Genomic DNA, 138037 nt, shown 5'->3' with positions numbered 1-138037 from the left:
AGGCTCCTGCCAGGGAGTGGGGGCGGTGCGGCTTACAAAGCTGCATAAATAAGACACTGCCCCATCTTTAATGATCTTCCAACTTTAGGAGAACATAAGTTTGTATTATACAAACTTAGAGAATAATCAGCCACACACTGTGGGAGAAAACCTACTTAAGGAATGGCCTAACTCAGTGGCTCTCGAACTTGAGGCATCAGAATCCTCCGGAGGGCTTATGCCACACAGATGGCTGAGCCCCACCAGCAGCCTTCCTGATTCAGGAGGTGTGGGGTGGAGCCTGACAATATGCATTTCTAACATGTTCCCTGGTGATCCGGATTTGGGAACGCCACTTTGAAAACTACTGTTCCAGGCTAGCAGAATGCACACAATTTATTGGTTGAAGAGGGGGAACTAAAGAGAGGGAAACCTGGGCCGGGTATGGTGACTCATGCCTGTAATCCCAGCACTTTGGGAGGCCAAGGCTGATGGATCACGAGGTCAGGAGTTCTAGATCAGCCTGAACAACCTGGTGAAACCCCATCTCTATTAAAAATTACAAAAATTAGCCGGATGTGGTGGCGTGCACCGGTAATCCCAGCTACTCAGGAGGCTGAGGCAGGAGAATTGCTTGAACCTGGGAGGCGGAGCTTGCAGTGAGCAGAGATCATGCCATTGCATTCCAGCCAGGGCGACAGAGCGAGACTCCATCTCAAAAAAAAAAAAAAAAAGAGAGAGAGAGGGAACCCAGTGGCCCTTGCTGTCCCGAGGGGACCCTCAGGTGTTTTTGCATCCTCAGACTCAGACGTCCCCTCTCATTCTCCTGCTGGAAGCCTCTGGCCTCACCCCTGACCTGTGTGCCTCTCTCTCCAGTGCCGCTCCTCCCAGGGGCAGCGCCGAGGTCCCTGCTGGTGTGTGGATCGGATGGGCAAGTCCCTGCCAGGGTCTCCAGATGGCAATGGAAGCTCCTCCTGCCCCACTGGGAGTAGCGGCTAAAGCTGGGGGATAGAGGGGCTGCAGGGCCACTGGAAGGAACATGGAGCTGTCATCACTCAACAAAAAACCCGAGGCCCTCGATCCACCTTCAGGCCCTGCCCCATGGGCCCCTCACCCCTGGGCCTTTACACATGCGGTTGGAAAGAGTGTTGGTGTTGGCTGGGGTGTCAATAAAGCTGTGCTTAGAGTCCCTGGCTTGTGTCTCTGTGTCTGCCTCTCACAATTCTGGAGCCCCTGGCCCTCTCTTTACCCCACTACAGCTCACTCACAGCATTTCTCCTTTCCTGTGGATATCTTTAGTCCTTCCTGTGACAGCCAGACAGAATCTTCAAGCCATCAAGCCTCACAGAGCTGCCCACCAGGAGTTGGGAGTGGGAAGGGGAGACACTGAGATCATGGCCTTAATCTGAAGTTGTGACCTTGTTTCTAACACTGATCTTTGGACACAAAGGGAGGGGAAGGATTAATAGTTAATCCCAGCAGGAACCCAGCAAAGAGGAACTCTCAAAGCATGTACCCTTCTGTTACTTCCTATCAAAAAAAGAAGGAAATTATTACTAATATATGAGCTCATCCCATGGCCCTGAACCATGTGATTTTACCTGGTCAACCTCATTTTGAGCTTACAATAACCTTGTGATACAGGGATTTTTGCCCCTCTTTTTCAGAGGAGGAAACTGGCTTAAAATTTGGGGTCACTTGCCTGAAATTATATAGCTGGTAAATGACAGAGGGAGGTTTGCATCTGGTCCTTCCGTATGTGACAATACCTGGTATTCCTCAGGTGCTGAATACGTGTTTGTTTAGCCTCCTTTCTGCCTACATGCTCACCCAAGCAGGTGTCAGGAAGCGCAGATGTTCAGGGGCCCTGACACTCAGCCTTTCCTGGAGGGGCCCCAGTTCCGTGAGTAGCACGGTGCCAACCCCATCAGAATATTACCACATGCGTCAATCACACACCTTGTGGTGAAAGCGAGCTGAACGCACTGATACATGAAGACATTTCCGACTCCTCCCTGACCTTCAGCCTGCTGGGAGAGAGACTGGAAGGCCAGCCATGCTAGGTGACAAGCTTCTGAGAGGCAAAGTTCCCCTCCCCACGATGTACCCAGCCACTATTCCTGTGTGTGTGTGGCAGGGTGGATAGCACCCTTGGAGTGGACATCTGGATGGTGGTTGGGGTGTTAGGGGGATGTGGCCATCCCTGCGACAGACAGCAGAGTGAGGCCTGAATCTGAGAAGCTCTGCCCTCCAGATCAGATAACCTATCGCGCTCCCAGAGGCCCCCTCCTCCTGAAAGGACTTTAGTCTTTGGAGCTGTCACCTGAGCTGAGTGGGACAAGAGCTCTGCAGGGCAGGCCACGCTGTGAAGGAAGGAGGGAACACAGGCAAGGGCTGCCTGCTGCTCACTGGAGACCACACCATGGAGCCAGGCAGGGCCCGTCTGCGTCTGCAGAGGACAGAAGGGCTGGGAGGGGAGCGGGAGCACCAATGCTGTCGAGATGGTGAGCTGCCCTCGGGGGTGCAGAAGGCACAAGTGGGTGGAGAGGGAGTGGGGGAGAGATGCTCTATGGAGAGAAGGCTCCAACTGCCTGATGCCAATCCTTCCTGCTGTCCAGAGAGGCCAAGGAAGGCAGACCCTGGCCTCAGCCCCGAGCCACCCAGCTGGGAGATGGAACAGAAAAGAGCTATGTCAGAGCTGTGGCCTGGCCTTATCTTTCTGACTCTTTAGCCCCAGATGGTGAATGGAGTAGCTTCCCGTTCCCTGAGTGCCCTGTTCCCAGTAATGTCACCAGGCCCCCTGCTTGCCTATGGCCTCCTCACCACTGGCAACAGCAACTTCCCCTTCTAGTAGCCCCAACCATGATACTAGATATCGGCTGGTTGGGGTGAGGGCAGCTGCTGAGCACACAAAGCATTTCCTGAACACAGGATGCCTCTGGGTCTGCAGACCCCAATTCCTCCTGTTGACTGTGCCTTTGATCCCTCCTCCCAGGAAACACTGAGACGCACAGAGCCCCGGACTTGGTACAATGGACCCAACACATGGAGGTGAGGGATGTCAGAGGTCAGAAGTCAAGTGGACAGATCCTTGGTAGCAGGAAGCAGGAGTGAGGCTTGGTGATAAAGATGACTTTTTTTTTTTTTTTTTTTTTGAAACAAAGTCTCATTCTGTCACTCAGGCTGGAGTGCATCCGCACAATCTCGACTCACTGCAACCTCTGCCTCCCAGGTTCAAGCGAGTACCTGGGACTACAGATGAGTGCCACCAGGTGTGGCTAATTTTTTTTTGTATTTTTAGTAGAGACGGGGTTTCACCATATTGGCCAGGCTGGTCTTGAACTCCTGACCTCAAGTGATCCACCCTCCTCGGCCTCCCAAAGTGCTGGGATTACAGGTGTGAGCCACGGTGCCCAGCCTGATGACTTGTTCCTGAGTGCAAAGATCAGGTTAGAATTAAGGATGGAGATGGAGGGGTTTGAAGCACAGGTCCCAAAGGTCACCAAAAGTCAGCCAGTAGATAGAGTCTTCCTGCTAATGCAGCTGGAGGCCAGGGGTGAGGTGTGACAATCAGAGGTGACCAGGCTGGAATTCAGACCCAGGGAGGGGAAGCCTTTCTCCTGCTGTCACTCCCTGATCCTCACTGCTGCCCCAGTAAGCCAGAAGGAGATCAACTCTGGGCAGGAATCATGGTTTGTTCATCTTTTTACAACAGCACTTAGCATCGTGGGGTCCTACTCCACCAGCAGACCCATTACCACCCCACCAATGCCTGCCCTTCCTCCCACAGGGCTGCCAGCGCTGATCCCCCATTCCTGCTGACCCCCTAGGCTTTTTTTTTTTTTTTTTTTTTAAAGCACTGTGCCTGGCATAGACAGAAACTCAGTGAATGTCTGGTGAATGAAAGGATGGCTGACTGGAGGGACAGTGGGCTCTGCCCTGGCTTTGTCCCGTAGACTGTGAAGGCACAATTGCTGGAGCAAGTGCAGGGACAACTGAGGGAGCTGCTGGATCGGGCCATGCGGGAGGCTATACAATCCTACCCATCACAAGACAAACCTCTGCCCTCTCCTCCCCCAGATTCCTTGAGCAGGTGAGTCTGGGGAACAGCTGCGCGGGCTCCTCTGTAGCAAGGATCATGAGCTATAAACATCACGTTGTGTGCCCTTGCCAGCCTTAGCAGGACCGCGACTCCAGCCTTCCCTCTTCACCCCTTGTCTTCCTAACACTGGCCTCCATCTACTGGGCCTCGCTCTGCCCTGGCCCTGACCTTTCACCCGGTCCCGCCCTCTGGCCCTAGCCCTGACTTTTCCCTACCACTCCCCTTGGCTCCCAAGCATTGACCTTCTGCATGGCCCTGCCCTCTGCCCACTGACTTTTTCCTGACCCTGAACAAATATCTCAATTCAGGACTCAGGAGCCATCCCTGGGGAAACAGAAAGTTTTCATCATCCGCAAGTCCCTGCTTGAGTAAGTCGGGGTGATGACAAGTAATGGGAGGAAAAGAAAGGGCTTTGGCTAGGGGTCAAGATACCTCATTTCTCATCCCCAGGCTCTAGGTGGTTCGTGGGGAGGACTTGGAAAGGGTTTCTAAGGTGCAGGCCCCCCCTATTTGCCCTGGGCACGGTTGTGGAAGAAAGGCCTCTAGCTGGAAGTTCTGAATCGCTAGGCCCCATGCCTCATGTGTACAGTGTCTGAGCTAGTTCACATGACCCTGAGGACCCTCCCACACTGACTTTCGGGCCCCTGTTCCTCCAGTGAGCTGATGGAGGTGCAGCATTTCCGCACCATCTACCACATGTTCATCGCTGGCCTGTGTGTCTTCATCATCAGCACCCTGGCCATCGACTTCATTGATGAGGGCAGGTAGGTCCCCTTCCCACCTGGCACAGGCACACCTATCTGATCAGACCCTCTGGGTCCTCAGTGCCCCACCTGCCCTTGAGGCAAGAGGACACGGTTCCCCCTTTGGTTATTGGACATGTACCAACATTGCTCCCAACAGCCTTCCTACCTGAAACACTCTCTAGGATCCCTTCCTTCCCCAACCTTGGTTGGCCCTTTGTCTGTCCTCCCAGGGCCAGCCACTATCAAATGCTTCTCAATGACACCTTGCCCTGAGGCAGATGTGTGTGTGTGTGCACACATGCACACCCATACACACTCCTTTCCAAGTCAGTTCTATCCAAGTAACCTCCATTGAGCACCTCCCGAGTACCAGTCCTAGTGGCCAGAGAAATGAGGGGGGCAGACCCCACTCCTGTCTGTGAGGCACTCCCAGTCTTGTGGAGAAGACAGACATGTACCCAAGTGCCTGGGTGGGTCATTTCCCCCACAGAGCACCCCACCCAACTGTGAGGATGAGCCTCAGAGAGCTGTATACCCCTGGGGGTCTGTATTTTCATGCCTCCCACTATTCCCAGACCAAACTGAGGGTTGGGGCTATTTCTCGTGGCCCAATAATGAGATGCAGATGAACTGGGGAGGAAGAGAGTTTTTATTTCTGTAACCAGTTACAGGGAGAAGGCCTGGAAATTATCACCAGGCCAACTAAAAATTACAATTTCCAGAGCATATATACCTTCTAAGATCTACGTCTATGTGTAGGTGTGCATTCATCTAAAGACATAAGTGATTAACTTCTTTTCATCTATAACTAAGGTCTGAGTCTTGAAGACCTTATTCTGGAGCCTCAGTAAGTTTACTTAATCTAAATGGGTCCAGGTGCTGGGGTGATTACCCTTCTCTTGTCTCCTGCTAAATAACGGAGGTTTGGGGAGTTTCTTCAGCCCCCCAGCAAAACTTGTTTAATCATGCTTTGAGGTTCAGGAAAGGCCTAGGCAAAACTCTTGATGGACTTTTGTTATATTCCAGCCTTTGTATAAGGGCACTGTTTTTTTTTTTTTTTTTTTTTTTTTTTTTTTTTTTTTTTTTTGAGACGGAGTCTCGCTCTGTCGCCCAGGCTGGAGTGCAGTGGCGCAATCTCGGCTCACTGCAAGCTCCGCCTCCTGGGTTCACGCCATTCTCCTGCCTCAGCCTCTCCGAGTAGCTGGGACTACAGGCACCCGCCACCACGCCCGGCTAACTTTTTGTATTTTTAGTAGAGACGGGGTTTCACCGTGGTCTCGATCGCCTGACCTCGTGATCCGCCCGCCTCGGCCTCCCAAAGTGCTGGGATTACAAGCGTGAGCCACCGCGCCCGGCCAGGGCACTGGTTTTTAACATTTAACTTAACCACTCAGTCAGTACTGAAACAGTGGTTATGGAGGCCTGTATTAGTGAGACCTGCTTGTCACAGTCCCCACTGTCAATTTACACATGATTTTTATCATGCGTGTATATTTATTTATCATGAGAATCGCAGGGAGATGGGGAGTCGTAATCTTTCTGGCTACTTCCTGCTGAGAGGGGGTTATCGTTATGGGGCACCAAAAGCAGCACTGGAGTGGAAGAGGTTGATTTGTTCCCAGTAGCACTCTCTGTTTCGGGGCCTTAGAGGCAGCACCTGCTGAAACATAATAGTATGCAACAACACATATAAATAGGCTACTGCTCTTTTCTTCTGAAGTTTAAGTTGTCTAGTCTTCAGTTTGCAGGGCTTTAAGAAAGCACAGCTTAGGTTTCAGTGATTACCAATTAGGAAGAATGGGGAAAAGGAAAAGAAAGAGGAAAAAATTGAAAACATTATTTTGGAGACCTGTAGCCAGAAAAGTTAGAATTTAATCCAAACTGCAGAAAATAATAAAAACTAAAAAACATCAGGCAAGCCTAGAATTTAACAAGAGATGTACTTTTTTTTTTTTTTTTTTTTTTGAGAGAGGGTCTCGGTCCGTTGCCCAGGCTGCAACCTCCACCTCCCAGGTTCAAGCGAATCTCCAACCTCAGCCTCCTGAGTAGCTGGGACTACAGGCACGTGTTACTGTGTTTGGCTCATTTTTGTATTTTTAGTAGAGACTGGGTTTCACCATGTTGGCCAGGCTGGTCTCGAACTCCTGACCTCAGGTGATCTGCCCACCTCGGCCTCCCAAAGTGCTGGGATTACAGGTGTGAGCCACTGAGCCCAGCCATAGTTTTTGAAACATAATTTTTCTCTCTCCAGTTTCCCATTTTTATTAAAAGACAGATCATAGTAGGACTGGTTTGCTTTATTATACTTGCCTTAATTATTTGTATACAGTACAGCAAGAATAATTAGTTTCACATAGGCCTTTTAAATTGGCTTCGATGGAACTTTGTTCCATAGAAGGAATCTGAGATAAGTCCTTTTATTTTATTTTATTTTATTTATTTTTTTTTTTTTTTTTGTGACGGAGTCTTGCTCTATCACCCAGGCTGGAGTGCAGTGGCCCGATCTCGGCTCACTGCAAGCTCCGCCTCCCGGGTTCACGCCATTCTCCTGCCTCAGCCTCTCCGAGTAGCTGGGACTACAGGCGCCCGCCACCACGCCCGGCTAATTTTTTTTGTATTTTTAGTAGAGACGGGGTTTCACTGTGGTCTCGATATCCTGACCTCGTGATCCACCCACCTCGGCCTCCCAAAGTGCTGGGATTACAAGCGTGAGCCACCGCGCCCGGCGATAAGTCCTTTTAAAGCCGATCCCAGCCATGGATTTGTACCAATAAATACCTATGAGTTGGGTGAATTCCTCTCCTCTTGAGGTTCCAAGATAACTTGGGGTTCCTGGCCTGTCAGAAAAGGACATTCTTTACCTACCACAGATCAGAAACCCTGGACAGGTACTGTGTACACAAAATATGACGCCAGTTTTCAAGGGCTTTATTGACTTCATAAGTCAAGTTTGATTCCTTAAAAAAGAGTACACTATTCCAGTCAAAGCCTTGGCAAAATAACCAGTTTTTCTAATTATGTCCTGTTACAAAAGAAAACAGATTCTTATTGTACTTATGCAAATAACTATATTACAAATAGTTTCCAAATTCTGGAGAAATCAGGTAGAGAGAAACAAACATGCTCCAAATTTTATTCATAGGAGTATACTTTACTTAATTGTTAAAAGCTATTAATAGCTCAAAAGAAAAGTTTCCTTGACTCTGCAAAGCAAAACAAAGGACTAGCAACATTTTAAGCAAAAAGTGAAAAAGATCACTTCAGTCTCCTATTAGTTCAGTTCCCGCAGTTAATTCCTGTCCTGCTTCATATTAATGAATATTTTAACTCTTCAAGAGTCCTGAATGTTTTTCCTCCATTTTGATGTCACAGTCTACAAAGTTATCAGAAACCTGCATTCAAAAGCACCTGTTAGAGCTTTATTGCTGATTATAAAACCACCTTCTAAAGAGGACCAAAACAAGACAACAATTGTTTATGGATGACAAACAGTTTTAGGGTAGCCATAGTTAAAGACACAATTGACAAGGAAATCTGTTACCTCTGTAGCCCACAACAATTTAACATAACAATGGCTGGGCACAGTGGCTCATGCCTGTAATCCCAGCACTTTGGGAGGCCGAGGAGGGCGGATCACAAAGTCACGAGTTCAAGACCAACGTGGCCGATATGGTGAAATCCCGTCTCTACTAAAAATACAAAAATTAGCTGAGCGTGGTGGTGCGTGCCTGTAGTCTCAGCTACTTGAGAGACTGAGGCAGAAGAATCACTTGAACCTGGGAAGCGGAGGTTCCAGTGAGCCAAGATCACACCACTGCACTCCAGCCTGGGCGACAGAGCAAGACTCCATCTAAAAAAATAAATAAATAAATAACAATTATAATTATTATTGACAATGTACACTAAGATATATCAGAATTATAGGAGTCTCCCATAACTTTGGAATACATACCAATAACATATTTATACAAATATAGCCCAAAGAAAGTCAAACCCCATTTTATATTTGGCAATGCTTCCTGTATGATTTTTGGTACCAAATAAGCCAAATTTCACCTTTATATTAGTGTACTATTAATGTTAAACTCGATTATTTATTTATTTATTTTCTCTTTTGAGACAGAGTCTCACTCTGTCACCCAGGCTGGAGGGTAGTGGCATGATCTCGGCTCACTACAATCTCTCAATCCTGGATTCAAGTGATTCTCCTGCCTCAGCCTCCCAAGTAATTGGAATTACAGGCATATGCCACCACACCCAGCTAATTTTTTTGTGTGTATTCTTAGTAGAGATGGGGTTTCATCATGTTGGCCAGGCTGGTCTTGAACTCCTGACCTCAAGCGATCCACCTGCCTTGATGTTCCCAAAGTGCTGGGATTATAGGTGTGAGCCACTGCAACTGGCCTTAAACCTAAGTCTTAATAAAACCTTATACACATGATTATCCAATTTTAATGTTTGACCATAAGGTAAGATTTTAATAGACTTTTTAGAACCCTTTACAATTTTTGTTAAAGAGCACGTTAGTGCTCTAAGAGAAACCCATTGTGCTTTTATTTTAATGCTCAATTTACAGAAGAAACTGGATGATACCCCTTTAACTTTAGCCAATATGTTTACACACAGAATTTCCTTTACAATCAACTTTCCACAACTTGCTTAAACCTCCATCTTTATCTTACCCAACTTAAAACAATCCTTTTACCTTTTAATCTAGGGAAAAATCCATATTCTCATGCCTTCTTATAATCTTTTTACCAAAAGTATATTTTACTTTTCTTTTTTTTTTTTTTTTTTTTTTTTTTTTTTTTTGAGACGGAGTCTCGCTCTTTCACCCAGGCTGGAGTACAGTGGTGCGATCTCCGCTCACTGCAAGCTCCGCCTCCCGGGTTCATGCCATTCTCCTGCCTCAGCCTCTCCGAGTAGCTGGGACTACAGGCGTCCGCCACCACGCCCGGCTAATTTTTTGTATTTTTAGTAGAGACGGGGTTTCACCTTGGTCTCGATCTCCTGACCTCGTGATCCGCCCGCCTCGGCCTCCCAAAGTGCTGGGATTACAAGAGTGAGCCACCGCGCCCAGCCTATTTTACTTTTCTTATACACCTTGCACATAAATTGTTTCTTCAACAGTGTTAAATATATATTACGCCATTAACTCTTAGCAACCTTTACTTTTGGTGAAAACCTTGGTAAGTTTGGGATTTTAATTATGTACTAGGTGTGGAGCCTATGACCTAGACAGAAGTACAGATAAGGTCTGACTTATTCCAGCGTCTAACTCCATGTGTCCTAGGACTTACCTAGCTGTAAAGCAGGCAAGTTGTACAGCTAAGAGTCATAAAGCATTTAGGAGGCCTAATCACCTTTAAATTGTGTAACATTTCTTGTATAAATTTCTTTTTACAAATTCTTTCAGGACTTCCACAGACAATCTCTGAGTCATAAAGCATTTAGGAGGCCTAATCACCTTTAAATTGTATAACATTTCTTGTACAAATTTCCTTTAATAAATTCTTTCAGGACTTCCACAGACAATCTCTGACATGCCTTGACTTTCTGATTTGTCCTAAACATGTTTCTCTTTAAACAACCAGTTATTTTACTTTAGGACAAGAATTTACCATACAAGATCCTTTCTTATATAAATTCTCTTTTCTTTAATATATTTTTGCATATCTAGGGGGGATGGCTAATTTCACATGTCCCTAGCCTTACCTAGAATCTAACGCTCCAAAATCAATTTAACAATTTTTAAGTTAAAGAAACAGTTTATGACCTAAAGCATTTAGCAAACCTAATATCTGACATCCATAATTTAAACCAAATGTTTACATTTTTGAAGGTATTTTTAGTTTACCAATAATCTTTAAAATTGTCTTTATTTTTATAACTTTCTTTATATGTCTCTTATTTCCTGTTTTTTTACCTTGTTTTATATATAACCTTTAAATAAGGTTTGAATTAGACAAAAATTAGTTACCCTTTAAAAAGGATACAATGTTTAGAAAGAATGTTTTCCTACAATATATTTTTATTGGAAAATACCCAAATAATGAAATATCTGTTGTTTAACTTTAGATTCTAAATTATGACAAGTTTGTTTATGAGTATTTATCCCATTACATTTATCTAATTATTTATTTTAATCATTTGCCTAAATTATGAAAACTGCAATAGTCATAATTTAAAGTTATGAAACCGCCACTGCAAAATTATAACTGAGACAGTGAGAATGATCTGACCTGACTCCATCTTGCTTCTAACCTCCAAGCCATTCTTGTTCATTAACTTAGTTTATAGTGTAGCTTTATTTTATTTATTTTTGAGACGAAGTCTCACTCTGTCACCCAGACTGGAGTGTAGTGGCACAATCTCGGCTCACTACAGGCTCCGCCTCCCGGGTTCACACCATTCTCCTGTCTCAGCCTCCCGAGTAGCTGGGACTATAGGTGCCTGCCACCACGCCCGGCTAATTTTTTGTATTTTTAGTAAAGACGGGTTTTCACCATGTTAGCAAGGATGGTCTCAATCTCCTGACCTCATGATCTGCCTGCCTCGGCCTCCCAAAGTGCTGGGATTATAGGTGTGAGCCACCTTGCCCAGCCTATAGTGTAGCTTTAAAACAGAGAATGATAACAGTCCTTTCCCAGAACAAACTTCCTTCATGTCTGTGGACTAGACTGTCTAAGGCCACAAGAGTAAAAGTTAGGGTATTTTACTAAATAATTCAAGACGTAGCTATCTTCATTAAACAATATTAATGTTTCCTTTATTAAAAATGACACGAGCAAAGATCATTATGTTTTGGGCTGAGTTATAGTTTTGTAGCCTCTATGCCGAATTTTGACACCTTATAGTATTTGGCGAGTATGAAATTGCTTAATCAATAAATGCAAACAAAAATGTATGCTGGCGACTCTGAAGACATTTCTAGTATCACTTTACCAATAATTTTTAAAGCTAGCTTATTTATTAAAGATTTTAAGTCGCATAAACTTGAAAAAGCATTTGACTAGTCTTTCCTTTTTTCTGTTAAAGTATTTAAGTGCTTTTATTTTTCTTTGAGCCAATTAATTAGAACTCTTTTATATATTTTCAGTAGTGAAACATGGTATACACAAGACATAAATACACAGACGTATTAGGCATGCCAATAGAAGTACATTTTATAGATTCCTAAGACCTCCTTTTTCCTCTCTTTTAACTGGATCTTTGTGCTCTGGGCAGGTCTTACACTGAATCCTGGGTTTTCAAAAAGGGAGAATTATTATGAAGCTAGATCATGTGAGGCTTTTACAGTGCACTTACATTTTTTTTCCCCAAAGACATTTCTATGTCTCTCAATTACACTTTTTCTTAAAAACCCCAGAGTAAGGCCGGGCGCGGTGGCTCACGCTTGTAATCCTAGCACTTTGGGAGGCCGAGGCAGGCGGATCACGAGGTCAGGAGATCGAGACCACGGTGAAACCCCGTCTCTACTAAAAATACAAAAAATTAGCCGGGCGTGGTGGTGCGCGCCTGTAGTCCCAGCTACATGGAGAGGCTGAGGCAGGAGAAGGGCGTGAACCCGGGAGGCGGAGCTTGCAGTGAGCCGAGATTGCGCCACTGCACTCCAGCCTGGGCGACAGAGCGAGACTCCGTTTCAAAAAAAAAAAAAAAAAAACCCCAGAGTAGCTTCTGTTGTAATAGCTATTAATCAAGAAAACAGAATTCAGTCAACTGAGAAGGAAAAAAACTTTTACTCAAAAAGACAAGGTCCTGGCCGGGTGTGGTGGCTCACACCTGTAATCCCAGCACTTTAGGAGGCCAAGGCGGGCAGATCACCTGAGGTCGGGAGTTTGAGACCAGCCTGACCAATATGGGGAAATCCTGTCTCTACTAAAAATAAAAAATTAGCCAGGCGTGGTAGCACATACCTGTAATCCTAGCTACTCGAGAGGCTGAAGCAGGAGAATTGCTTGAACCCCAGAGGTGGAGGTCGTGGTGAGCCAAGATTGCGCCATTGCACTCCAGCCTGGGTGACAGGGCAAAACTCTGTCTCAGAAAAAAAAAAAAAAAAAAAAAAAAGACAAGGTCCTAGGAGAGAAATAAAAACAAAACCAAAAACATGAAAGCCTTTTAAATACAAACGTGCACACATGCACACATACGTATATACATCTTGGATGTTAGCTTTTAATTAAGCTGACTCGCAACCATTGAGCATCTAGAAAATATTTTTCCTTCCCAGTGGCCTCTCAGCAGGAATGGACCCAATACCTCCCATTTTCTTTTTCTTTTTTTTTTTTTTTAAGACAGAGTCTTGCTCTGTCACCCAGGCTGGAGTGCAGTGGTGCAATCTCAGCTCACTGCAACCTCTGCCTCCTGGGTTCAAGCAATGCTCTGCCTCAGCCTCCCAAGTAGCTGGGATTACAGACATCCGCCACCACACCTGTCTAATTTTTTTAGTAGAGATGGGGTTTCACCATCTTGGCCAGGCTGGTCTCAAACTCCTGAACTCACATGATCCAGCCGCCTTGGCCTCCCAAAGTGCTGGGATTACAGGTGTGAGCCACTGCACCCGGCCAATACCTCCTATTTTCAAGTTTACATGCTATCAAAGGGAATAAGACAGATACACAAATAAGTGGAGACAAATTTTGGACAACACAAGGGGGAGCGCACTCAGGCAAAACAGACTCAAAACCAGCTCAAAACCTGATCTCAACCAAAATGCAAAGCAGGCGTATGAGTGAGCCCTATTGCTTCCCTTGGTGGTACCGGACAAATGGCTTAACAAGCCCCGATAGGAAAACAATAGGCTACCGGCATATGATCTGTTCAACTCACCCTTTGACCGTGTCTGCTTCTGATCTCTGTTCTTCCCCAGTAGTGAAAGGGATGTGCAGTTTTGCACACGGGATAGCCCTCAGGAGGGTCCCCAAGAAAAATCTCACAGGCAGCTGCTTGGACCCTCCTGAAGACTGTCTCATCGCAAGCCGCTGGCGGCTGAACACAGCACCATCCTGGTCTCTCCTGGCTGGCTTGCCAAATTTTGTTCCCAGATCAAACTGAGGGTTGGGCTGCTATTTCTTGCGGCCCAGTAACGAGATGCAGATGAACTGGGGAGGAAGAGAGTTTTTATTTCTGTAACCGGTTATAGGGAGAGGCCTGGAAATTATCACCAGGCCAACTAAAAATTATAAAGTTTTCCAGAGCTTATATACCTTCTAAGCTCTACGTCTATGTGTAGGTGTGAATTCATCTAAAGATATAAGTGATTAACTTCTTTTAATCTATAACTAAGGTCTGAGTCTTGAAGACCTTCTTCTGGAGCCTCAGTAAGTTTACTTAATCTAAATGGGTCCAGGCGCTGGGGTGATTACCCTTCTCTTATCTCTTGCTAAATCACAGAGGTTTGGGGAGTTCCTTCAGAATCCCAATAAACTCATTTGTGGAGGCCTGGGGAGTTTCTTCAGACCCCCAATAAAACTTGTTTAATCATGCTTTGAGGTTCAGGAAAGGCCTAGGCAAAACTCTTGGTGGGCTTTTGTTACATTCTGGCCTTTGTATAAGGGCACTGGCTTTTAATATTTAACTTAACCACTCAATAAGTACTGAAACAGTTGTTATGGAGGCCTGTATTAGTGAGACCTGGCCTGCCACATCCCCTCTCCCTATGTCGGGCTTGGGAAGCAATAAAAAAAACAGGACCAAGGATCCACAGGTTCAGCAACAGCACTGCCTTTTGGTAAAATTTTTGTTGTTAGTTATACAAATATTAAAAGGACAAAATCTACTGCTAGGTTTGCATAAGAAAAAAATTAAAAAACTAAAAATGATAAAATCTCAGTAAAAAGCTCAAATACATTTTTTCCTGTAAAGGAAGTCCTTCTTGACCACCTCCTTCAATCCCACATTGCTCTCAGAGGATTTTAAACAGTTTCTGACTGGGCGCAGTGGCTCATGCCTGTAATCTCAGCACTTTGGGAGGCCAAGGCAGGCGGATCACTTGAGGTCAGGAATTCAAGACCAGCCTGGCCAATATGGTGAAACCCTGTCTCTACTGAAAAAAAAAAATTAGCCAGTCGTGGTGGTGCAAACCTGTAGTCTCAGCTATTCAGGAGGCTGAGGCAGGATAATTGCTTAAACCCGGGAGGCGGAGGTTGCAATGAGCAGAGATTGTACCACTGCTCTCCAGCCTAGGTGACAGAGCGAGACTCTGTCTCTAAAAAAAAACAGTTTCTGAGTTTCCCTCCAGAGCATTTTCCATGCATTGACATTCAGTACCAAAGATAGGTACATTGTGGAGGTTTCACATAAATAAGAAACTGTACCTATTATTTTGTAATTTGATTTTACTCCCTAACAATTTATTTTAAGGATCTTTTCATGTTAGTCCATTGGTTTGAAGGACTGCAGAGTATGGAGGTGCCAGATTTGTTCACTTAGTCCTTTACTAATGGACACTTAGGTTGTTTTCAGTTTTTCCCCTTAACAAACCATACACTATTAACCTAGGCTAACAAAACACTGAACAACTGGCATCCTATTAGCTCCAATCTATGACAGACGCTCGAAAGGAACAAAACCAAGGAAAGTCAGTCTAGTTACCTCATATCCTAACATGTGTTGTATATAGAATACTGAGCCCTTAGCAACACCATGAAACCAGAGACGGCTCTCAAGGTCATTTAGAATCAAACTCGTGCTGTGACTGAGTCTCCTGGAGCAACGCCCTGTGCCACAGAGGTGCCGTCTTGAACACCTCCAGAGATGGGGAGCTCACAACCTGATCAAGATACCTCAGTTCATCTTCCAGGAGCTCGAACTGAAGAGGAAGGGGACAAGAATGGGCTTCACTTGTCTGCTTTGTCTCTCCTTCCCCACTCCAAGGCTGCTGCTGGAGTTTGACCTACTGATCTTCAGCTTCGGACAGCTGCCTTTGGCACTGGTGACCTGGGTGCCCATGTTTCTGTCCACCCTGTTGGCGCCGTACCAGGCCCTGCGGCTGTGGGCCAGGCAGGGGGCCAGGGGCACCTGGACGCTGGCGACAGGCCTGGGCTGCGCTTTGCTAGCCGTCCATGCCGTGGTGCTCTGCGCGCTGCCGGTCCACGTGGCCGTGGAGCATCAGCTCCCGCCGGCCTCCCGTTGTGTCCTGGTCTTCGAGCAGGTAAGGGCTGAGCCCTGCTGAGGGACAGGAAGGAACGGGCGGGTGGGGCCAGCTCAGCAGAGGGGGGAGTCCCTCAAAGAGGGGGCGGGGCCCAGGAGAGGGAGGGCGCTGGAGACGACATTGGCAGGGGCGGAGCTAGTTACCAGGCGGAGTCCATTACCACGGATTTGGGGAACCTGCAGGCTGGAAGGCAAACACTGTGACACCGCCATCACAGGAGGCTGACCGGAAGACTCCGCTCTGGCCTCTTATCCCAGCAGCCTTCATTCAACCCAGCATATGTTAGGCTATACAGCCATCCAACAAAAAACGTATGGGCTCTGACCAGACAGATCTTACACTCTGCCTGCCTCTCAGAGGTAACCCAGAGCACAGAGAGGTTAAGCGATTTGCTTAATACCACACAGCAACTTGGCCTCCCTTCCACTCTGCCACAGGTTAGGTTCCTGATGAAAAGCTACTCCTTCCTGAGAGAGGCTGTGCCTGGGACCCTTCGTGCCAGACGAGGTGAGGCCTTAATCTTGCCCGGTTGTGAATTCAGTCCTCTTGGCTGACTGAATGAAGCCAGTAGGTGCAGGATCCTGATAAAAGCCCTGCCTTCCTAAGCCCGGGTTGCCCACTAGGCACAGCCCTGGCATCCAGCTGGGCTCTGTGGGCCTTCATCGTTAGGCATTCTCAGCCTCTGCCTCTGACAGATGGCACCTCTGTTACCCAGGACTTCTGGCACTTTCCTATTTCCTATTTCCAGGCCCAGCTTGTCACCCAGGCTTTGTTGTTCCATTTATAGAACACAGGCAGAGTATATTTTGCATTATTCTTAAGGGCCCTAGAATTTTTGGAATGACAAGTTGGCACTGGCTCCAACTTAAAGTCACCAGCTGCATTAGCCCTTAACAAAAGCCCTTAAACTCACCAGCTGCAGGATGAGCACAGTGGCTTACACAGGTAATCCCAGCACTCTGGGACACTGAGACGGGAGGATCATTTGAGCCCAGGAGTTCAAGACCAGCCTGAGCAACCTAGTGAGATGGGGTCTCACTTCAAAAAACCCTTTTAAATTAGCCAGGTGTGGTGGCTAATGCCTGTGGTCCCAGCTGTGTGGAAGGCTGAGGTGGGAAGATTACTTGAGTCTGGGAGGTGGAGGCTGCAGTGAGCCATGACTGTGTCACTGTACTCCAGCCTGGGCAACAGACTGAGATTCCATCTCAAAAAAAAAAAAAAAAAGTGAGAGACATGCAACTCTTTCTTTCACTCACTTGAACACTTAAAGACCATTTCAAGGTTATTAATTGGCCTAATTTCAATTTTTTTTTTTTTTTGAGATGGAGTATTGCCCTGTTTCCCAGGCTGGAGTGCAATGGCACAATCTTGGCTCACTGCAGCCTCCACCTTCTGGGTTCAAGCGATTCTCATGCCTCAGCCTCCTGAGTAGCTGGGATTACAGGTGTGTGTCACCACACCCAGCTAACTTTTTTGTACTTTTAGTAGAGACAGGGTTTCACCATGTTGGCCAGGGTGGTCTCGAACTCCTGACCTCCCGTGATCCACCCACCTCGGCCTCCGAAAGTGCTGGGATTACAGGCATGAGCCACCGCGCCCGGCCAATTTTTATTTTTATTTTTTTCAGAGACAAGGTCTTGCTATGCTGCCCAGGCTGGTCTTGAACTCCTGGGCTTAAGCAATCCTCCTGCCTTGGCCTCCCAAAGTGTTGGGATTACAGGAGTGAGCCACTGAGCCTGTTCCCTAATTTCAATATCGTTGTATCTCAGAGAATAAGAAGGCTCGAGGAGAACAGAAGAGATGGGAGAATGGCCGGTCAGTGGAGTAGTCAGAACACACACAGAATTTGTCAGTTAAGTTTGCTGTCTTATTTGGGTGTGTTTCATGATGCCCTAAAACAATTACAATAGTAACATTAAAAATCAATGGTCACAGTGATTTTTGCCGAGGTGAGAAGAAGAGGTAGAAGGGTGGACCTGTGACTCGTGGTGGTGGAGAGGGGACATTTCTGGGAGGCCTGAGGAGGCAGTGGGAGGGTGGTACCAAGGGAAGAGGAGGCCAGTGCTGGGCCAGAGGTCCAATGCCACTAGCAGCTGCCAGTGTCCCTCTCCAGTTATGTGTCCCCACACCCCCTCCAGGTCCTGGGCTGTGTGCTCTATGCCTGTGCACCATACCACATATAATAATAATAAGAAAGTTAGAAATATTTCAGGAATTGCCAAAACGTGACACAGTGGCATGAAGTGAGCACTTGCCGTTGGAAAAAGTGGCACTGATAGCCTTATCTCTTGCAGGGTTGCCACAAACTTTCAATTTGTAAAAGAGGCAATATCTGGGAAGTGCAGTAAAATAAGATGTGCCTGTATTAGAAAGTCCAGACAGAAGGGGAAGGAGAATGGGTTGTCGAACGTGTGGGTACCAAATGAAGCTCTGGCCACAGCAGGCCCTGCACTGGAAGATAGGGTGCCTGAAATGAAAGCAGAAGAGATGGTGTTAAAGAGCCAGTTCCGCTCCTGTCCAGCTTAGCTCCCCTAGCCCCCATCCAGGTCCTACGTCCAGCTCCTTGCTTATCCCTCACCCCCACCCTATCCATTTCTCCACTCACCAATCCCACCACCCTTCCCCAGCAGCCCCCTCACGTCTGTCCTCTGCCCTTCTCCTTACTAATCCACCCCTCTCATTCCTCCCCAGGTGAGGGGATCCAGGCCCCCAGTTTCTCCAGCTACCTCTACTTCCTCTTCTGCCCAACACTCATCTACAGGGAGACTTACCCCAGGTAAGACCCCGTACTCCTTCACCAAATGCCCAGGCCCATCAGGAAACTTGCCCTTCTACTCTCCCCTCCCTGAGGTCCTCAGGCTCACCTCAGGCACTGGCCACTTTCTCAGGAAGCATCTCATAATAAAGATGACAAATAGGTGACTGGTAGACTACGCTGTCTTCTTGCCCAGCCTATGATGACACTAGGGCAACCCACTTTCCTGGTTTACCCAGGACTGTCCTGATTTTAGTATTGAAAATCCTACCCATCCTACACACCCTTGTCGACATCCATGCTTAAAACTCACTTGTCATCTCTGTTACGGAAAGTTCAAAGTATCCTAGACCCCACCACCCTAGATAATCCTCCCAGGCCTGAGCAATTAAGGGAACTGCGGAGAGAGGGCCCCAGAACCCGTGCCCAGGCTGAACAGAGAACAACATGAAAGAATGAGAAACATATTGTCCCCATTGCCGCTGCAGGACGCCCTATGTCAGGTGGAATTATGTGGCCAAGAACTTTGCCCAGGTGAGAAGATAGGGTAGAAGGGTGGACCTGTGACTCGTGGTGGTGGAGAGGGGACATTTCTGGGAGGCCTGGGGAGGCAGTGGGAGGGTGGTGCCAAGGGAAGAGAAGGCCAGTGCTGGGCCAGAGGTCCAATGCCACCAGCAGCTGCCAGCGTGTCTCTCCAGTTGTGTGTCCCCATGCCCCCTCCAGGCCCTGGGATGTGTGCTCTATGCCTGCTTCATCCTGGGCCGCCTCTGTGTTCCTGTCTTTGCCAACATGAGCCGAGAGCCCTTCAGCACCCGTGCCTTGGTGCTCTCTATCCTGCATGCCACGTTGCCAGGTGAGCCAACTAAGGTAGGGCTAGAGCAGCTGTGCCCTGGGGAAGGCTAATCAGGGAAGGCCTTGCTAGTTACCTTCCCTTGGTTTCAACACGTTCTCCTTCTGAGTCTCCCCTCACGTCTGTCTCCTCCTGTCAGGGCCATTGACATGGTCTCAGTTCAGACCATCTGCTCCCCTTCCACATCAGCCTCCTAACTCATCTCCCTGGCACCCAGATCTTTCCTCTCCCATCTACCCCTAACACTGCTGCCCAGGTGAACTTTCCTACTACAACTGATCATTCCCTACCCTCCTTCAAAAACTCTAGTGATAAGTCAATGCTGGCACTTTCGGATCAGATTTGAACCCTTGATGTGTCATCAAGGCTCCTTCCCATGCAGCCCCAGCCTATCTTCTCATCCTACCACAAGCCCTGAAAGATATGTACTTCCATGCCTCCAGGCCTTTGCCCATACTGGCCCCTCAGCTTGAAATACCCTTTCCTAATTTTCAGCCATGGAATCTAATTGCTTCTTGGAGGCCCATGGCTGAGATGCCCCCTCCTGTGGGAAGCCTTCCTTTTGTAGCCATCAATTACCATGACCCACCTGTTTATCTGTACTCCCAGGCACATCAATGCCACCATACTTAGCTCCTATTACATTTGCCCTGGACATATGATTGGACATCTTTCTGTCTCTGTCTCTGTGTGTGTCTCATTTCAATTACTCTGTGAACTCCCAATGGCCCTTTGAGATTCATCTCTATCCCCAGCATCTGGCACAAAGTGATGCCAAGTAAATGTACATGAACAAATGGATGAATAAATGAATGCATAAGGCCGGGCACAGTGGCTCACACCTGTAATCCCAACACTTTGGGAGGCCAAAGGAGGAGGACCGCTTGAGGCCAGGAGCTCAAGACTAGACTGGACAATATAGTGAGATCTCATCTCTACAAAAAATTTAAAAATAGCCGGGCATGGTGGCTCACACCTGTAATCCCAGAACTTTGGGAGGCCAAGGCGGGTGGATCACGAGGTCAGGAGATCAAGACCATCCTGGCTAACACAGTGAAACCCCGTCTCTACTAAAAATACAAAAAATTAGCCAGGCGTGGTGGCAGGCGCCTGAGGCAGGAGAATGGCATGAACCCAGGAGGTGGAGCTTGCAGTGAGCTGAGATCACGCCACTGCACTCCAGACTGGGAGAGAGAGTGAGACTCCGTCTCAAAATAATAATACTAATAATAATAAATTAGCTGGAAGTGGTGGCTCACGTCTGTAGTTCCAGCTACTTGGGAGGCTGAGGTGGGAGGATCGCTTGAGTCCAGGAGTTTGAGGCTGCAGTGAGCTATGATCACACCACTGCAGTCCAGCCTGTCTCAAAAAAAAAAAAAAAAAAAAAAAGGAATGCATAAATTTGTGAATTACCAATAAATAAATGGTAAGAGTTGGGGCCCTGGTTTCTGGGCAGGGGCTCCTCAGAACCCATATCAGGGCTGCCTGTGGGTCCATGTGGGCCAGCCTGACCTGCAGCCTCTTGTCCCTATCCACCAGGCATCTTCATGCTGCTACTCATCTTCTTTGCCTTCCTCCATTGCTGGCTCAACGCCTTTGCCGAGATGCTACGATTTGGAGACAGGATGTTCTACCGGGTGGGGCCTGGACCTAGGCCAGTTGGAAGCTGGAGGCAGAGAGGGTTAGGGAGGGATCTGGGGAAGATGGTGGCCAGGTTGGGTGTCACTTCAGCCATACTGTTCACCTCCCATAATAAGAAATGCAGTCCTCTAGATGTGGTTATAATGCCACCCCTCCACCTCCTGACAAGCCAGGGCTAACTGTTTTGTGTGCATGGTACTACAGAATCTTCTCCTGAGAGAGGGAGTAGGAGGGAGGATAGGGCCTCCGTGACCTGAGGAAGGGAGCTGGGAGGATGTCTGCTGTCCCTGTTCTGCCAGGAGCCAGCCCTTCTGGAACACTGGGATAGGGTGCAGGCAGAGGGAGCAGTGGGGAGGAGCTGGAACCCAGATGCTTGCTTACCTCCTTTCCCCCACTCTGACCCCACCTTCTCCAGGACTGGTGGAACTCAACGTCCTTCTCCAACTACTACCGCACTTGGAACGTGGTGGTCCATGACTGGCTGTACAGCTACGTGTATCGGGATGGGCTGCGGGTATGGGCCCTGCAGACCCCTTCAGCTCCCACAGTTAATGGAGGCTCTCCTTCCTTCCCTCTCCTTCCCTCCTGCTACAGTGTGGCAACTACACCACTCACCTTTTCCAGGCCTAAGGGCGCTTTTGATTTCATCTGTCCTCATTTTCTCATTTTACCCAACCCAGTGGGTAAAAAGTCCTTGCAGTCTTAACTTTCTTCCATCTTTATCCTTAATTCCACCCTGTCCTCAGGGCATTGTTTCCCACCTTAGCCTTCTAAGGAACATGCACATAGCAATTTTCAGCTACCAAGTGTTTTTATGTACATTTAATCAGCACAGTAACCCTGAGAAATAAGTATTATTACATCTGCATTTTAAAATGGCACCTAAGTCCCAATGGGATAGCAGCATGCTCTTTTTTTTTTTTTTTTTTTTTTGAGATAGAGTCTCCCCCTGTTGCCCAGGCTGGAGTGCAGTGGCACAATCTTGGCTCACCTGCAACCTCTGCCTCCTGGGTTCAAGCGATTCTCCTGCCTCAGCCTTTTGAGTAGCTGGGACTACAGGCGAATGCCACCATGCTCAGCTAATTTTTGTATTTTTAGTACAGACGAGGTTTCACCATATTGGCCAGGCTGGTCTTGAACTCCTGACCTCGTGATCTGCCCGCCTCGGCCTCCCAAAGTGCTGGGATTACAGACGTAAGTGACCGTGCCCAGCCAGCATGCTCTTAAATAAGATTGATGTCACCCCTTCTGACCTCAGATCCCATATTCTTTCCACTGCACCACACTCCCCCTGGCTTCCTAAGGTGGGGGCTCTTTGTGGAGGAGCTCAGGGAGACTCGCTCTTCACCCCCTTCCTCACCCCGCCAGCTCCTTGGTGCCCGGGCCCGAGGGGCAGCCGTGCTGGGTGTGTTCCTGGTCTCCGCAGTGGCCCATGAGTATATCTTCTGCTTCGTCCTGGGGTTCTTCTATCCCGTCATGCTGATACTCTTCCTTGTCATCGGAGGTGAGCTGGCCTCTGTGCCACTGGAGGGAAGCCATCCAGAGGGAGGCCTGGGTCCTGCTCCTGGAGATCCCAGACTGATGGTGGGAGGCCTCGCCCCCAGGACTGAAGGCGAGGCTGCTGAGACTGAGAGGTGGAGTCGGTGGGGGACTTGGAAAGCAGGGAGGGAGGCAGCACTGGGAGGCAGCCGAGCTGTATCCTGGGACAAGTGGGAGGAGGTTTCTGGTTGGAGAAGAACATTTGAATAGATCACTCATGGAGGAAGACAAAGAGGAGGAAACTGGGATGAGGTTGAGAGGCTCAGTATGAGATTCAGGATACTGAAGTGCAAACTGAAGAATCCTAGTTTTACATGGGCCACTTTAGACCTCTACGAATTTCTGCACCTGAGCTCAAGATCTTCTCCAATGGGGCCTTCTTGTTCCATCTCTTCCCAATACCCTGGAATGGGAGGGAAGCCCGGGAGACAAGGCACTCCTGGAGCTGGAATGACAACTTTTCCTCCTGCACCAGGAATGTTGAACTTCATGATGCATGACCAGCGCACCGGCCCGGCATGGAACGTGCTGATGTGGACCATGCTGTTTCTAGGCCAGGGAATCCAGGTCAGCCTGTACTGCCAGGAGTGGTATGCACGGCGGCACTGCCCCTTACCCCAGGTAAGAGACCACGACCCTCATCCAGCTCCCCATCCATGAGGACACACAGACCAACAGCCAGTCCCTTCTTGTTCCCCAACTCACCAGCCACAGTCAGGCACCAGGGCCTGGCTTGGGGGTGATGGACTCTCACGTCTTGGATGCATGGGTTGAGTCACCAGGAATGATCTCATTCACAACTTATTCTTCTCTGGCTCAGACAACCTTCTGGGGGCTGGTGACGCCTCGATCTTGGTCCTGCCATACCTAGAGGTCAGGACAGATGACGCTACCTGCCCAGATGACACCACCAAGTTCTCTGCTTGCAAAACCTGTGACCAGGACTCCTGTCTGCATCCAAATTTGGCTCTGAGTCAAGGCAACCTGCACACAAGACCCCACCAAGGAATGTGCAAGGACTGAGATCTGCAGACTTGTGGGTAACTGAGCACAGACCTCAGCATGGGGGTGACCAGGGTGACTCTTCAGTCCCTATCCCCATGGGCTGGGTACAGGATACCCTCCTACCCCATGACTGTCTTAGGGAGACTTGGGGTACCTTATGGATTTGATGAATGTGGGGGAACTCAGAGGAACTGGGGCCACCAAAGTTTGAAAAGGGTTTGGTTCTTGACTTTGTATTCCTTCCAATACAGCAATAAACTTTGTCTCCCTTTTTATTCATTCATTCATTCATTCATTCATTCATTCATCATTTGTTGAAGGCTCACTTGGATTTTTGTAGAGTTGTGTCTGCAGAGGCAAGACTTTGTGGTAGGATGGGTGAGAATCTTGGATGCCACCTGCCTTACCTTCTCTATGCCACCCCCATCTCCCAGAAACCTGACCCTTCTTCCACCTCTTCTCCAGCTCATATTGAATTTTCTAGCCCCTTTAATCCTTCTGCTCCTGGCATGCCCTAGCACATTTTGAGAGGACACGTAGCAGGCCTCCTTTCCTTTAGCAGACCCAGGAGACGAATGCCTTGTATAGACCTGAAGCGAAGCTTTTAATTTCGTGAACCCCAGTTTCTACAACTATAAAAAGGACATTAAAATTTGGAGTGTCCTGACTGAAGGAGACAGAAGGTCAAAATACTTCTGTTCAAAACTGTTTCAGAAACCAGACTGTGTGGTCTGCCCTCCCAACACTGATTTTCTGCCTGATATGGTTCTGGGGAGACATCTGTGTAAGAAAAGTGGGGAACATTAGTCTCAGGGGTGCTGAGAGGACCAAAAAATCCAGGGTCCCTAAGAGAGAGAGATGGGGTATTTCTTTCTTTCTTTTTTTTTTTTTTTTTTTTTAACATTTCAACAGTATGTATAAGACATCTTTTTTTTTTTTTTTTTTTTTTTTTTGAGATGGAGTCTCGCTCTGTCACCCAGGCTGGAGTGCAGTGGTGCGATCTCAACTCACTACAAGCTCCGCCTCCCAGGTTCACACCATTCTTCTGCCTCAGCCTCCCAAGTAGCTGGGACCACAGGTGCCCGCCACCACACCCGGCTAATTTTTTTTTTTGTATTTTCAGTAAGACGGGGTTTCACTGTGTTAGCCAGGATGGTCTCAATCTCCTGACCTCGTGATCCGCCCATCTCAGCCTCCCAAAGTGCTGGGATTACAGGTGTGAGCCACTGTGCCCGGCATAAGACATCTTTTTATGTCAATAAATATAGATCTATTTTGTCACTTTTATTTATTTGTTTTTATTTATTTATTTTTTTGAGACGGAGTCTCACTCTGTCACCCAGGCTGGAATGCAGTGGTGTGATCTCGGCTCACTGCAACCTCCACCTCCTGGGTTCAAGCGATTCTCCTCCCTCAGACTCCTGAGTAGCTGGGACTACAGGTGCCCACTACCACGCCCAGCTAATTTTTGTATTTTTAGTAGAGACAGGGTTTCACCATGTTGGTCAGGCTGGTCTCAAACTCCTGACCTCATGATCCACCTGCCTCGGCCTCCCAAAGTGCTGGGATTATAGGCGTGAGCCATCTCGCCCAGACTTTTTTCTCCCTCTTTTTATGCCTTCTTTTGAATAAATTATATTCCACAAGTGGAATGAATGGTACATTTTTATTTCATTTCTGTTATCTTATTGTATGTTCTTTACTCATCCCATGATTTAGCTTTTTAGCTCATGTTGCTATTCATTTCATTTCCCCTATCCCATTGTTATTTTGGATGTTCTACTATATTTTTCCATTCTCTTGTTAGTTACCTTCCCTTCCAGCAATAATAATAAAACACACTTTATGATTATTTGAAAATATGCCAATTATGTATTCCATTAAGATGTTTCATGTCCTGCACTTCTACCAATAAGAGACATTTAGAATACTTTTTCTTACCTCTCTCACTCTGCTTCCAACTCCTAGGTTTTTCTGAGATAGGATAGTACTTTTGGTTGTAGGTATGATTAGATGGCTATCAAGCTCCATGAACATTTAACTGTATAATATTTTTCTTTCTAAGTTTGTTGCTCACTACTTGTTCTTTATTCTCTTCACCTTCCTCTATCTTGATTTCTCTGTTCTGTTACCAAACCATTCTTTCAGGTGAGATATGAGATTGATATACTCTCTGAATCCTTTGGATCTCCAAATATATAACTTTTGCCTTGACAAGTGAAAGTTTTCTCAGCTGGGTATGAGATTCCTGTGTAAGGCTGGGTGCAGTGACTCACACCTGTAATCCCAGCACTTTGGGAGGCCAAGGTGGGTGGATCACTTGAGGTCAGGAGTTCGAGACCAACCTGGCCAACATGGTGAAACCCCATCTCTACTAAAAATACAAAAATTAGCCAGGCGTCATGGCAGGTGCCTGTAGTCCCAGCTACTCGTGAGGCTGAGGCAGGAGAATCGCTTAAACCTGGGAGGTGGAGGTTGCAGTGAGTTGAGATTGCGCCACTGCACTCCAGCCTGGGTGACAGAACAAGACTCAGTCTCAAAAAAATAAAAATAAAAATAAATAAAAGACTCCTGGCCGGGCGCAGTGGCTCACGCCTGTAATCCCAGCACTTTGGGAGGCTGAGGCAGGTGGATCACAAGGTCAGGAGTTTGAGACCAGCCTGACCAACATGGTGAAACCCCGTCTCTACTAAAAATACAAAAATTAGCCGGGAGTTACACATGCCTGTAATCTCGGCTACTCAGGAAGCTGAGGCAGGAGAATCACTTGAACCCAGGAGGCGAAGGTTGCAGTGAGCCAAGATTGCGCCACCACACTCCAACCTGGGCAACAGATTGAGACTCCATCTCACAAAAAGAAAGAAAAAGAAGAAAGAAAGAAAGAAAGAAAGAAAGAAAGAAAGAAAGAAAGAAAGAAAGAAGAAAGAAAGAAAGAAAGAAGAAAGAAAGAAAGAAAGAAAGAAAGAAAGAAAGAAAGAAAGAAAGAAAGAAAGAAAGAAAGAAAGAAAGAAAGATTCCGGTGTAGGCATTTATTTCTCTCAGTTTTCCCACTTTGAGCTTCCAGTGTTGCAGATGAAAAGTCCCATACCAATGTGATTTGTTTCCTTTTGTAGATAACTTGCTCTTTCTGTCTAAAAACTTGAAAATGTTTTTCTTTAACCTTGAAGTTTGGGAGTTTCCTGCCTGTGTGTATGTCTTTTCTTGTTGTATCTTCCTGTTTCCTTTCAGTCTTCAAGCTCAGATATTTCTTCACATCAGCAAAATTTTCTTCTATTCTTTATTGCCTCTCCTCCGTCTATTCCTTTTCCCCCTTTTGGAACTAATATAGTTGAATTTTAGGACTACTGGATCTATTCTCCAAGAATCATATTTTCCTCATTATTTCCATCTCTTCATAGTATTTACTTCATGCTTTGAAATATTATTTCCACTTGTTCTTCCAAGCCACTAATTTGAGTCTCAGCAGTGACTATTCTGTCTTTCAATACATACACTAATTTTTTTGTTGTTGCAAATGTTGTTTTTTTAGTTTCAGAAAGTTGTTTCTTTCTTTTTGCTTTTTTTCTTTCTTTTCTTCTTCCTCTTTTTTTTCATACTACTTGAATCTCCGTAAGTGCTCCTAATAGTTTAAGTTATCATGTATCTCTTTCACTGGCTACTGTGCTTTCTGGTGGGCAGGGAAACCAACTATCATAACTGCATCCCTGCGGGGCCAAGGCTCTCTGAGTCACATTCTTCCAGTGTTCCTATGGTCCTGATATCGCTGCTCTGGGTGCTTCAAAGCTGGTCTATATGCAGTGAGAGTGAGGAAGCTCCTCACCAGGTCTCCATACCAGGACTTTCCCCCTCTAAGTTAAGCCTTTACTTGGCACCCTGCAGCCTGGCTCCAGCAGCAACATGGCTAAGTGTTTGGAGATGAGGGTGGAAAAGAGTGGAAATTGCCTTAGAACTGTAGTTCTCAAACTCCATCATGCATTAGAACTACCTTCGGGGTTTGTTAATACAGAGTTTCTGATTCATTAAGTCTGAGGTCAAGCCTGAGAATGTGCATTTCTAACAAGTTTCCAGGGCAAGCCCTTGCTGCTGATCTAGGGATCACTGCTTTAGCATACACCAAACCAAGCCCTCTTTCTTCTCCTCCTTTTTTGCCTTTTTCTTCTTCAAAATTATACTTTCTTTTCTTTCTTATTTTTTTTCTTTTTTTTTTATTGAGACAAAATCTTGCTCTGTCATCCAGGCTGGAGTATAGGAGTGCGATCTCAGCTCACTGCAACCTCCCACTCAAGAGATTCTCATGCCTCTGCCTCCCGAGTAGCTGGCGTTACAGGTGTGCCCCACTGCACCTGGCTAATTTTTTCTATTTTTAATAGAAATGGGATTTCACTGTGTTGGCCAGGCTGGTCTTGAACTCCTGGACTCAAGTGATCTGCCTGCCTCAGCCTCTCAAAATTCTGGGATTACATGCATGAGTCACCGTGCCCAGCCCAAAATTATATATTGTTTTTATGGTAAGGAAATTAACCCAATGTCAGGGAATTATCTCCTAGTTTTATGTTTAGTCTTCCTACTAGTTCACGGTACTGAGACTTGTACACAACTGAGCTCCATCCAGGCACCTCCTCCACCGAAACACCCATGGGTGCATCCCTAACGAACCCGGCTGTGTCTAAGGAGGAGGCACCGGCGGGGACCCGAAGGCACTCCAGGCAGGGCAGCACCACTGGGCTCACCTGAAGATGAGTAAAGGTGGGTCAGACCAGAAATTGCCATCTGTGCGTGGCCTCAGGACTCCTTCGTCTTTGGACACCCTTTTATTATTAGCTTTGTGCCCACACAGCCCTCCCTTCAGGATCCTCAGGGGTCAGAGGGCTGTGGTTCAGAAGTACCTAGGGTGGCGGTAGGTGGTGAGGCTGCTGCCGAGCAGGACTTTCCTCCCCTGCTGGGAGCCACCTTTCTTCCTGTCTACAGTCTACGAGTGTTGTCCCCTGTGTGTCCCCAGACTGCACCCAACTGCTTGTTCCAGCCACCTTCCCTTCATCCCTTTGATTTTGCCCAGTGTTTTCTCTTCTTTAAATCACCTTGCCTGTCCTGGGACCCTTGTAGCACTCGCTCTGCTGTCCTATGGTCCCCTCCCGAATCTGTGCTGTCTGGTGTCTGTGACCTCTGTAACACCCCACACCTCACTATCCATGCTCCTCTCATACTGTACCATGCGGAGCCCCTCTTCCATAACACACGCTCCACCGTTCTACAACACAGGCTTCAAATGGGCAGTTCAGCAAAGCCCAATGACCCTAATCTTAATCTGCATGCAGGATTTCCTTTTTTTCTTTCTTTCTTTCTTTCTTTATTATTTCTTTTTTCGACAGAGTCTTGCTCTGTCTCCCAGGCTGGAGTGTAATGGTGCAATCTTGGCTCACTGCAACCTCCGCCTTCTAGATTCAAGCGATTCTCATGCCTCAGCCTCCCGAATAGCTGGGACTACAGGTGCATGTCACCATGTCCGGCTAATTTTTGTATTTTTAGTAGAGATGGGTTTTCACCACATTGGCCAGGCTGGTCTTGAACTCCTGACCTCAGGTGATCCACCCACCTCAGCCTCCCAAAGTGTTGGAATTATAGGCATGAGCCACCATGCCTGGCCAGGATTTCCTTTCCATTCTTCAAAGGAACTACTTCATTCATTCTCTCTTCTCCCATCGTCCCTCTCCAAGCCCACAGAACTCCCCAGCAGCTCTCCTCTGCCCCAATTCCTTCCTGTTAACTGAAGGAATTGGCCCTCTTCCCTCTCCTCCTACCATCTCACTCAATGATATCAGCAGCTCCAGCACCATCCCTCCATTCTCCCTTCTACTAGATTGCTCCCAACAGCAGCCAGCTATGCTCCTAGTCTGCTCTCCCCGTGTCTAACTGTGCCTCTCCTCACTCACAGCTGCATCAGGCTGCTGTCCCACTTCTCAGCTCCCTGTCACAGCCACACTTCTCCAAAGAGTTGCCTGTCCCCACTGTTGAGGTTTTTCACCTCACATTCACTCAAATGTTGATCATACGTCTGCAAAGGGGTCTCTCATATTTTAATATGGGTTATTTGCTCCAGCACCCAAGCCTTCCTGTTATTTCCCCTCTCATCAGATGGACCCACTCTAACACATGACAAATCTGTATGGATTCTTAAAAATATAGTGCTTTATTGTACCTTTCAAATTTATATAAAGGGTTTAGTCAGGTTTATTCAAATATAATTCAACATTTCATACAATTTTCCCACTTAAAGTATGCAAGTCAATAATGTTAGTATATTCAGATTTGTGCAACCATCACCACAGTTAGCACATTTTAATCACTGGCCCCCAAAATGTCATACCTACTAGTAGTCACTTTCCATGTCCCGAAAACCTCCCAGCCTTGGGCAACCACTGATTTACTTTCTGGATATTTCTTTTCTTTTTCTTTTTTCTGTTTTTTTTTGAGACAGGGTCTCATTCTATCACCCAGACAGTGGTTTCTGGGTGCAGTCGTGCCATCATAGCTCACTGCAACATTGAACTCCTCGCACAAGAGATCCTCCTACCTCAGTCTCCTGAGTAGCTGAGACCACAGGTGCACACCACCACACCCAGCTAGATTTTGTACTTAAAAAATTATTTTTGTAGAGATGGGGTTTTGCCATGTTGGCAAGCTGGTCTCAAACTCCTGGGCTCAAGTGATCTGCCCACCTCAGCCTCCCAAAGTACTGGGATTACAGGCATGAGCCACCATGCGTGGCCTATTCTGGATATTTCACACAAAAGAAATTAGGCATCAGTGGTGGGGATGGCTACAGGCTGTGGCTGCTGACTGTCAAGCTAGGAGAGGGCTCAGCGCCCAGAATCTTGGTGGGCGCTACTGAAGCACCGCCTACACCATGCCTCTCTCTGCCACCTCCTTGGAGCATTTTGAGCAGCTGCACGAGATGTGCCTCCAAGGGGTGCACTAGTGGCTGCTGGGTATGGCAGGGACCCAGGAGAAGTTGATCAGAGATTCTGATGAAAAGCAACAGGAAGCAAACAAAATGCTGGCACAGATGGAGGGGGAACTACATTATGCACCCCTATCTTTCCATAACCCCATGATGTCTAAGCTTCGAGACTATCAGAAGGACCTTGCCCAACTCCATCTGGAGGCAAGAAGTACACCTTTGCAGCCACGCCTGGGGACCGAGGACACATGAAATATGGCACATATGCTGTAGAGAATGAGCATATGAATAGGCTACAGTCTCAAAGGGCAATGCTTCTCCAAGGCACCAAAAGCCTGGGCCAGGCCACCCAAGAGACTGACCAGATTGGCTCAGGAATCTCAGAAGAGCTGGGGAACCAACGGGACCAATGAGAACGTACCAAGAGTACACTGGGAAACACAAGTGAAAACTTGTGCAAAAGTCGAAAGATTCTCCCTTCTAAGTCCAGAAAAGTGACAACCAACAAGCTTCTGCTTTCCATCATCCCACTGGAGCTAGCCATCCTGGGAGGCTTGGTTTACTGTGTGCTCTTTTGCAAGCAGGGGACTTGCAATAGGGAAGGGTTGTGGACCAGAACTTTGACCTTGGGAATGCATGGTATTAGGGATGTGGATGGAATAAGCATGTTGCTCCGGTGGGCTAACGGTTCAAGGATGCACTGTGTAGCCAGACTGTGGGAGAAGGGAGGAAAGGTGGAAAGCCACTTAAATGTAAGTGACAGCAACAAGACCAGTGTGATATACCAATGTAATAATGCTGTTCATGACTTCTTTTTTTGTTGTTGGTTTTTTGTTTTGTTTTGTTTTTTTGTTTCTGTTTTTGAGACGGAGTCTCACTCTGTCGTCCAGGCTGGAGTGCAGTGGCGTGATCTCGGCTCACTGCAAGCTCCACCTTCCGGGTTCACACCGTTCTCCTGCCTCAGCCTCCCGAGTAGCTGGGACTACAGGCACCCGCCACCACGCCCGGCCAATTTTTTGTATTTTTAGTGGAGACGGGGTTTCACCATGTTAGCCAGGATGGTCTTGATCTCCTGACCTCATGATCCGCCCACCTTGGCCTCCCAAAGTGCTGGGATTACAGGCATGAGCCGCCGCGCCCAGCCATGACTTCTTTAAAAATACATAAGCCTGGCCAATATAGCAAGAGCTCATCTGTACCAAAAATAAAAAAAATTAGCCAGGTGTGGTGGCCACATCTGTAGTCCCAGCCACTTAGAAGGCTGAGGCAGGAGAACTGCTTGAGACCAGGATTCTGAGGCTGCAGTGAGCTATGATAGCACCACTGCACTCCAGCCTGGGTGACAGAGTGAGACCTTGTCTCCAAAAACAAAATTAATTAATTAATTTTTAAGAATATGCCAAGGCTGGGCACAGTGGCTCACGCCTGTAATCCCAACACTTTGGGAGGCTGAGGCGGGCGGATCATGAGGTCAGGAGATCGAGACCATTCTGGCTAACACAGTGAAACCCCGTCTCTACTAAAAAAAATACAAAAAATTTAGCCGGGCGTGGTGGCGGGCACCTGTAGTCCCAGCTACTCGGGAGGCTGAGGCAGGAGAATGGCGTGAACCCGGGAGACGGAGTTTGCAGTGAGCTGAGATTGCGCCACTGCACTCCAGCCTGGGCAACAGTGAGACTCCATCTCAAAAAAAAAAAGCTACATACCTTGCTCACAATTACCTACAAGGAAATTCTTTGTAGGCCCCAAGATCTTTACCCTAAAACAGCTCTGTTGAAATGTACCCTAACAATGTACATTGATAGCTTATCTTATCTTCACAGGTATGAGACAAAGGACAGAATTAAAAAGTCATCCCTCTGCTCATCTGAGACAAATGCATACCTGACTGCTTCCTCTGCCCTATGTTTATCTCATGTAAAAATGCGGATCCACTGAGCATGAGACAAACATCCAAGTGACTATCCCTCCACCCCTCCTGCATGTAAAATGTGTATTCAGTAAACGCTCATCAAAGACTCAAAAGAAAACAACCGCTTGCCTCTTTTATCTACCCTCCCTTTTTTCTTTCTTCCTCTTTCCCCCAATATCCACTCTTTCCCCCTCAAATATTGAGATCCCCAGACTGTCTTCAGAAAAGCGCACAGACCACAGATTTTTCCTGTGTTTCTGTATTTGTGTGTGTCCTTAACCTTGACAAATAAACCTCTTAAAATGATTGAGACTCACCTTGGTCATTTTCTTTGAGTTACAATATATTGAATTACATTGATTAATTTTTAAAAATTAAACCAACATTTGGCTGGGCACGGTGGCTCATGCCTGTAATCCCAGCACTTTGGGAGGCTGAGGTGGGCAGATCACAAGGTCAGGAGATCGAGACCATCCTGGCTAACACAGTGAAACTGTCTCTACTAAAAATACAAAAAATTAGCCGGGCGTGGTGGCAGCTGCCTGTAGTCCCAGCTACTCGGGAGGCTGAGGCAGGAGAATGGCAAGAACCTGGGAGGCGGAGCTTTCAGTGAGCCAAGATCTCGCCACTGCACTCCAGCCTGGGCGACAGCGAGACTCTGTCTCAAAAAAAAAAAAAAAAATTAAACCAACATTGAATTCCTAGGGCAAACTCCACTTAGTCATGATGTATGCTTTTCTATACTGTTAGATCCAATTTGCTACAACTGTTTTAAGGATTTTTGTATCCGTATCATGGTGGATATTGGTTTGTAGTTTTCTTGTAATGTCATTATCTGATTTTCATATCATATTCCTATTTTGTAGCACATTCTGGGCAATAAGACATGTCTCAATAAATGTAAAAGGATGCAAATTATACAAAGTATGTTTTCTGACCAAAATGGCTTAAATTAGAAATCAACAACAGAAGCTGGGCATGGTGGCTCACACCTGTAATCCCGGCACTTAGGGAGGCCAAGGCAGGCAGATTGCTTGAGCCCAGGAGTTTGACTATAGGTATGCACCACCGTGCTTGGCTAATTTTTGTATTTTTTGTAGAGGTAGGGCTGAGTTTTTAAAATTAGCTGGGAATGGTAGTGCACACCTGTAGTCTCAATTACTCGGGAGGCTGAGGTGGGAGAATTGCTTGAGTCCTGGAGGTTGAGATTGCAGTGAGCCAAAATCACACCGCTGCACTCCAGCCTCAGTGACAGAGTGAGACCCTGTCTCAAAACAAACAAACAATAACAGAAATATATCTGGACAGTTCCCAAATATTTGGAATCTGAAGAACACACTTCTAAATAACCCCATAAATCAAAGAAATTGGAAGGGAAAATAAAAAGCATTTTGAACCAAATGAAAATAAAGACAACATATCAAAATTTATGAGATAAAATTTATGGGATAAAACTGAAGTTGGGCCAGGAGTGGTGGCTCACACCTGTAATCCCACCACTTTGGGAGGCCTAGGCAGGTGGATCACTTGAACCCAGGGGTTCAAGACCAGCCTGGCCAACATGGTAAAACCCCATTTCTACTAAAAATGTAAAAAAAAAAACAAAACTATTTTTAAAGAAGAAGAAAAAAACCTGAAGCAGTACTTAGAAATTTATAGCACTGAATGCCTATAGTAGAAAAGAAAAAAAATCTAAAACCAATGTCCTCAGCTTCCACCTTAACAAACTAGAAAAGAAAAGGAGATTATACTCAAAATAAGCAGAATAAAGGAAATAATAGATTAAAGCAGAACTCAATTAAGTAGATAACAATAAAGACACCCAGTGAAACCAAGGCTGGTTCTTTGAGAAGATCAGTTGCAATTATATTAGTCAGGATTCTCCAGAGAAACAGAACCATTAGGATATATGTAAATATGTAAGAGATTTATCATGGGAATTGGCTTGCACAATTATGGAGGTCAAGAATTCCCATGATATGCCATCTGTAAGCTGGAGAATCAGGAAAGCTAGGGGTGTTATTCAATCAGAGTCCAAGGGCATGAGAACTAGGGCAGCCAGTGGCAAAGCTCCCAGTCTGAGGCCAAAGGCCTGAGAACCAGGACAGGAAATGGTGTCATCCCAGAGTCCAAAGGCCTGAGAACCAGGACCTCCAGGGTCCTCAGGTGAGTGTCAAGGGCATAAGATTGATGTCCCAGCTCAAGAAGAGAGAGAATGTGCCCTTTCTTCACCTTTTTGTTCTATTGAGCCCTCAGTGATTGGATGATGCCTGCACATTGATGAGGACAGATCTTCTTTCCTCAGTACACCAATTCAAATGCAAGGTCTTCTAGAGACAGCCTCACAGACACACCCAGAAATAATGTCTACCAGCTCTCTAACCTAGGCCAGTTGACATACAACATCAACCATCACAGGCCAGACATGAGGGCTCATGTCCCTAATCCCAGCACTTTGGGAAGCTGAGGCAGGAGGTTCATTTGAGCCCAGCCTGGCCAACATAGCAAAACACCATCCCAGGCCAGGCGCGGTGGCTCACGCCTGTAATCCCAGCACTTTGGGAGACTGAGGTGGGCAGATCACTTGAGATCAGAAGTTCTAGACCAACCTGGCAAACACAGTGAAACCCCGTCTCTACTGAAACAAAATACAAAAATTAGCCAGGCATGGTGGCATGCACCTGTAGTCCCAGCTACTTTGGAGGCAGAGGCTGGGGAATTGCTTGAACCCAGGAGGCAGAGGTTGCAGTGAGCCGAGATCACACCACTGCACTCCAGCCTGGGCAACAGAGCAAGACTCCATCTCAAAAAACAACAACAACAAAAAACACATCATCCCTACAAAAAAAAAATCAACCATTGCAGCAATAAACCTCTCACTAAAATGAACAGGAAAAAAAAAGGGAGAAAACACAAATAATTAATATCAGAAATGAGAAAAGTGACAATATAGGTTCTATAGAACTGAAAGGATAATAAGGAAACAAGTTTATGTCAATAAATCCTGAAACTTAGATGAAGTAGACAAATTTCTGGACAGGTTTGGTGGCTCATGCCTATAATCTCAGCTCTTCGGAGAGTGAAGTGGGAGGATCACTTAAGGCCAGAAGTTCGAGACCAGCCTGGGAAACAAAGTAAGACTCCATTTCTACAAAAAAAAAAAAAAAAAAAAAAAAAAATAGCCAGGCTTGAAGCATGCTCCTGTAGTCTCAGGTACTCAGGAAGCTGAGATGGAAGAATCGCCTGATCCCAGGAGTTTGAGACCAGCCTGGGAGACAGAGTGAGACCCCATCTCAAAAAGAAAGGAAAGGAAAGAAAAGAAACAGACTTTTTTTTTTTTTAACTGCTTCTTGTAGAACAGGGCTACCTCATAGGCAGTGTCCCCAAGATAAATTTCTTTCTTTCTTTTTTTTTTTGAAACGGGATCTCACTCTGTCACCTAGGCTGGAGTGCAGTGGCACGATCTCGGCTCACTGCAACCTCTGTTTCCTGGGCTCAAGTGATTCTCCAGCCTCAGCCTCCCACATTGCTGGGATTACAGGCATAAGCCACCAAAGCCTGGCTAATTATACACATATATACGTGTGTATATATATATGTGTGTGTACGTATGTGTATATATATATACGTGTATATGTATATATATACGTATATATATATATACGTGTATATATATGTATGTGTGTGTGTGTGTGTGTGTGTGTGTGTGTATATATATATATATATATATTTTTTTTTTTTTTTTTTTTTTGGTAAAGATGACGTTTTACCACGTTGCCCAGGCTGGTCTCAAACTTCTGAGCTCAAAGCAATCCACCCACCTCAGCCTCCCAAAGTTCTGGGATTACAGGCATGAGCCACCATGCCCGGCTGCCAAAACAAATTTCTTAACAGACAAAAACTACCAAAGTTTACTCAAGAAGAAATAGTCCTGAATAGCCATTATCTTTATTTTTTTATTTTTTATTTTTCTTTGAGATGGAGTCTTGCCTTTCGCCCAGGCTGGAGTGCAATGGCGCGATCTCGGCTCACTGCAAGCTCTGCCTCCCGGGTTCATGCCATTCTCCTGCCTCAGCCTCCCTGGTAACTGGGACTACAGGCGCCCGCCACCACGCCCGGCTAATTTTTTGTATTTTTTAGTAGAGACGGGGTTTCACCATGTTAGCCAGGAAGGTCTTGATCTCCTGACCTCGTGATCCGCCCACCTCGGCTTCCCAAAGTACTGGATTACAGGTGTGAGCCACCACGCCCAGCCCTGAATAGACATTATCTATCAAAGAAATTGAATTTGTAGTTTAAATCTTCCCCCAGAGAAAATCTCAGTGTCAATACCTGCTGTACATAATCCTCAAGTCTATTTACACTGGTAGATGGGGACAGCACCCAAACCACCACCATTTGACACTAAAAAAACACTTCAACTCCTGAGCTAACTTTAAAATGTCTGTTGTTATAAGAAAAGCTAAAAATAACATGCTACAAATTAAGAAAGTGTGCGAGCTAATTATGTTGGCACCAGAGAATTTGCTAAAAATGAACTCCAGGAATATTTTCAAAAGTGGGTCATCAGACTGGACCCTGTAACATGTGGAAACTGGATCTAAAGAGCTGACAAAATTGCCTAGAAAAGAAAGTACAGAATGATTGTATTTGTTGGGATTAAATAAAGAAATGTTAGCAGGCCAGGCGTGGTGGCTCACGCCTGTAATCCCGGCACTTTGGGAGGCCGAGGTGGGCGGATCACGAGGTCAGGAGATCAAGACAATCCTGGCTAACATGGTGAAACCCTGTCTCTACTAAAATAACAAAAAATTAGCCAGGTGTGGTGGCGGGCGCCTGTAGTCCCAGCTACTCAGGAGGCTGAGGCAGGAGAATGGCGTGAACCTGGGAGGCAGAGCTTGCAGTGAGCCAAGATTGCGCCACTGCACTCTCCAGCCTGGGCAAAAGAGCAAGACTCCGTCTCAAAAAAAAAAAAAAAAGAAATGTTAGCTGGACCTGGTAGCATTGAGCTATAGTCCTAGCTACTTGGGAGGCTGAGGTGGGAGGATCGCTTGAGCCCAGGAGTTGGAGGCAGCAGTGGGCTATGATTGTGTCACTGCACTCCAGCCAGGGTAACAAAGCAAGATCCTTTCTCTCAAAAAAAAAAAAAAAAACCTTTTTGACACGGAGTTTCGCTCTTGTTGCCCAGGCTGGAGTGCAATGGCACTATCTCACCTCACCGCAACCTCCGTCTCCTGGGTTCAAGCAATTCTCCTGCCTCAGCCTCCAAGGGCCATAATTCTATGAAACTTGTAATGCTAATGCTAAATAAAGCGTTGTGAAAACACTGCCATCTTTATACAAAACCCAACCTCCAGCCAGGTGCGGTGGCTCACACCTGAAATCTCAGCACTTTGGGAGGCCGAGGCGGGTGGATCATCTGAGGTCGGGAGTTCGAGACCACCCTGACCAACATGGAGAAACCCTGTCTCTACTAACAATACAAAATTAGCCAGGCATGGTGGCACATGCCTGTAATCCCAGCTTCTCCGGAAGGCTGAGGCAGGAGAATCACTTGAACCCAGGAGGTGGAGGTTGCTGTGAGCCTAGGCCACTGCACTCCAGCCTGGGCAACAAGAGCGAAACTCGGTCTCAAAAAACAAACAAACTAACAAACAAACAAACAAAAACCCAACCTCCAAGTTCCTCCACTTAACATTTAAAAACTCTAGAAAGGAGGGTGGGTCGGCTGGGCACAGTGGCTCATGCCTGTAATCCCAGCACTTTGGGAGGCCGAGGCGGGTGGATCATGAGGTCAGGAGATTGGGACCATCAGTTGGTCTCAATTGGTTAGACTGGGCTAACACGGTGAAACCCCGTCTCTACTAAAAATGCAAAAAATTAGCCAGGCATGGTGGCACGTGCTGTAGTCCCAGCTACTCGGCAGGCTGAGGCAAGAGAATCGCCTGAACCCAGGAGGCGGAAGTTGTAGTGAGCCGAGATCACGCCACTGCATTCCAGCCTGGGTGACAGAGCGAGACTCCATCTCAAAAAAAAAAAAAAAAGAAAGGAGGGTGGGTCAATCAGGCACCACAACTCTGTGGCTCATCCCCCTCCCCTCCCGCTCTGTTATCAGCCACTCTCCCTGCTGCTCCTCTTCAAGTCCCAGGGGAACATCACTTCCTCTTTTTAGGCTCTGGCCCATCATTTCCCTTAGCATAGCTAAAATGGGTTGGGAGATCCAAAAGGATGTTAGTTTAAATTTTAAAAGTACTGAACATACTCAGTAGCAATGAGCACATCTGGTGCCTAGATTGGGTTTTCTAAATACTGTTCTCTGCTAAAAGGAATCAGAGCTTTCTGAAGACCTGGTTGATCTCAAGACTGGGGCAGACAAGGAGAAAGATTAGCTTGAAACATTTTTGTTGTGCCAGGAAATAAGGCAATGCTGGGAAAAAAAAAAAAAGTAATGTTGGCTGGGCGCGGTGGCTCACGCCTGTAACGCCTGCACTTTGGGAGGCCAAGGTGGTTGGATCACTTGAGGTCAGGAGTTGGAAACCAGCCTGGCCAATATGGTGAAACCACATCTCTACTAAAAATACAAAAATTAGCCGGGCACAGTGTCTCACGCCTGTAATCCCAGCACTTTGGGAGGCCAAGATGGGCGGATCACGAGGTCAGGAGATCGAGACCATCCTGGCTAACACGGTGAAACCCCATTCTACTAAAATATGAAAACAAAAAATTAGCCAGGTGTGGTGGTGGGCGCCTGTAGTCCCAACTACTCAGGAGGCTGAGGTAGGAGAATGGTGTGCCCTCAGGAGGTGGAGCTTGCAGTGAGCCGAGATCGCACCACTGCACTCCAGCCTGAGTGACAGAGTGAGACTCCGTCGCAAAAACAAGCAAACAAGCAAACAAACAAATTAGCCAGGCGTGGTGGCGAGTACCTGTAATCCCACCTACTCAGGAGGCTGAGGCAGGAGAACTGCTTGACCCAGAAGGCAGAGGTTGCAGTGAGCCAAGATCGCGCCACTGCACTTCAGCCTAGGTGACAGAGCCAGACTGTGTCTCAAAAAAAAAAAAAAAAAAAGAGGCTGGGCGCAGTAGCTCACACCTGTAATCCCAGGACTTTGGGAGGCCAAGGCGGGTGGATCACGAGGTCAGGGGATCGAGACCATCCTGGCTAACACAGTGAAACCCCGTCTCTACTAAAAATGCAATAAATTAGCTGGGTGTGGTGGTGGGCGCCTGTAGTCCCAGCTACTCGGGAGGCTGAGGCAGGAGAATGGCATGAACCTGGGTGGTGGAGGTTGCAGTGAGCTGAGATCGCACCACTGCACTCCAGCCTGGGCTACAGAGCGAGACTCTGTGTCAAAAAAAAAAAAAAAGAAAAAGAAAAAAAGAAAAAAAGTAATGTCAAAAGACATGGAAGTGCCGGGTGACTCATGCCTGTAGTCGCAGCACTTCAGGAGGCCAAGGTGGGAGGATCACTTAAGGCCAGGAGTTGGAGACTGGCCTGGGCAACATAGTGAGATCCTGTCTTCACACACACACACACACACACACACAAATATTTTAAAGGACATAGAAGCCAGATTAAAGAGGCTCCCTCTGGTCAAAACTGGAATAATTTGAGCATTAAAATAAGTAAGAACCAAAATTAATTATAATCTATTGAATAAAACCAAAGTCCATATTGATAATACACATGAATGAAAAAGGAGTAGGGAGGGCTCTTTTTAATAGTCTAATGCCAAATGACAAAAATGGAGGGAATGCTGGAGTTAGAAAATCGCCATTGTGCAACCAATATGATAAAAATTGGCTAGGGGCCAGGTGCAGTGGCTCACACCTGTAATCCCAGCACTTTGGGAGGCTAAGGTGGGTGGATGACTTGAGATCAAGAGTTCGAGACCAGCCTGGCCAATATGGTGAAACCCCATGTCTACTAAAAATTAAAAAAAAAAAAATTAGCCAGGTGTGGTGTCATATGCCTGTAGTCCCAGCTACTCGGGAGGCTGAAGCAGGAGAATCACTTGAGCCCGGGAGGCGGAGGTTACAGTGAGCCGAGACTGCACCACTGCACTCCAGCCTTGGTGACAGAGCAAGACTCTGTCTCAATAAACAAACAAACAAACAAACAATTGGCTAGGGTAAAATCATGAATGGATACTGATGCTGGGCAGGCAAGCCCCATAGTAGGACTTAGCCCATGAGGGTCTGTGTCTTCACCCAGGAAAGAGGGCAAGCTGGTGGTAGGGTAGAAGAAAACAGCCTTATTGAAGTGGCAGTGTTACAGCTCTGTGACTGCTCTGCAGAGCAGGGCTACCCCATCGGCAATGTGCTGACAGTAGCAGCTTGGGGCAGTTTGGCAGTCATATTTACACCTCCTTTTAATTACAAGTAGATTAAGGGTGGTTTATGCAGAAATTTCTAGGGAATTGGTAGTAACTTTTGGGTCATCACCATGGAAAAGGGTGGTAACTCCTAGGTGTTGCCATGGCGATGGTAAACTGACATGGCACACTTGTGGGTGTGTGTCTTATGGAAAGCTGCTTCCGCCCCATTCCTGTTTTAGCTAGTCTTCAATTTGGTCCAGTGTCCAAGCCCTGCCTCTGGAATCAAGCCCTGCTTCCTACCTCAATACTAAATCTAGGTGGGGAAAGTATGAAGCTGGGCAGGGTTATTTGCATGATCTCAAAGTGTCTCCCCACAGATTATTTACAAATCGTTACAAGTTTGCAAGTTACAAAATAGTAACTATATATCATGGAGAAATCAGACAACATCATGAGCAAGTTTGATATTGATTAAATTAACATCACCAGTAAGGAGCAGGTAGACACTGTAGGGCTTGGGTCGGGCTTGCCCTTAAAAGAACACAACACAATTTATGTCGTATTTCGGGTCAGATGCATACCTTAAACCCGGTCATGAGGAAACACCAGGAAAACACAAATTGATGAACATTCTATAAAATAGCTGGCCTGTATTTTTTTTTTAATGTCTGTGTCATTAATGACAAAGAAAGGCTGAGGAACTATTTTAGATCAAAGGAGACAAAGAGCATGACAACAAAATGCAATCCATGCTCCTAAACTGGGCCTTGTACTGGAGGGAGGAAGTGCTATCAAGGTGTTATTGGGACAGTCGACAATGGTGGAATATGAATTTTATAGTGTCAATGTTAAATTTCCTGTATTTGATCATTGTACCATAATATACATTTTGTTAATTATAGAGACAGGGTCTTGCTCTATTGCCCAGGATGGAGTGCAGTGGCTCAATCATAGCTCACTGCAGCTTCAAACTCCTAGGCTCAAGCAATCCTCCCACCTCCACCTCCCGAGCAGCTGGGACTATAGGAGCATGCCACCATGCTGGGCTAACTTATTTATTATTTTTTTTATAGAAACAGGATCTTGCTGTGTTGTCCGGGCTGATTTTGAACTCCTGGAGTCAAGGGATACCTTGACCCACGTCAGCCTCTCAAAGCATTGGGGTTGCAAGTGTGAGCCACTTTACCTAGCCTGTACCATGATTTTTTTTTTTTTTTTTTTGAGACAGACTCTCACTCTGTCACTCAGGCTGGAGCGCAGTGGCATGATCTCGGCTCACTGCAACCTCCACCTCCAGGGTTCGAGTGATTCTCCTGCCTCAGCCTCCCAAGTAGCTGGGATTACAGGCATGCACCACCACACCCGGCTAAACCTGTACCATGATTATTTAAGAGAATATTCTTGTTGTTGAGAAATATGCATTATAGTATTAAGAGATAAAGGGTCATAATATATGCACTGACTCTCACATGATTCAGAAAAAAATGAGTATAATGCATTTAGAGAGAGAATGACAAAGCAAATTTGTCAAAATGTGAGAAATGGATAAATCTGGGTAAAGAGTATATGGGAGGTCTCTGTCACTAAGAATAATGACAAGAATGCAACTTTTCTATAAGTTTGAAATTATTTCAGAATAAAAAGGTTTTGACTATAGTCCTCTGCTGTACCAGCTGAGCTATTGAAGGATGCTATAAAAAAGGTTTTTAAAAGGCACATAAACAGAAGAGAAACAGTCAAATGAGGACTAGGGTGTATAAGGACAGTTCCAAGTGTCCAGTCGAATTCTGACTTCAGCTTGTTCTCTTTTATCTTTTTTTTTTTTTTTTTTTTAGACAGAGTTTCGCACTTGTTGCCCAGACTGAGGTGCAATGGCGCGATCTCGGCTCACCACCACCTCCACCTCCCAGGTTCAAGCGATTCTCCTACCTCAGCCTCCCAAGTAGCTGGGATTTATCTACTTTCTTAAAAGGGCTCTTACTCTCAACCTCAGAGAGCTGCTATGACATCATGGGTACCCCATCCAGCTTCTGACCCTCCCAGGTCCTGGCCTTCCTCCCTGTGAAGGGCAACATCTTCCTTCCCCAGTCAAGGGGAGGCTGGTCCTTAGGTCCTAGAGACTAGGATACTTTGATCCCTTTGCTCTTAACCGAAACCAAAACCAAATGACAACAAAAAACTATTCTAGAGTTTCTAAGGCTCATGTCTGCAAGCCAGGATTCCCGATCCAGGGACAATGGCCCCGATGGGATGGAGCCCGAAGGCGTCATCGAGAGTAACTGGAATGAGATTGTTGACAGCTTTGATGACATGAATCTCTCGGAGTCCCTTCTCCGTGGCCCATGGTTTTGAGAAGCTGTCTGCCATCCAGCAGCGAGCCATTCTACCTTGTATCAAGGGTTATGATGTGATTGCTCAAGCCCAATCTGGGGCTGGGAAAATGGCCACATTTGCCATATCGATTCTGCAGCAGATTGAATTAGATCTAAAAGCCACCCAGGCCTTGGTCCTAGCACCACTCGAGAATTGGCTCAGCAGATACAGAAGGTGGTCATGGCACTAGGAGACTACATGGGTGCCTCCTGTGATTCGTGTATCAGGGGCACCGACGTGCGTGCTGAGGTGTAGAAACTGCAGACGAAGCTCCTCACATCATTGTGGGTACCCCTGGCCGTGTGTTTGATATGCTTAACCGGAGATACCTGTCTCCCAAATACATCAAGATGTTTGTACTGGACGAAGCTGACAAAATGTTAAGCCGTGGATTCAAGGACCAGATCTATGACATATTCCAAAAGCTCAACAGCAACACCCAGCTAGTTTTGCTGTCCATTACAATGCCTTCTGATGTGCTTGAGGTGACCAAGAAGTTCATGAGGGACCTCATTCGGATTCTTGTCACGAAGGAAGAGTTGACCCTGGAGGGTATCTGCCAATTCTACATCAACGTGGAATGAGAGGAGTGGAAGCTGGACACACTATGTGACTTGTATGAAACCCTGACCATCACCCCAGGCAGTCATCTTCATCAACACCCGGAGGAAGGTGGACTGGCTCACCGAGAAGATGCATGCTCGAGATTTCACTGTCTCCACCATGCATGGAGATATGGACCAAAAGGAACGAGACGTGATCATGAGGGAGTTTCGCTCTGGCTCTAGCAGAGTTTTGATTATCACTGACCTGCTGGCCAGAGGCATTGATGTGCAGCAGGTTTCTTTAGTCATCAACTATGACCTTCCCACCAACAGGGAAAACTATATCCACAGAATCGGTCGAGGTGGACGGTTTGGCCGTAAAGGTGTGGCTATTAACGTGGTAACAGAAGAAAAGAGGACTCTTCGAGACATTGAGACCTTCTACAACACCTCCATTGAGGAAATGCCCCTCAATGTTGCTGACCTCATCTGAGGGGCTGTCCTGCCACCCAGCCCCAGCCAGGGCTCTATCTCGGGGGGCTGAGGAGCAGCAGGAGGGGGGAGAAAAGGGAGCCAAGGGATGGACATCTTGTCATTTTTTTCTTTGAATAAGTGTCACTTTTTGAGGCAAAAAAAAAAAAAAAAAAAACCACTCTAACACTGCAACCCACTCAGGCGTTTCCAATGCCTTTATTTTCCTATTTGAGGGAAATATCATTTCCCCAGGCCAAGGGCAAGATGGCTGACTACACCTGGGAATGGCCTCAACCTTCCTGCAAGTAGTAGATCCACAGCACATGGTGAATAATGTATGCTATTAAGGTTAGGCTACTAAGGCTATTAAGGTGTACAGTCCTAACGGACACACCTATGAATTAGATACACCTGTCAACAGAAGCCGGTCAGATCCATGGTTAAGAACCAGAGTAAGATGGTCTGAGTTTAGTTTCTGACTCCACCACTTAGAAGTTGTGTGACTGGCTGGATGTGGCGGCTCTGCCTAGAATCCCGGCCCTTTGGAAGGTTGAGGCTGGAGGGTTGCTTTGAGCCCAGGTGTTTGAGACCAGCCTGGGCAACATAGCCAGACCCTGTCTCTATTTTATGTAGGAGGCCGAAGCGGGCGGATCACGAGGTCAGGAGATGGAGACCATCCTGGCTAACATGGTGAAACCCTGTCTCTACTAAAAATACAAAAAAATTAGCCGGGCGTGGTGGCAGGCACCTGTAGTCCCAGCTACTCGGGAGGCTGAGGCAGGAGAATGGTGTGAACCCAGGAGGCGGAGCTTGCAGTGAGCCGAGATCGCGCCACTGCACTCCAGCCTGGGCAACACAGTGAGACTCCGACTCAAAAAAAAAAAATGTTGTATAACTGAGAGAAGGCAACTAGTTCCCAGAGCTCATGAACCATTCACTCAACAAAGTAACCACCTCGTAAGCACCAGACACTATTTTGGGAGGTAGCAAAATGTAAGCTTTCTGCTCTCAGAACTTACATTCCAGTTAGATGAGACAGAAACTTTAAAAATAAATAATTAAAATATAGAGTATACTATTATTGAATCCAGAGATTCTGAGGCTGAATTTTGGGAAAGGAGGAGAAGAAACATCAGTTTTATAAAGTTGAAAGGAAAAAAAAAAAACAGGTGATTAACTGATTTTATGTTCTGTTCTTCTGGCCTTCTCTTTAAAATATTTCTCAAATGGAGATGATTCAAGGAATTTGAAGATTTTATTTTTGTTTTTGCTTTCTGGCTTTGCTTTGAGTTGAAAAGAAGACTTTTTTTTTTCTATATTTGAGACATTTTGCAAATACGCAGAATCCTTTAAGAGTAGAGTTTGGAGTTTACATGAACGTCTCAAAAATTCTATTATTAGAGGAAATTAAAATACCATTCATAATGAGAATCACAATTTTATAGGGGAATTACTAGTATTTATGAAAGGCTTTTTTTTCTCCAAATGGTCAAAAGAATTGTGTCGGAGATTTGGATGTTCTTTTGCTATGGTTCGTACAGTCTGTATTTGCCTCTCCAAATAACTTTGGATGACTTTTACATGGCCACATTACTGTTTCCATAAATGATATTTTTAGGAACTGGAAATAACAAAAAGTTCTGGTAGACTTGCCACTTGTCCTTAATAACTTGTGTAGCTAAATGTCTCTTTCCCAAAAAGTGACTGAGAAGCAATACCAGCTAGGATTTTAAATGATAAATAGATGGGCTGGGCGCAGTGGCTCACGCCAGTAATACGAGTACTTTGGGAGGCCGAGGCGGGTGGATCACTTGAGGTCAGGAGTTCGAGACCAGCCTGGCCAACATGGTGAAACCCCATTTCTACTAAAAATACAAAAAATTAGTCGGGTGTGGTAGCACACACCTGTAATCCCAGCTACTCGGGAGGCTGAGGCAGGAGAATCACTTGAACCCAGGAGGCAGAGGTTGCAGTGAGCAGAGATCACGCCATTGCACTCCAGCTTGGGCAACAAGAGCTAAACGCCATCTCAAAAAAAAAAAAAAAGTTAAATGATGTTTTTATGTAAGAAAACCACAGGACATACAGTGGTTTGGTTGCTGGTTATTGTCTTTATCGTTAACTTTTCTATTGTTTAAATTTCAGAAGAAAAATCTTTGTGTGCATGTTAACATTTTTCAAGATTGATAATTACATAAGGCTCTGGTCTCAAGATCCAATCAGTGCCCATTTTGTTTCAATGTCACCAAAGTAAAATTGATTATAGGGTGACTCTGCTTTTTTCTTTTTATATATATATGTATATATATATATATATATTTTATTATACTTTAAGTTCTAGGGTACATGTGTACAATGTGCAGGTTTGTTGCATATGTATACATGTGCCATGTTGGTGTGCTGCACCCATTAACTCGTCATTTACATTAGATATATCAACTCTGCTTTTTTTTTCTCCTGTTAAAGGTTTTTGGGAAAAAAAAAAAAATTGTTCCTCTCTTACACGTTTTTTTATTTTACCTTTTTGAGACAAATTCTCACGCTGTTACTCAGGCTGGAGTGCTGACGCAATCACAGCTCACTGCAGCCTCAACCTCCTGGGCCCAAGCAATCTTACCACCTCCTCTGAGACAGCTGAGACCACAGGTGTGCACCTTCATGTCTGGCTAATTTTAAAATTTTTTTCTTTTTTTAGAGATGGGGTCTTGCTATGTTGCCCAGGCTGGTCTTGAACTCCCGGGCTCAAACGATTCTCCCGCCTCAGCCTCACAAAGTGCTAGGATTATAGCCATGAGCCACCACACCTGGCCACATCTTGTTTAAAAAAATAAATAAAGTTCGTCATTATTTGATTAAATGTTTTGTTTTGCTTCATTTTTTGAGACAGAGTCTCGCTCTGTCACCCAGGCTAAGGTGCAATGGCGTGATCTCAGCTCACTGCAAGCTCCGCTTCCTGGGTTCAAGCGATTCTCCCACCTTAGCCTTCCGAGTAGCTGGGATTACAGGCGCCCGCCATCATGCCTGGCTAATTTTTGTGTTTTTAGTAGAGATGGAGTTTCACCATGTTGGCCAGGCTGATCTCGAACTCCTGACCTCAGTTGATCCACCTGCCTCGGCCTCCCAAAGTTGCTGGGATTACAGGCGTGAGCCACCGTGCTCAGCCGGTTGAATGTTAATAAATTTTAAAAACATACCAAAAGAATGCAGTTGAAATTTTAACTTTATTATTTTCCTATTACAAAAGCAACGCATATTCATTACATAATAAAAGGGAGGGAGCTCAAAAGATATAAAGGAGTCTATGTTTTTTTCTTTTTTTGTTTTTTTAAAGGAGTCTGTTTTAAAATTGCCTATTATCCTATTCCAGGGAAAACTATTAACATTTTGCCATATTTCATTTTATCACTCTTTTCCTATGTATTTTTTAACATAGCTCAGATATTACTGTATATAAAGACTTGTATTCAGCTTTTTCAACATAAATTACATTAAAGTTATTTTTATGTCAATAAAAATTATCTTTGTAAACATAATTTTAATGGCAAAATAACATTCCATCATATAGACATACTGTAATTTATTTAAACACTCTCCTAAAATCAAATATTTAGTTAGGAGAAAGAGTTAGTAGGTCAAAGCATATAAACATTGTGCAGGTCACTGTGGCCTAGAAAGGCTGTTCTTTTTTTTTTTTTTTTTTTTTTTTGGAACAGAGTCTCATACTGTCAGCCAGCCTGGAGTGCAGGGGTGCAATCTCGGCTCACTGGAACCTCTGCCCCCTGGGTTCAAGCAATTCTGCCCCAACCTCCCGAGTAGCTGGGATTACAGGTGTGGGCCACCATGCTCGGCTAATTTTTGTATCTTTAGTAGAGACAGGGTTTCACCTTATTGGCCAGGTTGGTCTCGAACTCCTGACCTCAAGTGATCCACCCGCCTCGGCCTCCCAGAGTGCTGGGATTACAGGTGTGAGCCACTGCGCCCTGCCTCAAAGGCTGGGAGGGAATGCAGTGACTCTGCGGGTGAGGGGTGGCATCAAGGCCGGCAGCAAGACAGAGAAGGCTCACAGGTCCTGGCCTAGCCGCTCCAGCTCGTCGAGGAGGAAGTCCATATCAGCACAGGTCAGTGCAGAGTTGGCCACAACCACACGGAAGAAGTTGCCCCGGGTCCCGTGCGGCTGGTAGCCAATCATCATAGAGCCCTCCTTCACCATGCGCTCCTTGAGCACGGGGGCCACCTGTGGGAGGGTGGAGAGAGATTCCAGCTGCAGCCTGGGTAGACTGACAGGTAGGCTGGCTTCTTGTCTTGCCAGGCTTGCAGAGGTGCTTTTCCTTCCCACCCAGCCACCTTCTGGGGGCTCAGACATTGACCTTGGCCTCAGTTTACCTTTTCTGTCATATCTAACCTGCTTGGCCTTCTCTATCTTCTGCTTTTCTCCCCATTTCTCCTATCTCCAAGAAATCTGTCCTGTGGGACATTTTCTGCCAAATCTTGACTTTCTCTTGATTCCTAACACTGCTTTAGTCTAACTTCAAGCCTTGGTCATCTAAGCCTTAGTCAACACCTTCTTCTCCCCTCTCTTAATTCCTGTAATATTTTTGATAATATTAATCTGTGCCCTGTGATCTAGCAAGTAATTTACAACACTGCCTTGAACACATTGCTTCCAAGTAGGTAACTGTTGTCTTATAATAACAACTCCATAAGGGCAAGAACATTTGTCCTTTCAGATCATCTGCAGCACCTAGTACCACTCTATCTTTAGGGACCAGGATATAACACAGCTCCTCGCCTCCAGATGGCACTTCTAGACTGGCCTTCTCGGGTTGCTCTGTCCCCAGCACCGGTAATAAGGCTCCTCCATGATCTTTCTGCCTCAAATCTGTCCTGGGCCTGAGTTCCCAGCCCAATTGCCAGCACAAGGCTCTGTGTACTGCATACTGGTAACTTCTCTGACTTCTCCTGTAACACCCCTCGCTGCTTCTTACTTCCCAGAAACATACCTTCCTCCCCATCCCCACCCCTACCGAAAAGAGAGCGTCCACGCCTCAGAGCGAGAGACCAGCAAGGGGACCTGCCATGCCACTCCCAGCCAACAGGGGGCAGAAGCGCATCAGCTGCATCAGCTCCCTAACGGGTAAGGAGAGCAGCGCAGCACGCCTACCTTCGACAGCCTTTCGTGGTAATCTGGACTCTCCTGCTTCCCTCGCAGGGTGAGGGGTACGAACCAGAAACACACATTGACAAACTCAGGCTGAGAGGAATGAGAAAGAGGAAGGTGTGAGCTGAGGAAGGGGGACCGTTTTCCCTCTCCCTGCCCTTTTCCCTCCACTAGGGCTTTAGCTGGGGCTTGGGGGCTGCAAAAGAGCTAGGCTGGGGCAGGGGCCACAAAAGAGAAGGGGGTCCAACCTCCATGACTAGCTCAAACCCTTCCCGCTTCTTCATTTCCTCCACCAGGTACCTGTGAACAGAGAGTGAGACACCATAGGCAGGGAGGAAAAGTTGAGATCCAGACAGAAGAGGCCCACGTAGAATAAGCCACAGAGAGACCGAGAGAAAAGTAATCCCGGAGCAGGAAAGAGGGAGGAGCATGGACCCAGGAGAGGGGAACAGGGACGACCCCCCACCTCCACCCGCCTACCGGGCAAGGACAAAGGCCTGGTCGATGCGCCGCTCCAGCCCTTGATCGCCCTGTGCCTTCCACATTAGCCACAGCTTCAGACAGTCCACACGGCGGCCACACTGCACCACCTTGTCTCCCGTGTCCAGAGCCACATCGTAGAACTTGTCCTGCTGGAAAAGGTAGCTGGCCTGGGACCCATGGCAGCGTTTGAGCAGGTTCTGTGTGGGGGTGAGGAGATTGTCAGACCCTACCCTCTCCACCGAGGCTTTCCTCCAGGGCTGCACTGTGGGGGTCTTAGCTCAGGATACCCTTTTCTTTCCCTGGAGCCAGGCGGCACTGCTGGGACGGCTGCCTGCTGGCTCCAACCCCTTTCTTTGGGTTTCCTCCCAATACCCAGGTTCTTCCCAAACTCTGATGGCAACCTCAAGCTAGAAACTCCAGGATACTTTGACTCCAACTTCAAGCTGGAAACTTTTTCCTTTTAAGAGAGGACCCCGGGGGAGTGAAGGAGCCTAATACAGGTAAGGGTGGTAGCAGAGATGCAGCTTCAGAAGGGATGGTAAGGAGAATAGAGAAAGGCCTGAACTTTATCTAAGGTGGGATAGAGAAGGCAGAGCTCCAGAGAGAGGTGGGGCCGGTGCAGGGGCAGGGGCAGACCCACCGAGGTATCCTGGAGAAGAAGTGCAGAGCATTGCAGGCCTGCTGCGAGGAGCTTGTGAGGATTCCAGGCCACAGAGTCAGCCCTGGATGGGGTGGAGCAAAGGCAGGTCAGTGGCTCCTCCTCCAGCTGCCCAACCACAGCCCTTCCTCCTTTTCCAGGTCCCCAGTAAAGAGGCTGTGGTCTCACCCTCACCCCAGCATCAGGAAGAATTGCCATGTCTGACCTCCCAGCTCCAATCAATCCTCTCTCCAGTCCCCCTCCCCTCAGCCTCCTACCCCAGCCATGTTAAACTCCCTAGTCCATGATGATTCTCTGGACTAATGGTTTGAAGGGCGGGACTTGGGAAGAAGGGGACTGTATGCACCTCTGGATTCCATCCAGGAGATGCCTGTGTGTCTGTGACAGCAGGACGCTCCCACCCCAGGCAGCCTGTGGAGCAGGAGGAACAACATGGGCCTTTGCCTTGGCTCAGCCCACCCCACCGCACCCCCAAGCCGAAGTCCCACTCACATCCACATGCAGCCATAGCCCATGACGCTGGCACACATCAGCAATTGCCTCCAGGGGGTCAAAGGCCCCTAGCACAGTGGTGCCAGAGGTGGCACTGACCAGGAATGGCACAGCACCCTGTTGCCAAAATGTAGAGGGAGAAAGATGTAAAGTCATCTCAAAGGCTACTCAGAGCCTGGTGCTGGGCCCAGCTCTAAGCTCTTTGCATGCCTAAAATGGCCCATTTCAACCTCACAACAATGTGTTACTGTCCTTTTTAATGTGCAGCCAGGGACACTGAGATTCAAAGATCCAAGCAGAAGCTGCAGAGATGGACTTTGAACCTAGGCTTTTATTTCCAAAGCTCATATTCTCAAAAAACTTGAATGTTTTACTGGAAGATCCAATGCTACTGAAACAAATTTGAGTCAGGCATAGTGGCTCACACCTATAATCTCGGCACTTCAGGAGGTCAAGGCAGGATTGCCTGAGGCCAGGAGTTCAAGACCAGCCTGGGCAAAATAGCAAGACCCCATCTCTAAAAAAATTGTTTTTTTTAATTAGCCAAGTGTAGTGGGCATGCCTATAGTCCCAGCTACTCAGGAGGCTGAGATGGGAGGATCACTTGAGCCCAGGAGTTTGAGGTTACAATGAGCTATGATTTTGCCACTGCACTCCAGCCTGGGCAACAGAATGAAAGCCTGCCTCAAGAAATATAAACAAATAGGCCAGGCATGGTGGCTCATGCCTGTAATCCCAGCACTTTGGGAAGCCAAGGCAGGTGGATCACTTGAGGCCAGGAGTTCAAGACCAGCCTGGCCAACATGGCAAAACCCCGTCTCTACTAAAAAATACAAAAATTAGCTGGGTATGGTGGTGCATGCCTGTAATCCCAGCTACTTGGGAGGCGGAAGCCGAGGCAGAGGCATAAGAATCACTTGAACTCAGGAGGCAGAGGTTGCACTGAGCCAAGATCACACCATTGTACTCCAGCCTGGGCAAAAGAGCAAGATTCTGTCTCAAAAATAAATAAATAGGCTGGGCACGGTGGCTCACACCTGTAATCCCAGCACTTTGAGAGGCCAAGGCGGGTGGATCACGAGATCAGGAGTTCAAGACCAGCCTGGCCAAGATGGTGAAACCCCATCTCTACTAAAACTACAAAAATTAGCCAGGCGCAGTGGCAGGTGCCTGTAATCCCAGCTACTCAGGAGGCTGAGGCAGGAGAATCACTTGAACCTGGGCAGCAGAGGTTGCAGTGAGCCGAGACTGTGCTACTGCACTCCAGCCTGGGTGACAAAGTGAGACTCTGTCTCTAAATAAATTAATTAATTAATTAATTAGAATAGTACAAAAGTTTATGCAGAAATTGAATTAGTAATTTTTAAAACTACTACAGCTGGATGTGGTAGCTCATGCCTGTAATCCCAGCATTTTGGGAGGCCAAGGCAGGAGAATTCCTTGAGCCTAGGAGTTCAAGACCAGCCTGGGCAACCTAGTGAGACCTCGCCTCTACAAAAGAAAAAAAAAAAAAAAAGGCTGGGTGTGGTGGCTTACGCCTGGAATCTCAGCACTTTGGGAGGCCGAGGCGGGTGGATCACCTGAGGTCCGGAGTTCAAGACCAGCCTGACCGACATGGAGAAACCCCATCTCTACTAAAAATACAAAATTAGCCAGGCGTGGTGGCACATGCCTATAATCCCAGCTACTCTGGAGGCTGAGGCAGGAGAATGGCTTGAACCCGGGAGGCGGAGGTTGCTGTGAGCCGAGATCATGCCATTGCACTTCAGCCTGGGCAACAAGAGCAAAACTCCATTTCAAAAAAAAAAAAGAAAAAGAAAAAGAAAAAAAAATAGACAGGAGTATAGTGGTGCACTCCTATAGTCCCAGCTACCTGGGAGGCTGAGGTGGGAGGATCACTTGAGCCTGGGAGATCAAGGCTGCAGTGAACCATGATTGCACCACTGCTCTACAGCCTGATCAACAGAGTGAGGCCCTGTCTCCAAAAACAAAAAGAAAAAAAAAATCTACCACAGTGGGAGTCTGAAGCAGGAGGATCACTTGAGCCCAGATGGTCAAGGCTGCAGTGAACCCTGATCGTGCCACTGCACTCCAGCCTCAGCAACAGAGCAAGACCCTGTCTCAATTTTTTTTAAGTTAAAAAGAAAAGAAAAGCCCAGGCGGAGATGGCTTTGCTGATGAATTCCATCAAACATTTAATGAAAAATTGGTAACAGATCACAAACTCTTCCAAAAGACAGAACATACAAAAATCAATTGTATCTCTATACACATTAGCAATGAACAATCTAAAAATGAAATTAAGAAAACAATTTCATTTACAAAAACACCAAAAAGAATAAAATACTTAAGAATCTATTTAACAAAAGAAGTATAAAGCATATACTCTGAAAACTACAAAACACTGTGGAAATTAAAGACCTAAATAAATGGAAAGATGTTTCATGTTGATGAATGAACACAATTCCTATCAAAATCCCAGTTGCCCTCTTTGCAGAAATGGACAAGCTGATCTTAAATTCATATGGAAATTCAAGAAACCCAGACTAGCCAAAAACAATCGTGAAGAAAAGAACACAGTTGGAGGACTCACACTTCCTGATTTCAAAACATACTACAAAGCTACAGTTGAATCAAGACAATGTAGTCTACAGGATAGACATGTAGATCAGTGGAACAGAACTGAGAACCCAGAAATAACCCTCACATTTACGGTCAACTGATTTACAACACGGATGCCAAGACAATTTATTGAAGAAAGAATTGTCTTTTCAACAAATGGTGCTGGAACAACTGGATATCCACATGCAAACAATGCAGTTTGAATGCCTTTCTCACATCACACCCTCAAATTAATTCATATTGGATCACAGGCCTAAATCCCAGGGCTAAAACTATAAAACTCTTAGAAGAAAATATAGGAGTAAATCTTTGTGAGCTTGGGTCAGGTTAAATACAACACCAAAAGCAGAAGCAACCAAAGAAAAAATACGTAATCGGACTTCAAAATTTAAAACCTTTGTACTTCAAAGGACACTATCAAAAAAGTGAAAAGTCCAATAGCAAAGACATGGAATCAACCTAGGTACCCACCAACAGTGGATTAGATTTCTTTAAGTGTGGCATATACAAACCGTGAAGTATTATGCAGCCATAAAAAAGACTGAAATCATCTCCTTTGCAGCAACATGGATGGAGCTGGAGGCCAGTATCCTAAGTGAGTTAACACAGAAACAGAAAACCAAATACCACATGTTCTCGTAAGTGGGAGCTAAATACTGAGTCCACACGGACGGAGAGATGGGAACAAAAGACCGTGGAGACTATAAGAAGCAGGAGGGAGGGGAGAAAAGGTTGAAAACATACCTATTGGGTACTATGCTCACTACCTGGGTGATGGGTTCAATCGTGCCCCAAACCTCAGAATCACAAAATATACCCTTATAACAAACCTGCACATGTACTTACTGAATCTAAAATAAAAGTTTCAAAGAAGTGAAAAGTCAACCTAGAGAATGGGAAGAACATATCTGAAAATCATATATCTGATAACGGACTTGCATCTAGAATATATGAAGAACTCTTACAACTCAAATAAAAAGACAATGTAATTTTTTTAATGGGCAAAGGATCTGACTAGACATTTTTTCAATAAAGATATATAAATTGCTAATAAGCAAATGAGAAGATGCTCAACCATCACTAATCATTAGGGAAATGCAAATCAAAACTACAATGAGTTACCACCTTACACCCATTAGGATAACTACTATCAAAGTAACAGAAAATGAGGGGATGTGGTGACTCATGCCTGTAATCCCAGTACTGTTAAGAGGCTGAGGTGGGAGGATGGCTTGAGCCTAGGAGTTTGAGACCAGCCTGGGCAACACAGCAAAATGGAATTTTGGTAGAGATGTGTCTCTACCAAAAATAATTTTTAAAATTGGCCAAGTGTGGCAGCGTGCACCTGTGGTCCTAGCTCCTTGGGAGGCTGAGGTGGGAGAATCATTTGAGCCCAGGAGGTCGAGGCTGCAGTGAACCATGATCACACCACTGCAGTCCAGCCTGAGTGACAGAAAAAGACCCTGTCTCAAAAAAAAACAAAACAAAACAGAAAATAACAAGCGTTGGCCGGGCGCAGTGGTTCATGCCTGTAATTCCAGCATTTTGGGAGGCCGAGGCGGGCGGGTCACGAGGTCGAGAGATCGAGACAATCCTGGCTAACACGGTGAAACCCCGTCTCTACTAAAAATACAAAAAAAAATTAGCCGGGCGTGGCGGCGGGAGCCTGTAGTCCCAGCTACTCAGGAGGCTGAGGCAGGAGAAGAATGGCGTGAACCTGGGAGGCAGAGCTTGCAGTGAGCCGAGATCACGCCACTGCACTCCAGCCTGGAGTGCAGAGCAAGACTCCATCTCAAAAAAAAAAGAAGAAGAAGAAAATAACAAGCGTTGACAAGGATGTGAATACATGAGAACCCTTGTGCACTGCGGGAATGTAAACTGGCACAGCCACTATAGAAAACAGTATGGCAGTTCCTCAAAAAAATTCAATAGAATTACCATATGCTCCAGCAATTCCACTTCTGAGTATACACCCAAAATACTGAAAGCAGGGTCTCAAAGAGATTCCAAACAGCAACCCAAACAGATAAATGGATAAGCAAAATATGGCATATATGTACAACGAAATATTATTCAGCCTTAAAAAGGAAGAAAATTCTCACATGCTGCAACGTGGATGAACTTTGAAGACATTCTGCTAAGTGAAATAAGCCAATCGAAAAAGACAAATACCACCGGGTGCAGTGGCTCATGCCTGTAATCCTAGCACTTTGGGAGGCTGAAGCAGGCAGATCACAAGGTCAGGAGTTTGATACCAGCCTGGCCAACATGGTGAAACCCCGTCTCTGCTAAAAATACAAAAAATTAGCTGGGCATGGTGGTGCGCACCTGTAACCCCAGCTACTCGGGAGGCTGAGGCAGGAGAATTGCTTGAACCCAGGAGGTGGAGGTTGCGGTGAGCCGAGATAGCGCCATTGCACTCCAGCCTGGGCTACAAGAGCGAAACTCCATCTCGACAAAAAAAAAAGAAAAGAAATGACAAAGACAAATACCGTGTGATTCCACTTATATAGGTACTTAGAATAGTCAAAGTCATGGAGACAGAAAGTAGAACGGTGGCTGCCAGGGGTTGGAAGAGGAGGTAATGAGTTGTTGTTTGATGAGTATGGAGTTTCAGTTTTACAAAATGAAAAGAGTTCTACTGAGTGCAGTGGTTCACGACTGTAATCCCAGCACTCTGAGAGACCAAGGTGGGTGGATCACTTGAGGCCAGGAGTTCGAGACCAGCCTGGCCAACATGGCAAAACCCCGTCTCTACTAAAAATACAAAAACTAGCCAGTTTTGGTGGCGGGGGGCCTATAATCCCAGCTACTCAGGAGGCTGAGGCACGAGAATCGCTTGAACCCAGGAGGCAGAGGCTGCAGTGAGCTGAGACTGTGCCACTGCCCTCTAGCCTAGGGGACAGAGTGATACTCTGTCTCAAAAAAACAAAACAAAAAAAAACAAGATGAAAAGAGTTCTAGAGACTGGTTGCAAAACAATATGAATGTATTTAACACTACTGAACTGTACATGTAAAAATGGTTAAGATGGTAAATTTTATGTTACACACACAAAAATACAAGTAGAGCTGGCAGCAGATTCTCAACAGAGACCCTACTGGCATGTTGGGTGAGTCAGTTCTTGTTCATATAGAGCTATCCCTGCTCATTACAAAAATGTTTAAGATCCCTGTTTCCCTCTCAATAAACAGTAATGCCCTCTGGCTAGTGTCACAAAACAAAGCAAAATAAAACAGTTCCACACACTTCAAATGCCCACTTGATGACTAGGAGAGTGGGGATGGATGGCAGCACCAGCCCCAAGCAAGTACCCATGGATGAGGAAGGCTACAGGTGGGGTGGAAACAGTCAAGGCAAAGGGGGGAAGCTGCTCCAGCTCCATATCTTCAATTCCAGAAATATCCCATGGCCTCTGCACACACACAGAATCTTCTTGTCTACCCAAAGGGGCACCACCTAGTTCATTTCTTTTCTCTCTTCCAGTCTCAGCTGAACCATCCCTTCTGAGGGAAGCCTTCCCTGACTCCTTCACCTCCTGATCAGGTCAATTCTCCTGTATTCTATGCTCAAAGAGCACAATGTACCTCACCTCCATAGCACATATGCAGTATTTTTACATGTATTTATGAATGTCAGTCTTCCTTACTGGAATAAAAGTTCTATGAAAAACAAAATGGGTGAAGGATCTGAATAGACATTTTTCCAAAGAAGATATACAAATAGCCAATAAGTACATGACAAGATGCTCAATATCATTAGTCATCAGGGAAAATCAAATCAAAACACAATGAGATCCCACTTCACACCCACTAAGTGGTATAATCAAAAAAAGATATGACAAGTGCTTGTGAGTATGTAGAGCAATTGGAACCCTCATACACTGCTGGTGGCATTGTAAACTGGTGCAGCCACTTTGGAAAACAGTCTGGCAGTTTCTCAAAAGGTTAGATACAGAGTTACCATATGACCCAGCAATTCCACTCCTAGGTATATAACCAAGATAAATGAAAACGTATTTTCACACAAAAATCTGTACACAAATGTTCATAGCAGCATTATTCATAAGAGCCCCAAAGTGGAAACAACCCAAATGTCCATCAGCTGATGAATGGATAAATAAATGTGGTATATCCATTTAATGGAATATTATTTGGCCATAAAAGAAGTGAAGTGCTGATACACGCTACAGGTTGGATGAACCTTGAAGACATTATGCTATGTAAAAGAAGCTCATCACAGAAAGCATGCATAATATGATTCCAGAATTCAGAACAGGCAAATCTATACAGACACTAAGTAGATTACTGGTTGCCTAGAACTGGGAGCCTTGGGAGAATTACAGAGGGATGGCTAAAGGGTATGGGGTTTCTTCAGGGGGTGATAAAAATGTTCTAATACGGATTGTGATGATGTCTGCACAACTCTGCAAATATGCTAAACCACTAAATAGTACCCTTTAAGTGGGCGAATTACATGTTAGGTGAATTATATGTTATGTGAATTATATATCAATAAAACTATCACCAAAAAAGTTTCTATAATAAAAAGAGAAACATCACTATTCTAATTGCTGCCCTTACTGCTACTCAGAGGTAACATCCATATATCAATAATATATACTGTTCTAAATAACAAAAATGGGCTTATAATGTCCATTCTATACTGCAATTTGCAATAAATATTTAATATATACAGTGGAGATACTTTCATGTTAGTATATATATTCTCACCTATCTTTTAAATGGCTACCCAGTACTCTAATAATAGTAATAAATAATAATAACAACAATACCAGTAGCTTGTATTTATACAGTGCATCTATGTGCCAGGAACTATTCTAAGTGCTTTATATATACTAATTCATTCAATCCTTACAATAACCCTATGTGGCAAATTCTATATTCTGTCCATTTTACAGAGGAAGGAGCTAAGACACATAGATATACCATAATTTATTTTGTCTACTAATGGACATTTAAATTTTTTTTAAACATTTATGGCCAGGCATGGTGACTCACGCCTGTAATCCCAGCACTTTGGGAGGCTGAGGCAGGTGGATTGTTTGAGGTCAGGAGTTCAAAACCAGCCTGGCCGACATGGTGAAACCCCATCTCTACTAAAAATACAAAAATTAGCCGGGCATGTTGACACATGCCTGTAATCCCAGCTACTCAGGAGGCTGAGGCATGAGAATTGCTCGAACCCAGGAGGTGGAAGTTGCAGTGAGCCGAGATCGTGCCATTGCACTCCAGCCTGGGCGACACAACAAGACTCTGTCTCAAAAAAGAAAAAAAAAATGGCCAGGTGCAGTGGCTCACGCCTGTAATCCCAGCACTTTGTGAGGCTGAGGCAGGCAGATCGCCTGAGATCAGGAGTTTGAGACCAGCCTGACCAACATGCAGAAACCCCGTCTATACTAAAAATACAAAATTAGCCAGGGCCTGGTGGCACACGCCTATAATCCCAGCTACTTGGGAGGCTGAGGCAGAGGAATCACTTGAACCTGGGAGGCGGAGGTTGCGGTGAGTCGAGATCTCGCCATTGCACTCCTGCCTGGGCAACAGGAGTGAAACTCCGTCTCAAAAAAAAAAAAAAATGTACACATTTATTTATTTATTTATTATTTTTGAGATCACACGACTGCACTCTAGCCTGGGTGACTGAGTAAGACTCTGTCTCAAAAACTATTAAAAAATAAAAATAAATAGGGGCCGGGCACGGTGGCTCACGCCTGTAATCCCAGCACTTTGGGAGGCCGAGGCGGGCGGATCACGAGGTCAGGAGATCGAGACCACGGTGAAACTCCGTCTCTACTAAAAATACAAAAAATTAGCCGGGCGTGGTGGCGGGCGCCTGTAGTCCCAGCTACTCGGAGAGGCTGAGGCAGGAGAATGGCGTGAACCCGGGAGGCGGAGCTTGCAGTGAGCCGAGATCGCGCCACTGCACTCCAGCCTAGACGACAGAGCGAGACTCCATCTCAAAAAATAAATAAATAAATAAATAAATAAATAAATAAATAAATAAATAAAATTGTACAGATGGTGCCAAAATGCCCTCCAAGGTGGCTGTAGCAGTTACATACTCCTCGAAGTGGAGGAGAGTACTAATGTCCTCTCATCCCCACTACTCACAGCCTTCACCAGTGCCTCTCCCCTCCTCAGCCTCTCCCTGCGCAGACCCTCACAGCCCACAGGAACCTTCCACACTACAGCACAGGCCCCCAGCACCCTCCCTGTGGTGCTGCCTGGGACTCGCTCCCTCACTCAGTCCTGCCTCTCAGAATCCAACCCGGCGTAGGTGTCTGGGCAGAGCCCCAGAAAGCAACGTAGTGTCCTCACCCCCAGGCTCTCCACGGTCACTTCAGCCCACAGGGGAGATGGGCATGGAGATGAGAGGGATGAAGGGTGCCTTGAGCAAGGAGAGCTCAAATAACCCTCCAAGACGGCTGGAGGCTCCATCACCCCAGCGAGCCTCACTCACTCACCTCAGCCTCGGCCATACCAATCTGCCTCTCCAGATCCTCAGGGACCATTTTCCCTCTGAAAAAGAAAATGCAGAGGGTAGAGCAGGGACAGATTCTCTGTTGAAGGCAGGGTAAGGTGGGGTTAGCAATGCAGAGACGACAGTGCTAGTTTTTCCCTCAGGGGGTGAAACAGATCTCAGGGCAGAGGTGGGAGACGCTGGCAGGCTCTGGTAAACAGGAACAGCAATTCTACCGAATAGTGAGGGGAGAGAGGTCCACCAGCGGTAAGGGCCTGATGCCAGAGCTTTCTGGTGGCAGGAAGGTATGCTGTGCAAAGCTGGGTCACAACCATGTGGGCAGAAGGACCTTCACCTCTCATCAGCCTTGACCACTCGGACACTGTCAGTGCCAAGTCCCAGAAACGCAGCTCCCTTCTGGATGGAGTAGTGACACTGCGGGGGAAGGCAGAGGGCAAGTTAGCACAACTTGATGGGGGAGGGGAGAGAAGGTAAAAGTCAAGTGCAAGCTCCAACAAATGGGATCTTGTAGACCAGGGCTTCTCAAATGTTAGCATGCATACGAATCGCCTGGGTGTCTGGTTAAAATGCAGGTTCAGGTCCACTAGGTCTGGGGTCTGGGGTGGGGCCCAAAATTCTGCATTTCCTTTTTTTTCTTTTTTTTTTTTTTGGAGACAGTCTCCCTCTGTCACCCAGGCTGGAGTGCAGTGGTGTCATCTCGGCTCACTGCAACTTCCGCCTCCCAGGCTTAAGCAATTCTTGTGCCTCAGCCTCCTAACCAGCTGGGACTACAGGCGCCCACCACCATGCCTGGCTAATTTTTTGTATTTTAGTAAGGAAGGGGTTTCACCATGTTTCCCAGGGTGGTATCAAACTCCTGAGCTCAGGCAATCCACCCACCTCAGCCTCTCAAAGTGCTGGGATTACAGGCATGAGTCACCGCGCCCGGCCAGATTCTGCATTTCTAACAAGCCCCAGGTCATACCAATGCTGCTGGTCCACAGACCACACTCTTGAGTAGGAAGAGTATGGACTGTGTCCACTGCACTCACGGCCCCTCCTCTGCCCCCAAACAGAAGGCAATGTGAACAGGAGCAGTTACTTGGCCTCCCTGATTGGAAGGAAGCACATCCGCCTGGGGGCAGGCTGGCCTTGGAGGATGTGGGGAGGGCAGGGAGAAGACCTGGAAGGTCTCTACTTAGCTGGCTGGAGATTAGAATCAGGAGCCCAGGGTTGGGCCTGTGCCTCTTCCCCACCTCCTTCGACGTGAATAGGGCCAGGGGCGGCAGTGTGCGGAGGCCCCTCTGCTTGCAATCCGGGTAGCGCTGATAGCGGGCCAGATTTACAGCATACATGTTGGAGATGGAGCCACCTGTCACAGGGAGGGGGGCGGTGGCAAGAGGAAGGAGCAGTGGGTCAAGACTGGAGCTTGCCTCCCTTCCCTTTCTACCAGAAGAGCTCATCAAAGAAGCAGGTATGACTGGCTCCCAGGCCACAATTCTCAGGATCATGCCATCCCAGAATGGATCCAGGATCAGCAGATCCTCTTGACCACACCCCTCCATACCTGGGGCTGCCCCCAAGAGACAGCCCCCGTCCGGAGACAGCAGGAACTAGACCACTGACCCCAGGGAATGGTGACAAACATGAGCATGAAGGGACCAGGCAGCCGCCTCCCTGGCCTGGCCTGGGTCCAGCTGGAGAGGAATCAAAGAGGAATCATCCCTCCCTGCCAGATACTTAGAGCAAGAGAACGGTGGGGGAGGAGGAACTCATAAAAAGGGCAGAGAAAGGTCCCCCTCCTTCTCACAAACCAGGGCAGAAGATTCCGTCCCCAGAGCTCCAGCCCACCAGGGCCCGCAGTTTCCTCAGCACCTCCTCTTCCATGAGCACAAACACGGGGGCGATTTCATATGTGTACCTGCCAGGAGAGAGAACGACGAGAAAGAAGAGGTGGGGAGGGACTGCCCAGACAGGCCCTTAAACTGCACAGGAGTAAGAAAAAGGAGGCGATGAAGAGTGAGCGAAGCAACAGTCCAAGGAGAAGAACGGGTTGGTGACAGAACCAGGGAAGCAAGAAAGAGAAAACAGGGGTCAGGAGGCCTGAGACAGTTTGGAGAAAGTGGGTCCAAAGGATAAGAGGAAAAACTATCTGCCGACAGGGATTCCCAGAAGCAGTAGAGAGAGGGCAGAACCACTCTCCTCCCCTACCCCTCAGGCACCTCTCTAGCAAACCTAAATCCTTTGTGGGATAGTAGAGGGGCCTTGGGATGCTCACTGGCTGGTGTTGAGGCTCTCAGTGATAATGCGCCCGGCCAGAGCATGGGGATCCAACCCTGAGAACAGCTGGTTGAAGAACCGAGGGTGACCTGGAGAAGGAGAGTAAGCCAGGGAGCTCAGAGTAGAGCTCAGGGCAAACTCCCAAGTCTCCTCCTCACAGAAGCCAGGGCCCACCAGTCTTGACACTGTAGCGAATCACAGCCCGACACCGCTCCAGGATCTGTTCCTGCGACTCGCCCTGGCTCCGCAGCTCCAAATCCAGCAGCTGCTTCAGCTCCTCAGGCTCCTTCCACTCACAGACCTAGGAAGACAGCCAGGGATGCTGGGGGCCTGGGATGCCTGTGGACTGGCTATCAAACCACACCTCCACAAACACGAGACACGGCCAACCTGCACTAAAAACAACTTCGGGATATTTCCAAAGCAAAACTCTGAAAATGAACAAGAGTAGTGAACACAATAAGACCCAAAATGTAAATCCCTGAGGTACCCAGGGGGACAGGGATGAATTCTGGGGAGAAACCTTATCAAAGGAGGAAAGTTCTGAGCCAGATTTGGAAAGAGAAAGAGAAGGCTTGGGCCAGGCGTGGTGGCTCATGCCTGTAACCTCAGCACTTTGGGAGGCCGAGGCAGGCAGATTACCTGAGGTCAGGAGTTCAAGACCAGCCTGGATAACATGGTGAAACCCCGTCTCTACTAAAAATACAAAAAGTAGCCGGGCATGGTGGCAAATGCCTGTAATCCCAGCTACTCGGGAGGCTGAGGCAGGAGAACTGTTTGAGCCCGCGAGACGGAGGTTGCAGTGTACCAAGATTGTGCCACTGCACTCCAGCCTGGCTGACAGAGTGAGACTGTCAAGAAAGAAAGGAAGAAAGGAAGGAAGGAAGGAAGGAGGGAGGGAGGAAAGAAAGAAAAGAAAAGAAAAAGGAAAAGAGAAAAGAAAAAGAAAAAAGAAAAGAAAAGAAAGCAAGCTTGATGGGAAGGAGAAGGGGGAAAGGACTCACCTTCTGGGAGACACTGGTTCCTTTCTGAATGGCCTCATCCACAACAACTCCAAACACAGCCCGGAGCAAGGCTTCCACAGCCACTGGGTCCCCAGCAAGGGAAGGGAGTGCTTCTGAGTCAGCCATCAGGATCTGTGGCAGAGCAGAGTCATTCCCTACTCAGCCTGTCAACCCTTCCCGGACCTACCCAGCAGAAGCCTCCTCTCCCAAACGGGCCTGAGGCCCAAGTCCTGCAGCTCAGTCTCGGCCTCCAGTGCACAGACAAAGGCAAGTGAGAGTGCCCAGGGAGAAAGCCAGTGGGAACAGGTGGGAGAGAAAAGGCAGTCAGTGCTGAGCAGGTGGACTCTAGTGGCCATTTCCACCTAAGGCAGAGACAAGCTTACCTCTCTGCTCAGGAGAGCCGGAGGCAGGGTGCACAGGTAGCTCCTCAGAACTGTAGGACCAAGATGGCAGAGGAAGCGGGGTAAAAACAGCAGTCACATGGCCATGACATAATTCTCATGACCTTTGCCCTAAAGAGAACTTTGACAGATTTGAGATAGGGACAGCAGGGTGAGGCGAAGCTCCCTGAATAATCATTAGCTGACAGAAGATGGGAAATGAGATGAAAGGCAAAACTCGTGCTGCATTAACTCCAGGGTGGCGAGAACCAGAGGGCCAGCGCAGAAGAGGGGACCCGCACTGTGAATCCCAGGGCCCAGCATGGGGGTGTCTGGAGGGCAGACAAGGGCCTGAGAAACTGACACAGGTGACCCTGGAGACCAAGGGGGAGGGAGTCTCACTTTTAGATGGAGTCTCGCTCTGTTACCCAGGCTGGAGTACAGTGGCACAATCTCGGCTCACTGCAACTTCTGCCTCCTAGGTTCAAGTGATTCTCCTGCCTCAGCCTCCCGAGTAGCTGGGACTACAGGCGTGTGCCACCACACCCGACTAATTTTTGTATTTTTAGTAGAGACAGGGTTTAGCCATGTTGGTCAGGCTGGTCTCGAACTCCTGACCTCAGGTGATCCACCCGCCTCAGCCTCCCAAAGTGCTGGGATTACAGGTGTGAGCCACCACGCCGGCTGACATAAAATCCTTTAGGCAAGCCTCAGAGGCCAACCTCTTTTGCATCCCAACCCCCAGTCTTTTCAGAACTAACCTGCTTTCTAAAGCCCTCTCCTAGAGCAGGAAGGAAAGGGGTTATATTGAGGAAGCATTTGCTAAACAAGTGTGATCCTGTGCCTTCCGGGCTGGGAGTCTTTTTTTTTTTTTTTTTGAGACGGAGTCTCGCTCTGTCGCCCAGGCTGGAGTGCAGTGGCGCCATCTCGGCTCACTGCAAGCTCCCCCTCCCGGGTTCACGCCATTCTCCTGCCTCAGCCTCTCCGAGTAGCTGGGACTACAGGCACCCGCCACCACGCCCAGCTAATTTTTTCTATTTTTTAGTAGAGACGGGGTTTCACCATGGTCTCGATCTCCTGACCTCATGATCCGCCCGCCTCGGCCTCCCAAAGTGCTGGGATTACAAGCGTGAGCCACCGCGCCCGGCCCCGGGCTGGGAGTCTTGATTGTAGTAAGCACCAACTGTGTTCGCCACATGGAGCTGAGGACTGAGAACGCCCCCTCACGCCACTGGGAGGACACAGACACATGTGCAACAGTTATAGACCAGGGCATGGCTGGATGCCAATCCTAGGTCTCCTCAGAATTCAGGAAAGAAGGAGATGGATTGAGGCTGAAGGCTGAGAAAGACCTGCAGTGGGACTGCAGCTGAATCCTAAAAGAGGGCAGGAGAAATGGGATGGGTGACTGGGAGGAAGAGAGGCATTCAGCGGTAAGAAGAGGAAAGCCGTGAGCTTACAGCAGGAATGAACAGGGCCTGTCCTGAGGTCAGTGGCAACACCGGGCTGGCGGGAGCATGGGAGTGAAGGCAGGGTGGGCAGAGCTTTGTGAGCACATGAGGAGTCATGAGTGCCAGCCAGGCCAAGGAATCGACATTTTATCCTGCAGAAAATGGAAAGTCACTGAAAGATTGTGTAGCAAAGAATAATGTAGTGCAATGGATGCTCTCAGAAGACCAATTTATAGCAGTAGGATGCAGAAGAATTAACAGGCTCTTGCAGTAAATAAGGCAAGAGGCGATCCACACTTGAATAAGAGTGATGTTGGTAGGAAAAGACAGAGAGAACAATCTGCAGGCGTAGTCATTCCCTGGACTGTGCTGAATTCAACACTTAGGGGAGCTACATTGCAGGAGAAGAAAGACTCAAAGATGACCCTGAGATTTCCAGCCTGGGAGACTAGAAAAATAATGGCACCCCTCAAAGAAACAGGGATGCAGAAAGGGGAAACTGGATAGAAATAAAGTGGTTATTGCTTGGAAATACTCATCTGAGTGGAGGTCTTCTGGGACTACAGATACTCCTATGGGAGGGGGTAAGGCCCACAGCTCTGATGAGATGCTAGAATGGAAAGCAGGTTTGAGAGTCAGGGTATAGCTGAAGCCTTGTGATGGGCTCCATTCCCTAAAGGAGAGAGCATTCGGAGAGATGGATGGGAAGAGGGAGCAAACACCAAGGCCTGGGGGACCCCCCAAATCACAGCGCAAGAAGATCAAGAAAATCTGGAAAGGGAGCAACCATCCTCAAAATGGGATGGTCTAATATAATCCACTGCCAACAGTCACTAGACCTCACACCACAGTCATGCACCATGTAATGACGTTTCAGTCAACAAGGTTGCAGTGAGCGGAGATCACACCACTGCACTCCAGCCTGGGTGACAGAGTGAGACTCTGTCTCAAAAAATAAATAAATATTAAAAAATAAGGCCGGGCGCGGTGGCTCACGCTTGTAATCCTAGCACTTTGGGAGGCCGAGGCGGGCGGATCACGAGGTCAGGAGATCGAGACCACGGTGAAACCCCGTCTCTACTAAAAATACAAAAAATTAGCCGGGCGTGGTGGCCGGCGCCTGTAGTCCCAGCTACTCGGAGAGGCTGAGGCAGGAGAATGGCGTGAACCCGGGAGGCGGAGCTTGCAGTGAGCCGAGATCGCGCCACTGCACTCCAGCCTGGGCGACAGAGCGAGACTCCGTCTCAAAAAAAAAAAAAAAAAAAAAAAAAAAAAAAAAAAAATAAAGTGTACAATTAAGTGGTTTTTTCATAAATTCACAAAGTTGTTGCAACCATCATCACTATCTAACGCCAGAACATTTTCATCACCCAAAAAAAAACCTCAGTAGCAGTCATTTCCCATTCTCCCCTTCCCCGACCCCTGGCAACTATTAATCTACTTTGTTTCTATAGATTTGTCTAGTCTGGCCATTTCATGTAAAAGGGGTCATACAGGCCGGGCGCGGTGGCTCACGCCTGTAATCCCAGCACTTTGGGAGGCCGAGGCGGGCGGATCATGAGGTCAGGAGATGGAGACCACCCTGGCTAACACAGTGAAACCCCGTCTCTACTAAAAATACAAAAAATTAGCCAGGCGTGGTGGCGGGCGCCTGTAGTCCCAGCTACTCGGGAGACTGAGGCAGGAGAATGGCGTGAACCTGGGAGGCAGAGCTTGCAGTCAGCAGAGATCGCGCCACTGCACCCCAGCCTAGGCGACACAGTGAGACTCCATCTCAAAAAAAAAAAAAAAAAGAAAAGAAAAGAAAAAGAAAAAAAGAAAATACTGAAAAAGAAGGAAAAAGACTTCAAAATATTCATTTGTGGCTATTTCTGGGTGCTGTTATTATGGATGATTTTTAAGTTTCTTATTTATACACATCTATATTTTTATAACTTTATACAATCATTTCACATTGCTTATGGAATTAAAATAAAGGTTATTTTTAAACAATATAAAAATTGTCCACGTGCGGTGGCTCACGCCTGTAATCCCAGCACTTTGGGAGGCTGAGGTGGATGGATCACCTGAGGTCAGGGGTTTGAGACCAGCCTGGCCAACATGGCAAAACCCCATTTCTACTAAAAATACAAAATTAGCCAGGCGTGGTGGCGGGTGTCTGTAATCCCAGCTACTCAGGAGGCTGAGGCAGGATCCACCTGAACCTGTGAGGCAGAGGTTGCAGTGAACCAAGATGGTACCACTGCACTCCAGCCTGGGCGACAGAGTGGGACCCCATTTCAAAATATATATATATATATATATATGGAGGAATTAAGGGGGTACAAGAATTCTAAAATATACAAATCATCAGGCTCAAGGAATGTCCCTTGCACATCATGTGGTTTCCCAACTCCTCAATCCACTGTTATCAAAGGTCTAATGGAAGGCAAAGGGAGCCACACACTGCTCATCTCTATTACACAACCCCTTAACCCCTGCTGGCTCTCAGGGAAGGGAATGGGTTCAGTTTGTTCAGCAAACATTGACTGAGTGTTGTCTACTTCTGAGCGCCTGGTTGGCATTACCCTAGGTGCTGCCTCTGCCCTGTGGGCTCCAACTAACAGGCTGGCAAGAGAGACCAGCATGTAAAATAAAGGGAAATTGCCACAAGAGGGAGTTGAGAGGTCACCATGGAAAGGCAGGAAAGTTCAACTGGCCCAGGACAGGCTTCAAGGACAAAACACTAAGGCTGTCCTTAAGGCAATAGAGAGCTGGTGCAGGAAAAGACTCAGCAGGAGTCATTGCAATGCTATTTGAATAAGGGATGGAGTGGGCCTGAGGGAAGAGGGAGTTAGGGAAGGTCACACAGGAGGAGGCCTGCCTGGGGACAAAGGGATCTAGGCAATTGTCTCCTGAAGCACTCTCAGCCAGGTTTATGGTTAGCAAGCTAAAGTACTCTGTGCTATCTCCCAATCAACAAACCCCACTGGCTCCACACCCACATTAATAAAGGTACAAACTCTCCTATGTATACAATCTTTTCTCTGCTTCTAGACTGTACTTTCCTGGGTGGAGAGAACTAAGTCTTTTCCTTCATTAAGTAAACTAATAGAAAACAGGGACCCCTCAAATGTTAGTTTCCATCTTCTTGATTTTCCTCTCCCCTCCCCCAGGGACTTGCACAGAGGCATTACATAAACATTTGTTGAATCAATCAATGATTTACAGGTACTGGAAAAAATGCTGCATTCTACTTACATTTGATTTGCATCAACCAAGAATCTGTAGTAATAATAATAGATTTGCAAAGGGTTTTTTTCCTTCTCATTTATTATCTCATTTGACCTTCACAATAGTACTAGAAATTAGCCTAAATAGGTATTTATTCATTCTTGTTTTCAAGATGAGGATTCTTAGCTGAAAGAAGGTGAACTAATTGTCCAAAATTTCAAAGGTGACATGGGAACAAGCCTAGATCGCTGACTTTCTGACTTTAGGCTACCTCTTCCACTGCATCACTGGTCCGTGTGGCATTTCTCACTATTTCTCACCATTGACAAAAATTAACTGCAGCTAAGATAAACACAAAAACTGAAAATATACAACCGTAAGTATACCAGAAGAGGGGGGCGGGCACAGTGGCTCACGCCTGTAATCCCAGCACTTGGGAGGCCGAGGTGGGTGGATCACCTGAGGTCACCTGAGGTCAGGAGTTCGAGACCAGCCTGACCAACACGGTGAAACCCCGTCTCTACTAAAAATACAAAAATTAGCCGGGTGTAGTGGCGCATGCCTGTAATCCCAGCTACTTGGGAGGCTGAGGCAGGAGAATTGCTTGAACCCGGGAGGCAGAGGTTGCAGTGAGCCAAGATGGCACCATTGCATTCCAGCCTGGGCAGCAAGAGTGAAATTCCATCTCATAAAAAAGAATACCAGAAGGGGCTGGGAGCAGTGGCTCACGCCTGTAATCCCAGCACTTTGGGAGGCCAAGGCGGGCAGATCACCAGGTCAAGAGATAAGACCATCCTGGCCAACATGGTGAAACTCCATCTCTACTAAAAATACAAAAATTAGCTGGGCGTGGTGGTGGGTGCCTATAATCCCAGCTACTCTGGAGGCTAAATCAGGAGAATCACTTGAACAAAGGAGTCGGAGGTTGCAGTGAGCTGAGATCATGCTACTGCACTCCAGCCTGGTGATAGAGCGAGACTCTGTCTCAGGAAAAAAAAAAAAAAGAAAAGAAAAGAAAAGAAAAGAAAAAGAAAATAATACCAGAAGGAAGTACACGGAAATAGTTAATAATCTTGAGGTATCATGTCACAAAAACCCAAGAGCCACAGGTAGATTTGACAATGTAAAACTTTTTAAATTCTGCATAATGACACCATTAAAGTGGTTAACAATAATGCCTGGCTTTATATTTCCCACTCATTATTTTATCCAATCAATGTTTTTCAGAATGTTTTTTGCTGTCCTTGCAATTATTCTTTTCCATGTAAATTTTTAAATCAGCTCAAGTTCCATTTATTTATTTATTTATTTATTTTTGAGACGGAGTCTTGCTCTTTCTCCCAGGCCAGAGTGCAGTGGTGCGATCTCGGCTCACTGCAAGCTCCGCCTCCCAGGTTCACGCCATTCTCCTGCCTCAGCCTCCCGAGTAGCTGGGACTACAGGCGCCCGGCTAATTTTTTTTTTGTATTTTTAGTAGAGACGGGGTTTCACCGTGTTAGCCAGGACGGTCTCGATCTCCTGACCTCGTGATCCGCCCGCCTCGGCCTCCCAAAGTGCTGGGATTACAGGCGTGAGCCACCGCGCCCGGCCCATGTTCCATTTAAAATCTTGTTTTAATTACAGTTGCTTTAACTTAATCTGTAGCAAAACCTGATGTCTCTACAATATTAAGTCTTCCTATTCATGTGCATGGTAAAACTCTCCATTTAATCAAACCCTTTAAATTAAAAAAAAATTATTTATTAATGGCCAGGCGCAGTGGCTCATGCCTGTAATCCCAGCACTTTGGGAGGCCAAGGCGGGCGGATCACAAGGTCAGGAGATCAAGACCATCCTGGCTAACACAGTGAAACCCCATCTCTACTAAAAATACTAAAAATTAGCCGGGCATGGTGGTGGGCACCTGTAGTCCCAGCTACTTGGGAGGCTGAGGCAGGAGAACAGCGAGAACCCGGGAGGCGGAGCTTGCAGTGAGCCGAGATCATGCCACTGCACTCCAGCCTGGGCGACAGAGCGGGACTCCATCTCAAAAAAAAAAAAATTATTTATTCTTTTAGAGAATAGGTTTTGCTATATCACCCAGGCTGAAGTGCAGTAGCACAATCATGTCTTACTGCAGCTTTGAACTCTTGGGCTCAAACAATCCTCCCACTTCAGCCTCCTGAGTAGCTAGAACTACAGGCACATGCCAGCACGCTGGGTTAATTTTTTAAATTTTTGTAAACAGGGTCTCACTATGTTGCCCAGGCTGGTCTTCAACTCCTGGCTTCAAGCAATCCTCCCACCTCAGCCTCCCAAAGCACTGGGATTACAGGTGTGAGCCACCTCGCCTGGCCAAAATATAATGTTTTTATTGTGAATTGGATTATTTATTCTATGGTATTTTAGTGTTGGTTATATTCTTATATTTTATTTATATAATTTTTGTTAATCTGACATCTGGTCATGTTGCTGAATTCCATAGTTTTGATACATTGTCAATCGTTTCTCTGTGTGAGATGAATATATATGAAATCAAGGAGGCTTTAGGGTGGCCAAGAGCTCTCCTAAAATATTAGTTTTAATAGTAAACATCCCTGGCTTGTCCCTATCAAAGACAGAAATGTTTCAAATATTTTCCCATAAAGCATGACTTTTGTCTCAAAAGCTGAAAGATAAGTGAAAAACAAAGAGAAAATATTTTAAATGCAGATGACAAAGAATAGTTATTATCCATAACACAGACAGGATTTCTACCATCAATAAGAACTATACAAATGATCTACCTTTTTTTAATGGGCAAAGGATATGAACAGACAGTTTACGAAAACAATTAAAATGGTCAAAGAGCAATAAAATAGTCCCACCTATTTGGAAGGCTGAAGTGGGAGGATCACTTGAGCTCACGAGTTTGAAACCAGCCTAAGGCAACAAAGCATGGAGACCCATCTATTTATTTATTTATTTTTTTTTTTTTTTTTTTTTTTTTGAGACAGAGTTTCGCTCTTGTTGCCCAGGCTGTACTGCAATGGCACGATATTGGCTCACCACAACCTCCGCCTCCCGGGTTCAAGTGATTCTCCCGCCTCAGCCTCCTGGTAGCTGGGATTACAGGCATGCGCCACCATGCCCGGCTAATTTTTTTGTATTTTTAGTAGAGATGGGGTTTCTCCATGTTGGCCAGGCTGGTCTCAAACTCCTGGCCTCAGGTGATCCGCCCACCTCGGCCTCCCAAAGTGCTGGGATTACAGGCGTGAGCCACCGTGCCTATCCAGAGACCCATCTCTTTAAAAAAAAAAAAAAAAAAAAGGCGTAAGAGAATATTAACTTCACTATTAATGACATGAAAATTAAAACAATTAAATACTATTTTTCACCTATTAAACTAGTAACTGTATAAAAAATTCATAGCATACACTAAACATTGCCAAAATTGTAGGAATAGGGAACATTATCACATGGTTCTGAGTAAGCATGGGAGGTTACAAACTTTTACAATTCATTTTCACAGAATCTATTAAAATTTACATATCCGGCCAGGCATGGTGGCTCAATCCTGTAATCCTAGCACTCTAGGAGGCCGAGGCCAATGGATAGCTTGAGCCTAGGAATTTGAGACCAGCCTGGGCAACATGGCAAAACCCTGTCTCTACAAAAAAAAAAAAAAAAAAAAAAAAAAAAAAAAAAAAAAAAAAAAAAAAAAACTACAAAATTAGCCAGGCATAGTTACCCACGTCTGTAGTCCCAACTACTTGGGAGGCTAAGATGGGAGGATTCCCTGAGTCCAGGAGGTTGAGGCTGCAGTGTGCCCTGATTACACCACTGCACTCCAGCCTGGACGACAGACCAAGACCCTATCTTTAAACAGAATGAAAATAGGGCCGGGTGTGGTGGCTCACAGCTGTAATCTCAGCACTTTGGGAGGCCAAAGTGGGTAGATCACCTGAGGTCAGGAGTTCAAGACCAGCCTGACCAACATGGTGAAACTCCATCTCTACTAAAAAATAAAAAAAATTAGCCAGGCTGGCGGCGGGCACCTGTAATCCCAGCTACTCGGGAGCCTAAGTCAGGAGAATCGCTTGAACCTGGGAGGCGGAGGTTGCAGTGAGCCAAGATTGTGTGCCATTGCACTCCAGCCTGGGCGACAGAGTGAGACTCCATCTCAAAAAAAAATAAATAAAAATAAAAATAAATGTAAATAAAAGCACATATACTATCTATAAATCCTTATAAATGCAAAAGGTAACTTTTTTTTTCTTTTTTGAGACAGAGTTTCACTCTTGTTGCCCAGGCTAGAGTGCAAAGGCACGACTCTCGCCTCACCACAACTCTCGCCTCCTGGGTTCAAGCGATTCTCCTGACTCAGCCTCTCGAGTAGCTGGGATTACAGGCATGTGCCACCACGCCAGGCTAATTTTGTATTTTTAGAAGAGATGCGGTTTCTCCATGTTGGTCAGGCTGGTCTCGAACTCCCGACCTCAGATGATCCGCCCGCCTCGGCATACCAAAGTGCTGGGATTACAAGTGTGAGCCACCCTGCCAGGAGCAAAAAGATAACTAAGGATACTCATTACTGTATTGTTTATAAAGCAAAAAAATCTGAAAAAATCTGAAACCTCAATGTTCATCAAGATGGGACAAGACACACACATAAACTGGAATACTGTGCAACAATTTTTTAAATGTTAGCTGACTTAGATGTCTAAAATACACTGTATGGTGCATTACAGGTGCTCAATAAATACTGGATGAAAAGATTTTTGTATGAACACAGAAAAAAGCCTAAAAGCATATATACCAAACTGGTAAGAATGATTCCCTTCAGGAGCATAGGATAAGTAGAGGGGGAGAATAATCATTTTGTGTCTTTTATACTTTTGCGTTGTGTCGATTTGTAAAATAAGTAGGAGCTAATTTTCAAAAAAGATTTAAAAGACTTATTCCTGGTGATGTTTCTTTATCTCTCTCTCTTTCTCCATTTTGTCTCTATTTTAGAATGATCCTAAAACACAAAAAAAGTACTTTCAATGGCCCAAATCATGGAGTGGCTCAGGGAAATGAAATCTGCCTACAAAAAAAAAAAAAAAAAAGTTGAGAATCCTTGTCTTTTCTTCATCATAAAGAGTTTTTTTTTTTTCTTTTGGTATCACCATTACTTCTCCTAAGGTCACGACGTAATATCACCTACAGCAGAAATGAGGACTTAAGTGGAATTGACATCTCCTTCCATCAAGCGCATTTGCAGTCCATCTTTAGCAGAACCTCTCTCTAACGGCTAAGGCTAGGCAGAAGAATTTGAAGATAGTCTGGTTTCCATTTTCCTAATGCAGCCTGGCCCAAGAGCCAGGTCTCCCATAAGACTAGTCTACTGTGGGAGTCAGGGTCTTTTCCACGTGTGGAGGCTAGTGTTTGATGCTGGACGGCCTGGAATAAAGGGGGAAGGGGAAAAGGTAACCAGACTGGCCTCGGGATTCGCTGGGGCTTTGACTTCTGCAGGGAGGTGAGCAGTGTGGCCTCGGGCTACTCAAGGAACACCTCTGCGAGAACACTCCTTTTCAGACTGCGGTTGAGCGCACAAGGCAAGAGTGTGCAAAGAAAAGTTAACGCCTCTGCCAGCTGACCCCAAAATCTGCTAATCTGGGCCTGATGGAAAAAGTTCGGAGAAGAACCACCTCAGCCAAGTTACGTGGAAAGGCTGGGTACGAACTACTCTGGCTCTACTTGGGGCGCCGGCTCAGAGCGATGGGCAGGACGTCCGCGAGGAAGAAAGAGTGACGACGATTTTTCAAGGAGTCTGAACCAGTTCACCCAGCAAACCCTCCTCCCATCGAGCACCTAGGGTACAATAATCGCAGGGCCGAGGCTCCTGCCCTCAGTCTCGATGGCGGCCGGGGCGCGCCCCGGCCACGGCGCACGCGCGGGCCTCGGCGCTCCCCGCTCCAGGCCTTCAGCGCACGGCGCCGCCCACTCACCCAGCTGCACCTCTCCGTGCGTCCCCAACCTCACCCGCTCTGAGGCTGCCCCGGCTCGTCTAGCTGCCGAGCCCGGAAGTGGATGCGGCCGCTCGGCGGAGAGGACGAGGGGGAGGGGGAAGTGCTTCCGGGGAAACGGGCCGGGGTTGGTGTTTGTAAACTTGCCTCGGTCCCGGTGGGGGCAGCCGCGGCCGTGGGGTTGGCAGAGTGTGCTGGGGCCTGGAGGAGGCGCCGCGCGGTCGGGGAGCCAGCGGGAGGCCGCGCCTGGCAGGTAGGAGCACGCCCCAGAGAGCGCAGCGTCGTCCGTACAGACGGCAGCGCTTCAGTAGCTCGCAAGCCGTGGGGTGCCGCGCGGGAAGGGGGAGGGGAGGGGAGGAGGGGCGCGTGCGAAGGGAGGGGGATCTCCGGGGGAGGGAGGGGAAAGGCCGTGCACGCACACCGCCCCCTGCCCGCGCGTCCCGTCGCGTCCCCGGCCCGGGAGAGGGCTTTCGGAGGGGACGCGGGCGCGAGCACGCACCTCGCGCGCTTCTCTGCACTTTCCGGCTCTGCTCCCGGTTGGTGCAGCGGGTGCAGAGGCTGGCTGGCCGGAGCGAGGCGGGCGACACGCCGCGCCGGGCTTCGCCTGCCTGCCCTCCATCTCCGCAGCGAGTTTCCCTACCTTCGGGCGGACGCGGAGAACGCGCACGTGTGGGCACTGCCAGTCCCGTTTCTGCCCGCCACCGAAGCACCCAGCGATGGCCCTTGAGCTTTCCTCCACCCTAGTCTGGCCGCCTCTGTAAAGTGCGAGCTTTTCGGGCCGGCCCACTGGGCACAAAAGCCCCAAAGGGTCTCCGCCCCCTTCTTCCATTCCTGAGATGGCAAATCCAAGCAACTGCCCTTTTGGCAGAGTTCCTCCATAGGAGGCCCCAATTACTTTTGCTCCTGTTGGCTTCCCCTCCTTGCCCAGGAGACCAGTTCCTCCTATTGACCTAGAAAGAAAACTCTTCTTGACTCATGTCCTCGTTCTGAGCTTCACAGAGAGCGCCCAGCAAAAAAAAGTTCACATCGCACGTTGTAATGGCCTGAAGATGTTGTATTTAGCAGCCCCCCTCTTCCTTTCTGGTTTCAGGTTTCTGAAACAGATCGTGAGCTTCATCAAGAGAATTCAACTGGAAAACCAAGACTGGTAGACTCTCTTTTTCTTCAGACAATAGGCAGGAGCCAGGCAGAGTCCAGGGATTCTTGGAACACCTATTTTTTCTTTGGAGGACACTAAGTTCTATTTGAAGACAAAGTTCAATATGGCAACAGGACTGATGGGACACGAAGGAGTCGTTACCGTGATTTGGTGACAGTTCTTCAAAAACGACAGTGTCTCAAGGAAAGGTGGATCTAGGAACTCCTGAACTTTTGGGTTGCCTTAAGTGAGAAATCAGCATGGCTCAGGTAAAAAGCTCTGGAGTCCTCCTCCAAGATCACTGGGAAGCCTGTTTGCAGTTTCACTCTTGAATGCTGCCTTAGTCAACATATTGACCAACCCCAGTGATCCAAGCTCTGTATTAAGCACCAGGGGGAGATCTAGAGGAAGGAAAGGAGACAGGCCACAGCCCCTGCCTTCAGGGAGCTTCCAGTCAAATGAAGGAGGTAGGCTATACTGCATCACAGGCACTGATGGGACATTTGCAAAGCAACGTGACATTTGCAAAGCAACGTGTACTCAGTTTACATTTGGTACATTAAGTGCTGAGAGGTGTAAGGGAGTGAATAGTATGGTGAATGCTTCAGTTGTTTTTTTTCAACAGGAATTTATTGAGTTCCTGTTGCATGCAATGCATTGTGTTGGGAATACAAAAATGAATACGATTGTCCTTGTCCCCAGTAAGCTTCCAGGCTAGTTGGGGTCGGGAGAGGGATGGAAAGCCATTTATTTTTATATTCACAATGCCTTGTATAGTGGCCAGCTAGTAGTAGAGACTCTGAATCTGTTGATTGAGGAATGTGCAGTAACAGGGGTATGTACATAGGAGAGAACAGTACTTCTGCTTGGATAGAAAAAGAAGATGAAGGTTGAAAGATGCATAGGATTTTGCTAAACAAGCAGAGAAGGGTGTGTGGACAAAAGGAACGGCATGGGCAGGAGCTTAGAGTCATGGGAAAATGTGATGAGGTTCCGAGTACTGCAGGTTGTTTGGTAGTTACGGAGTAAGGGATTTAAATGGGGATAGTTATGGAGGTGGTATTCACAGTGATAGGTGAGGAAGTTGTTCCCTGCAGTAAGCAGAGTGTAACCCAAAGGCCTTTTATGCCTTGCTAAGTTAAGCAGCAGAGTAGCATCAGATCAGTGTATGTAGAAGGTCATTATTGTGGAGGCAGAGGATGGACTGGAGAGACAGAATGAGCAAATAGGCTGCTGTAGTCATCTGAGTAGAATAGCTACGTGCACACATCTCCAGAGCTTCTCCCAGCTTGCTTCTAGGGAACCTCCCCTACCAGTCTCACCAGGATGGCAGTCTGATTGTAGTATAATTGGCTTTCCTCCAGCTGCTTCTGAATTCACAGCTTCCTCCTTTCCATATAGAATAGGAGCCCGTCAGTTTCTTCTTCCTTTGTCTTTTGCAACCCACTTCTCAGCATTGTATTCAGTCTTCTGAGAAGGCTGCCTTCCACTAAGGACTCAACTTTGTGCTGGACACTGTTAAGCGTTTTACGTCTTAGTTTACTTTTCATCAGCCCTGTAAGGATAAGCATTATGACAGGCATTTTTCATGTAAGGAAACTAAGGCTTGCAAAGGTGGAATAACTTGCCCAAGATTATACAGTGCAAACAGCTGAGCTAAGATTTTAACTCTGGATCTTTCACTCCAAAGTCCCAGAAGGTGGAAGGAGGGGTCCCAGAATGTACTGATCATCTAAAAGGAATTTCTTCATAAATTTGTGAGTTTGCTGACCAATGATTTCTTAAAAATTTTTTTTTCAGTAAGAAAAGTATTTTCTTTAATGCTGGCTAACCGAAGTCAGTTTGAAGAATGTAGCAGTTTTCTGGAAATTTACTTAAACACACCTTACTTAAGTAATTGTTTAAATTATATGTGGAGCAAGGAATGTGAAAAAATGTGATCATACATGCACACATATAAATGGCCTAAGAGGTCAAGAGAAATACTCAACTCCAAAAATCGTATCAGTTGCAATTGGTAAATACTTAGGGAGTTTAAAATCTAAAGGGAGAAATAGCCTGTAGTCCCAGGACTTTAGGAGACTGAGGCTGGAGGATTGCTTAAGCTCAGGAGTTCCACACCAGCCTAGGCAACATGGTGAAACCCTGTCTCTATAAATACAAAAAAAAAAAAAAAAAATAGCCAGGTATGGTGGCATTCTCCTGAAGTCCCAGTTACTCAGGAGGTAGAGGTAGAAGGATCACTTAAGCCAGGGAGGTCAAGACTGCAGTGAGCCGAGATCGTGCCACTGCACTCCAGCCTGGGCAACAGAGTGACACCCTGTCTCAACCAACAAGCAAAAAATGAAACAAACCAATAGAAAATACAGTTGACACCAGCAAGATCTGCCAATCAAAAGTGGGCTCTGAAGCTAAGGGCTGTGTGTGTGTGTGTGTGTGTGTGTGTGTGTGTGTGTGTGTGTTTGTGTGTGAGACGGAGGGAGTCTCGCTCTGTTGCCCAGGCTGGAGTGCAGTGGCACGATTTCGGCTCACTGCAGCCTCCACCTCCCAGGTTCAAGTGATTCTCCTGCCTCAGCCTCCCGAGTAGCTGGGACTGCAGGTGCGTGCCACCACACCTGGCTAATTCTTGTATTTTTAGTGGAGACGGGGTTTCACCTATTGTCCAGGCTTGTCTCGAACTCCTGACTTCGTGATCCGCCCGCCTCGTTCTCCCAAAGTGCTGGGATTATAGGTGTGAGCCACTGTATCCGGCCCAGCTGAGGGCTGTTGAGAGAGGAAGGAGGAAGGTCCTGAAGGAATCTCCCATGTCAGTGGGTTAGCAAGATGGAACCTCATACCCACCCACAGTTAAGGCCTAGAAATACCTTCAAAGAAATATGTAGCCACACACTGCCTAGTGCTAATGACAAAGGTGTCGGTAATACTTGATTATTTACTTGATCTATATTTAAATGCTGAAGGATGACAAGTCATTCCTGGTGAGATGAGTTAGGGAAGACTCTTGAAGGAAGCAAGGCTTTGGCAGTGAGGAGGGACATTCCCTGGAGAGAAGCAGTTGTAGCAGGGTGTAAAAGGTAGTTCTATAGAGGATGGCAGTCTGTTTTTTCCCTGCCCTGCCAGGTGACCTGACACCTCATCTCCTTTCAACTTAGGCAAGTCTCCTGGCTTGTGAAGGCCTAGCAGGTGTGAGTTTGGTTCCCACTGCAGCCAGCAAGAAGATGATGCTGAGCCAGATTGCCAGCAAGCAGGCCGAGAATGGCGAGCGGGCAGGTAGCCCTGATGTGCTGAGGTGCTCGAGTCAGGTACAGCGCTTGAGTCCATTGTGGCACCTGGGGATCGGGTGGCCCAAGCTCTCTGCCAGGAGATACCAAGCTCTGATTCCTTGATGCTTCCGCATAGGGAAGTGGGGCAAGGGGATCCAGCTGGGGAATGGATGAACATTGGTATTTCAGAAAGCTAAGGAAGGTCTTTTATGTACCTTCAACTCTTTAAGACCAGGTGCTTGGAGAGGAAATAGTTGTGTAATTCCTCTAAGCTTTCGGGGCAGGTGGTTTACTCTCATTTATGAATTTTGTCTGAGAGCTGCATTGGGTTTCATCTCATGTTCTGAGACGGGCTGTGAGTTTAGATTTGATTTGTCTTCAAAGGGTCACCGAAAAGACAGTGATAAGTCCCGGAGCCGCAAAGATGATGACAGCCTGTCTGAGGCCTCTCATTCAAAAAAGACTGTTAAAAAGGCAGGTAATGGGGTGATCCCCCAAACTCATACAGTTTGGTAATGGGGTAATATTCCTCCTTCTTCCCTCTACCATGTAACCTGGAGCTTTCCCTAGATGCTTTGATCTCTGATAGCCAGTGAGTGAGTCCCCCCACATTTCATCCAGAGACTACCTTGGTAGTTGATCTCCTCCCTTGCTGGAACAGTAATGGTACAGGTTGGGGAGCATGAGATCCCAGATCCCGAGGCATGGGGGCAGGCAGGCTCCAGCTCAAGTCATACTCAGACTGCTGGGTTTGACAGGATAGACAGCTTTCCCACTCCACCTCCTTTCCCAAAGGGTCTCTTACCTCCGTGGAGTACAGGAGATGGCAGCACCTTTAGACAGCATCAGAGAGGTTCCTTTCTCCAACAGCTGGAAGTGGACCCAGAGTAGAACAGTCTCTCCAGGAAGGAGGGCAGTGGTGGCCTCATGACATGCCTGATTATTGCCCCCAGGTGGTGGTAGTGGAACAAAATGGTTCTTTTCAAGTAAAGATTCCCAAAAATTTTGTTTGTGAACACTGCTTTGGAGCCTTTCGGAGCAGTTACCACCTAAAGAGGCACATCCTTATTCACACTGGTAAGTCTCTTGCTTATATTCAAAAGGGGGAGAATAGTCTATCGCTTGTATTCCATGTCTGTTCGTGGCTCTAGTTGGGTTTATTTTAATGGGTAAGTATTAGAAATGAAGGAAGAAGATAAGTCAATGAAGCAGAGAGATTGCATGGCTTTGTATCTGGTGTCACTGAGAACAGCACCTTTGGGGACCTCTCCCCATTTATGATCACTTAGGTGTCTACACATTACTAAGAGTTAAAGTTTCTGAGAAAACTGGAATGAAGTCCCTACCGTACATACCTCCCCACATTCACTTCTCTGTCCACCTGGGCCAGGTGAGAAGCCATTTGAGTGTGACATATGTGATATGCGTTTCATCCAGAAGTACCACCTGGAACGCCACAAGCGTGTGCACAGTGGTGAAAAGCCTTACCAGTGTGAACGGTGTCATCAGGTAAGGCTCATCCCTGCTACAATCCCCCACACACACTTTTCCTTCCCCAAGAATCAGGGCCATTCTCCACTCCTGCCTGACAAGAGCCACCAGCATTCCTCGCTATAATAGTTAACACATCGGGGTGAAGTGCATCTGTCTGGCCTTATGCAGCTGATCATGGGGAGGAGCAATTAGAACATTGTAATAATAATAATAATAATAGCATTTCATGATCACTTACTCTATGCCAGGCACTGTGAGAGCGTACTTTACATAGATGATTTTATTTAATCCTCACATTGACTCCCTAAGGTAGCTGTATTGTCCTTATTTCACATATGGGAAAATTGAGATTCAGAGAAGTTAATTTTCCCAAGGACACAGCAGATCACGAACAGAGCTGGGATTCAGTCCAACTTCAGAGCTAGTGCACTTTAGAGGAAGAGATACAATCTTTGCCCTGGGGGTCAGTATCTGATCTGATGAGAATGTAAGAGCTGGGGCCAAAACAAGACAAGAACAAGAGATGAGAAATGATAATAGCTAACGCTTCCTGGATGTATTGCTAGGTCCCAGGCTTTGCTCCGCACTCTTACACTGAATCTTCAGACGCTAGAATAACAGCTCCATGAGGGCAGAGACTTCATTCCTCTGGTTCTCTACTCTGTATGTGCCTTGAGATAGATACTCAATAAATCTTTGATGAATAAAGCAGCTGTGCTGTGAGTAGGTACTTTTAGCCTCGCTTTACAGTTTTGCAGATGAGTGTGCAGATTCTGGGCTGTTAGGTAACTTGCCCAAGGTCACACAGCTGCTGAGTGATAGAATGCCAAGATTCAGCTCCAGGTGCTCTGGCCCGAGAGCTTGCACTCTCCACCACCGTGTGCTCCTGCTGTCTGTGCACGTGCTGAGGGGATGGAGAATGTGGTATCTGCCTCCTGTGAGAGGAATGAGTTAGCCAACAGGTAGCTGAGTTTCTCCGCTCAGGCACTTAACCCTCCCTTTCTTCTCAGTGTTTTTCTCGGACAGATCGATTACTCAGACACAAACGGATGTGCCAAGGGTGCCAGTCCAAGACTTCCGACGGGCAGTTTTCTCTATAGGCGCAAGGGCCCCGGGTGGTGGGAGTGATCAGAAGAACCTGCCGAAGAGCACAGCCCCTCTGGTCTGATGGTCCCACCACCGCCCCATGTGAACCTGTCCCACTCCTGGAGGAGTGGACCCAGGAGACCAGAAGAGTGCATCAGGGGACAGTGGCCCCAGAACCTCAGCTCTGTAAATAATCTGAGACTATGAGTATCTCGGGGAAGTTCTTACAGCATTCCTGGGTAGGGAAGCTAGTCCCTGGACCCTTGGCTGAGGTCATAGGTGGGGACTCAAGGTACAGGACCAAGATTGAAGTGTGGCTCCCACAACCTTGGACTCCAGCTGGCAGCTGAAATGGAAAAGATTGGGGAAGGGGATTTGTTTGTTCTGTTCTTGTTTTTGTTTATCCAAAAGCAACTTCAGCAGGTAAAGTGTGGGTACAGGTAATCCAGAGGCATAAGAGTCCTGGTCCAAAGTAGGGACTATAGCTGGTCCAGCTCTCCCCAAAAATTGGGTTTTTCGTTGCAGTAGCTCCTCAGTGTTTCACAGTCCTGCACTTCACCTCCTTTTTGAGGAAGAATAAGAACAGGAATGGCAGCTGAGCTTACTTTGGCTTCCTTATACACTGTAGGGACAAAAGAAAAAACGGGGTGGAGCAGACAAGGGCTGGATCCAAAAAGTGGATGGCACCTCTTCCTTCCTCAAGGGAAAAGGAAGAGTTGTGCTTGTGGGCGTTGTCATGGCCCATGTCACATTGGCACCTGATGGCATCAGCTCAAGTGCCTTTAGGAGGAAACTTGGGTGAGAGTGGCCCGTGAAGCCCTTTTCTTCTTTTTTTGGGGAGTCGGTCTTGGAGATGTTTTGTGGCTACCTCGCTGCCATTGATTCCTAAAGTGAGACAGATGTGTGGAGCAAGGAGTCATGGCAGTCAAAGTGGGTTCTCTCTCCTTGTGCCCTCTTAGGAACAACCCAAGACTGGTCCCAAGTTGGCTAACAGCTGCTCAAGAAGCAAAGGAATCTGGGGTCTTCTGACATGCCTGTTGAGCAGTAGGAGCTGTTCTCCCTCCCCAAGTCCTATCACTGTATTCAGGTAGAGGAGGTAGGGAGGGGTCTGTCCTTTGGTCCCAAAAAACAAGATCTCGGCTTCCTTCCTGATGGCCATCCCTACCCAACAGAGTGTGGGGGATGGGGGTGGGGTTGCTGCAGAGAAAAGACTAAAGAAGAAACCTAATGTAGATTCCATTCTTAACCGTATTCTTTGCTCCTCTCTGCTCCAATACCACCACCTTGTCCACTCCCAAAAAAGTAATCAGGTGTGTGTGTGTGTGTGTGAGAGTGTGTGTGAGATATGAGTGCATGTATTTGTATGCTTGCAGGAGATGGCATATTATTGAGCCAAACCCTTCTCTGGCCCTCACCTTTGGGGAGGATGAGTGGAAAATAGCCTCCTCTTGCCCAAACATGAAGGGTGCTTGAGGTCTCAGCAGGAGCTGAAGAACACAATTTAGGGAACAGAAGGGCTTTTGTTTTGGAGGGTTTTTTTTTTTTTTTTTTAGATGAATTCAACAGCCTGGCGGTTAGGGTGTTTCTAACCCAAGCCAGGGCTTGTGAACATGAATTTTCTAAGGTGAAATAAACCTTTTCTTTCTGCTAAAGAAAGAATCCTTATGGGAAGTTTTGGGGTTTGGTTGACCCCCCACTGTAACCTGACCTGACCTGTGGCGGGTAAGGGAACTGTCTTAGTAATCATGGAGACTGGGTGAACCTGAGTGCCAAGCTGTCAGTAGGGTATGAGATGGGAAACTCCTGGAAGTATGATTTCATTTCCCAGAAAATGCAAAGAATGGATAGCAGCAATGATTCCTGGCTGTTACCTATTCTGGAGGGGTGGGGTTGGGGAGGGGGTTGTCCATACCTCTGTGGTATGAGTATTTCAGGGAAAAAGAAAGCAGGCATGGCACCCATTCAATTTTCCCTGACAGCATCTGAGATCCTTTTGGGGAGACGCTGAGGAGTGTTTGCTGCCATGTACTCTTATAGCTTTATGCTGACACTCCCATTTGATGTGGTCCAGAACTTAGACCTCAGTCCTTGGATCAGCCCTGTGGTCCCTGCAAGCAGGGGCATCTTTCTGCATGTGAGCCAGCCCCCTTCCTGTTCAAGGGTTCTGGAGCTGGGGTTTTCCTGTCCTTCATTTCTAGGATGATTCACCTCACATCTTCCAGCACCCTGTAAAGCATTTTAAAATGTTTAGAAAACTATCCTCCCAAAAATGCTTTTGAAAATGAGAGGCCTCTCCCCCTGTCACTTACAGCTAATCTGTTTGGGATAGGGGTGTATGTGGAGAGATTCACGTAAGTCTCATATGAGTGACCTATGCCCCTATGTGTACTAATGTGTGTACTGGGTTAGAAGGTGCCCTGGGTTCCCACAGACCTTGGTTTCCTGCCTAGGTGGGTGGGAGGGAGGGAACTTCAGAGAGTATGTGCAAACAGCCATAGCAGAGCCACCCCTGCCAAGGACCCAGTGAGGGAAACTCAGGATCAGATGGTTGGTTCAGTTCCCGCGCCGATGTCTGGGGCAATGGATGTGTGAGAAGAGAGGAGCAAAGCAGTGAAAGGAGTGATTCGGCATCCAGAGGGCCCGGGAGCCCCACAGATACCCCAGGGAAGCCACTGACTCACACCGCTGCAGAGGCTCCTGGGCCCAATGCCCTACCCCTGCTGGCCAGCATGGGGCCTAGCACTGGAAGATGCCTCAGGTGTGTTTGGAGTCAGGGAAACGGAAATAGGGTACGCTCTCAGAGACCAGGACAGAGAGTCGGGGAACCTGGGAAAGAGTAGTGCCAGTTCCGGGTAGGCTGCTGCACCAGACCCTACCAGCTCAGGCTATAAACAGTCTGCTTTGCCCCAAGTCTTTTCCGTCCACCCCCAACAGCCTCGTCATCACTTAGCTACTGATCGCGCCCATGGCTTGACATTGGAGGGTTACATTAGTGGAGTCCGCCACAGCTTCGAACCCTCTCCCCAGATGCCCTTTGCCTCTGCTGTGGCCCTGGGGTTTTATCAACTGTCCCCTTCCTATCCTCCTCTCCACCCTCTTTTTTTTTTTTTTTTTTAAATAATATACTTATTTTGCTATGGGGGAGGGGAATATCAAATGGACAAGATCACTTTTAAATGGTAGTTTTTATAAGATGTTATAAACTTGTATCTTTTTACCATTAAAGTGCAGTGTATGTTCCTTCGTGATATATTTAGGATATTTAAATAAAAGGAAAATGGGGCTTTTCTACATACTATCTCCTCTTTGGGGAAGCTTTTTCATACTGGTTTTAGTTGTTTTCCTTTTTTCTCCCTACATAATCACCCCACAACTTCCAGCACCCTATAAGCCATTTTAAAACCCCTTCTCCACAGAGGAACAAACAAGTAGGAGCAAAAACAGGGCATCAGTTCTGAGCAAGAGGAAAAAGCATACGCAGCAGGACGGAAGGAGGCTAGACACCAACAGATGCACTGTCTCTGACCTGGGACCCCCCTGCATCCACAGCACTTGAGAATTCACAGGCCCTTTCCAGACCTGGCTTCGTGGGTCCCAGGGTGCACCCCGGGAGTCTCCTGCACATTCACGCTTGGGCACCTCTCCCTGCCCTCAGGCGGCAAGAGGAGGATGGACAAGAGCTTTCCCGAGGCCCAGGCTATAAACAGCCTGCTTTGGCCTTGATGAGGTAAAGCAAAGTGACAGCTGTGGTCTGAGGTAAGACTTTATTGTATACTTGGGTGGGGTAGCCCAGGTGGATGCAAGGTTGCAGGCATGGGAAGCAGCCCTCTTGGGTGTGACTCTGAAAATGAAGTAGGGTGGTGACCACACCTCACCAGTGAATTAGTCCCCTACCAAGGTCTTACAGACCCACCCTTCCTCTCACCCTCCAGTTCCCACTGTCCTCCAAGGAGAGGAGCCTTGGGTGAGTGTCCCTCCCTCCTTCAGAGAGTGGGACTGTCTGCCTCTTGAAAGCGAGGATTGATGGTGGTCGTGATGGCACTTTTGTAGAGAGGATTACTGTCCTGGAGAAAGATGTTGCAGATTATAAGCAAAAATCCCACGATTCCTCGTCCCCTTTCTAGACCTAAGAGGCCAGCCTTGAGCCGAATCCTAGGAGCTGATGGAAGTTAGCAGAGGGATTGGTTACATGTGCCAGGGGCTGGGGGAACCCAGTGGGAGGAATCAGGGCTGGGCTTGTGGTGGGGAAACAGCTAAAAGGGGGCGTAACCAGGAAGTCTCCTCACCTGCTTCCAGTTGAGTTGTTGCTGCTCCTTCTCAAAGCGACTGTATTCCCGGCGGTCATAGATTTCCACCGAGAGCCGGTAAGCCAGGACCAGTCCCAGCCCCACTGCCACGATGCCCCCTACGCAGCCCAGCACAATGGCCTGGGTGTGGTCTGCTCCCTCTGTGAACAAGAAACCAGACACACTTGTGGGAGCTGGAGCATAGGGACAGATCGACAGTTGTCCACAGTGTGTCCAGCCTGTCCAACCCTGTCTTGTCACTGAAAGCAAAGGGAACCCAGCAAGGTCCAAGGTTATCCTCACTGCCCAGGGCCTTAGCCTCGTCCGCTTGCTCAATTGCCTCTGCCTTCGTTCTGGATTCACAGTTCTGCTTCAGCCCCCAGCCTGTTTCCCACTATCTTCACTCTGCATCCCCGGAGTTGAGACCCTGCCCATCAAGCTTCCAGGGTTTGTGGCATCCCTGCCTACTTACTTTCTTGGGGTCTCACTCTGAGCACGACCCTGCCTCTGGTGTCATCCTCCACCAAGAAGAAGAACAGCTGGTTGTCTAGGGTCCTCTCTTTGCACCAGCCATCATCCAAGATAGGGCCCAAGGCCAAGGTCACGTTGGTATGGGCACAAGCTGTACTGCAGTTGGTGGCCAGTGGGCCAGTCCCGAAGGCCCCACACTCTGCACAGTCCCTGTGTAGTAGATGCCAGTAGGTTACCAGCTGGGCAGTTGTCACCCAATGCCCCTTGCCCAACTACAAGCAGGAAGGGGAGTAGGCAGATGGGAGTAGTTCAACAAGCCCCACTGTGCCCCTGCTCCCAAGATGCAAGACCTGAGGCCTCACCGGTGTCTCTCGCATGGTGTCTTGCAGCCTGGGCATTGGTCGCATAGAGCACCATAGTAGCCATCCGAGCACTGGCAGCGGTTGCATTTGCAGCGTCCATGCCCACTGCAGAGCCCTCCCTCGGGACTGATGCAACTGTCCATGTCCCCACTGCATTCGCATGCTCTTCCCGTGCGGTTGGCATGACAGTGACATACTCCACATTGGCAGCGACCAAAGCCTGGGGTAGAGCCATGCAGAGGGTGACAACCATACTCCACACACACAGTTGGCCATCACGTGGCACCACAAGCCCGCGCATCCAATCTTTCTGAAGTATGCCAGACACACCCTCTAACCCATACACCAGAATCTTTTGATATTTGCGTTCCATGCCAGGAGATTCCCAGAGCCTAAGTGCCTTGGGAAGGCCTCTCAGACCCCGCCCTCTCCCCAAGGCTCCAGGTACCTCCACAGAGGATGCCCTCATGTCGCTCACAGCTGGCATCGTCGCACTCGCACAGATGCCCAGAGCTCTGTCCACTGCAGCTGCAGCGTCCACATTGGCAGTGACCCTTTCCACTGCACAGGGGCCCTGTGCCATTGGGAGCCCGGCACCCAGATTCCAGATCTGGGGAGGACAGCTCAGCCTCAGAGCACTCACAGAGCCGACCTAGGCGGCCAGGGGCACAGCTGGAAGGGAAAGGCAAAGGAGAGAAGTAGGTCAGAGGGTTTGATCATCCCTGACTTGTCTCTCCCAGGAACCTCTAAACCCAAGTTTTCAAAAGAGTTGGAGAGAGACAAACAGCTGAAAGGATGTTGAGTATAGTGAAACACTGAGTGGTGAGAGAGTGGAGGGAGCCCCAGTCAAGGGGAGGGCCTGGACATATGTGGGAAGCTTCAAGGGATGAAATTGAATGGGGAGTCTAGGGATGTCGAGGAGACTCCTGTGGGGGGGATGGAAAGCAGCGGAGGAATACAGACCAGGGTTGGTTGGTTGTTGGGAGCCAGCTGGGTGAAGGGAAGAGGAAGCCCTCACCTGCATACCCCACATTGTAGGTGTCCCTGGCCATCACTGCAGTGGGGAGCCTGGGGCTGGGTGTCACTGCAGTTACAGTCACACAGCGTGTGCAACTCCACGATCAGCTCCTCTGAGAAGCCAAGGGCCCGGAGCCTCAGGAGATAGGGCTCTGGGAGGCAGTGCGTGGCTTGGAGAGAAACCCAGAAAGTCACCTGAGAACAGGCAGGAATCAGGCCACGGTTATACACACGCACATGCACACCCCTGCCAAACTCACCGATCATCCAGAACCTCACCCCTTAGTAAATGAAGGGATGGGGTCATGGTAACACCCAACTCCTGGAAACATGCCTGAGGAAGCCACTCAGACTGCTCCAGGAAGGATGGATGGAGGACTACCTCAGGCTCTCATGTCACTCCCCGTTCCTGCCCCCCATCTTTTCCTGCCTGCTTAATTTCCCACTCCCACCTCCCCCTGCCTGCCTTCTGCCTGTGCTTGCTGGCTCTCACCGTCTGGTTGATTCGGACGTGGTTGCACTGTCCTCGATCCTCAGCCTTACCCTCCCTCTTCTCAGGACCCTCACACTGGGATTCGTAAGAAATGCGGACCCCAGGAGGGAGTGAAGAGTGTTCAAGGGTCACGGTGGAAGACAGGCTCTATGGGAAGAGAGCGAGTGGATAACCACGTGATGGCAGGAAAGGACTCCACCCCCACCTTATATCCTCTCCAGGTGTTCCCAATTCTGCCAGCACCCTGCCCTCTGCCACCTGGGGCTCCTTCCATTCTGCCCAGTCAAGAGGCATTTCTGGAGGGAGGACCCTTGAGAACCTTGCATAGAATATACAGGATCCAGAGGCCTCTAATCTAGCATTTCAGTGCAGCTGCCAGTAAGGGCCACTGAGGGTCACAGGCTGGCCAGGTGCTGTAAATGTGCAGAGACCATGTTTGTGAAGCCCCACATCAGGACACATAACCTGGGTGCATGCCAGGTCTGAAGGGCAGATTCATTACAGAGTTTATCTTCAGAAATTTGATACTGTCTCAGATTTTCTTGCCATAGGTTTAGGAGATGCTCCCTGTTATCACGAAGCCTACAGCCTAGTTGCAGAGATAAGACCTAAACCACTAAGAATTGTTATGGTTCCTTCTACCTGTAAAATTCTATGGTTCTTGTGAAGAATAATTCTGAATTATTTATAAACTTAGTGAAAGCAGGCTCCAGATCTCACATTGTTTATGTACAGACTGACTGGGGACAAATGCGAGCCCTTCTGTTTGTTATCTTTGTGACCTTGGACAAGTCACTTAGTCTCCTTGTGTGGGTTTCCTCATCTGTAAAATAGGGATGATAACACTATGAAGCAAGGCTTTTGGCAGGGTTAAATGAAGTAGCAAACAGTATGTCCACCTAGGATGGTGGGCGCATGAAATAAAAGCTCAGTGATTGAAACTTTCCTTTCTTGCCCAGAGCAGAGCTCCATGCTGTCTGCATGTCAGATATTTTAAGACTGATGAATGTAAGATTGAACATTAATGACAGCCACATGCACACTATAGGTAGGAGCTGTGGAATGTTAGACCAAAAAGTGACCATTTCCTCTTAGTTCTGCCACCCTACCCAAGGGCCCCTTTCCCTAGTGCCCACCCTCACCATCTCCTCTTCCCCTGGCCCCTCACATTATAAGCATCCATGATGAGCTGTACCACATTGCTGGAGTCCTCACTCAGCTCCCCAACTGCAGACTTAGGAATCAGCTTACTCAGCTCCTGAGTTTTGGGGAGTTAAGGGAAATGGTGGGTCACAGCTCTAGGAAAATGGGCTCCCGGAGGTCTGGAAGGAGGGCATGTGGGGGACGGAGAATGTATCTTTGGGGGAATTGAGAAAGGATGGGATGGGGCTGGGGATCTGACATGTAGACAGCTCTTACCTGGTAGACAGGCAGTGCGGCACTGGTGACAGCAAAGATGGGCTGGATGTTTGCTGCAGAGAGGGCCTGGGCTACCTGACCCACAGAAGGGTAGTCCTGGGGCAGGGAGCAGGGACAAGGTGAGCCCCACAGGTTTCCCCCACAACATGCAAGGTACCCTCAGCCCAGGGAATCCAGGAACCAATGTTTCACCAGCTGGAGGAGCCCTGGAGGCTTGCTATGGAATAGGAAGGAGGTAGGGAATGGGGTGACAAAGGTGTCCTGTCTCGGCAGCTGAAAGGAGGAACTACTGGAGAAGATGGCAGGGTGTCTACAGGGTGGTTACTGGTGAGGACTGTAAGGCTGGGAGTGGGAGTCCTGGAAGGAAAGAGGTGTGGCTCAAATGGGGAGAGGCGGGGTGACAATAGGGACTCACAAACTCTGTGCTGCGACTGTAGAGGCCATTGCTGTCCAAGTGGCAGTGCCCATCACTGGGCATAAAAATGCCGCCCAACTTCCCGTCCCCAGCTGTATGGAATGTGTCATCTGAAGTGAACACCAGCAGCCGGGACACATTTCTCCAGCCAATCTGCTCCTGAGGTACAGTGGGGGTGGTAGGCTATGCACCTGGGCATGGCCCTTGAGCCACCCCAGCCAGCTCTGTGAGCCAAGAATGTGGCCAGCCTCACTCTGAGTCAGCTTATCCATCCCCTTGCCTCCAGTACCTTGCTTCTCCCTGCTCTCCCCAGCCCCCTAAAGAAGGCTGCTGTTGCCAGGCGCGGTGGCTCACGCCTGTAATCCCAGCACTTTGGGAGGCCGAGGCGGGCGGATCACGAGGTCAGGATATCGAGACCATCCTGGATAACTCGGTGAAACCCCATTTCTACTAAAAATACAAAAAAAATAGCCGAGCGTGGTGGCAGGCGCCTGTAGTCCCCGCTACTCGGTAGGCTGAGGCAGGAGAATGGCGTGAGCCCGGGAGGCAGAGTTTGCAGTGAGCCGAGATTGCGCCACTGCACTCCAGCCTGGGCCACAGAGCAAGACTCCGTCTCAAAAAAAAAAAAAAAAAAGGGCTGCTGCTAGCGGAGGCTTACTTGTGAATTAGAAAAACATGCCTCCTCCTCAAGATATTTTACTCCAGCCCACCAGGTAATTGTTAAGTATACAAACTACAGCAACTATGTTATGAATGGCACCCCCTAGAACTGTGCACTACACAACCATAAGGGGCAGTCCTGTTGCCAAACAGACCTCCAGGCTCAGATCCCCACCCCACCTCCTCACCTGGCAGAGTGCAGCCTGCAGAATGGCATCGAAGCCACCTTCAGGCGAATCCAGATTGCCGGACACACTCTGGCGCCCCACCTCCCGCTCGAAGGCTTGCGCGTCCCCCGTCAGGGACAGCACATGGTGAAAGCTGAAGGGTGACTGGCAGCGCTCCAGCCGGGTGGGGCAGGGGTGGCGCAGCTTGGAGGGTACTGTGCTCACAAAGGGCAGCACTGTTTTGTCCACAAAGGAACCAAAACCTGGGAGAGGAGAGGAATAAAGGTTGTGCCAGAAGTCGCAGGGCAGCAACAGAGGACCCATGAGAGTGCTCTATGGGAAGTGGGGTGGGGAAGATGGTGATGGGAGAGGGTGCACCTAGGGGGCAGGGACCTGGTAACTGGCAAGCAAAGCAGTGAGACCACTGGCTCAGGGAAGTGGCAAGTAGAGGACATTAAGAGGAGGACACAACTTCCTGGGCAAATGGGAACTTCCAGGACAAATGGGAACTTCCAGAAGGCGGAAGAAGGCCCAGGTATAGGATATGGTTGCAGCATGAGGCAAAGGAAGGAAATTTGAATAGAGGAGAGTTGGCACAGAATGTGGAGCCAGGGACAGTGGCATCTAGGCCTTGTCCAGGGAGACTTGCATCAGGGCAGGTTCCAGGTTGGTAGGCCCAGGGCAGCTGTCCAGGCCCAGAGAGTGCCCAAGCACAGTGTCTCCAGACGCTGGGTCTCAGCTAGACCTGTAAAACGGACAGTCTCTTGAGTCCTCTCCAGCTGTGACCTAGAAGATGAGTGTCTTTAGGGAGAGATGCAGGAACGAACCTGTGGCCTGGCTAGGCCTGTCAACAACTGGGAGGGCAAGTTGGGGCCCTTGTGAGTCCAGGATGTTGGCAGAGGCTAGGGCAGTGGTTGAATAGGCAAGGGCTAACAGGGCGGGAGGCAGCGCTCGGCTCACCAATGCGCACAGAATGGGTGACTTCCTGCAGCTGGACCAGCAGAGCGTGCCCGAGCTGGCGCACGCGTTCCAGGTCATCCTTCATGGAGTAGCTCAGGTCCATAAGGTAGTACAGGTCCACCGGGTATCCCTCAGCACGAAGGAAGCGGACCTGGAGCTGCTGGGGCTCCCCTGCGGGGTGGGTGGCGGGCGGGTCAGCAGAGCGCATTGGAACGCCAGCCTAGACCTCTGGCCTGGCCCCGCCGCCCCTAACTCACCAGGCCGCAGCGTGACCCGGACCCGCTGCGGCGCCAGCTGGATGGCACCCTCTCCGCGGGCGCCCTGGCTGAGCGGCTGGTCCTGCAGCACCTCCTGCTGGCCGCGGGGCTCCTCCAGCTCCTCCAGCGGGCAGCCTCGAGCCAGCAGCTCCTCTCGTCGGGCGCAGCGCCGCGCCTCCGCCTCCCCCGACGCGGTGAAGTTCTGCTCAGCAAGAAAAGGCGCGTCGAGACCCGGTCCTGCATAGGCCCTGGGCCACGCTCCCAAAAACACCCTGCAAACCCGGCCACCTCTAATGCCCCCACCTCCAGTCCACTCCCTGAGTCCCTGATTCCCTCCCCTCCTCCTCGCCACAGCTACCTTGAACTCCGGTCTTTTTTGTTGTTTTGTTTTTGAGACAGATTCTCACTCTGTCATCCAGGCTGGAGTGCAGCGGTGCCATCTCCACTCACTGCAACCTCCACCTCCCGGGTTCAAGTGATTCTCGTACCTTGGCCTCCCGGTAGCTGGGACTACAGGCGTGTGCCACCATGCCCACGTTTTTTGTAGTTTTAGTAGAGACGGGGTTTCCCCATATTCGCCAGGCTGGTCTCAAACTCTTGACCTCAAGTGATCCACCCACCTCAGCCTCCCAAAGTGCTGGGATTACAGGCGTGAACCACCACGCCTTTTTTTTTTTTTTTCCTACTATAAAGACAGGGTCTTGCTTTTTTGCCCAGGCTGGTTTCGAACTCCTGGCCTCAAGAAATCCTCCTGCCCCAGCTTCCCAAAGTGCTGGGATTACAGGCATGAACCGCCACCGGTGGAACTCTGGTCCTTTCTCCCTTGTCAGAGCCCCACTTCCTATAGCAGTCCCCCACCCCTCCCCTATCTCAACTCCCCCTTGCCCCAGCCACCTACCCCTCTCCTCCCCAATAGAGGCCACAGACTTCCTGTTGAGATCTTAGAGACTTCACTACCACAAAAAAAAAAAAACAGGGGCCTTGCCTCCTAGGCCAACCTCCCCAGCAAGCTCACACCAAAATGGGAAGGTGGTCAGACTAAGACCCACAGCTCCTTGGAAGGGAAAGGGTAAGAACAGAAGAGGAGGCGTCCTCCCCACCAATATGTCTGGTACCCCTGGGACTGGTTGGGAAGCCACAGGGGAAGGAAATGGTTAGAGCGGCTTCTCAGCTGGCCCTGGGTGTCAGGGGACTGGAGAAGTCAGACACAGACCTGACCATCTCAAGAGCTCCAGCTCCCCAGCTCCAGCCTGGCACCTGTGCCTCTCTGCCTTGTGCAGACTCAGTATCTACCCTTCTTGTCTAGTCAGATTCACTGTGTGCCTTTCTCCTGGGTCCTCTAAGCATCTGTAGCTCTGCTTCCATGTGAATTTGCCCCCATCTCTTATCTGGGCTCCCACACTGATCTAACCCTCCATCTTCCCCTGAGAGAGGCAGACCTGCCCCCATCCCAGCTTGGGCACCCCTCCTGCTCTGCTGCTCCATGAGCTCTGTCTCTTTAAAGCATAAACAAACAGCTTTGTTTGAAGAGCCAGGGAGACACCTGCTCCCTAGCATCCTTCTTGGCCACTTAGGTAGCTCAAGCCTTTCCAGTCCCCCTCAAGCCCATATACTTCCACCCCTCCCCTTTCTACTTGTCCAATCATAGGCTACTACGCACCCAGGAACAGAATGCCTCCACCCAAAACACAGACTTAGAAATCTAACCACACACTTTCTGCTATGGACCGAACTCTGCACCCCTACCCCACCCCACCCCCACCCCATCCTGTGTTGAAGCCCTAACCCTCCATGTGATGGCATTTGGAGATAGAGCCTTTGGGAGGTACCTAGGCTTAGATGAGGGCCTAAGGGTGGAACCCTCATGATGGAATTAGTGCGCTTACAAGAAGAGACGCGGTTCCCACCCCCATCCCCCAACCCCCTCCCCACTATGTGAGGACACAGCAAGAAGGTAGCCAGTCTGCAAGCCAGGAAGAGGGCCCTAACTGAGGAACCAAATCAGCCAGCACTTTGATCTTGGACTTCCCAGCCTCCAACATTAGGAGAAATGAATTCCTGTTGCTTAAACCACCCAGCCTATGGTATTTTGTTATGGCAGCCCGCACTGGGTAGTACCTTTCCACATGTTTACATACACAACAGCTCCTTCTACATATACACAAGCGTGAATTCCCACAAGCACATACTTTCTCCCAATTCATGGTCACAAATTCTCTCCATATATACACAAGCAAATGGATACAGACATAATACTAAGTGCACAGGAAACTTGCATGCATATGTATGCACACACGTATGTCCACACACAGGAGTCCTATGTGCACAAACTCAGTCACACATGAGACTGTGGAATGTTCCTAGAAAATCATACATGTGCCCACATAATCACACACATATATCCAGGCTGCACATACACATACACATACACATGGTTCAAAAGCCATAGGCCCATCTTTACCAGTTGCTTGCACCATGCACAGCTGGGGTGTGAGAGAATGCACTTCTGGCAGGAGGCGGCTGGCTGGCAGGACCCCAGCGGGGACAGGTGAGGATTCCGCCATTCTGTGGCATCCCCTGTAGATGGGATCTTGGCATCCAATTCACTCTCAGCTCTGCTCAGGACCAGCAGCAAAACAAGGACCACTGGCAAAGCCACCATGCCCTGTAATAGTATATAAAGGGGGACATGTGGGTCCTCAGGGAGGACCCTCAAGCTCTCAGTCCTCTAAACTTAGCTTGTGGTTATCACTCTCAAAACTGTACCCCAACACTTTATCTCCCCTCATAGTTTCACTTCCCCTGTGGATTCAGCAGTTTCTTCAAAATGATGGGAAGGAGCAGGTATCAGGCAAAGGTAGGGGCCTCCGGACGTGGTGGCTCTTGCCTGTTATCCCAGCACTTTAGGAGGCCGAGGTGGGTGGATCACCTGAGCTCAGGAATTTGAGACCAGCCCTGGTCAACATGGCGAAACCCCACCTCTACTAAAAATACAAAAATTAGTCAGGCGTGGTAACGTGCACCTGTAATCCCAGTTACTCAGGAAGCTGAGGCAAGAGAATTGCTTGAACCGGGGAGGCGGAGGTTGCAGTGAGCCGAGATCACGCCACTGCACACCAGCCTGGGTGACAGAGCAAGAATCTGTCTTAAAAAAAAAAAAAAAAAATAGGGGCCTCAGAGAAGATCTGTCCTTCCTGTGTGCAGACTTCTTGTGGCCAGGGTGGGCAAAATGGCCTACTATAGGATTTGGGGACTGGGCCTGGAAGCACTAAAGTCTGCACCCAGTTCTATTTACCGAGATCCTAAGCCGTAGTGGTAGAAGCGCCAAACAGGAAACAGACCAGATTCTGGTGCTGCTGCAGTCACTCACTGGCTGTGGGGCAAGTCAGACTTTCTCTCTGGGCTTTAGTTTCCACATCTGCAAAGTGGATGAGTTGGATAAATAATCTGACATACTTGGCGGTTTTACAATCTTGGATTCTAAATAAGAGAAGAGGGTCAGTGAGTGGGAATTAAAGAAAAGAAAGCTGGAGCAGATGAGGGAGTGTGTGAAAGAGTCAAGGAAGAATAGTTTTACTTGGTTGACATGGTAGCAAGAGGAATGAAGATTAGGCCACAAGAACTCTCTGCAGGTCTGGGATAAGGGGAGAAAGAAGGCCAGTGTTGGCAAAAAAATTTTCTATTTTCTGTACTTTACACAGAGATAATCTAGATTGAAGAAAGAGCCTGGAGACAGGGTAATTCCTCGAGTGACCTTTAGGAAAGCCAAGCAAACTCCTGATTTTAAAAAACATATTAATTTTTAAAAACGAGCAGGTAATTCATTTACCACGCTTCATAAGTCAAAAAGTTAAATCCCATTGGCCCTTTTTTTTTTTGCAGAAATGGAAAAGCTGATCCTAAAATTTATATGGAATTGCACGGAACCCCAAATAGCCAAAATAATCTTGTAAAAAAGGTACTGCAAAGCTACAGTGATCAAGACAGCACTGGCTGGTCACAGTGGCTCATGCGTGTAATCCCAATGCTGGTGAAAGACAGCTTGAACCCAGTAGTTTGAGGCTGCAGTGAGGTATGATCATGTCACTGTACTTTGCCCTGGGCAACAGAGTGAAACCCTGTCTCTTGAAAAAAATAAGACAGTGTGGTACTGGCATAAGGATACACATATATTATACATCAGTAGAATTGAAAGAGTCCAGAAATAAACTATGCTTCTGTGACCAATTGATTTCAAACAAGGGTGCCAAACCATTCAATGAGAAAAACTGTCTTCAAAAAATGGGGCTGGGGCTGGGCACAGTGGCTCATGCTTGTAATCCCAACACTTTTGGGAGGCTGAGGCAGGTGGATCACTTGAGGTCAGGAGTTCGAGACCAGCCTGGACAACATGGTGAAACCCCGTCTCTACTAAAAATACAAAAACTAGCCAGGTGTGGTGGTGTGCGCCTGTAATCCCAGCTACTCAGGAGGCTGAGGCAGGAGAATCACATGATCCCAGGAGGCAGAGGTTGCAGTGAGCTGCAATTGTGCCACTGCACTGCAGCCTGGACAACAGAGTGAAACTCTGTCTTTTTTGTTTTGTTTTTTTGAGATGGAGTCTTGCTCAGGCTGGAGTGCAGTGGCACCATCTCAGCTCACTGCAACCTCTGCCTCCCAGGTTCGAGCGATTCTCTGGCCTCAGGCGCCCAAGTATCTGGGACTACAGGCATGCGCCACCACACCCAGCTAGTTTTTGTATTTTTAGTAGAGACAGGGTTTTACCACATTGGCCGGGCTGGTCTCAAACTCCTGACCTCAAGTGATCCACCCGCCTCAGGCTCCCAAAGTGCTGGGATTACAGGCATGAGCTGGGATTACATGCCCAGCTGAAACTCCATCTTAAAAAAAAGGCCAGGTATGGTGGCTCATGCCTGTAATTCCAACACTTTGGGAGGCCGAGATGGGCAGATCACAAGGTCAGGAGTTCAAGACCAGCCTGGCTAAAATAGTGAAACCCCGTCTCTACTAAAAATACAAAAATTAGCCGGGTGTAGTGGCACACGCCACCACTTTTTCTCAAAAAAAAAAAAAAAAAAAGGTGCTTTCAACATGCAAAAGAATGAAGTTGGACCCCCCCCAACCTCACACCATATACAAAGGTTAACTGAAAAGGGATCAAAGGCCTAAATATAACTACTAAAACTATAAACTCTTAGAAGAAAGTATATGGGTAAATCTTCATAATCTTGGACTTGGTAATGGATTCTTCGCTGTAATACCAAAAGCACAAACAACAAAAGGAAAAACAGATACATTGGACTTCATCAAAAATTTAAACTTTTGTGCATCAAAGACAATGTCAAGAGAGTGAAGACAACCCACAGAATGGGAGAAAATATTTGCAGATTATATATCGGATGAGTATCCTTAATATATAACGAACTTTTACAATTCAACAACGAAAAGACAACCCAACTTTTAAAATGAGCAAAAGACTTAAAAAGACATTTCTTCAAAGAAGATAGACAAATAGCCACCCAGCATATGAAAAATGCTCAACATTATTAATCATTAGGAAAATGCAAATGAAACCCACAATGATCTGGGTGTGGTGGCTCACGCCTGTAATCCCAGCACTTTGGGAGGCTGAGGTGGACGGATCACTTGAGGTCAGGAGTTCAAGAGCAGCCTGGGCAACATGGTAAAACCCTATCTTTACTAAAAATACAAAATTTAACCGGGCATGGTGGTGCATGCCTGTAGCTCCAGCTACTTGGGAAGCTGAGGCACAAGAATCGCTTGAACCCGGGAGGCAGAGGCTTCAGTGAGCCAAGATCAGGCCACTGAATTCCAGCCTAGGTGACAGAACGAGACCCTGTCTCAAAAAAAAAAAAAAAAGAAAGAAAGAAAGAAAAAAAAGAAAAGAAAAAGAAAAAAAAGAAAAGAAAAAGAAAAAAAAGAAAACCACAATGAGATACCACTTCACTTCTACTAGAATGACTACCATCAAAAAATGAAAAACAATGAGTGTTGATGGGAACATGGAGAAATTGGGATCCTTATATATTACCGTGTAAGGAATATAAAATGGTACAATCTCTGTGGAAAAGTTTGGTTCCTCAATAAATTGAGCATAGGATTATCCTATAACCTGGCAATTTCACTCTTAGATATATACCCAGAAGAATTGAAAACAGGTGTTCAAACAAAAACTGGTACAGAAATGTTCACAGCAGCACTACTCACAATAGCTAAAAGGTGGAAAGAACCCAAATGTCCATCAACTGATGAATGGATAAAGAAAAGGTGGTATATCCATACAGCAGAAAGTTATTTGGCCATAAAAAGCAATGAAATGGGGCTGGGCACGGTGGCTCACATCTGTAATCCCAGCACTTTGGGAGGCCGAGGCGGGTGGATCACTTGAGATCAGGAGATCGAAACCAGCCTGACCAACATGGTGAAACCCCATCTCTACTAAAAATACAAAAATTAGCCAGGCATGGTGGTGGTCTCCTGTAACCCTAGCTACTTGGGAGGCTGAGGCAGGAGAATCGCTTGAACCTGGGAGGCGGAGGATGCAGTGAGCCGAGATTGCACCATTTCATTCCAGCCTGGGCAACAAGAGCAAAACTCAGTCTCAAAAAAAAAAAAAAAAAAAAAGTGAAGTACTGATACATACATGCTACAACATGGATGAACCTTGAAAACATCCTCAGTGAACAAAACCGTTCATGAAAGATCACATATTGTATGATTCCACATACGCAACATATCCAAACTAGAAAAATCCACAGAGACAGAAGGTAGATTAGTGGTTACCAGAGCTTGAGGGAAGGGGAAATGGGGAATGACTGCTTAATGGGCAGTTTCATTTTAGGGTGATGAATAAGTTCTGGAATTAGTGAATGTACTTAATGCCACTGAATTGTATACTTAAAAGTGGTAAAAATGATAAATATTTGTATATCTTACCATTTTAAAAATCAAAAAGTTAAATAAGATGGTGAGAAATCTCCTACCCCATATGCCATACTCAGTTTCCACACCTACCCTGAATAAATATCATTTTCTATTATCTTTGTTTCTTTTTTCTTTACCTTTTTTTTTTTTTTTTGGCAGAGTCACACTCTGTCGACCAGGCTGGAATGCAGTGGCATGATCTACAACCTCTGCCTCCTGGGTTCAAGCGAGTCGTGTGCCTCAGCCTCCTGAGTAGCTGGGATTACAGGTGTGAGCCACCACACCCAGCTAATTTTTGTGTAGAGACAGAGTTTTTAGTAGAGACAGAGTTTCGCCATGTTAGCCAGGCTGATCTTGAACCCCTGACCTCAAGTGATTCGCCCACCTCGGCCTCCCAAAGTGGTGGGATTACAGGCGTGAGCCACCTCACCCAGCTTATCTTTGTTTCTTATAATCTTTCTAGAGATTGTTTTATGCATATACGAATTAACATGCATATGCTTTTTAAATGGTAGACTCAAATGGCATAATTCTTTAAATGGTAGAAAACACAATTTTTCACTTTTTTTTCTTTAACTACTTTTCTTGAAGATCTTTCTACACGAGAAAATTAAGAACATCCTTGTTCAATTTTACAGTCATAAAGCTTTCCATTGCATGGATACCTCATATCACACAGTTAATCAGTCCCTTAAGGATGTGCATTTAAATTGTTTCTTCTTTTTTTTTTCTTTTGAGACAGGATCTCACTCTGTTGCCCAGGCTGGAGTACAGTGGTGCCACGATGGCTCACTGCAGCCTCCACCTCCTGGGCTCAAGCAGTTCCCCCCACCTCAGCCTCTGTCGTAGCTGGGACCACAGGTGTATATCGTCAAGCACAGCTATTTTTTTATTTTTTTGTAGAGACAGGGTGTTGCTATGTTGCCCAAGCTGGTCTCAAACTCGTAGGCTCAAGTGATCCTCCTGCCTCGGCTTCCCAAAGTGCTGGGATTACAGGCATGAGCCACTGTGCCTGGCTTTAAATTGTTTCTAGTTCACTATGACAAATAATACTGAAATGAAAAGTACTTTATTTATTTATTTATTTATTTATTTATTTTATTCATTTGAGAGATAGGGTCTTGCTCTGTCACCCAGGCTTTAGTGTACTGGCAAAATCATGGCTCACTGCTGCCTTGACCTTGCTGGCTCAACTGATCCTTCCACCTCAGCCTCCCGAGTAGCTGGTACTACAGGCACATGCTACCATGTCTGGTTAATTATTTTTGTATTATTTTGCAGAGATGAGGTTTCCCCATGTTGCCCAGGCTGGTCTAGAATTGCTGAGCTGAAGCGACCCACCTGCCTCGGCCCTCCCAAATTGCCATGATTACAGGCGTGAACCATCACCCCCAGCCAAATGTCATGTATTTCTCATTTCACACGTGTGCAACTGAATCTGTAGGATAAATCCCTAGCAGAGGACGTGCAGGATAACTAGATAGGTATCATTTGTAATATTGGTGTGTATTTCATCTACATTCTCATGCTAAGAAAAATATATATATATTGGTGGGTATTGCCAACATAAATTCCTCAGGGCTTGTACTGGTCCACATTCCCATCAGCAGTGTATGAGAAAGGCCAACTAACTCTTTGTCATAAACCATTTGTATCTTCTTCAGCCTGGGCCCAGAGTCAGGTCCAGACACTCTGCACAGAGTGTGGGAAAGGGGTGGGGTGTTGAGTCCTTGAATGTCCTGGTCCTGCTCCCCACCACCTGTGACCTCAGGCGCCATATATAACGGAGCCTCCACCCCTTGGGGAGAGGCCAGCCCCAGCTCAGCCTCAGTGTAACCTCAGCCCTGCTTGCTCTGAGTGCCTGTGGTCAGGGAGGCTGGAGATGCTGCAACTCAAAGCCGGGTTTTGACTCATCTCTCACAAGTGGAGCCCCGGCTGCCACATAGATTTTTCAGAGACCTCAAGCCCACTCATCTCCCCTTAAAGGGGGCCCTGGGACTCCCTGGACAGCCCTTTCCTACCTTTCTTTCCAATTATCCTCTCTTCTCCCCTCCTTGGGAATACATGTTCTGCCACCTATTTCTCTGTCTGCTTCTCTGTCTCTCTCTGGCTCCTTTCATTTCAAAACTTCTATTGCATCTCTCTGCTGCTTTTCTCTGCTCCACTTCTTCATAGGGCTATTTTACTTCCTTTTCCCCTCTGTTCCTAACTGTAGAATGGCTGAATCTTCTACTCCATCCCATTCTTTTTACAAGTGGAAACCTAAATTCCATGAGGCCACGGTCACCCAGTGAACTAGGGGCAGGGCAGGACAGGGCAGGGCCAGGCCTCTGCTGTGCTTTCTCCTTTCCTCCCTCCAACCCAGGCACCATCTCCCTCAAAAGTTGTGTTCTCTCCCCGCTAGCCCTGATGGGCTCTGCCTAATCCCATTTCTCTTTCCTTAGGGGTATTCTGAAGTCATCCCTTCTCTCCCTGGGACCACGTGGTTATTTCCATTTTTCTGAACTCCATTCTGACTCCAATACACACCCTGTGGCCCCCCTCAGCAGCTGAGAAACAGAGCCTCTTCCCAACCCATCCCTACCTCCCAAATCAAGCAGAACCCTCTGCTGCCCACTGGGAGTCACAAGGAGGGGACGGAACTGAGCTGCTGGGCCTCAGTGTCCCAGGAGAGTGGAGTCTGTGCCCAAGGTGCCGATTAGGAAGAAGTCTGAACTGAAGGCAGAGCATTAGGGATAGCAACTGGGGGTAATGTTGGAAGAACTCTACCTCAGTATAATCGGTATACCTGCCCTACTTCGGTATAATCCTTTGCACATGGCAGGCACTCAAATGACAGCACTTGTATACATCCCCGCCTCCAGACCCACTCATGGGAAACTGATGCAAGAGAGATTGGACTTTTGGAGAGGTAGGGGTGGGGGTACTGTGAAACTGGAGGAGGGAACCAGGTCAGGGGATCTTGGGAATGCAGAAAGGAGTTCAGAGCCTTTCTCAAGTCTGGAGAGGACCCTCGGTATCCAGGTCACAGCCCTCGTCCCAAGAGGTTGGGACCAGGTGGGCCTGGGCTTGTAAGGAGAGGAGGCAGAAGGGCTGGTGCCCTGGTACTCACAGGTGCGTGCAGAGCAGCCCTTCCTCTGGCGGCAGCAGCAGCCTTTGTGTACTGATCTGGGAGACTGCAGAGGAGGAAGTGACACTCCCCAGGGTGGGGAAGATTTGGGGTTGGTGGGGGTGACTGATCTAGAAGGTGGAGCAGATAGGGGTGGGGCTGAGCCAAAGGAGTGGACAATACAGAGATCTGGAAGAAAGAAGCTCATTTATTGAACCCCTGTCATGTGTTGAATGTAACATATTACAATTAACCCTCACAACAATCTCATAAGATAGGGGTTAATATTCCCCCAAGCCCCAATTTTACAGATGCAGAGATTGAGGCTTGGAAGCAGGAAATAAAGAATTTTGCCCAAGGTCCCACAGCTAGTAAGTAGCTAGTCTAGGATTTAAAAAAAAAAAAGAAAAAGATTTTTATTTTAAATTTTTATTATTTTATTATTTTAATTTTAATTTAATTTAATTTAATTTTTGAGACAGGGTCTTGCTCTGTTTCCCAGGCTGGAGTCCCATGGCACAATCTCAGCTCACTGCAAACTCTGCCTCCCAGGTTCAAGTGATTCTCCTGCCTCAGCCTCCCGAGTAGCTGAGACTACAGGGGTGCACCACCATGCCTGGCAATGTTTTATATTCTTAGTAGAAACGGGGTTTCACCATGTTGGCCAGGCTGGTCTCAAACTCCTGACCTCAGTTGATCTGCCCACCTCGGCCTCCCAAAGTGCTGGGATTACAGGTGTGGGCCACCATGCCCAGCCTGTTTTTTTATTTTTGAGACAGGGTCTTGCTGTGTTGCCCAGGCTGGTCTGTAACTCCTGGACTCAAGCAATCCTCCCACTTTGGCCTCCTGAGTAGCTGGGATTACAGGCACACTCGGCTGGTCTGGGATTTAAATCCAGGTCTGCCTGCCTCCAAAATTCATGATCTCTCCATTTACTTATATAGGAAAGAACATGACAGGAGGGAATAGAGTCAGTAAGTACCGCAGAGAGGCTGGAAGTTAGAGACTTGTTCATTTTGAAAACCCAGGATACGCTGTATTAGTGTGCTTGACTACACAGGCTCTGGAGCCAAGTTGCTAGAGTTCAAATCCTGGCTCTACTACTTACTAGTAGTGAGGAGCTTAGCTGAATTACTTAACCCTGCCTGCAGCTGTTTTCTCATCTGTCCAGCAAGACTCACAGGATTGTCGTGAGAATTAAAAGAGGTAATTCATATCAATTGCCTGCAAGACTACCTGGCACATACTAAGTAAGGGCTTGATAAGAGAATTAGTAGGGATGAGAAGTAACAGAGGTGAGAAGTGAAGAGGCTTTGAGAAATTCAAGGTCCAGACAACTGGCAACTTGGAAGAGAGGCATAGGGCCAGGCTCAGAGCATGTGATCGGGGGGCCAGGAGCCAACACAGTAGTGGAGCCTGGGAAAGGGGTGGAGGAGGTGAACTGGGAGAAGCAGAGAGTGTAGGAACAACAGCTGAAGCCAAGGCAAGGATGAAGCCCATAGGGAGAGCAGGAAAATATTAATGAGATTTGCTCCTGGCCCATACAGATCACTAAGAGCTTTGAGAGGGAACTAGACATGAGGTCAGTGTTTGCAGGTCGATCTCCCCTACCAGAAGGAGCACTCCTTGTGGGCAGGGACTGGCTCTACCAGGCTTCCCTGCTGGAGCCACTGCACCTATCCAAGTGTCCATCTTATAGTAGGTGCTCAATAAATGTCAGATGGATTGCAGAGGTATAGCTGCTAGGAGGGGACAATTGGAGAGGAGGGGTTCTTTCTCTGGGTGGGCTTGGCTGGCCTCAGGCTATGGGATAGCCAGGACCTATACCCTTCCCCCACAACCAGGGGTTACCACGGCAATGACCCCCCTTCCCCACAGGCCCTGTGGTTTCCTCTAGAGCTTCTTTCACTTTCTTCTTCTGCTTTCCGTCCTCCACTCTTCTCTCCCCTACTCCCACATCCTCAACTTTTTTGTCATATCCACAGGTCACCAGTGAAGACAGCCAGGAACAAGATAGGCAAGGCACTGTCCCAGGGAAGGTAGGACACGGAGGCGGGGCTTGAGGGGAGTCACAGAGGGCAAAGGGAAGAGTACAGGGTGCAGCAGTAGAGGCCAAAAGCACTGCAAAGGCATGTTGCAGAGAGAAGGCGTGTGGGAGCAAGGACAGATATTCAGAGAGAAGGTAACAGTGCAGGCGGTGGTGAGTGGAGGTCATGGGGTGAAGAGTGGGAACAGAGAGGGTGGGGGAAGTAAGCTATAAGGTGATAGCAGGGTGGGTGGGGACAGAAGGCCAGAGGGCTCCCTGGGTGAGGGGCTGGTGTAAAACAGTAACACTGTAGCTTAGATGCAGGCTTCTTCTCTTCTGGGGCCAGGAACCTTCATGAGAACTAAATGAAACTTCAGGCCAGGCATGGTGGCTCACGCCTGTAATCCCAACACTTTGGGAGGCTGAGGTAGGTGGATCACTTGAGGTCAGGAGTTTGAGACCAGCCTAGCCAACATGGTGAAACCCCATCTCTACTAAAAATACAAAAGTTAGCTGAGCATGGTGGTGCGCCCCTGTAATCCCAGCTACTTGGGAGGCTGAGGCAGAAGAATCGCTTGAACCCGGGAGGCAGAGGTTGCAGTGAGCCAAGATCACGCCACTGCACTCCAGACTGGGCAACAAGAGTGAAATTCCGTCTCAAGAAAAAAAATAAAAAAAAAAAAGATAAATAAAACTTCAATGGACTCCTTCCCCAGAGAAGAGCAGATATGCACATATGCATAACTGGAGGTGGGGACAGGCTTACAGACCTCTGAAGTCCATTCATGCCCTCCCAGAGATCCACAGGATCCAACATAAGAACCCACACCAGGCCAGACGCAGTGGCTCACGCCTGTAATCCCAGCACTTTGGGAGGCCAAGGCAGGCGGATCACCTGAGGTCAGGAGTTCGAGACCAGCCTGGCCAACATGGCGAAACCCCGTCTCTACTAAAAATAAAAAAAATTAGCTGGGCGTGGTGGTGCACCCCTGTAATTCCAGCTACTCGGGAGGCTGAGGCAAGAGAATTGCTTGAACCTGGGAAGTGGAGGTTACAGTGAGCCAAGATCGCACCACCGCACTCCAGCATGGGTGACAGAGATTCTGAACCCACACTTGGTGGTTGTGGGAAACCCGGTCACTCAGGGTGAGTCCCCATGGGCTCCCTTTCCCCCATCCTGTCCCCACCACAATCCAGGCACATTTCATCCTGTTTTCTTCTACCAAGAAAGCTGCAAAGTCCAATCAATTACAAGCTTTCCCTCCTCACTCAGCTCCCTCACCAGGTCAGCTGGTCATTTCCCTACCACCTCCTAAAGGGAGCCACATCCCATGAGTTTCCATCACTTTATTTTGCAAAAATAGAAAACTCAGCAATATGCGATACAGCGGGGTAGAGGGGAGATGTAAACAGAGGGGAGGGGACAGCACCCTGACCCCCCAAGAGAACACAGGGAGCCAATGGGAATCTTATTTGGCAGCTAAATACAAACTGGGGATTGGAGGAAGAAAGGAGGGGTCACAGGGGCCCTGGGCTCCCCCACCCAAGACCCCTGGAGGAAGGGGTCAATTCCAGGGTGTAAACAAAAGCTAATAAATAAATAGAGGCTTCCTCTGGGTCTGGGCGGGATCAGCTAAGCAGCATCCCCCCCTCCCTGGGCCAAGCTGCTCTGGGGAGTAAAGGGTGGAAGGCACTAGGGAGAGAGGGATCCCCTGGCCCTCTGTAGTGTAGGAGGGTCTCTGCCCCGATGGCTGAGATGGAGGGCAGGAGAAGCCCAAGGCACATGACAGGGCTGGGGGAGGGACTCGTAACGGAGGGCACAGGGTGAACTCTGCACCCAAGCCAAGAGGTGCAGAACGGACCTGCATCTATCTGTCCCTTTCACCCTCTGTTCCTGCCCCAGAAATGCAGGGCCCAGCCTGCCCCCACCTTGACCTGGCACAAGGACGGGGCACGGAGGCTAGCACACACCCTGCAGGTGCATCACACAGCATTAGGCACCAAGGGTAGGGGCAAGAAGGTGGGCTCAGCCCTTCTCCTTTGCCCCCTTTTTGGTCTCTAGTGTTCCTGTTTGCTCCCAGAGAGCCAAGCACCTGGCAGAGGAAGGGGCTGTGGAATGGCAGGGTCTTCCTCTTGCCCTGGGAAGTCTAGGACCCTGGCACCCGGGGGGCAGTGCGGAGATTTTAGAGTCCAAACCCAGGCTCATCCCTCTGCTCTCTCTCTGGGAGCAGGACAGGCCCCCGGGACTGGCGAGGGAGCCGGTTAGATCAGGAAGGGGATGAACACAGAGGTACCCCTGGAAACTTTGGCAAAAACAAGGAGCTCATTGGAAGGGGCGGGGAGAGGGCAGAGCAGGTCCTCCCCCAGTCACTGGTGGTCTGGGAGATGGTCAGTCTGCTGCCTGGAGCCCCAACCCCCACAGCGGGGAGGTCAGGGGCCCTGGTCAGGCTGGGGACTTCAGGCCCCCTTTGCCCTGGCCCCCGGGAACCTCATCCTCGCTAGAGGCATTGGGGTGGGGACCAGGCTGTGAGGAGTCATCCTCAAACATTTCAGGGTTCTCCAGCATCTCTCGGATTAGGGGAGGCATCGGGCCTGGAATCTCCATCTTCAGAGTAATGGCCCTTTCAGCTCCTACAATGGAGAGAGAGAGAGGCTCAGGAGGACAGAGGCACATGGCCCTTAAGGCCATCTGCCTAACCTTTCTCAACTGCCCCTGACTCCCCTAGGGGGCGCCCAGCACAGGCCCACCACCTCTCTGTCCCCAGCTCATCCTCTTCTCACTAGGCTTCCCGGGTGCCACTCCTCTGCCTGGAACCTCTATCTGGCCTTCTCTACCAGGCTTGCTGCCCATTCATCCCATTCTTTCAGGCTGTCTCTTCAGCGAGCGCAATGCACACAACTTCCAACCCCACTCCCCAAGTACCCCACTCTCGAATGTCCAGAGCTTGTCCCTCGTTCCTAGTCCTGTCCTCTTAATAACATTTATTACAATAGCTAATATTTATCAAACACTATGTTCCAGACATCCTTCTAAGCCTGGACTGTCCAACAGAACTTTGCAATGATAGGAATACAGTAGTCATTGGCCACATGTGGCAATCTGAAATGTGACTACTGCAACTGTAAAATGGAATTTTTAATTCAGCACAATTCTAAGTACACTGTATATGTTATGGGGTTTTTTTTGTTGTGTTGCTGTTGTTGTTGCTTTAGAGGCAGGGTCTTACCCAGGCTGGACTGCAGTGGCTATTCACAGGTGCAATCATAGTTCACTGCAGCTTCCAACTTCTGGCCTCAACTGATCTTTCTGCCTCAGCCTCCTGAGTAGCTGGAACTACAGATGTGCACCATGGTGCCTGGCTTTACATTGTATATTAACTAATTTAGTCCTCAAGACAGTCTTACAAGGTACGTGAATAATAGTCCAGTTTACAAACGAGATTAAAAAAGTAAAGCAATTTGCCCAAGACTTTGTCTCTAAATATATATATATGTATATATATATATATATATACACACACTTGGAATTGTGCTGAATTAAAAATTCAATTCTGCAGTTGCAGTAGTCACATTTCAGATGCTTAATAGCCACATGTGGCTAATGACTATTGTATTCCCATCATTGCAGAAAGTTCTATTGGACAGTACTGGTTTAGAAGCAATTTGCCCAAAGTCTCCCACTACTATGTGGCAGAGCTAGGATTCCAGTGTAGATTGCCTGGTTCTCAACTACCCTGTTCTTGTCTCTGCATGTCCTCCTGTCCGACCTGGGAGATCAACAGCCCTGGGAAGACAGAGAGGGGACATCCACTCATGACTTACCCTTAGTGCTGATGCCCCGGAGGTCGGTGATTTTCATTAGCATCCTTGGGAACATGTAGGGCTGGCTGGGCCGCCGGCGCCGGGCGTACAGCCTCAGGGCTTCCAGCAGTGGCTCCTGCAGCTTGTCTACTTTTTCGGGCTCCTCCAGGTCCATGCGGTCTATGGGGACAAGTATACTGGAGTGAGAGGGGAAGGAAAAGATGGGGAAGACACAGTGGCAGATGGCTGATCCCCAACCGGCCTTTTGGGAAGCCTGTACAGGGTTTCAGAACTCTGTGGATGGGGCCGGGTGCAAGAATTACCAGCAGAAGAGACCACTGGGTCCTCCACGCCCCCTCCCAGACAGATCCCGCATGGAGTGGTGGGAAAGGAGACTGAGCACTGAGCAGACGCCAGGGGGCGCCCCCGCACCTCCGCAGATGAGGCAGATGGCGCTGAGCAGCCCTGTCTCGGTGTCATCCATCTCCAGGGGCAGGAGCTGCCCAGCAAAGGCAAAGACAAGGTCTGTGAGGGGCCCGAAGCCGGCATTGTGCATCTGGGTCCGGTTCAGGGTCAGCCCATCGGAGAAGGTCATGGTGTCCTGCTCTGGGGTGTACCTTGTGCAGATCCGCAGCATCTGGAGGTGGGGGGTGGAGGAGGGTTAGTGCTGTTTCTGGGGGATGGGGAAAAGAGGAAATGAGTGGAAAGTGAGGAGGTTAGGTCCCCAGTGAGTGCAACCTGAAGCAGGCGTGGAGAAGGCAGAGGTGGAGGATCTGAGGCTTGGCAGGGGTAGTCCTGGGAAGTCAGGAGGAGACAGGGCACCCAAAAGTCTAGGATCAGGTCATAGGGGCAGAGGCTAAGACAAAAAGAGAGCTGAGGTGTCCCACATGTGTGGCAGGGGGTGCAGGGTAAGGAAATCTTTGCATGGATCAAGGAATTGTTGAGGGTCCCATATGCGGGTCGGGCTGTGGCAGGACCCACAGGGCCTAACTTACCAGGATATCTAGGCAGGCAGCCTTGAGCAGAGTGATCTGGTCAGCAATGCTGAGCCCTGTAAAGCCAGGCAACCGCTTGGCAAACTCCACGATCTTGATGATGCACTTGGTAGCCAGCTCACTGAACTTGTCCCACAGCCCCAGATCTAGCTGCACGCGGTGGTCTGCACTGGAGTTCTGCAGATGGGAGGAGTAGGAGGTTGGAAGGCAAGCTAAGGCCCACCTCTGGGGGCTGGCTTCTCCCAAGCTCTCTCCTCTGCATTCTGATGCCTTCCTTGTCCTCAGCAACAGTCGATGATAGCCTCCAACACAACCCAGCCCCATTCCCCAAAGTGAAGAGTGCCCTGCCCTCACTGGGCTCTGCCCATTCCTCACCGTGGTATACTTGCCCAGCTGGCAGAGCGAGGGGAAAGTCTCCTGATGGGCTTTGCTGACCTTGGTGATGAGCTCTTCTAACTGAGGGCTCAGCTCATAGCTGTCAGGTGACCCTTCTTCCTTCACCTCTTTCTTCTTCTTGTTCCGGTCATTTCGCACAGCTTGTGGGTGGAGGCGCAAGGAGAGGGTCAGGACCCTCAGAGCCTCCTCTTGGGTGTCCTCTCTCACCCTAATTTAATGTGCTCAGTCCTTATCATTAATATCTATTCTCTGGCACTGTAATTAATGCCTCAGTTTCCCTATCGCCTATATTAGCTCCTATTCCCAGGCTGGTTCTCCCCAGCCCCACCCAGGGCCTGCAGCCCCTACTCCCTCCCCAGGCCATTCGGCTCCATCCTGCCCTTCCTGTCACCCTGCAGGAGCTGGGGGAGGGGGGGCAGGATATGCAGGCGGCAGGATATCCACTTATAGCCTTGGCAGCACAATGGGGGCGAGGGAGGGGGTGGAGAGGAGGAGCCACCCCATATCCATCTCTGGCTCAGTCCAGGGAAGGGGAAGGGACTGGCAAGCCCACTGGCTTCATTTCCCCCATGAAACGGGGAATGTGAGACCCTACTTATTCAACCATTCAGAGGAAGAGTCAAGCTCCCTGAGAGGGAGAATGGGAAATGGTGGGGCCTCCTGGGTGAATGGAGCTAATCAAATAAGACTGGCCTGGGAGAAGGCAGCACCCTAGGGCAGGCCAAGTCAGGGAAGTGGGAGTTGCCAGAGGAAAGAGGGCCACAGCCATAGGGTAGGACCAAAGTGCTCCTGCCCAAGCCAAGGATGGCAGCCTACCTTCCTTGGACATGCCCACTTCGAAGCACTTCTGTAGCCGGCAGTACTGGCAGCGATTCCTGGTCACCTTGTTGATGATACAGTTTTTGTCGCGGTGACACGTGTACACCATGTTCTTCTGGATGCTTCGGCGAAAGAAGCCCTGGAGTTGAGGGAAAGAGAGAGGGCCACTGAAGCACAATGCTGGGAGTACCAGCCTCTCACTGGCCTTGCAAGTTGCCCCAGGCTTGACCTAATCTATTAACCACCTATGTGCAAAGCAGTGCTGCTCACACACAGCATCTGTGTGCCTGGTCTCTCATCTTACTAGGGTAATTGGATCCCCCGTCTGCCCACCCCCACCACGTACACACCTTGCAGCCTTCACAAGAGCTGACCCCATAGTGGTAGCCAGAGGACTTGTCATTGCACACGAAGCATGGCTTGTAGACCCGAGGAGGCGGAGGGGGCGAGGGTGAGCTGGGCACCATCTCCTCTGAGCTGGTGCTCTGTGTCTCCACCGCTGGGAGGGAAGCAGTGATGTGAGGGTCAGGGGAGAAGGACCCCACAGACCTCCAGGCTTCCTCATCACACACACCCCATGTGCATTTGTTCCTTGGCCCACCGGTGACAGCCATCACTACCACAGTGCACTAGTCCCAGCAGTAAGCGCTGTCAGAATCCTCTTAATGACCACTATTATCACAGCTTGTTGTGACCCTAGTCCACCCTCCACAGTCTAACCAACTTGTTCACAAGAATGCCAGCCCTCACCCTGTATGACATGTTTAATCCTCCAAATTCCAGACCAAGGCCATTCTGGAAATTGACTTCTCTGGGCCTGTTTCCCTAACTATACAGGAGGTGGGTAGAAGGGTTAAAGCCCTGCAGCTCTGAGCTCTCTAGTCACTCTCTGTCTTTTTGGTGTATCTTTGTCAGGTAGTCTACCTCCCACTGTCCTCCCTGTGGGGCAATAACTCTGGGGGTGGGTAGGCGATGACAGGCTTCCTGTAGCTGGTACTGGCCAAATGACCTGCTGGGATGCTTAGCAGGTAAACCAGGACCTCATTTCCTTTCCAGTAGTACAGGGAGGATAACTCCTCAGGCTTCTCTCTCACACCACCCCTGAATAACCATCAGAGACAGCGGAGCAAACGGGGCAAAGGGGAGTGAGAGGATGCACCACAGCCTTGGTTCACGCCTGAAGAAACTGAGGCCACGAGAGGGGAAGTGACCAGCTCAGTGCCACACCACCAGCAGATCCAAGTGGCTGTGAGTCAGAGAAGCTGGGGAAGCGGAGACTGAGGTGTTTGCTCAGTTTCTCAGGTCTGGAAGCCGTTGGAGGTGTAGCAAACTGGAGAAGTCAGGTGACAGTAGGTAAACAGGACTGATGGGGGAGGGGTCCTGTTTCTGGACCCTCTCTGAGGTTATGTCTTCACTCTGAAAATACCCAGTTGCAGCTCAAAAGGGGTCTCAGCCCCACAGTATGGGGAGGACATGCTCTGCTCTGTTCAAAAGGCTGCTGGGTAAGTGTGTGTGTGTGTGTGTGTGTGTGTGTGCGCGCGCGCGCGTGTGTGGTTGGTCTTCAGAGGCTCAGAAAATTTGTAAATTATTCAACCTGCAGGACCTGTTGCCCAAACCTGGAGGGCCCAAGTTAATGCAAAAAAATTCCTAAGACCCTCCCTAAGGTGTGTCCCACGCACCCACCTCATGAACACCTTCTCCCTTCTAACCCTCTGCAGCCCACCTGGTCAGAAGTCCGCCCCAATGCAGCCAGAAGGGCGGAAGGAATGCCCAGGATGCCAGGGTTCCAAGCTAGCTCCACCCACCCCACAGGCGGGAAGCCCTACCCACCCCCAACACACATACAATCAATTAGCATAAGAATCCTGCCAGGGTGAGATTCCCCAAAGAAAAAGGAGAGAGGAGAGGGGGGAAAGAAGGGTGCCTGGAGTCTATTCAAGACTAGGGACGGGGGCTCCAGGAGGGGCTGGTGCTGAGAGATGTGAGGAGGGCAGGAATGCCTTTCCCAACCTCTCCTCACTCCTCAGACCCATCACTGTGTCCTCCAAGGGCACGTGTTCTGCCCAAGGCCTGTGCGTGGGGTGGTGCTCACTCTGGCGCTGACGCCCTCCCTGCCCGCAGAGCGCTGCCTCATTTCCTCTGTTGCGCAAGGGCCTGGGTGCGGTCAGACTGGCATGGGGCAGTGCCAGCCAATTATAAGACTGGGGGCCTTAGGGAGACAGGCCCGGGGGCAACTTTTCCCGTCTAAGTGATACTGTCACATCCCCACCTCCTGAACCCTAAAGTGCAGCCTAGTGGCTCTGAGGTCAATCTGCGAGGTCAAGGCCCCAGAAAGCTAACTGGGTCTACTCCAATCAGATCCCCTCCCCAGCCTTGGGCTTAGACCCCACCACTGGGATGCAGCTCCTGGGTTAGGCAGGGGCCCCTGCTGGGAAGGATGAGGGTGGGCTCTGGGGTTTTCTCCTTTTAAAGCCCAAATTGCTGAAATTGAGGAAATTCCTGACCAGGCTGCTCGGAGCTTCAAACAAACTCTTTATAACCGGCTGTAAACGCTCCCAGCTGCGAGGCTCAGAGCTGAGCAGCCTGGACTCACAATCTAGCACACACCTCCTTGGAGACACACACACTCACAGGTTAACAACACACAGGGCACCAAAGCAGGCATATTACAATGGGATCCTAGAACCCTCACTAGATTCTGGCACAGACACACAGCCAGAATAGAGACACACTCACTCCAGCTACACCGTGGAGGTAGATGTACCAGTCACAAGGCTGACACACAACACCCAGCACTTGGCCACACAAGGGAACAGCTCTACCACCAGACAAACACCCCAGCCTGCCAACGCAGCACCAGGACACCAAAACTTCCAAACGGACACACACACACACACACACACACACACATCCAGCCCACCTCCACCTGCCAAGCAGCCTTCCCTCTGAAAGTGTGTGGGGGCAGGCCTGAAGCTGGCTTTGTGTGTCCACCAGGATCCCAGAGGTCAAAATTATTAGTCCAAATTAAAACTCAAAAACCTACCGCCAGTCAAGCCCAAAGGGCTTCTTCCATAGGCCTGAAAAAAGACAGGGTCTCTGCCCAGCCCCCAGAAGCCCTTCCTGAAAGATTCTTTCCATCTCAGCACCCCCACAACATACAACATACCCCAACTCCCCATCCTATTGGGCAATGAGAGGAAAGTTAAGAATTCACAGGGATTTGGTGCAAAGCAATAGTTCCATGCTTTCTCGGTTCTTTAAATGACACACTTTTAATTCTTCCCCCACCCCACCCAAAAGTAAAGTCAAGTCCGGTCTCCTGGTTTGCCATCTCCCTCTTCCAGCTTCCCAGTTGTTAAATTTGAGCAGCTCTGCTCTGGAACCAAAAAAAAAAAAAAAAAAAAAAAAAAAAAAAAAAAAATCTGAACTTGTAAACAGCGCTGCCTGGTGCCAAGGAGCGAGGCGCGTTGGCGGGGGCTTGGTGACCTGGCGTGCGCACTCCCCTAGCGCCCGCCGCCCCGCCCGCTGCCCGCCCCTTCCCACCCTTCCCAGCGTGCCCCCAAGCCCCTCATCCCCGGGCCGTCCGCACCCAGGCAGCGAGCACATCCCAGCCCAGGGTAAATTTGGGGGGTGTTCCAGGCTCCGCTCCTGGCCCCTCCCCACATCCCACCCCCGCCAGGCACTGCGGCCCAAGCTTCAAAGCCGCCTCTCATCTGGACTTCATTTTTACTGCCTCTCGGTCCCCAGCTTTTTATTACTGCTCTGGAAAGGGGTTCCAAGGCCCCAGGCCTGGCATCTCCCATTTCACGGAGGGGGAAGATAGATATTTGGGGACCCAGTAATGGTCCTCGCCCTGCCGCTGTCAACTTCAGGCCACCTCCCACCACACACACAGACTTTGCTTTAAACTTTTCGCTTCCTGCTGAAGTTGTGTGTGTTGGAGCCATAGGAAAAAGTCATCTCTGCATGTAACCGCATACACGTTTCCAAACATTTCTTTTTTTATATGGGGGTGGCGTACAGAACTCAGCCTTCTCCCTCTTGTGTGCACAACCTTTTCCACCCGGCATGAGAACACACAGGATGCACTCTCGAACACAGCACTTTCCAAAACCGCCCCCGCAGCCACGCAGGGGCACACGCCCTCCCGGCCTCACGCCACAAACATCCCCTCACAGGCCATGTGGACCTGGCAGCTGTCGCAGGCGACACTGGTGGAGAGACCCTTGCTCCCACACCCACACCACCTAGGCAAGGTGCTGCACACTCTAGGGATTCACACGCTCTGCAAACAATATTTTTAACACTGCCAGCTTCCCACATGGGCTTTACAAACGCCACCCACGGTCCTGAGTGTCATATCCTTCCAGGGCCACGGACCTGAAGGCGCAAACTACCCACACACCTCGGTCTCTCCCTATCCCCAGGAACTCTGGAGTGGCATCAACCACAAGTTCGAGCTAAACACCCACCATAAAAACCACACACACTCCAAACACTACTGCACACACGCAAAGGAGACGCTGAGGCCCCCACGTTTAAAGGGCCAGTACCTTACATAGAAAGGGCCAGAAGCTCGTCCTTGCACCTCAGTTCCACTCTTTACACACGGAAAGAGTAAATCCCAGCCTCTCCTGCACCCTACACCCCAGCCCCGGACTCGGGTACCTACATTGCAGGCTGGCGGGTTGCAGCCAGGCAAAAGATTCAAGTCCGGCGAAACAGGAGCTGCCGGTGGCTCTGCGCAGCAAGCCGGCCCCGGGCCCGGCCGCCCCGTACAGCCGTCGTGGACCCGGGGCAAACGTTTCCATACAGTCGTACATCGCGACCCGGCTTGAAGGGAAGCTGGGTGCTAGAAACACCAAGACCCGCAGCCGATTCCCCCTCCTCCCCCGGCGGCGCCCCGCTACAGCAGGGGGGGAGGGGGAGGGCTAGCATAGGGCGCTGGGCTGCATGCGGGTAAGGGGTGGGCGGGGAAGAGGGGGGATCCCCAGCAGGAGAAAGGGACTGGGCGGGGCGCGAAGCTGGGGCTGCCGCTTTAGCCTCCGTCCAGCTCTATCTGGGTGCTTCGGCAGCTAGCACTGGGGAGACCTTTTTTAAAAGCGAAGCCCGGAGGGGTGGGGGGTGGGGCTTGGAGAGCGAAGGGGGCCGGGCACCGAGATGAGCAGAGCTGAGAGTGGAGCGCACACATACACATACGTACACTCGCTCCGCGGCGCTCGCGCTTGCTTAGACACACATCCGTGCATGCATTTATCTTATCAGACACCAAGAATTTGCAAATATGCAAGAGAGCACATACATGTGAGCCCGCATATAAAATAGGTGCACACACGTTTGTGCAAACACACCTTGCTCGGGAGAATGCTTGCAAGCATACTCCACAGCTCAAAGGCTTTGCACGCATTTGCACGAGGCGCGTGCCCAGGTCGGGGTTGGAGGAAGGAGTGGAAGAACCAAGCATAAGCATTTCCTTTCAGAGTTTTCCCTCTCCCCAAACTCTCCCTTTTTCACACTAGTCAATACAGGGGTGTTAAGGATGACTGGGGAGAGGGGAACGTGGAGGTCCCCGCGCGCAGCTGCTCTCCTGAGGCTCGGGACCTGCACTACCTCCACCCAACTCATTCCCAGGCCTGGCTCCGCCCTCGCCCTCCGCGCGCCCGCTTCAGGGCCGAAAAGTGCATTCCTGCGGCTCGGCGCGCGCTGCCTCCTCCTTCCTTCCCGTCTCCCCACCCCCGGTACTAGGGCCGGAGCGCGCTCCCGCCGTGAACTCTCCGGGAACCCCCCTTGGGGCGGGTGGCCGAGCGCGCTCACCTCCTCCTGACCCGGCCCCGCCCCACCCCGCCCAGGCCGTCTCCAGCGCTGCCGCGGAGTCCCCCGCCCCCTCCAGCGCAGCCAGAGTCTACCCCTCCTAGCCCGAGCGGTCCGCCCTCCGCCGCGGCCCGGGCCGCCACCCTCCCAGTCCCCGAAGCCTTATCCCGCAACTGACGCCCCCTAAGCGCCTCGACCGTCTCTCTCGATGCTCCTTCCTCGAACATAACTTCACTTTTAGAGCACAAAACTACCCCCTAAACTGTGCCTGCCGTGCCAATTGCGCCTCGATGAATCTGCCCCTGATGGCCAACTCCCCTCCTCCAGTTTCTCACTGCCAAGGGCTCCCTCGGCAATAGGGGCGCTTCTGGTCACTGACTGTTCTCAGGGTCTTTAAATACCCCCTAGCCTAGCCATAACTGCCCTCCCTTCGGTTAGTGCCCCTCAGCTCTCCAAGGCCGCAACACTGTTCCCTGGGTTGCCCCTTCCGGCACTGAGCGCCCTCGCCCGGCGGAGAAGGGGGTAGGTGGGCGGGGGGTTGGCCACGTCAGAAGTTTGCCCTCGCCCGGCAGGGCCGAATGGGGTACCCTGGCCCCGGACACCGCCAGCGGCGGCGACTCCCGGAAACCGCCCCTCCCCCGCGCCCCGCCCTCAGCCGCCGGGCCGCCCGGCCTGCCTGCCCAGCCGGCTCTGTCAGCACCGCTCACACGGGCAGCGCCGCGGAGCGGGAGCGGCGCCCGGCCCGGCCCTTCCCCCGCCAGGCGGCTGTGGCTGGGCCAGGGCGGGGCGCGCTTTTCTAAGAATCTGTTGTACCGGGTGGGGGGCGCACTAGGGTGCTGCAGGAGTGGGGCGCCTGTTGGAAGAATAAAGGGCAGGAAGGGGTGCCAGAGTAGGCGAGGGATGGCGGGCGCGGGGGAGGGGCGAGGGGCTGCCGGGGCTGGGAATAGGCCTGACTTGTGGATGGCGAGGAACCTCGGGGTGGCAAGGCTGACTGGGGGGCTTGAAGCAGGGATGGGAAGGGAATGCACTGCTCTTTCCAACCCAGTGTAAGCTCCCTCCTCCTCCCCCAACCCCAAATACCCATTTCTGAATCCAGTCACCCCAACCCCACAAAAAGAAGAAAAGAAAGAAAGAAAGAAAGAAAGAGAGAAAGGAAGACAGAAAGAAAACGAAAGAGAAAGAAAGGAGGAGAAAGAAAGAAAAAGGAAAGAAAGAAAGAAAGAAAGAAAGAAAGAAAGAAAGAAAGAAAGAAAGAAAGAAACTTTCTGAATCAGAATCTGACCAGCGGCAAACAACAACAAAAACAATCAGTTAAGTGCAAAATAGGGAGTACCCCCGAAAACAAGAGGGAAAGAGCCTTGATTAGTCAACTTCAAGCTGTCAGTACCCCCCTTCCCCCTCAGAAATCTGAAAGGTCCCAATTAAGTCAGGCCTGCCTGGTTGGTAATTAGAACCAGAAGTGGCCAGGCCACAGGGAGGGGGGTTGGGAGGAGGGCACAGGAGGAGCTGGGGGAGGGCTCCAGGAAGCCATGAGTCCTCAATAGCCCCCGTTTCTCTTCACCAGATGCACCCCACTTCTCATCACCCCATCTGTGTGTGCATCCCAGGCATTGCATGGAGGGGGTCCTTAGGACCAGGCATTAGGGTGTCAGGCCCGCCCTCCCCATCCACCCTGACCCCCCCCATTCTAGACAGACTTAGTACAGCCTTGGGGAGAAGGTAAGAGGATGGGGGATCTAGTGCCGCCTCTTTTCCCCAAAGTTTCCCCAGCCCTTATTGCAGCAATTAGACCCATTAGCCTTCTAGCATTTCATGGGAACCAGATGTTCTCCACCATCCTGGTGGGAGTATGAAGGGGGCTGCTGCCTGACTCACCCCCTTCCCTATGATCCCCACCCCCAGGGCATACCCAACTCCCAGCTAGAGCCCCCACAAAGGCATAGCCCTAGAGGCAAAGAGGAGAGTACCCCTTCCCAACTAATAAAGCCATTAGCACTCAGATTCTTTTGGGGTCACCCCTTAGAGTCCCTGCCACCCTGGCAAGGATGAGTTTGGCCAGGGCGAGACAGGGCAGGGACAGCTAACTCCTTATGCACTCTGCCTTTCCCTCCTTGCCACCTTCTGGATGGGGCTTGAGGATAACTGGCTCTGAATTCCTCACGCTAAATTCTCCCTTTTTTCTAAAACCCTCCCTCGAAAAGCTGAAAAGGGGGCATTTCAAAGTAGAGCAGACCCTGTCAGAAGGGTAAGTCCTGAGGTAGGAGTCCCACCTGAAGGGCAATGGGAGGGGGTCTCTGGAGGAGGGGGCAGCAGAAGAGCAGAAGAATAGGGAGGTGCGAATGAGAGTGGGGCCCAAAGCAGGGATGTGAGGCGCGTTGGGCAGGATGGGGGCTGGGACCGGGTAGGGGGCCAGGAGAAGGGGGTGCAGGCCTGGGCCCTGGCGGCGGCGGCTTGCCCGGCTCCCCCCCCACCACCCCCCCCCCCTCGCCGCCAAAGAGGTTTCCTGTTGCAATCAAAGCCCCGTTTGTGTCGGCCTGGAGGCCTGGAGCTGGAGCCTGTGCCGGAGGAGGGGAGACCGGGGAGGGGAGGGGAAAGGAGGCAGTCGACTGGGGTTTTTTCCTGGAGGAGGCCTCACTGCTGCCTGCTCACTGCCCTTACCCGCCTGCTTGTTCTCCTTGCTTCTCCCAGTGCCTGGCTTCTCTGTGTCTGCACCTTTGGGCCTGGGTAGCTGTCCCTTGTCTTGTCTGTGAGTCTCTCTTTTTCAGTTTCTTTTAAGCAAGACTCTCTCTCTGTGCCAGCCTGTCCTCAGTTTCTCCATGTGTGGTGACTTAGTGTGATGAAGTCTGGGCTCCTTGCCCCAGGGACAGTGGCCCCATGGCCAGGGCAGCATCACCAGGTTCAGAGGACAAACTGGGCTAGGTCATCAGGACCACAGCTCTCTGCTCAGGGGTGGGAGGAGGGCAAGGCTTCCCTTCCCTTTCATCACACTCTGTTCCCTATAGAAAGCAAATCTAGAACACACTAGGATTCACAAAGATAGAGACTCGTAGGGACACAGACACCTGGGGTTTCATGCACATGCATGAACACACACGCATGCACACACACGTACACACACCCCTCTGCTTTCCATGAGCACAGGCCTGTGCTTGCCTCAGCAGCACGTGCTCCCTGAGCCTCCCCTCCACCACCACGCAGTTCCGAGACGCCTGTCTCACCCCCTTCAGACCCCGAGACAGCCCCAGGAAGTAGAGCAAGACTTCGGTTCTCAACAAGGATGTCCCCAAGGTGCCAGGGACCCAGCAATAAGATCCAAGAGCCAGCCCCAGGGAGAAGTGCCAGACCTCTTCAAGGGCCACCTCTCTTAGTCTATGTGTGAGAGAGAATGTGTGTGTGTCATCCATAGAATAAGGGAGAGGGTGATGAGATGCACAAACTCAAGATGAGTGTGCCTTTGGCATCAGATTTAGGCCTCTAAACCCTCTCCACTAGATGCTCCCAGCCAAAAAGGGACAGCAGGTGGGAGAAATGAGAGAGGACACTCTCTCACCCTTCTGCTACTCTCCCACTCTGGAAGGTTTCCCAGACTCCTGGATCTTTTCCTCTCCCCTATGTCTTCCTCTCCACTATCACTAGGTGCTGCATGCCCCACCCCCATTTAAGCCGCGTAGCGACCCACCCCCAAGCCTTCCCCTCCTCCCTCCTCCTGCCACCTCCCTGCCCAGGCCTGTCCTTCCATGCTAGCTGCACCCTCCCCAGCTACCTGCCCCGGCTCTGGCTCCTCCCTTGGATTTCTCCTTTCAGCCCCCTCCTTCAGCGTGGCCTTCGAAGATGGAGCCCAGCCTGACCACTTCCCTACCTTGACCTCACTTTGAACCCTGACCTTGATCTCAGTGTGTCCACGGCACAGGGGTGCAAAGGGGACATCACTGGACACTGGCTACTAGCTCTAGCATTGTCCCCACTACCATTCTCTCTCCTCTCCCTCTCCACTCCATCTCCTTTACTTGCCTCTCCCAGAACCTGGGAAAATCAAGTCCCAAGAGGCTGACTTGTAGGGTTCTCTGCCAGAAGTACATTCATGTGAGGAGGGTGGTTCCTTCCCACTTCCCCAGGTCCCTAGGACAGATTCATGGGGTGAAAATGAAGTCTGGGGAAGCCCAGCTGAAGTTTCCAAAAAGGGTACTTTGTGCTCTCTTGTTCACCTACATGCCACTCAAATAACCCCTGTTGGACTACAGACATGCCACCAGCAGGCTTCAGCAAACGCCAGCCACAGCATCAGCAGCACTACAAAATCCCTCCTCACTCCTCACACTGACTCTTTGTTGCATGCGCTGGAATTCTGTACATGAGCAGAGGCCCAGGGAGATGCTGCACACACACAACAGCATCAAGTCTTGAGGCACCACACACTCACCCCTTCTCCGATGAACACACTCTTTCCAGTGGAGCTGCCAGCCCAGCCTAGTCACCCCTTTCACATACAGACACACAACCCTCTGCGTGCCCCCTCCTGGAAGCAGGGCGCCTTTTCTTCTACCTCTGTCTCTGCACTTGTGGAGCCACGAAGGATGTGCGTTTATCTTTTTGTCTTTTTCTCTCCAACTCTTTCTCTGAAATTGCTCTTTCCCCCACCCTTCAATCACCTTCTGTTGTCCCCAGTTGAAGCCTTCTATTAACCAGCTTGGAACCCCCACCTGTAACGGCCTGGCCAGGAGGAATGACTACCAGGAGGAGAGGGGTCCCAGAGGGAGGAGGAGAGGAGAGGCTCAAGCCTTGCCTGCTGTCAGCACTCAAAGGCTTAACCCAAAGAGGGCAGGCCTGGGGAACAAGTAGGGATCTGCACAGCATGCAGGCTCTATGCCAGACCTGCAGGGAGGGGAGGAGCCCAGACCCACATCGCTGGAGGAGAGGATGCTTCTGGAACACCCCCTCTGCCTCTCTGGATTACTCATGGTACAAAAGCTACCTTCTTTGCAGTCATTTCCATCCTTCCCAGAACCAAGAAGCACAGTCTCCTGACCCCACACATCTTTGGGGACCTGGCACAGGATTTCTTTCCCCTTTTTGCAGCCTCCACGTAATTCAAAGCAATTTCACCTTTTTTTCTCTCTCTCTCTTTGAGACAGAATCTTGCTCTGTTGCCCAGGCTAGAGTGCAGTGGCGCGATCTTGGCTCACTGCAACCTTCACCTCTGGTTTCAAGCGATTCTCCTCCCTCAGCCTCCTGAGTAGCTGAGATTACATGCATGCGCCACCACGCCCACTAATTTTTGTATTTTTAGTAATGATGGGGTTTTTATTTTTTATTTTTTATTTTTTTGAGATGGAGTCTCGCTTTGTCACCCAAGCTGGAGTGCAGTGGCATGATCTCAGCTCACCGCAATCTCTGCCTCCCAGGTTCAAGCGATTCTCCTGCCACAGCCTCCCAAGTAGCTGGGATTACAGGCACATGCCACCATACCTGGCTAACTTTTGTATTTTTAGAGACAGGGTTTCACTATGTTGGTCAGGCTGGTCTCGAACTCCTGACCTCAGGTGATCTGCCCTCCTTGGTCTCCCAAAGTGTTGGGATTACAGGCGTGAGCCTTTTTCTTTTCTTTTTTTTTTTTTTTTTAGACAGATTCTCACTCTATCGCCCAGACTGGGGTGCAGTGGCAAGATCTCTGCTTCCTGCGTTCAAGCAATTCTCGTGCCTCAGCCTCCCAAGTAGCTGGGACTACAAGTGTGCGCCACCACGCCCAGTTAATTTTTGCATTTTTACGGAAGGGGGGTTTCACCATGTTGGCCAGGCTGGTCTCGAACTCCTGGCCTCAAGTGACCCACCCACCTTGGCCTCCCAAAGTGCTGGGATTACGGTTGTAAGCCACTGCGCCCGGTCCAGTTTCACCTCTTGATCACAGAGCCAGGTGACTGGCCTCCCAGACTCCTCTGCTTCCCAGTCTGGCTCCCTCCAACTCCCCACTGCACGCAGGCAGCAGCTTCATGCTGCACCAGACCCACCCCCAGCTGCCCACACAAAGATATTCCCCTCTACTAGTTGACTGACCCAGGAGGCAGTTTTAGATACCCACCCCCCAAGTTTTAGGCCTGCTACCTCCCTATCCTATTTGAGCAGGAGAACTCTCATTTGCAAACACTTCCATTGAGTCCACCTCCAAACTCCTTCCTCAACACCACTGCCACCCTCCATTATTCACTACTACTCCATTACGCCAAACCCCTGTCCCCTGCCTGCCTTCCTAACTGGGGTGCCAACTCTTTTACCATCCACCCGCCAGATGCCCTCTTGTTAACATTTGCCCTCATTCCCCAAGATCCCTGAGACTCACACAGAGAGGCCATCTCCTTGGGGAGGTCAGGCTGGCCCAGGCCCCGGAAGCTAGGGCTCAGCATCTCGAAAGGCGGAGACCCCCTGAGTGCCCCTGGGAAGGCGAAGGGGAAGCCTGCCCCTGGGTAGCCAGATCCAGGCCCCAGGGCACCAGCCGCAAAGAGTCGCTCCTTATTGGTGGCCATGGCAGCTGCGGTGTGGGAGTCCCCTGGGGTCTGCAGTGGGCGGGGGAGGTCTTCAGCCACAGCCCCCGCCCATGCCCACTGCCCCAGCCTGGGAGGCTCCGTGCACACCCTGCCTGGCCTGCCCACTGGGCCTCCAAAAGTCCTAGGGAGAAAGAGAAAGGAGAGATGAGAGAATGACCACTCTGAGGTTCCAAGCCCTACGACTGTCTCTCAGTTACAGTCTTCTCCCTCTGTGCTGCTACAGTTTATCCTGCCCTGGCTCGGGGCCCTTGCAGTGTGGTAGAGAGGGCAGGGCAGGGGGTTATGCAGCCTCTGAGAAACTCTCCAGAGGAGCTCCAGGAAAGGGTAAACTGAGGTCCCAAGGTGAATGATGGTCGGAGGACTTCTGGTGGAGAGAACTCCTAGATTGGGAAGTGATCATGAATCACCACAACTGGGCTAAGCATTTGACCTAACCCTCACATCAGTCCTGTGAACTGGGAGTTATGATTCTCATTTCACATATGAGGAAACTGAGGTGAAGTGACTGGCTTAAGGTCACATGGCTGCAAGTGGGGGAGCCCAGATTCAAACTCTTTACCATCCTGGAGAAGGCAAACATAACTCTTTTATAACCTGGGAGCCCTACAGCTCTCTGGAGAGGAGTACAAGGCAAAGGTTAGGGGGACAGACTCTAGAGCCAGACTACCTGGACTGTACCCCACCACTTGCTAGCTGTGGGACTTCGGGCATGTTACTTAATCTCTCTGTGCCTCAGTTTCTTCATGCGTCACTGGGGACTAATAATAGGGCCTACCTCATATGGTTATTGTGAGGACTAAATAAATTAACCAATGTCAAGTGTCTGGCATAATGTAGGGCACATAGGAAATGTGACGTAAATGTCTCATATTAGTTTTTTTTGTACCTTATTTTCCTCCATACTCTGCTTCAGTAAGCACTTCCCTCTCTGTTTTCCTCAACACTCCCTCTTCCAGTTTCCCCTCCCAATTCTTCCTGTCTCCAATTTTTCCTCGCCCTCTAAGCCCTCTTGTACCCACTGGTTCAAATCTAAGGATGTTGATGGAGCCCCCACTTGTGCCAAGTGTATGATGCCAAGGAGCTGCTTTGTGGTCAGCTGACTTTACTTCTCTGCTTCCTTTTCTCTCTCTCTTTTTGTTTTGTTTTGTTTTGTTTTGTTGAGACGGCTAATGTTTATATTTTTAGTAGAGATGGGGTTTCTCCAGGTTGGTCAGGCTGGTCTTGAACTCCCAACCTCAGGTGATCCGCCCGCCTTGGCCTCTCAAAGTGCTGGGATTACAGGCGTGAGCCACACGCCAGGGCATTCTGCCTCCTTTTCTTTCTTATTCCTGGGCTCCCTGTTTCTAGGAAGTTCTCCCTGCATCCTCTCCTCCCCTAAAAGTAGGCTTCCCTCTAAGAGTTTAAACCTGAGCCCAGGGGAAGGGGAAGAGAAGGAGGTAGAGAGAGGAGATGGGAATCCTAGTGCTAAGTAGGTGGTTCCTATCTTGATCCTCTGACAAAGGAAAAGTTTGGCTTTCCTAGGAGCCCCAGAACTTCTCACCTCTCTAGGCAGTTAGTGGGCTAGGGAGGAAGAGTCACCCCAGCCTGGGGGTATCTCCACCAGCCAGAGCCATAACAGACTGCTATGAAGGGCAGAGAAGGGCCAAGAAACTAAAATGCAGACAGACCATGGGGTGGGCAGGCCCAGAGGTAGAGGATGGGTATATCTGCCTTTCTTTCCATCAGTATTTGCTTCTAGGATGTGTAGCTCTCAGTCTTTATACCTCTGGTTTTTATTTTTGTTTTTACTTGTTTTTCTTTCTCTCCTCTACCTTGGCCTTCAAGCCCTTGAGGGTAAACTGTCATGGAGGTTACAAGAACCCAGACCCCAAAGCCATCACATTTCACTCAGCCCTTATGAATGAAGCAGCCCCTGCCCCTCACCATGGCACCACCCATACACCCAGCACCCTCAAACTCTTTAGCCCAGTGTCTTCGCAGGCCCTAAAAGTCTGAGCTCCAAGCCTCCAGGGTCCCTCTCCTTTTCCTTCTCCTATTCCCCTCCGAAGTTCCCATCCCTAGTTAAGCCCAGATGGAGCCAGGAGTTCGGGGGCCCCTGAGGCCCCTGGGCCACAGCTCAACTGGCCAGGCCACATTCCAGGTGGATTAACCCCTCCAATGACAAGGGTGAGAAGCTACTAGAGGATTCCCCCATCCCTATGTTCCCCAGACTTGGCTTAGTCTGGGAACAGGGCTCTCTGCCTTAGCCCTCCTTGTCTTTCTTTGCTTCTCACCTACCAATGGGAAACACAGGCAGGTAGGGCAGTGGGGGATCCCCACAGAGGGATGCTCAGCTCGTGATCCTCACCAAGGAATGATGCTGCATGTGAGCCAAGGAGAGTTGTCCTTGGCCTTCCTCTTATTTTGCCTCAGAGAAGGGACTTGGGAGTTAAGTGAAGAGAGTAAGGGGGTAGAGATTCCTCCCATTTCTGAGCCTTGGTTCTGTCTTGGCTGGGAAGAGAAGGGGAGGGTCTTAAACCCAGGGTAGAGGAATGGACTAAGGAATTGAAGGCAGTGCAGAGTAAAAGGAAGTCCTAAACTGAGGCCCCAGATGCCTTGATTCTTTGGGGGACTCGTGGAAAGTAGAGAACATTCTTCCTCTACTAAGATGCCATCTCAGATGGTGGGGAGAGGGGCTCTTACAAAGCTGCTTCTCTTAGAGCTGAGGTGGAGTTGAGGGGAGGGCATGGATGAAGGGGGCTGCCGGATGGAGGGGGGTGCGTTTCCCTGCCGCCCTGCCCACTCCAGAGCCTGGAACAAAGCTGCTCTTGTCGGCCACTCTCCACCCGCTGCCCCCCTCCCCTCTGTATAAACACGACCACCTTTTTCCATGACCCCATCTCCAGCCTGGGCAGAGAACCCAGGCATCCTCTGCTCTAGCCTGGGCCCCCAGCCTGCTCCCCAGGAGGCAGCAGTGGGCCAGGCTTCCTTGGCATTGTGCCATCCCTGGGGGAGTCCAGACCCTTGAGTCTCCACCTCTCATCCCCAGGTGCCCTCCCTCCACCCTACTAGCCCCAGGGAGGGGCAGTGCCCAGGAGGCAGGCAGGCAATGCCAGTGGAATGTGTGTGGGCATCAGAGGGCATGGGCAGGGTGGGGCAGAGGGGGGAACTGGAGGTGCCAGTTAGGTGGCTTTCTGAGCCAGGGGTGGGAGTGTGCCGGGGTGTGGGGGGGCGTGCCCCATGCTGCCTACTAGGCTGTAGGCCACAGTGCGTGTGTGTGTGTGTGTGTGTGTGTGTCTGTCTGTCTGTCTGTCTGTCTGTCTATATGGGATACCCAAGCTCCAGGCACCCTGCGCACACTACCCGCACTCCCCTGTCTTCTCTCTACTTGCCTCAAGGATATGAGACGCTGGCTGTGGTCCTTGACCCCAACTCAGCATCTGACCCTAAGGGCAGAAGCCTCAGACTTGAGGACTGGGATTCCCGCTGCCCAGGACCAGGGCCCTAAAGCGGGACAGTCATCTCAGTCTTCTGCCCTGAAGACCTCCTACTCAGGCTCCCCTGCCCCCACCACCACTAACAACCAAGCATCTTCTTACCGGCTGGCCGCCTGCAGAGTCTGGCTCCTACATACTGGGTCAGGTTGAGGGAACTGGGCCGTAGCTGCTAAAGACAGAGAGGCAGCGTCAGTGGAACTCTGGGACCAGCACTCTTGGGTCCCTGTCCCGATCTTCCTGCTCTTTCTTTGTTCCATTTGGGCTTCCCTCAAGAATACTCCAGAGGTGCCCCCCACCTTGGCTGGAGGGAGCCAAGGCTCGCACCTGGGCTGGGAACGTGTGGGAGGGAATCCAGCACTTCAAGGAAAGTTCACAGATCCCTATCCTATGCACTAGTCCTTCGGAACTCCTGGACGCGGAGGGCCAGGCTCACTTGCCTCCGGACGTTTTCCTTGCCTTCTGATGTCCAAGCTGTGCCATTCCACTGGGGAGGGAGGAACTTGGACCAGCATGGAACATCAAATCTCCCCCTCAGAGCCCGGGGGTAAGGGGGTGGTAGTCTTTCCCCGCGAGAGGAAACCCTGTCTTCTCTCACATTCCCAGCACAAAAATATAAGGCGGAATGCCCCCTGGCTGAAGACTTCCCCAAATGCTGTCCTCTGCTATGCACCAAAATGAAGGGCAGATGACCCAGCCCATCCTCAGCCTGTTAAAATCTTCCCCATTCCCTTCCCACAGCAGGACTGGTCCAGGTCGGGGCAAGAAGCCCCCCTCAAGCCCGGCGGCCAGCCTGGCCAGCCTCGGGAGGGCATTCGCCCGTGCGGCTCCTCCGCGCCCCCTCCCCCAGCCGCCTCGCCGGAGGACCCAGGCGACGGGGCGGGCGAGCCTGCTTCCCCGCCTGACTCACCTGGAGTGGGAGGGGGGAGGGAGGCGGCGGAGCCCCGAGGTCCCGGCGTCGGGCGGTCTCTTGGATGGAGCGTCGCAATGTCCAGGGCTCGCCGTACTGGGGGGCTCCTGGGGGGGGCACGGCTCTAGGCTGGGACTGTCCCGGGGCCTCTCGGAGCCCGCCCGCCCACGTGACCGCCCCAAAATATCCGACACATTTTCTCCCAAACCGCACACTGACTCTGCAGGCGGGGACACGGAAAATATTTTCTTTCTTTTTCTCCCTCCCCACCCCCCCCACCTCCCTCCCTGCCCAACTCCCTCCTCCCCCTCCCGCCCTCGCTCCTCCCTCCCCTGCCTGCCCCTGCCCGGCTCCCTCCTCTGTGCCCTGGGGCTGGGGGGCGGAGGGATGGGTGGGCGGGAGGGCGACTGGGCGGGGCGGCCCGGGACGCCTGGGTCTCTGCCCCTCCCATTTGCTAGGCTTCCGTGACTCCATCCTCTGGGAGGCCGGGCACGGCTGGCAGAGGAGGTCAGTGTCCTGGCCCCGTGATGCCAACCCTCTCTGGCACTTTTCTCCTTTCTGCCTTTTGGGGGGACTAGTTGAGTTGTCTGTGGCCAGGCTGTGACTCTTCCGAGGCCAGTCTCTGGCGCCTCCCCAGTGTAGGCAATGGGGCGGTACCCACTCCCTCCCAGTGCTGGAGTGGCCGGGCAGGAGTATGCCAGATCTAGAATAGATGCTCCTGCCCTTACTCTTTGCTCAGCCTTCACCTGCAGATCCTAGTAGCCTTTCCCCCTAGCCCACCTCAGTCCTTTGGTCCCAGGAGCAAACTGGTTGACTAGTGGCTGTTGCTGGGGGTGCTGAGGCCAGAGCTCACAGACATCTTCCCTGTCATCTTGCCTGGAGTAAGCTCCAGGAGTTAGGGCGCCTGGGTCCCTGGCTGCCAGTTGTCCCCACCTTTAGGCCTGGATTTGGAAGGGGAGAGGCTGGAGAGGAGGGCAGGAGGAACTGTGGCTGGGAGTGGGAGGAGCCTTGGGCTGGGTGTGAGAGAGAAAGCCCAGGCAGAGCTGGTGTGTGTCTGCCCTAGCCAGCACCAGCCTGCCTGCCTGCCTGCCTGCCTGGTAGATGTGCCATGAATGCTGTTGACTCCGGGTGTGTGTGTGTGTGCACGTGCGTGTGTGTGTGTGTGTGTGCGCACATGCGCATGCCAGTGCCGAGAGTCAGTGTCTGTGTCTGATGGGGGCATTCTCTGCTTCTACATGGACAGACTCTCAACCCTAGAGTGAGAACCCAGTGGTTTCACTCTGCATTCTACTGACGACAGAGGGAGAGAAAAGAATGGGTCTGCAGTCCAAGCTCTGTGCATGGATCCCAAACACTCCCATGGGGACTGGAGTTGGGAGGGAGAAAGAGGAGAAGGGGAGAGTCTGAGCTAGGCTGGTAGGCTGGACAGACATACCCAAAGTACCTTCCCCAGCAATGCTCACACGGTGGCCAGGACCTGGGACGCAGACTCCTGGGTCACGTCACATTTTCCATACTGGAATTATTTGGCTTTGTCCTTGCTCCCCCCTGGGGGCCAGGTGTCCTCCTTCCTGGGAAAGGCTGCTTTTGGTAGCCAAAGTCAGGTGAAGGAGAGGGGGGAATGAAGAGGCATGCCGTGGTTATCTCAGGAGAACGGGAGACTGCAATGGGGGTGCAGACAAGCCCTCCCTTTCACTCCAGGGATAGGAAGAGCTAGGAATAGGTACTCCAGGGTCCCGTCCCCAGGTGGCCTAGCTGCTGTTGACTTTGCTTGGTTACCCTGGGAGCAGCTCTCAGCAGTGTGGGAGGGGCGGGTGTCAGGGAGTTGGACCCAGGCGTTCAGGCTGGGGTGGGATGGCGCCCCGCCTGTGTGGCAGGGATCCTGCCAAGAGGCTGCAAAGTTAACCCCTCCTGTCCTGCCCTAGTGGTGGCTGGTGGGAGGAGGGCGGGCCCAGTTGTGGTTTGGGAATGTGGCCCTAATTTCCCCCTCCCCCTTCCAGCACATCTGTACTTGGTTTACAGTGAATGAGCCTCCTGTCCTCATGAACCAGGCAAGGGCACCACTCCCTCCCTGGCTGGGCATTCTGACACAGAACCAGGCACCACCCATGACACTCTCCTCTCCCTGCTGAGTATCGTCTCTCTGAACTCTTCCCTTCTCCTTCTGTAGAGGGGCTTAGGGTTGGTCCCAAAGATCAACAGCTGGAGCTCTGAGACAGTGCATCTAGGTAGCAAATGGGGCCAGGGAAGCCTAAATCGGGGGACAAAACACTTGGGGTAGCCTCTGAAGACAGAGGGAGTCAGAATTCCAACTGTCTCTACCCTCCCTTTGTCTTGGTTTGTCTGTCTGTCTGCCCAGGTCTTTGTCTCTAGTGGGCGTTTGTCTATCCATCCATCTTGGTAACTATAGCTCCTCCCTTCTGGCGGCCTCCTCGTCCCCAGCCGAGGACAGCAGCCAAGCAGCGATGCCCAGGAAGACCCGCCCTATGCCGGCTCCTCCCCTTGGGATTGCCACTGCTTCCACCCCCGCCCCCTCTACCGCCCCTCCCCAGGACCCAGTGACTGGGGTCTGTTCACTGCAGCAGTTTGGAAGTCAAACCAAACAGCAGCAGCAGATTGGGGGACAGGGAAGAGGGGCATTGTGAGGGCTTCAGATTCTTCTCCCCACCCTCCACTCTCCAGCTTGCAACAGCGCCAGCTTTCTGTCCAGAGATTCCAGGAGGAGGCTTGGGAAGAGGGCTTCCCACTCTGGAAACTGGTAGAGGGGGCTCCCCTCATTCCTCTTTCCCTTGGGTCATCCCTATTTCTAGGCTTTGCTCTGTTTGTGGCTGCTCCACTTTGTCACCCTGGCAACTTGGAGAAATGATATCTTGGGGGCCCTAGGACCAGGCTTTGTTTGCTCCCCTCATCCCAGAGCAAAGACCAAAAGGAGAGATTATGAGGAGAGGAAAAGAATGCAGATATCTGTCCCACCTGTCCTGAAAGTCATGGGGAAATGACTTATTCAGTGTCCTGATGCTTGGGGGGGCGCACAGTGGTGAGGATGAAAATTGCCCCACCCTAATTTTCACCCTCACCCCCTCCCAACCCTCCGGCATCAGGACACTGAATAGGTCATTTCCCCATGCCCAAATCTGGTGGTGTGGGGGATGTCCTATGCCATGCTCAGAGGTATCTGGCAGATGACTATGGAAGGTGGTGGGGGAGCTGTGTTGCAGCCCCCAAGGACATCATTAAGGCATGGAAGTGCTATCAGGGCTTGGAGACCAGGGCACCCAGGGAGAGCGTGATGAAAACATGTTTTGTACAACACGTGTCCTCTCTTTTCCCTTCCTCCTCTCCCACCTCCTCCCCCTAGGCAGGCTCTGTGCCAGTGCTTGTGCCAGCCCTGCCTCTGGTGCTTGCTCCACTCCATCCCTTGTACCAGGCCTATGCTGCTGCTTGCCAGCTCGTTGACTCTCCTGGTGAGTGAGTTTTTGTGTGGAAGGTCCTTACCAGCCCCAGTGCTGCCCAGATCCCCACATAGAATAAGGACTTAATTTTGAAGCTCAGGATTTTAGGATTAGCCTAAACAGCTCTGGGAATTTCTTCCCTGAACAGGCACCATGCATTAATTCAACAAATCTTTATTAGGCATCCACTATGTGATAAGCACTGTGCTAGGTTCTGGGAATACCCAGGTATGGTCTCTGGCAGGTTCACAGTAGGATGGAGTCAGATGTTAACCAAATAATCCACAAAACTGCAACTAGAATAATCAGTGTGGAGAGGCATGAGGTACCATGAGAATGGAGCAGAGGAGTATTCTTCCCCTGCCAAGGAGGTCAGGTAAGTCTTCGGAGAAAAAACCAGAGGAGATTAGAGAGAAGGAAGGGCAGCGAAACATATGTGCTGCTCAAGAGTATGTGCAAAGGCCCTGGAATTGAGGTTCTGGCCCTCAGCCAGTCTGCTCCCCCCGCCCCCCAAAAAAGAGGGGCCTTCCATTCCTGTGACATGCTTGGATTTCAATATGCCAAAAGGGAGGGATGGTAAGTACCTCCTTGTGGTCATAGCAGGACGCTGAGATACCTGAATGCATTCATTTCCTCCAGAAAGGGAAACAGAGACAGAGAGGGAAGACAACTCACAGGCTGAGACTTGAGATTATACTATGGAAAACAAGGCCCCATGCTGGCAAATCCTCCAGGGTGAGGGATTCCTGCATTTGCCCAGCTGGAGCCTCACCAGACAGAAAGCCTTCTCCTCTGAGCCTGCTCTACCATGCCCCCACTCCTCCGATCGAGCCCTGACCTGTCCCACTCCCTGAAGCTAGCATGTCTGCCTGGAGTGTGTGTAAGGTGAGTGCTACAGGTGTCTGCCAGCCAATGTGTGGGTGGATGTAGCTGTCTGTTTTGCACAGAATCTCCATCGAGGGGATATGGGGTTCTCGCTCCTCTGTCCACTGGAGAGCTTCCAGTTCCTCCTACCCAGATACCAAAGTTCCAAGTTTCTTCCTTTTGAAAAGGAATTGGGGGCCCTTTGAAAGATGGAGTAGGTCTCTTTGTGGCTGTGCCTCCTCTAGAGCCAGGAAAGAGGTCATGGAACCAATGGAGTTAAGTCCCAGCCCTGTTCTGACCCACTTTCCTCCCTGTGCCCACATCCCCTGGGGCCAGAGTGTTGGGTGAGGCCAGACTGGCACCCCCACACCCACACCTGGGACTTCCCCTGGATGGAAACTCCCAGAACCCAGGCATCCTGCTTCCCCTGCCAACTCCCACCAACTGCCTGGGTTCTATTCAGCTTCAGTTAGATCTCCCTGTCTGCCAGCCTTTGACCAAACTACATCTCTGCTCCAGCCCACCCTTTGGTGTCTGGCTGCCCCTTCTGGTGGACTCCTTTGAAGAAAAGATGTGGAGCTGGGGGGAGGGGGCTGTGGAGAAGCCATCTTTTATTGAGCACCTACTATGTGCCACGTATTGTGCTAGACGTGTACATTATCTCATCCCCACTTAACAGAGCAGGGAGTAAGAACTGGAGAGGTTAAGTGACTTGCTCAATATCACACAGCTAGGAAGTGGCAGAGCTAAGATGGGAACCCAGATCTTGGTGGTCCTGAGCTCTCTTCACTACAGCAGCGTTCCTCCACTTCTCTTGCAGCTGCCCACCTCTCTATGGGATGAGAGACTTGAGAAATTCAATTTAATCCAATTCAGCAAACATTGAGTATCTGTTATGTGCCAGGTACTGACAGGTACCAGAAATAAAGAGATCACTGTCCTCGAGGTCTGGTGAGAAAGACGAGCATTTGGAAGTGCTCTAACATCAGCATAATGATCTGAACAAGGTGGCATGGAGCTGAGAAAGAAGCAGTACTTTTATTTCCTCCTTCTGTACAGAGTATATAAATATATTATGAACAGTATACAGAATAAATGGAATAAAGTTAATACCTACTTCATTGCCATCCAGGTCAAAAAATGGAGTATTTCCTATACTTCAGAAGTTCCCCATGCATCCCTTTCACAATTCCCTCAGTCTCCTAAAAAGGAACTACCATCCTGACGTTTGTAATAATCGTAAACACAGAAATTACTTGTTTTTCTTTATAGTTTTAGCACTTGTGTATGCCTTCATAAACAATACTGCTCAACTTTGCCTGTTTTTGAAGTTTCTATAAATGGAATGATACTCTATTACTTTTTGCTTCCTACTTATTTTGTTCAACATGTGAGATATATCCAAGTTGTTACATATAGCTCTCTTCCTCTTATTGCATAGTATTCATTGCATGGATAGAACACAAGTTAATTTTTTCATTCTCCTGTTGGTGAATGTTTGAGTTGTTTTTAGTTTGGACTGTTATAAACAATGTAGCCATGAACATTCTTATACACGTTTCCCAGTACACAGATGCAGGAGTTTTTCTAGGATATAGAACTAAGAGTCAAACTGTATATACAGGTTCAATTTTATCAGATAGCACCAAATAGATTTCCAAAGTGGCTGTATCAATTATATAAGAAGCAGAACATTTTTTTCCTTTTCTCTCTCTTTTTTTTTTTTTTTTCCTTTTAGAGAGAGTCTTACTCTGTCGCCAGGGCTGGAGTGCAGTGGTGTGATCTCGGCTCACTGCAACCTCCGCCTCCTGGGTTCAAGCGATTCTACTGCCTCAGCCTCCCAAGCAGCTGGGATTACAGGTGCCCGCCACTACGCCCAGTTAATTTTTTGTATTTTTAGTAGAGACAGGGTTTCACCATGTTGGCCAGGCTGGTCTCGAACTCCTGACCTCATGATTCGCCCAGCTTGGCCTCCCAAAGTGCTGGGATTACAGGCATGAGCCACCGTGCCCGGACTTTTTTCTTTTTCTTTTTTGTGAGACAGAGTCTTGCTCTTGTCACCCAGGCTGGAGTGCAATGGTGCCATCTCAGCTCACTGCAAGCTCTGCCTCCCGGGTTCAAGTGATTCGGCCTCAGCCTCCTGAGTAGCTGGGATTACAGGTGCCTGCCACCACACCCAGCTAATTTTTGTATTTTTAGTAGAGACGGGGGTTTCGCCATGTTGGCCAGGCTAGTCTCGAACTCCTGACCTCAGGTGATTTAACCGTAACCGCCTCGGCCTCCCAAAGTGCTGGGATTATAGGCGTGAGCCACCGCACCCGGCCAAGAAGCAGAACATTCTTTTATTTATTTATTTATTTATTTATTTATTTATTTATTTATTTTTGAGACGGAGTCTCACTCTTGTCGCCCAGGCTGGAGTGCAATGGTGCAATCTCAGCTCACTGCAACCTCCGCCTCCCGAATTCAAGTGATTCTCCTGCCTCAGCCTCCTGAGTAGCTGGGATCACAGGCACCCACCACCACACCCAGCAAATTTGTTTTTGTACTTTTAGTAGAGACGGGATTTTGCCATGTTGACCAGGCTGGTCTCACACTCCTGACCTCAGGTGATCTGCCCACCTCAGCCTCCCAAAGCGCTGGGATTAGAGGTGTGAGCCACCACGCCCGGCCAAAGCAGAATATTCTAACCAGGAGCAGGCTCAGGGCCAAGAAGACCCACACAATTCCTAAAACCCTCAGAGGTTTTGTATTTATCTTATTTATTTTTATTTTTTATTATTTATTTATTTTCGAGACAGAGTCTCACTTTGTCGCCCACGCAGGAGTGCAGAGGTCCAAACACAGCTCACTGCAGCCTTGACCTCCCAGACTCAAGTGATCCTCCTGCTTAAGCCCCCAAAGTAGCTGGGACTACAAGTGTGCGCCATCACGCCCAACTAATTTTTTGTATTTTTTGTAGAGACGGGGGTTTTGCCATGTTGGCCAGGCTGGTTTTGAACTTCCGAGCTCAACCTATCTGCTCACCTTAGCCTCCCAAAGCACTAGGATTACAGGCGTGAGCCACCATGCCGGCCTTTATTTTTAGTTTTAGTATTATCATTATCATTATTATTATTATTTTTTTTTTTTGAGACAGAGTCTCGCTCTGTCACCCAGGCTGGAGTGCAGTGGCACGATCTCGGCTCACTGCAACCTCCGCCTCCTGGGTTCACACCATTCTCCTGCCTCAGCCTCCCCAGTAGCTGGGACTACAGGAGCCCACCACCACGCCCGGCTAATTTTTTTGTATTTTTAGTAGAGACGGGGTTTCACCGTGTTAGCCAGGATGGTCTCGATCTCCTGACCTTGTGATCCGCCCGCCTCGGCCTCCCAAAGTGCTGGGATTACAGGCATGAGCCACCGTGCCCTGCCTAGTTTTATTATTTTTTGAGACACGGTCTTGCTCTGTGCTCCAGGCTGGAGCGCAGTGATGTGATCTCGGCTCACTGCAGCCTCCGCCTCTTGCCTCAGCCTGCCGAGTAGCTGAGATTACAGGCTCATGCCACCAAGTCGGATAATTTTTTAAACTTTTTGTAGAGAATGTAGTCTCACTATATTGCCCAAGCTAGTCTTGAGCTTCTGGGCTCAGGCAATCTTCCCCTCAGCCTCCCAAAATGCTGGGATTACAAGTGGGAGCCACCTCGCCCAGCTGGTTTTCCCTTTTTACTTGGAATAAGATCCAAGTCCCTGCCATGGCTCACAAGACCCTGCCTGGTAGGACCTCTGCCTTACTATCTGACCTGTGCCACTGTGACTCTCCTCTTTGCTCCTGGCACTTGCTGTCCCCAGTCTCTGGAATGTTCTCCCACTAGATAGTTCCATGGCTTGCTCTCACTTCTTTCAGGTCTTTGCTCAGTGACACCATCCCTGACCACCGAATTTTGGATTGCCATCTCCAGCCTTCCTTATTCCTTTCTCAGCTTTATTTTTCTCTATAGCCCAGCCACTCAGTTTCCATTCAGCCTCGGTCAGCTCTGCCTCCTCTGCCAGGGTTTGACAGACTGCCTCTCCCCCAAAGCCCTTAAGAGTGGTCATATCTGACTGGGGGCTGGTCTAACTGTCACTTCTGATGGAGTCACCTCTCCGAGTCACTTTTTTTTTTTTTTTTGAGACAGAGTCTCGCTCTGTCGCCCAGGCTGGAGTGCAGTGGCGCGATCTCGGCTCACTGCAAGCTCCGCCTCCCAGGTTCACGCCATTCTCCTGCCTCAGCCTCCTGAGTAGCTGGGACTACAGGCGCCCGCCACTGCGCCCGGCTAATTTTTTGTATTTTTTAGTAGAGACGGGGTTTCACCGTGGTCTCGATCTCCTGACCTCGTGATCCGCCCGCCTCGGCCTCCCAAAGTGCTGGGATTACAGGCTTGAGCCACCGCGCCTGGCCTCCGAGTCACTTTTTATCACATCACTCTGGGATAAGAATAGCCTTTCTCATGCTCTGAAATTAGCTTAGTTATGTGTTTACCTGTTTGCTTTTTGTCCCCACCCCACTCCACCTCACCCCTCACTTTTATGGAAACTCCATAAGAGAGGAAACTTAGCTATCTTGTCCACTACCAAGGCCAATGCCTGATGCATACTAGGTCTCAAATAATAGTTGACCAGGCTGGTTGTCAGTCTCCCAGAGACAGCTGGACACCCCCCACACTCACACCTGGGACTTTCTCTCTCTGGAAATTCCTGGAACTCAGGCATCCCACCTCCTCTGCCAGCTCCCAACTACATCCCAGACTCCATCTCTCAGAGCCCTCCTGTGGCCACTGCTATTGCCTGCTGCTGCTTCCCTGAGTCCCCTGTGGGAGCTGTTTGGGGGCCCTGAAGCAGCAGCTCTGGAGGTTAGTGTTGGAGAGACTCAGGCATCAGGGGCCTAGAGCTCAAGCAATATTTTGTTTGTTTGTTTTTTGGGGTTTTTTGAGACCAAGTTTCGCTCTTGTTGCCTAGGCTGGAGTACAATGGCGTGATCTCAGCTCACTGCAACCTTCACCTCCCGGGTTCAAGCGATTCTCCTGCCTCAGCATCCTGAGTAGCTGGGATTACAGGCATGTGCCACCATGCCCGCCCAGTTTTGTATTTTTAGTAGAGACGGGGTTTCTGTATGTTGATCAGGCTGGTCTCGATCTCCTGACCTCGGGTGATCTGCCCATCTCAGCCTCCCGAAGTGCTGGGATTACAGACATGAGCCACCATGCCTGGCCAAGAAATGCTTTTTGATTGAGTAAAGGAGAAGACTTCAGTGATGACAGGGCCTTGCCAGGTGAAGAAGGGAGCAGGGGCACTCAGAGCAGAAGGACCAGTGTGAACAAAGGACTGGAGGCCTGGGAGTACATGTCATATTTGAAGAACGTGTTCTGATCTGGTGCTGTTGGAGGATTTTCAGGGGAGAGGGGTAGTAGGAGAGCTTTGCCCGCCTGGAAGGGGAGGGCTGGAAGAGGAGGGCTGGATGTGGAGGGCTGAGCTCCCAGCAGGATCAGCAAGGCTCAGCATGTCTTAGGTTTAATCCTGCCCCCCACCGTCCGCCCCTCCTACTCCATCCCTGTCCTCCCCTTCACCCAGCCCCCAGCCTGGCCACAGCTGCAGCTGAATGGACTTCTCTCTGGGCCTACGCTTGGGGCCTAGGAACAAGAAGCCTGCCCACCAAGAGCCTCCTGCCCGCTCCAGGCATGGTCCACCTGCTGCCTCTCCTTGTCTGTCCTGTCCCCCCTCTGCCTGTGCCTTCCCCTGCCATGGCTGTCCCCCACTCCCCTGCTCCTACACCGCCTGTCCCTCTAGTGCAGCTCCCTGCCCCGCTTGTCCCAGCCTCCCGGGCCCACCCTGCACCTGCTCTTGCCCCCGCTGCCCTGCCTGTCCTCCCTTGACTTGTCCCCATAACTCCTGTGTCTCATGCTCCGGTCCACCCTTGACCTGCTGCCACCCCTCACCCTGCCAGGTTTACCCTTGCTCCATGAGCCGAGCTGCCTGTTTGAGCTCCCGTTTAGGCTGCGGTGATAGCTGTAGCTGTGGCCAAGGGGCTGCCTGGGGGCTTCCAGGTTCCCTTGGCTGCTGTAGCTGCTGCTTCAGGGGACAACGCACTTCTCGGGGGCGCTGTCTGATAATTTAGGTGGACTGTTGCCCACCAGGAGACTGCCAGTTTCCTGGAGCACTTCCGTACTGCTGCCCTGGCAAGAAGGCAGGAGCTGGTTGGAGTGGGAGAGGGATCAGCTGGACCCCTCCCTCAAGCAGGTAGAGGCAGCTGGCTTTCCCCAGTCCTGGGGAGGTGGCAGGGGGAATCTGCTTTGAAGTTAGTTTCTGGGTGTGCTCCTGCTGGTTCCAGAACCTCTTCCTCTGCAACTTCTGGAATGGAAAGTGTTCTTCTCAGAGCCTCCCCCACGGCCCCTGAAGGTGAGCAAGTGTGTTATTTCTTCCCCTCCACTGAGCCTCCACTGGAGTCTCCTCTGCAGTTCACATGAATAAATGGACTCTTCCTCTAGAGGAGCTGGAGGATACTGGTCCAGAGGCCACTTCTTCTCCCTCTGACCTACACCCAAGATTGACCCAAGATTCTCTGAATCCCTGACCTCTCACCTTGAGTCAGGCAGAGAAGGTCAGTGGCTTTTGGACCAGAAGAAGAGGCTGAGTGGAAGATATTCGGTTCCTCCCTCCACTTGGAAATCCTTTGTGGTCCTTTGTTTCTAGCCAGGAACCCTCTGCCTGGATGTCTTGTCTTTCAAATCTCTGAGAGCTCACTCAGCCTCATGACCTCAATCTTGCAGCAGTGATCCCATCTGTGACATCCAGGCTCATCTGGCATGGGGATGAGGGAGGCTGGGAACCCTTGACTCAGGCTCCTAAGGA

General features: G+C 49.4%; 7 protein-coding genes and 2 pseudogenes across 38 annotated transcripts in view; 6 read left to right on the top strand and 3 right to left on the bottom strand.

Annotated features, from left to right (window-relative positions):
* Positions 1-1170, top strand: part of IGFBP6 (insulin like growth factor binding protein 6) — a 4914-nt gene extending 3744 nt beyond the window's left edge. Inside the window, exon 4 of the mRNA XM_055250527.2 lies at positions 856-1170. Within this exon, the coding sequence (XP_055106502.1) occupies positions 856-978 (123 nt within the window). The 3' untranslated portion in view covers positions 979-1170. The remainder of the gene's footprint in view (positions 1-855) is intronic.
* Positions 1171-1973: 803 nt separating this feature from the next.
* On the top strand, positions 1974-24056 carry SOAT2 (sterol O-acyltransferase 2). 5 transcript variants are annotated; one of them, XM_055250519.2, is made up of 15 exons: positions 1986-2483; positions 2975-3030; positions 3936-4072; positions 4390-4449; positions 4738-4845; positions 15703-15979; positions 16417-16486; positions 18671-18755; positions 19223-19268; positions 19458-19587; positions 21124-21221; positions 21641-21739; positions 22594-22729; positions 23240-23385; positions 23585-24056. In XM_055250519.2, exons 1-15 carry the CDS (start codon positions 2402-2404, stop codon positions 23633-23635), a joined length of 1581 nt encoding a protein of 526 aa, XP_055106494.1. In that variant the 5' UTR covers positions 1986-2401; the 3' UTR covers positions 23636-24056. The 5 variants fall into 5 exon arrangements, with proteins under 5 accessions (XP_063476197.1, XP_055106494.1, XP_063476200.1 ...); XM_063620130.1 differs by lacking the exon at positions 23585-24056 and having other exon boundaries at positions 21124-21265; positions 23240-23362; XM_063620127.1 differs by lacking the exons at positions 22594-22729; positions 23240-23385; positions 23585-24056 and having other exon boundaries at positions 1974-2483; positions 21124-21265; positions 21641-22585.
* A 6617-nt stretch (positions 24057-30673) lies between these two features.
* LOC129466838 (vesicle transport through interaction with t-SNAREs homolog 1B-like) lies at positions 30674-38811 on the top strand (annotated as a pseudogene).
* A 4340-nt stretch (positions 38812-43151) lies between these two features.
* On the top strand, positions 43152-44448 carry LOC129465481 (eukaryotic initiation factor 4A-I-like; annotated as a pseudogene).
* Positions 44449-47551: 3103 nt separating this feature from the next.
* CSAD (cysteine sulfinic acid decarboxylase) lies at positions 47552-75480 on the bottom strand. 13 transcript variants are annotated; one of them, XM_063621471.1, is made up of 16 exons: positions 74525-74664; positions 63913-63962; positions 63530-63661; positions 62700-62826; positions 62524-62614; positions 62060-62166; positions 61502-61617; positions 60601-60680; positions 60250-60304; positions 51141-51257; positions 50995-51059; positions 50631-50712; positions 49988-50187; positions 49756-49807; positions 49511-49600; positions 47552-48583 (listed from the first exon to the last, which is right to left on the bottom strand). In XM_063621471.1, the coding sequence occupies exons 3-16, from the start codon at positions 63653-63655 to the stop codon at positions 48410-48412; spliced, it is 1482 nt and encodes a 493-aa protein (XP_063477541.1). In that variant the 5' UTR covers positions 63656-63661; positions 63913-63962; positions 74525-74664; the 3' UTR covers positions 47552-48409. The 13 variants fall into 13 exon arrangements, with proteins under 13 accessions (XP_063477541.1, XP_055103385.1, XP_063477539.1 ...); XM_055247410.2 differs by lacking the exons at positions 63913-63962; positions 74525-74664 and adding an exon at positions 75183-75480; XM_063621469.1 differs by lacking the exons at positions 63913-63962; positions 74525-74664 and adding an exon at positions 74690-74978.
* ZNF740 (zinc finger protein 740) lies at positions 74653-88864 on the top strand. Of its 7 annotated transcripts, none has more exons than XR_010116625.1 (9): positions 74655-74795; positions 75633-75949; positions 78833-78982; positions 79328-79417; positions 79897-80020; positions 80334-80452; positions 81448-81709; positions 82483-82610; positions 84940-88864. XR_010116625.1 is itself a non-coding variant. In XM_055250533.2 (7 exons), exons 2-7 carry the CDS (start codon positions 75941-75943, stop codon positions 81535-81537), a joined length of 582 nt encoding a protein of 193 aa, XP_055106508.1. In that variant the 5' UTR covers positions 74653-74795; positions 75633-75940; the 3' UTR covers positions 81538-88864. The 7 variants fall into 7 exon arrangements, 5 of the variants coding, with proteins under 5 accessions (XP_055106508.1, XP_063477640.1, XP_055106507.1 ...); XR_010116626.1 differs by having other exon boundaries at positions 75633-76147; XM_055250533.2 differs by having other exon boundaries at positions 74653-74795; positions 81448-88864.
* ITGB7 (integrin subunit beta 7) lies at positions 85274-102197 on the bottom strand. Of its 8 annotated transcripts, none has more exons than XM_055247407.2 (16): positions 102088-102197; positions 95326-95448; positions 94492-94695; positions 92031-92232; positions 91774-91944; positions 90835-91076; positions 89987-90145; positions 89572-89667; positions 89321-89410; positions 88153-88299; positions 87661-87854; positions 87091-87314; positions 86643-86862; positions 86282-86490; positions 85810-85970; positions 85274-85682 (listed from the first exon to the last, which is right to left on the bottom strand). In XM_055247407.2, exons 3-16 carry the CDS (start codon positions 94690-94692, stop codon positions 85650-85652), a joined length of 2349 nt encoding a protein of 782 aa, XP_055103382.2. In that variant the 5' UTR covers positions 94693-94695; positions 95326-95448; positions 102088-102197; the 3' UTR covers positions 85274-85649. The 8 variants fall into 8 exon arrangements, with proteins under 8 accessions (XP_055103382.2, XP_055103381.2, XP_055103383.2 ...); XM_055247406.2 differs by having other exon boundaries at positions 85274-85587; XM_055247408.2 differs by lacking the exon at positions 89572-89667 and having other exon boundaries at positions 85274-85587.
* A 3245-nt stretch (positions 102198-105442) lies between these two features.
* RARG (retinoic acid receptor gamma) lies at positions 105443-127192 on the bottom strand. 3 transcript variants are annotated; one of them, XM_055248586.2, is made up of 10 exons: positions 126855-127192; positions 126050-126116; positions 122267-122592; positions 110472-110620; positions 110119-110260; positions 109282-109442; positions 108907-109083; positions 108344-108548; positions 107933-108091; positions 105443-106741 (listed from the first exon to the last, which is right to left on the bottom strand). In XM_055248586.2, exons 3-10 carry the CDS (start codon positions 122448-122450, stop codon positions 106554-106556), a joined length of 1365 nt encoding a protein of 454 aa, XP_055104561.1. In that variant the 5' UTR covers positions 122451-122592; positions 126050-126116; positions 126855-127192; the 3' UTR covers positions 105443-106553. The 3 variants fall into 3 exon arrangements, with proteins under 3 accessions (XP_055104561.1, XP_055104562.1, XP_055104559.1); XM_055248587.2 differs by having other exon boundaries at positions 126050-126113; positions 126855-127113; XM_055248584.2 differs by lacking the exons at positions 122267-122592; positions 126050-126116; positions 126855-127192 and adding an exon at positions 114794-115907.
* A 9572-nt stretch (positions 127193-136764) lies between these two features.
* LOC129465887 (putative keratin-associated protein 4-16) lies at positions 136765-137584 on the top strand. The gene has a single exon (XM_055248556.1). It carries the CDS (start codon positions 136788-136790, stop codon positions 137301-137303), a length of 516 nt encoding a protein of 171 aa, XP_055104531.1. The 5' UTR covers positions 136765-136787; the 3' UTR covers positions 137304-137584.
* Positions 137585-138037: the final 453 nt, after the last annotated feature.

This window comes from Symphalangus syndactylus, chromosome 17 (genome assembly GCF_028878055.3).
Source record: "Symphalangus syndactylus isolate Jambi chromosome 17, NHGRI_mSymSyn1-v2.1_pri, whole genome shotgun sequence".
NCBI lineage: Eukaryota > Metazoa > Chordata > Mammalia > Primates > Hylobatidae > Symphalangus > Symphalangus syndactylus.
Note: the sequence above shows the minus strand (reverse complement) of the source record. Positions and strands in the feature narration are given on the sequence as shown.

What these genes read in the sequence shown, in the direction of transcription:
- ITGB7 (XM_055247406.2), bottom strand. Translation starts at nt 94,692, where the DNA reads ATGGTGGCTTTGCCAGTGGTCCTTGTTTTGCTGCTGGTCCTGAGCAGA. An exon ending in CCGGGTCACGCTGCGGCCTG is followed by an intron (nt 91,945 to 92,030) that starts GTGAGTTAGGGG and finishes CCCACCCCGCAG; the next exon opens with GGGAGCCCCAGCAGCTCCAG. An exon ending in AACAACTCAACTGGAAGCAG is followed by an intron (nt 85,588 to 85,809) that starts GTGAGGAGACTT and finishes ATCTTTCTCCAG; the next exon opens with GACAGTAATCCTCTCTACAA.
- RARG (XM_055248586.2), bottom strand. Translation starts at nt 122,450, where the DNA reads ATGGCCACCAATAAGGAGCGACTCTTTGCGGCTGGTGCCCTGGGGCCT. An exon ending in AGTGGGCATGTCCAAGGAAG is followed by an intron (nt 109,443 to 110,118) that starts GTAGGCTGCCAT and finishes TCCACCCACAAG; the next exon opens with CTGTGCGAAATGACCGGAAC. An exon ending in CATCTGCCTCATCTGCGGAG is followed by an intron (nt 108,092 to 108,343) that starts GTGCGGGGGCGC and finishes TTGTCCCCATAG; the next exon opens with ACCGCATGGACCTGGAGGAG.
- SOAT2 (XM_063620127.1), top strand. Translation starts at nt 2,402, where the DNA reads ATGGAGCCAGGCAGGGCCCGTCTGCGTCTGCAGAGGACAGAAGGGCTG. An exon ending in ATCCGCAAGTCCCTGCTTGA is followed by an intron (nt 4,450 to 4,737) that starts GTAAGTCGGGGT and finishes CTGTTCCTCCAG; the next exon opens with TGAGCTGATGGAGGTGCAGC. An exon ending in GACCCTTCGTGCCAGACGAG is followed by an intron (nt 16,487 to 18,670) that starts GTGAGGCCTTAA and finishes ATTCCTCCCCAG; the next exon opens with GTGAGGGGATCCAGGCCCCC.
- ZNF740 (XM_055250532.2), top strand. An exon ending in CAAAAAAGACTGTTAAAAAG is followed by an intron (nt 79,418 to 79,896) that starts GCAGGTAATGGG and finishes TATTGCCCCCAG; the next exon opens with GTGGTGGTAGTGGAACAAAA. An exon ending in GCACATCCTTATTCACACTG is followed by an intron (nt 80,021 to 80,333) that starts GTAAGTCTCTTG and finishes CACCTGGGCCAG; the next exon opens with GTGAGAAGCCATTTGAGTGT.
- CSAD (XM_055247410.2), bottom strand. Translation starts at nt 75,371, where the DNA reads ATGGAAGAAGGGGGCGGAGACCCTTTGGGGCTTTTGTGCCCAGTGGGC. An exon ending in GGCTATGGCTGCATGTGGAT is followed by an intron (nt 51,060 to 51,140) that starts GTGAGTGGGACT and finishes CCTGCTCCACAG; the next exon opens with GCTGCCTGGGGTGGGAGCGT. An exon ending in GGTTTGAGCTAGTCATGGAG is followed by an intron (nt 49,601 to 49,755) that starts GTTGGACCCCCT and finishes CATTCCTCTCAG; the next exon opens with CCTGAGTTTGTCAATGTGTG.
- LOC129465887 (XM_055248556.1), top strand. Translation starts at nt 136,788, where the DNA reads ATGGACTTCTCTCTGGGCCTACGCTTGGGGCCTAGGAACAAGAAGCCT.